The sequence below is a fragment of the Macaca nemestrina genome, chromosome 1 (genome assembly GCF_043159975.1).
Source record: "Macaca nemestrina isolate mMacNem1 chromosome 1, mMacNem.hap1, whole genome shotgun sequence".
Taxonomy (NCBI): domain Eukaryota; kingdom Metazoa; phylum Chordata; class Mammalia; order Primates; family Cercopithecidae; genus Macaca; species Macaca nemestrina.
In genome coordinates, this window is record NC_092125.1 from 194,111,968 (window position 1) to 194,253,044 (window position 141,077).

At 48.3% G+C, this 141,077-nt stretch overlaps 3 protein-coding genes, 4 long non-coding RNA genes, 1 other non-coding gene and 2 pseudogenes across 14 annotated transcripts; 5 read left to right on the top strand and 5 right to left on the bottom strand.

Annotated features, from left to right (window-relative positions):
* Window positions 1-8,451: 8,451 nt before the first annotated feature.
* LOC112429109 (U7 small nuclear RNA) lies at window positions 8,452-8,513 on the top strand. Its single transcript, XR_003021231.1, has one exon. It is a non-coding gene; the product is annotated as a U7 small nuclear RNA (small nuclear RNA).
* Window positions 8,514-13,678: 5,165 nt separating this feature from the next.
* LOC112429003 (coiled-coil domain-containing protein 25 pseudogene) lies at window positions 13,679-14,843 on the bottom strand (annotated as a pseudogene).
* A 10,561-nt stretch (window positions 14,844-25,404) lies between these two features.
* On the bottom strand, window positions 25,405-42,960 carry LOC139362984 (uncharacterized). Of its 2 annotated transcripts, none has more exons than XR_011622767.1 (3): window positions 42,829-42,960; window positions 37,141-37,234; window positions 25,405-25,567 (listed from the first exon to the last, which is right to left on the bottom strand). It is a non-coding gene; the product is annotated as an uncharacterized lncRNA (long non-coding RNA). The 2 variants fall into 2 exon arrangements; XR_011622766.1 differs by lacking the exon at window positions 42,829-42,960 and adding an exon at window positions 41,589-41,769.
* Window positions 42,961-42,981: 21 nt separating this feature from the next.
* On the top strand, window positions 42,982-52,949 carry LOC105494788 (hippocalcin like 4). 3 transcript variants are annotated; one of them, XM_071095545.1, is made up of 5 exons: window positions 42,982-43,204; window positions 48,361-48,482; window positions 49,616-49,785; window positions 50,054-50,269; window positions 51,583-52,949. In XM_071095545.1, exons 1-5 carry the CDS (start codon window positions 43,029-43,031, stop codon window positions 51,778-51,780), a joined length of 882 nt encoding a protein of 293 aa, XP_070951646.1. In that variant the 5' UTR covers window positions 42,982-43,028; the 3' UTR covers window positions 51,781-52,949. The 3 variants fall into 3 exon arrangements, with proteins under 3 accessions (XP_070951646.1, XP_011761915.1, XP_011761916.1); XM_011763613.2 differs by lacking the exon at window positions 48,361-48,482 and having other exon boundaries at window positions 43,075-43,204; XM_011763614.3 differs by lacking the exons at window positions 42,982-43,204; window positions 48,361-48,482 and adding an exon at window positions 43,337-43,445.
* Window positions 52,950-62,284: 9,335 nt separating this feature from the next.
* LOC105494787 (5'-nucleotidase, cytosolic IA) lies at window positions 62,285-83,309 on the top strand. 2 transcript variants are annotated; one of them, XM_011763611.3, is made up of 6 exons: window positions 62,291-62,527; window positions 68,128-68,295; window positions 68,714-68,843; window positions 70,902-71,024; window positions 73,312-73,496; window positions 75,085-83,309. In XM_011763611.3, the coding sequence occupies exons 1-6, from the start codon at window positions 62,393-62,395 to the stop codon at window positions 75,448-75,450; spliced, it is 1,107 nt and encodes a 368-aa protein (XP_011761913.1). In that variant the 5' UTR covers window positions 62,291-62,392; the 3' UTR covers window positions 75,451-83,309. The 2 variants fall into 2 exon arrangements, with proteins under 2 accessions (XP_070951670.1, XP_011761913.1); XM_071095569.1 differs by lacking the exon at window positions 70,902-71,024 and having other exon boundaries at window positions 62,285-62,527.
* LOC105494786 (uncharacterized) lies at window positions 62,547-65,914 on the top strand (annotated as a pseudogene).
* LOC139362988 (uncharacterized) lies at window positions 66,986-71,146 on the bottom strand. The gene is made up of 3 exons (XR_011622785.1): window positions 70,976-71,146; window positions 68,120-68,241; window positions 66,986-67,113 (listed from the first exon to the last, which is right to left on the bottom strand). It is a non-coding gene; the product is annotated as an uncharacterized lncRNA (long non-coding RNA).
* On the bottom strand, window positions 78,087-95,388 carry LOC105494785 (uncharacterized). The gene is made up of 4 exons (XR_011622784.1): window positions 95,097-95,388; window positions 92,438-92,605; window positions 91,593-91,712; window positions 78,087-84,696 (listed from the first exon to the last, which is right to left on the bottom strand). It is a non-coding gene; the product is annotated as an uncharacterized lncRNA (long non-coding RNA).
* A 113-nt stretch (window positions 95,389-95,501) lies between these two features.
* Window positions 95,502-110,971, top strand: LOC105494784 (hes related family bHLH transcription factor with YRPW motif like). 3 transcript variants are annotated; one of them, XM_011763608.2, is made up of 5 exons: window positions 95,502-95,634; window positions 102,558-102,624; window positions 103,691-103,774; window positions 105,280-105,361; window positions 107,613-110,971. In XM_011763608.2, the coding sequence occupies exons 1-5, from the start codon at window positions 95,555-95,557 to the stop codon at window positions 108,284-108,286; spliced, it is 987 nt and encodes a 328-aa protein (XP_011761910.1). In that variant the 5' UTR covers window positions 95,502-95,554; the 3' UTR covers window positions 108,287-110,971. The 3 variants fall into 3 exon arrangements, with proteins under 3 accessions (XP_011761910.1, XP_011761912.1, XP_011761911.1); XM_011763610.3 differs by lacking the exon at window positions 95,502-95,634 and adding an exon at window positions 99,957-100,303; XM_011763609.3 differs by lacking the exon at window positions 95,502-95,634 and adding an exon at window positions 102,212-102,357.
* Window positions 110,972-116,849: 5,878 nt separating this feature from the next.
* Window positions 116,850-129,094, bottom strand: LOC139356854 (uncharacterized). The gene is made up of 4 exons (XR_011609321.1): window positions 129,023-129,094; window positions 128,604-128,667; window positions 125,164-125,288; window positions 116,850-117,793 (listed from the first exon to the last, which is right to left on the bottom strand). It is a non-coding gene; the product is annotated as an uncharacterized lncRNA (long non-coding RNA).
* Between the last annotated feature and the right edge of the window lie 11,983 nt (window positions 129,095-141,077).

The window sequence follows — 141,077 nt, forward strand, 5'->3', positions numbered from 1 at the left end:
GGTACATGACTGTAATCTCAGCTACTTGGGAGGCTGAGGCTCGAGAATCATTTGAGCCTGGAAGGTGGAGGTTGCAGTGAGCCAAGACTGCACCACTGCACTCCAGCCTGGGCGATAGAGGTAGACTCTGTCAAAAAAAAAAAAAAAAAAAAAAAAAAAGAAAGAAAGAAAGAAAAAGAAAAAGTCAGTCACTTTTTATTATCATGCTCACGCAACTCTAAACAATATCAGTCACAAAACACTCCTGAAAAAAAACTTTCAATTGTTTCTAAGTTGAAATAGTTGCTGTGGATGCTCTTAAATATAAATCAAGTTAGCACATTTTATTGCTTATCATTAATAAACACTGTATTCTATATAAAAGTTAATTTGGGAATCTTACTATACAATTGGTCTCTAAGACACCTGGACTGAGCTAGATGTGCTTATTTGGAGGGCAAGTTCTTACTGATTCGGAACAGCTTGAGTTCCTTCAAGATCACTGTGGTTATAGTTTGTGTCTCTAAGCCTTGTGTTACTACAGATTGCATTTAAACAATAGATTTAAAATGAAAGAGAATATGGTTGTATGTGATTTTTCTTTTCCAAGTCATCTTTTTTCTGGGGTGAAGTTCTAGATGAAGATTCTAAGACAAAATATTTGCAAACAGTGGGACTTGGCCTTAAACAATGTACAGTAAAATAGTAAGCTTTACAGTTGTCACATGGATTTGGTAATTGTCTCCTAGACAAGACATCAAAAACACAGCAACAAAAGAAAAAAATAGGTAAATTACACATCATCAAAATTAAAAGCTGTTACACATCAGACAACAGTATTAAGAAAGTGGAGAGATAACCCACAGAATGGAAGAAAACTTTGGCAACTAATATACCTGATAAGAATCTAGTATCCAGAATACGTAAAGAACTTTTTCAACTGAACAATAGAAAGATAATCTTACTAATATACAGGCAAAGGATTTGAATTAACATTTCTCCAAAGAATATAAACAAATGGCCAAAAAGTACATGACACGATCAGCATTGGTCATTAGGGAAATGCAAATCAAAACCACAATGAGATACCACTTTACATCCATTAGATTGGCTATCCTAAAAAGCTGAAAATAACAAGTGTTGGCAAGGATGTGGAGAAACTGGAACCCTTATACATTGCTAGTGAGAATGCTAAATGATGTACAAATTTCCACTGTGGAAAATAGTTTGGCTGTACCTCAAAAAGTTAAACATAATTACCATATGCCCCAGCATTTCCAACCTAAGTATATACCTAAAAGAATAGAAAATAAATGTTCACACAACAACTTGTACACAAATGTTCATAGCAGAACCATACACAATAGCCAAAAGATGGAAATAACCCAAGCATCCATCAACAAATGAATGGATTTTAAAATGTGGTATATCAATATAGTGAAATGTCATTCAGCCATAAAAACAAACGAAGCACTGACACATGTGAAAACATGGATGAGCTTTGAAAACGTTACACTAAGTAAAAGAAACTAGATACAAAAGGCCACGTATTACATGATTCCATTTACGATGACTGCTTAGGCACAGTGTTTCCTTTTCCGGGGATGAAAATGTTCTGGAACTGTTACTGAAATACCAGGAGTTCTGTCTAGGTCCTGATGCTCACAACACAGAAAGCCAATGACTGAGAAAATGAAGGAGAAGGCTTTAATCGGGTGCTGCAGCCGAGCAGATGGGAACTCAGTCTCAAGTCCATATCCCTGACCGACTAAAACTAATGGTTTATATAGCAGGGGAGAAATGTAATGATGTGTAAGAAAACAGACTGGGGAGGGGCAAGGAAGTAAACATGATGAATGAGGGATCTGGCATCTCATTGTTGGAATGCGGTGATTTGGTGAGTTTCCATTCTTTGATCCTTTTTTTGAGAGGCCTGAAAGTTATTTCCTGATGAAGAAACTCAGATAAAACAAATGTAAGTTTCAAGCCTTAAGACCAGAAGGGTCAATTCCTATTCATGCAATAAAACTATCTATGGGACTAATGGGTCGGTTCCAGAACTAGATAGGGATGAGGGTTGCACAACATTGCGAAAGTACCAAATGCCACTGAATTGCACACTTTAAAATGGTTACAATGGCAAGTTTTGTGTTGTGCGTATTTTGCCATAATAAAAAGAATCGTCGATTGGGCAGGACTTCTGGTGATGGTGGAATGAAGAGTTCACAAACTCTGTCATGAAAAACAACTATAAAACTGGACAGAATTGTCAAAGACAGACATCTCAGGGCCCTAGAAATTGACAATGCACACAAGTTGAGAAATGGTTATTCATGAAAAACTGCTGAACTTCAGGTAAGAATGGTGGCAATCTGTGGTGCTCTTGCCTGGTACTCTCATCTCTCCGCTCCCTGTCCAGTGCAGATGGCACAGCCATGCTACCAGGGCAGAGCTGGTTGTGAAAAACAGCAGCTTTGCTGATGCTGGAAAGGGCTAACTTGATTTAGAAAAGAGAACGAAAAACATATGCCAAGTAATATTCTCAGTAAGAATATCAAGCTCAGTGGGAATTGAACTGGGAAAGCCCACAGCTCTGCTAGCCCGAGGTTGCAGTCCCACTTGGCAGCCAAGCCAGAAATTTAACAAGGAGATCCTGGAAACAAGAAAACTGAAGAGGGACTGGATGAGCTCTCCCCACATCCCTGGCTGGTTGGAAGGCTGCAGCACACACGTACAGGCAAGGCCCAAAAGGGCTCTACCTGTGCACATATTCCTGGCAGACTGAAGACTATCCACACAAAGGAAGTACCAGGAAAGCCCATTGGAAAGGAAAACCTGGGGAAAACTTGGGAAGTGCTCAAACTTTGAATGCACTCCTCAACGCACACACAGATTTATAGGCAAAGAGTGGAAGGCTTGCTGGCACAAAGTGTTAGAGTAAAACCTCTGACTAATCATTGGTTTACCACTAAGATATTCAGACACAAGGGAGCCCCCTAGGAAACCAAGATTTTAAAAAATAAGAAGAATTGGAAACAAACAAAAAATACTTGAGACACACAGCTCTAAAACACCACAAAGAGAGACGATTCTGCAAATTTAATCTAGGTAAGTTTCTAGAAGGCAAAACAAATAATAAACAAGCAAACAAAATCAGCCAGGTATGGTGGCTCGTGCCTATAATCCCAGCACGTAAGGAGGCTGAGGTGGGAGGATCACTTGAGCCCAAAAGTTTGAGACCAGCCTGGGCAACATAGTGGTAATACGGAAATGCTGGTAAAGGAAGAGCATAGTCCTATTTATTTATTCATTTATTTATGAGACAGAGTCTTGCTCTGTCGCCCAGGCTGGAGTACAATGGCACCATCTCTGCTCACGGCAACCTCTGCCTCCTGGGTTGAAGCAATTCTCCTGCCTCAGCCTCCTGAGTAGCTGGGATTACAGGTGCGTGTTACCACGCCCAGCTAAGTTTTTGCATTTTTAGTAGAGATGGGGTTTCACCATGTTGGCCAGGCTGGTCTCAAACTCCTGACCTCGTGATCCACCCGCCTCAGCCTCCCAAAGTGCTGGGATCACAGGGGTGAGCCACCGCGCCTTGCCCGAGCATAGTCACTTTTAAATGATACAGAATGAGGGGAGGGAAGTGCTGGGTAGAGGAGGATGTGGTCCCTGGCTAGGGCTCCACTCCCATGGCCCTGGATGAGGACAAGCATTTTTGTTTTCCTGCCAAAATGCTGCATTTCCGAAGACCACCCTGACCTGCCACGCCCCCATCCTGTGCCTATAAAAGCCCTAAGACCCTAGCTGGTAGACACACAGGCTGCTGCACATGGAGAGGAGGAGATCGGTGGAAGAACACAGAGGCAGCTGAAGGTAGAGAGGGGCACATGAGCGGAGGAACACACGGGTGGCTGGACGTCAAGAGGGCTGCACCGACAGGGACCGGCACGCCGGCAGTCCCCTGACAGAGCAATGCAGTGTGGCTGGGGCAGTGAGAGGAGAGTCTGGGTCGCTGAGTGCCCGGCTCCAGGGGAAAACCATCTCTCGTCTGGCTCCCCCATCTGCTGAGAGCTAGTTCCACGCAATAAAACCTTGCACTCATTCTCCAAGCCCACGTGTGATCCGATTCTTCCGGTACACCAAGGCAAGAACCCCAGTATACGGAAAGCCCTCTGTCCTTTCCACAAGGTAGAGGGTCTGATTGTGCTGGTTAACACAAGCCACCTATAGACGGCAAACTAAAAGAGCACCCTGTAACACATGCCCACTGGGGCTTCAGCTGTAAACATTCACCCCTAGACACTGCTGTGGGGTCAGATCCCCGCAGCCTCCCCGTCTGTATGCTCCTCTAGAGGTTTGGACAGTGGGGCATTGAAGATGTGAGCCACACCCCCATCACACGCGCTGTGAAGGGGCACAAGGGAACTTTTTCCGCGTCAGTGGGACCCCATCTTTACAAAACGTAATTAAATTAGTCAGGCATGATGGCATGCACCTATAGTCCCAGGTTTTCAGGAGGCTGAGATGGGAGGATTGTTTGAGGCCTAGGGGTGGGGGGTGAAGGCTGCAGTGAGTAGTGATTCTGCCAGTGCACTCCAGCCTGGCAGACAGAGGAGACCCTGTTTTAAAACGAAACAAAAAACTAACCAGCAATAAAACAGCCCTCAGGGGAAAAATCAGAATCTGGAGTCACTACGGCATATTATTTTAAAATCCAGTGTTCGACAAAAATAATGAGACATGCAAAGAAACGGAAGATGTGACTCATTCTCAGAAAAAACCGCATCAATAGAAAATTGACACTTTTCAAGACCAGGTGTTGTATTCAGCAAACAAAGACATTAAAACAGCTATTATAAATACGTTACAAAATTTATAGCAACTATGTTTAGAGAAATAAAAAAATTTAATGTCAAAGACTCAACAAATAGTAAATCTCAATAAAGAATTAGAAGCTATAAACAAAACTTAAATGGAAATTCTAAAGTCAAAAAGTACAATAACAAATGAAAAATTCACTAAATGGACTCAGCAGCAGACCTGAGATGTCAGAAGAAAGAATCAGTGAACCTGAAGATAGTAGAATAGAAATAATCTAATCTGAGGAAGAGAGAGAAAGATGAAAGAAAAGGAATAGAACCTCAGAGATCTGTGGTATATCATGAAGCATACAAACCTATGTCAAAGCATGATGTCTATGGAAGTCCCAGAAATATAAAAGAGAAAGGGGAAGAAAACATACCTGAAGAATTAATGGACAAAAACTTTCCAAATTTGAAAATTCATCTACAGATTAAAAAAACCCAAGGAACTCTAAGTAAGAGAAACATAAAGAAATCCACATTTAAACACATTGTCATCAAACTGTGTTTTTGTTATTTGTGTGTTTTTGTGTGTGTGTGTGTGTGTTTTGAGACAGAGTCTTGTTCTGCCACCCAGGCTGGAGTGCAGTGGTGTGATCTTGGCTCACTACAACCTCCACCTCCCAGGTTCAAGCAATTCTCCTGCCTCAGCCTCTTGAGTGGCTGGGATTACAGGAGTGTTCCACATGGAGAAACCACGTCTCTACTAAAAATACAAAAATTAGCTAGGCACTGTGGTGCAGACCTGTAATCTTAGCTACAGGGAAGGCTAAGGCATGAGAATCACTTGAACCTGGGAGGCAGAGGTTGCAGTGAGCCAAGATTGTGCCACAGCACTCCAGCCTGGGCAACAAAGTGAGACACTGTCTCAAAAAAAAAAAAAAATCAATAGATACATTAAAACAGTACACTTAAAAAAAATTAACACAAAAGAAGGCAGTCAAGGAAGGGCAGAGAAACAGGACAGCATAAATATACAAAACAAATAGAAAAATGGCAGTCATAAATCCAGTCATACCAATAAATACATTAAATGTGAATAGGCTAGACAGAAAAAACAGACTGTCAGACTAAATGTTTTAAAAAGCAGGATTTAATTATATATTGTCTATCAGAGACACATGTCAAATTCAAAGACAAAAGTAGGTTGAAAGTAAAAGGATAATAAAAGATATATCATATGAACAGGAACCCTAAGAGAGCTAAATTGGCTGTATTAATATCAGACAAAATAGGCTTTAAGATAAGAAATATTACTAGAGATAAGTATAAAAAGTACTCCTACAACTCAGTAATAAGAAGACAAATTGTCTGATTTAAAAATGGGTGGCTGGGCACAGTGACTCACGCTTGTAATCTCAGCACTTTGGGAGGCCAAGGTGGGCAGCTGACCTGAGGTCAGGAGTTTGAGACCAGCCTGGACAACATGGTGAAATCCCATCTCTACTAAAAACACAAAAATTAGCTGGGCGTCCTTGTGGGCGCCAGTAATCCCAGCTACTTGGGAAGCTGAGGCAGGAGAATTGCTTGAACCCGGGAGGCGGAGGTTACAGTGAACCAAGATTACACCACTGCACTCCAGCTTGGGCGACAGAGCAAGACTCCATTTCAAAAATAAATAAAAAAATAAAAATAAAAATAAAAACGGTCAAAAAATTTCGGTAGACATTTCACCAGAGGAGAGATGAAGAGACAAAGAATTGATGAGTAAATGAAAAGATGCTCAACGTCTTTAGTCATTTGGTATATGCATATTAAAACGAAAATGGATATGCTACTCACATCTGTAGTCCTAGTACTTTGGGAGGTCAAGGCAGGTGCATTACTTGAGCCCAACTGTTTGAGACCAGCCTGGGCAACATAGCAAGACATGTCCCTACAAAACACACATGTGCGCACACACACACATGCACACACAAATTAGAGACATGTCCCTACAAAACACACACGCGCACACACACACACACATGCACACACAAATTATTCGGGCGTGGTGGCACGTGCTCTGTGGTCCCAGCTCCTTGGGAGGCTGAGATGGGAGGATCGATTAAGTCCAGGAGAGTGAGGCTGCAGTGAGCCATGATCCTGCCACTGCACTTCAGCAAAAAAAGAAAATACACTGCTGATGGGAATATAAAATGGCACAACTACTTTGAAAAGAGTTTGGCACCTACTAAAATTTAAACTCTAACTATGACCCAGCAATTCCTCTCCTAGATATCTACCCAAGAGAGATAAAAATATATGTCCACACAAAGACTTGTCCATGAAATGTTCATAGCACAATTGTTCATAAATAGCTAAAATGTGATAATAATGCAATCTCCATCAAGTGGTGAGTGCATAAAGAAAATATCCACATAATGGAATGCCATTCAGCAATTTAAAAAGGGCATGCTACAACATGGCTGAACTTCAAAAACACGTTGCTGAGTAAAAGAAGCTATCACAAAAGATGACATATTGTGTGATTCCATTTTTATAAAATTTCCAAAAAGAGTCAAATCTATAGACAGTGAAAGCAGATCAATAGTTGCCTGGGGCTGGAGGTGGGAGCAGGGATTGACTACAAATGGGAACAAGTAAACTTTTTGAGATGATGAAAATGTTCTAAAGCTGGATTGTGATTTATAGAGTTACTAAAGATCATTGAATTATACATTTACAAAGGATGCTCTTCATGATAGGTAAATTACAACTCAATAAAGCTATTTAAAAATTAATCACTTTCAACTGCTATACAAAATTATGGAGGCGGGCATTAATTATGGAACAACAAAATGCAAGGAAATGGATATTTGCGTAGAAAAAAGAAGTCCAAAGAGGAATACTGAGAGAAACGACAAAAGATGCTGCTCACGCCTGTAATCCCAGCACCATGGGAGGCCAAGGTGGATGGATCACTTGAGGCCAGGAGTTCAAGAACAGCCAGCCAACATGGTGAAATCCCATCTCTACTGAAAATACAAAAATTAGCGAGGCATGGTGGCGCTCACCTGTAGTACCAGCTACTCAGCAGCCTGAAGTGGGAGATTCACTTGAACCCAGGAGGCAGAGGTTGCAGTGAGCTGAGATCATGCCACTGCACTCCAGCCTGGGCAACAGAGTGAGACTCTGTCTCAAAAATAATAATAAAAAAAGATGTCGGTCTTACACTACCAGAAGAAATAAAAATGATAATGTTTGTATGATTAAATTGTTTTCACAGAGGACTGGACACTCATTCTAAATAAATGGATCTAATAATGCTAATGTTCATCATGATTTAGCAAATTTCTGATTTTTGCAGAAGTGAAACCCTTTTATTTGAAACAAATATAACATAAATACTTGATAAATTTTCTGGTAAATATATTTTAATGGAATTTTTTTGACTGAGGAGACATTTGAAAGTTACTTGAATAAGTTCCAATGAATAAATACATGGACAGAATTTTAATCTCTGGAATTTGTGAGATGGGATTTTTATGAATCTTTGACAAATTTGTCCTAGGCTTAAGACTTTTCCTAAGTATTTGTGTGTATGTTGCTTCATGTGAAAGAATCTTTTTAGATTTGAAATTAATAAAATGGGTTTTTCAATCAACTCTGAGTGAAGATAGAAAAACTTATGTGTTATAGCTTTTTAAGAATTTGTCTAGCAGATTTTCCATTTTTTACTAGAAAATCCCCCACAAAAAGGAAAAGAAAAATCTGTCTATACTGTCTATTGAACATAAGGATGCAAAAAAGATAAATTTAGACACAGTCATTGACAAATTTGCAGAAGTTAAGGCTCAAAAATAATAATTGTAATATTAATTACCATGACGGAACAAAATGAGTATAAGGTTTTTTCCTTTTTTCAAAAAAAACACATTAATGTAATTAAAGTTATTCATTAACTACTCTTTTCCTTTTTGTATTATAATATTCATTTATATTGGCATTTATTTATTTATTTAGACAAAAGTTCTTACTCTCTGCTTTTTAATTTCTGGGACTTACTATTACTATTATTATTATTTTTTTGAGATGGAGTTTCGCTCTTGTCGCCCAGGCTGGAGTGCAATGGCACAATCTCGGCTCACTGCAGCCTCTGCCTCCAGGGTTCAAGCGATTCTCCTGCCTCTGCCTCCCGAGTAGCTGGGATTATAGGCACCCGCCACGACACCCAGCTAATTTTTGTATTTTTAGTAGAGACAGGGTTTCACCATGTTGGCCAGGTTGGTCTTGAATCCCTGACTTCAGGTGATCCACCCGCCTTGACCTCCCAAAGTGCTGGGATTACAGGTATGACCACCACGCCCAGCCTATTATTATTATTGTTATTATTCATTTTATTTCATGATTTTACTGGAAATGATTTTGTCATATGAAAAAGAGGGACAGTAAAAAAGTTATCCATTCCAGGTGGCAAATAAGCTAGGTACTCACTTGGGTAAAAGGGAATGAAGAAATTCCTACACTTATGTATGTATTCACTCATTCAAGAAGTATTTACTAAGCAAGTGTAATTCACCAGGAAATATTCCAGGTGCTGGGGATACAGGAAATCCTATCCTGTCCCTCTTTTTCATATGACAAAATCATTTCCAGTAAAATCATGAAATAAAATGAATAATAATAATAGGCTGGGCGTGGTGGCTCATACCTGTAATCCTAGGTGTTTACATTCTAGTGATTCACTCAGGAATCCTGTATGGAGCTTTCCCATTCCATACAAGTGCAGTGGTGTGTTGGAGCTGGCTTGCATTGGCTTATGAGAGTCAGGTGTGTGCATCTCTTTCCAACCCCCTATTCAGTGATGTTACGCTAGTAACTTCAAATTGACCATGGTGGGAATATTTACACCACGGAAATAGGCAAAAGCTATAAATCAGGGCTTTTGTTTTAGAGTCAGTTGCTAAATATTTACCAGCCTATCACTACAAGTCACCCAGTCAGAGAGTTCTTCCCTGATTAATCAATTTATAGAAGCCTGCCCCAGTTATTCTGTCACGTGCCTCTGTGTTATTTGCTTTATAGCATTTATTACTACTGGAAATGCCCTTGTTCCATTGATTTATTCCACTGGTATTTACTGAGTGCCTATTATATGCCAGGAACTGTTAAAGTACTTGAGATCTAACAAAACAGAGACCTCTACCCTTGTGGGGCTTGCATTCTAGCAGGGGCAGATGGATGTTTTTTAAAAATGAGCACAATAAGTAAATTATTCAGGGTGTTAGAAGGTGATAAGTCCTGTGAGGCGTGGAGAAAAAGTAGAAGAGGGGCAAGAGGGATCTGAGTTAGGGACATGAGTGATGATTCGAAACAGAGAAGTCAGGGTGGGTCTCATTGAGAAGGTTATATGGAAATGCAGACCAGAACGAGGTAAGGGAATTACCTGTACAAACAATATTCCAGACAGAGGGAAAAGTCAGTGCCAAGAGCCCACACTGTTCTGGCCTAGCAAGTTCAAGGAACAACAAGGCCAAAGTGGCTGAAGTGGAGTGAGCTGAGGCAAGTGGCTGGAGAGATGAGGTCAGATCATGTGAGGCTTTGTAGGTGATTAAAAGACCAATGTGTTTGGACGATATCTGGGCTCTCTATCCCTTTAGGCTGGTCCGAATTAACTCTATTTAATTTCTGTAGTTTAACATTCAATCGTTATATCTGGCATTTTATTCTTCTTTCAGAAGTATCTTGCATGTTCAATTTACTCTTTCATATGAACTTTAGGATCTTTAATCCAGTTACAACAAAAAATCCTGCTGAGTTTGTATTGGAATGAATTTAATTTGTAGGTTTATTTTGGGAGAGAGGTGATACCTTTATAATAGCAAGTATTCCCATCAATATCACTCCATTTATTCCTTTATTTATATTCTTTATATATATATATATATATATATATATATATATATATATATATTTTTTTTTTTTTTTTGAGACGGAGTCTCGCTCTGTCGCCCAGGCTAGGGTGCAGTGGCCAGATCTCAGCTCACTGTAAGCTCCGCCTCCCAGGTTTACGCCATTCTCCTGCCTCAGCCTCCCAAGTAGCTGGGACTACAGGCGCCCGCCACCTCGCCCGGCTAGTTTTTTGTACTTTTTAGTAGAGACGGGGTTTCACCGTGTTAGCCAGGATGGTCTCGATCTCCTGACCTCGTGATCCGCCCATCTCGGCCTCCCAAAGTGCTGGGATTACAGGCTTGAGCCACCGCGCCCGGCCTCTTTTTATATATTTAAAAACATTTTGTATTGTCCTCTATGAAGATCAAGTACATCCTTTGTGAGATATATTCCTGGATGCCTTAGAGTTGTTATCAACCCTGGGAAAGGTATCTTTTATGCCTAATACTCTCTTATTAGTTTAAATAGTTTTTCTCTATGTTCTCTTGGATTTTTTCATTGACGGTAATATCACCTGCAAATACAGATAGTGTTCTCTTTTTCTATGCTAACACGTCTTATTTATTTATCTTATTACACTGGCTAAGAGCTCCAGCATAATAGTGAATAGTAGTGCTGATAGCAATCTTGTTCCTGATTTAATGGAAATGCTTCCAAACTTTCAAGCATAAAGTTTATGTTTGGGGGTAGATACACTTTAACAGGTTGAAAAAATTCCCTTCTATTCCTAATTTGTTAAGGGTTTTTTTTTTTTAATTATGAATCCACATTTAGTTATGTTGAATGATTTTTTTTTGCATTTTTGAGAGGATTGTATTATTTTTTTCCTTTATCAGTTAATTGGCAAATCACAGGGAAAGATTTCCTAATGTTAAATTATGCTTCTGTGAGTAAAGGGAAAATTAATATCAAGCTGGGGCTGATGCAAGCCTGCCTGACACTGACCTTGGTCTTCCACAATACTGTTTCCTTGGAAACTGCAGAGTTAACATAAACAGGCGATGTTTCGTATGCTGACTACACAATTGTGTGGAACTGCGCATGGGTCTGGAGGCATTGTCAGTGAGCGTACGGTTGCTTATGCAACTGGGAACGGTAGGAAATATTGGTGGGAAATAGAGGCTTCAGGTTATTTATTTATTTATTTATTTATTTAAAGAGACAGGGCCTTGCCTGAGACCCAGGCTGGTCTCAGACTAGGCACAAGAGATCCTCCTGCCTCAGCCTCCCAAAGTGCTGGGATTACAGGTGTAAGCCACTGCGTGTGGCTAAGGCTTTAGGTTCTATGAGTCAAAGTGATCGCTGCACACCTTGGCTCACCCATGGCAGCTGTAAGTGCCCTGTGGATGAATGACAACGGGACATGTGTACTTGGGTAGTTGCTGGGCCACCTGGTGAGATGAAGATGCAGCATCTGCCATATCTTCTGCCTTGTATTCTAGGTTACAATTATTTCTGTCTCATGAGTCTTGTTGTCAACTTGAACCTATAATCACAGCTGTAGCCTGCACCTTCTTTCAGAGATTATACTTAGCATAATTATGGGGCAGTATTTTAATTTTACCTCTAGGGGGCAGTCGTGGATCATAAATTGGTATGCTGTTTAAAAAACCATCTAGAGGCCGGGAGCGGTGGCTCAAGCCTGTAATCCCAGCACTTTGGGAGGCCGAGGCGGGTGGATCACGAGGTCAGGAGATCGAGACTATCCTGGCTAACATGGTGAAACCCCGTCTCTACTAAAAATACAAAAAAAACTAGCCGGGCGTGGTGGCGGGCGCCTGTAGTCTCAGCTACTTGGGAGGCTGAGGCGGGAGAATGGCGTGAACCCGGGAGGCGGAGCTTGCAGTGAGCCGAGATCACGCCACTGCACTCCATCCTGGGAGACACAGCGAGACTCCGTCTCAAAAAAAAAAAAAAAAAAAAAAAAAAAAAGAAAAAACATCTAGAATAAATTAAACTGAGTGCCCTTTTAGGTTATTTACTTTTTTTTTTTTTTTCCATTTTACAGATGAAGGAACTGAGCCTTAGAAAATCTAAATAATTTGCTTAGTTCACATAACTTATAAATAGCAAAAAGCAGATCTGGGATTTTTTTTTCAGATGAAAAATGATACTTTATTATAACTTTTAAAATTGCAGAACGTCAGGCTGAATATCATTAGACACGTACACAAAACCACTCATCTCTAAAGTCATCTTCTACACCCTCTCCAAATTTGGCCAATGAATTATGCCTCAGGGAATTTTCCAGTTCAACCCCATATACCAACATGGAATAAATGGAAACACTAGCCCTTTGGTTTTGCCCACAGTTCCCGCGATATTACAGGTGGAATATCTGCTGCTGGAGGTCATTCTCGCTGCTGTGGGTGTGAGTAAAATGTCCATCTGTAGGCCTCTGGTCCTGCAGGCTTTGTTCTCTTTCTCCTTGTTTTGTCTCCTTCTGCAGGGGTTACCTTACATATTGTAATCAAAAGACATCTTCTGCTCAGAATCACAACAGATAGTGAGTGGTTCAAGTGACAAGTAATGTTATATAGTAAGTTACTGAATCTACAATGAGAAATTGAACTCTGGGGCTACAACTCAAATATTATTTCAAAGTAAAGAAAATAATTTCTTGGCTGGCTAGTGAAACGCTTATTTCCTTCTAAAATCATAACTGCAATATGGACTTCTGTTTCATGCTGCATCCCAAGGCACAAATCACGTAACCTACATCTCCCAAATGATCAATGGAGCACTCCATCCTATTTTACCCTCAATGCTAGGAAATTACTCTAGAGCCCAGAAGTTGTTGCATAGGTGACTTGGGTTACTTGGTGCTCAGGCAACAACCGCCACAGGCCCCACCTTGATGAACATCATCAATTTCTTTAAATATGATGATACTAAGATGGAGGAGGCCCCTGCTCAGCGGAAGCAAGGACGTAAAAGCTGGGACAGACTGCGCTGAGGGTCGCTACACTAACAGACCCAGATGACATGATGGAACGTGAATACTGAAGCCAACAATCTTCTGAAAATCTCTTTTTCAAAACCCATACGTCCTTTTTTCTAATCAGGAAATCAGGGACAGGGAAACATTAGCATAATTATCCACCAACATGTTCTTCTTAACAAAAGTGAAGATTATTTTAAGAATATGAAAAGTGTTTCAAGACATCTGTTTTCAGGGATAGACCACAGCAACAGAAGTACTTTTCAGAGTTGGTTCATTTTAAAGTCAATCTCAAGAACAAGGGCAGCCAGCTTTCACAAGGTACCAAGACACGCTCTGGCAAAAACATTTCCGCTTTAAGTTGTATGCTGTCAAGTTCAACTATTTTATACATAGCTGATCCTTTTCTGTCAGTAAAAAAGGCATAATTTTTTTAAAACTCCAAAATCAATAATTTCTGGGTAGGATGAAGGTAGAATTTTGGTTGTATTTCACACTTCAGAACACAGATGAAACCAAAAGATCTGCAATTGTCTCTACATTCACATCTTTCAAAGGTCCTGTTCTCCTTTAACATGGATTCATCTGAATCATTGCCATCCTGATTTAAAGACATATTTTCAACTTTCATTAGTGGCAAATAGCTCCTAAGTTCAACCATTTCCCTCTTCTTCATTTCTTCTTTTACTCTCCTTTTCATTTCCTGAATTTGGGCTTTTTTCTCACTCCTCTCTTCACGATCTCTGCATTCTTTCTCTGCTGCTAGGTCTGGGAACTCCAGACCTAGCACTCCACTTTGGTCTTTTTGGTCTTTTCTAATTGGTTCAGGATCTCATTTACTTTCTTCTCTCCTATCACAATTTTTACATCCTTCTGCCTGTGAAAACCTATCTGTCCCACATCCATGTCAGCTGTTTTCTTCAGGTTAGACCGTGGCGTATATACCACATTAACGTGGTTCATCTTGCAGCCTTGAATGCTACTGGCCTCCACAAGGTGGGCACTTCCTTTGAAATGTCTTCAATATTATCTCCCAGATATCTTCAGGCCAGCCATGCTTGATCAGATCTTCATTTTCATATTTATCCTTTCCTATGTAAATAGCGTAGGGAAATGAATTAACGCTGCTGCTGGTGAAGTAGAACACCATGTTCTCGGTGGTGATGTGGTGACTCCACCACCCAGCAGCAGCGCTCAATTCAGTCTTGCTCTGTCGCCCAGGCTGGGGTGCAGTGGCCGGATCTCAGCTCACTGCAAGCTCCGCCTCCCGGGTTTACGCCATTCTCCTGCCTCAGCCTCCCGAGTAGCTGGGACTACAGGCGCCCGCCACCGCGCCCGGCTAGTTTTTTGTATTTTTTAGTAGAGACGGAGTTTCACCGTGTTAGCCGGGATGGTCTCGATCTCCTGACCTCGTGATCCGCCCATCTCGGCCTCCCAAAGTGCTGGGATTACAGGCTTGAGCCACCGCGCCCAGCCAGTACATGCTCTTAATACACACAGAGGAACACCTCCCTTTTCTCTTCTTCCCTCCTTTCCCCTCTCAATCTCTTTTTCCCCTTGAAGCAGTCCAGCAAAGTGGTTAAATGCACTAATTCTGAAGTCAACCTGCTTGACTAGGAAGGATTGGCCCATATGGGTACCTAAAGGTTAGAATGGCAGCAAGAAATTGACTCACATGAAAAATAAATTACCTACCACACCTGCCAAAGTCTGGCTCTATGACTTACCAGCTGTGTGACCATGGGAAGGTTACTTAATTCCTCTGTGACACAGGTCCACCTGTCAAAGTGAGATGATAAAGGAAATTCTTGCTAAGCCTTGAGCATGTGTAGATGAACTTACACCCTGCTTGGCTCTGAGCCTGGATGAGTAATAAAATGCAAAAATCAATCAGTTAGGGTCCCAGAAGAAGGAAGCAAAGCAAATGCTTCTGGGAAAATTGATCAGAATCAGAAAAAAACCCATAACTAACAAACAAAGAAAAACAAACCCCTAACCTGATGAGGAACTTTTTGTGTTTGTGATTTGTGCTTCAACTGTTCACTTGGATTCAACTTCGTGGATTTACTGGGTCCATAAAGTTTCCAAAAAGCACAAATGGAACTGGGGCTCAGTTCCATTACAGCCAAACAATCCCAAGAGGACAAGCTAAAGACTTATTTAAACCATTGAAACCAATCACCTCTCCTTATGAAACTGTGTGACTTTTGCCCTTGTAAGCCCACCCTTGTCTTTGGACTGGGTGTCAGTCTTCATGAGACCTGCTCTTCCTTGTATATTACTCACCTAAGAGTAAACCTTTAATGCTTATATGAAAGAGTAGTCAACATCACTGATTATCAGAAAAATGCAAATCAAAACTACAATGAGATATCCTCTCTCTCCAGTTAATTAAAATGGCTTTTATCCAAAAGTCAGGCAATAACGAATGCTGGTGAGGATATGCAGAAATGGGGAACCCTCCTACACTGTTGGTGGGAATGTAAATTAGCACAACCACTATGGAGAACAGTTTGGAGGTTCCTCAAAAATCTAAATAGAGCTACCACATGACCCAGCAATCCCACTGATGGGAATATACCCAAAAGAAAGGAAATCAGTATTTCAAAGAGGTATCTGCACTCCCATGTTTATTGTAGCACTATTCATAATAGCCAAGATTTGGAAACAACTTCTGTGTCCATCAACAGACAAATGGATAAAAAAACTGTAGAACATATACACAATTGAGTACTATTTAGCCATAAAAAAGAATGAGATTCTGTCATTTACAACAACACTGATGGAACTGGAGGTTATTATGTTAGTGGCATAAGCCAGGCACAGAAAGACAAACTTCACATGTTCTCACTCATTTGTGGGAACTAAAATTAAAACAATCGAACTCATGGTGATAGAGAGTAGAAGGATGATTAGCAGAGGCTGCAAAAGGTAGTGGAGAGGGTGGGGAGAGGAAATGGGGAAGCTTCTTGGGTACAAAAGTAGTTAGAAAGAATGAATAAGATCTAGTATTTGATAGCACAACAGGGGGACTATAGTCAATAATACTTTAATTGTACATTTAAAAATAACTAAAAGAGTATAATTAGGCTGGGTGCAGTGGCTCACGCCTGTAATCCCAGCACTTTGGGAGGCCAAGGCGGGTGGATCACCTGAGGTCAGGAGTTCGAGACCAGCCTAGCCAACATGGTGAAACCCCGTCTCTACTAAAAATACAAAAAAAATTATCCAGGCGTGGTGGCACGTGCCTGTAGTGCCAGCTACTCAGGAGGCTGAGGTAGGAGAATAGCTTGAACCTGGGAGGCAGAGGTTGCAGTGAGCCTAGAACACGCCATTGCACTCCAGCCTGGGTGACAAGAGTGAAACTCCATCTCAAAAAAGAAAAAAAAAAGTATAACTGGATTGTTTGTAACACAAATGATAAATGCTTGACCCCATTTACCATGATCTAATTATTACACATTGCACGCCTGTATCAAAATATCTCATGTATCCCATAAATATATACATCTACTATGTACCCACAAAAATATAAAATAAAATAAAATACTGTCAAAAAAAGGGAAACTCTCAATGCTTTAGCTAATTGTCCTGAGTTATTCTTTAACATTTGATCTGAAGACCCAGTGCTGCATGGCCTAAATTTGCATTGGATCAGGCTTCCTCTGCCTTACCTAGCAGTACATTCAGTTTAATACTCACTACATATCAGTATTTATTTTGTCTTTTATTAGGGAAAATAGTTCCTATCTCATAAGATTGCTTCAATGATGAAATGAGATGACACATGTAGAACAAAGCCTGAGGTGGCAAGAACTCACTAAATGTTACTGTCATTAATTCAACAAACATCGTTTATAGCATCTATTATATCAGACACAATTCTCCATCCAAAGGATACTAAGGTGTTTGTATCAGGAAGGGTCTAATCAGAAGACAGAAACCACAGCAGTTATTTGAGCAGAGAAAATTTAATATAAAGAATCGTTGTCAGCCTGGTGCAGTGGCTCATGCCTGTAATCCCAGCACTTTGGTAGGCCAAGGCAGGCGGATCACAAGGTCAGGAGTTCGGGACCAGCCTGGCCAATATGGTGAAATCCTGTCTCTACTAAAAAATACAAAAATTAGCCAGGCATGGTGGCGCACACCTGCAATCCCAGCTACTCAGGAGGTTGAGGCAGGAGAACTGCTTGAACCCAGGAGGCGGAGGTTGCAGTGAGCCGAGATCACATCACTGTACTCCAGCCTGGGCTACAGAGCGAGACTCCGTCTCAAAACAAAGAAACAAACAAACAAGCTTAGCCGAGGCCCTGCAGAGCTGCACCTCAGATCTCTGAGCAAGAGGTGCCACTCAGCTGTTGCTGGAGTTTCTGAATGAAGCACATTAAGGCTGCTCTGCAAATGTTGGGAAAATTGCAAACTGGATTCAACAACCTCCACAGGAAGGAACTGCAGCTGATGCAAGGCAAGAGAGCCCCAAAGTGGAGCTTAGCCCGGGAGAGTTCTTGACTTTGCCCAGGAAAGAATTCAAGGGTAAGCCAGAGGTAGAAGAAAACAGCTTTACTGAGGAAGCATTGTTATGGCTCTAGTGGTGTTACAATGTTACAATTCTGTGACTGCTCCTGAGCAACGTTACCCTGGAGGTGGAGAGTAGCAGCTCAGCGCAGTTTTGCAGTCATATTTATACCCACTTTTAACTGCATGCAGATCAAGGGGCAGTTTGCACAGAAATTTCTAGGGAAGGCATAGTAATTTTGGGTCACTGGGTCATTGCCATGGAAAGAGGTAGTAACTCCTTGGCGTTGCCATGACTGTGATAAATTGACATGGTACATGGTGGGCCTATTTGATTGGAAATTGGCTTCCACCCCTACCCTGTTTTAGCTAGTCCTCAATCTTGTTCAGTGTCTGAGCCCCACCTCTGGAGTTGAGTCCTGCCTCCTACCTCACTGTGGCCCAGGTGAGGAAGTGTTGCTAGGTGATGCTCACAAGTTCAGGAAGACCAAAGAAAGAAACCAGTTCCTTCCTCCTTCAGCCTTGCAGTCTCCCTCTTGTACCACTCATCAACAGAGCCTAATAGAAAGCCTGCTTTTGGCAGTGCAGAAATACAGTTTGCAGAGTCCCTGCCCCCGCATCATGGTGCAGAGTATAGAAGGATGGGTTGAAGCAATAGACAAAAGCTTAATATCCACCACAGTCCATTGGTTCAGCTATTCAAGATCCATGTGCATATATTTTTACATCTTTCTCCATATATGTCAACTTTTCAAGGCAATAAAAACAACTACCTTTCTGCCTAACAAGATACAACTACCTTTCATATAAACAAATTCTCTCCCCAAAAATGAAGAGATGCAAAGTTGCAATAATCACTGTATCCATTTTTGGGAGACATTCATATCATCCACTTCTAAGACATGTTAATTACTTCTCAAATTTAGTCATAGTCCCAACTGAATATTCAGTTGAGCTTGTCATTTCTTTCTATAAGCACTCTAGCACATTCAAAAGAATCTATCCCACATCCCAAATAGTTCTTGCAGTCATCATCACCGCCATAATGACCGAGTGAAACAGCCACCTTGTCCCCCAAGGCACTTGTAACAGGCACTTCATCACAATCAACCACAGGCAATTATGTGATTAATCATAATGTTACTGTATGCCATGGATTGCTAGCATGCCATTTTCCATTGCCAGTGGAGCTCCGTGCTGAGTTCAAGCCCAAGAACACATTAAAGTAATATCACGGCAGGGTGCCGTGGCTCATGCCTGTAATCCCAGCACCTTGGGAGGCTGAGGTGGGAGGATCACCTGAGGTCAGGAGTTCGAGACCAGCCTGGCCAACATGGAGAAACCCCTCTCTACCTTAGCCAGGCGTGGTGGTGGCACATGCCTGTAATCCCAGCTGCTCGGGAGGCTGAGGCAGGAGAATCGCTTGAACCCGGGAGGTGGAGGTTGCAGTGAGCTGAGATCACACCATTGCACTCCAGCCTGGGCAACAGAGCAAGACTCCATCTGGAAAAAAAAAAAAAAGCATATCACCACCACCCATGCAAAACACAGACACACAGACACACACACACACACACACACACACACACACACACACACATATTTTTGAGGAATTATTTCTTAGGACCACTCCTGAGACCAATTTCTCAAGCAGCTATGGTCCAATGAGGAGACAGAATACCACCAGTAATGGGAACAAAGAGAATTGAATATAAATAATTGCTAACTAGATATAAAGTTGTGAATGAAGTCACTAAAAGAGAAAAAAAGAAAAAAGAAAACCACCGAGTTTGAGACCAGCCTGCACAACATAGTGAGACCCTGTCTCTACAAACAAACAAATAAACAAAAAAATGTGGTGGTGCATGCCTGTAGTCCCAGCTACTCAGGGTGCTGTGGCACGAAGATTGCTTGACCCAGGAAATTGAGGCTGCATTGAGCTGTTTTCTTTTTGTTGTTGTTGTTTTGTTTTGTTTTTTTTTTTGTTGTTGTTGTTGTTTGTTTTTTTTTTTTGAGACGGAGTCTCGCTCTGTCGCCCAGGCTGGAGTGCAGTGGCCGGATCTCAGCTCACTGCAAGCTCCGCCTCCCGGGTTCACGCCATTCTCCTGCCTCAGCCTCCCGAGTAGCTGGGACTACAGGCGCCCGCCACCTCGCCCGGCTAGTTTTTTGTATTTTTTTTAGTAGAGACGGGGTTTCACCGTGTTAGCCAGGATGGTCTCGATCTCCCGACCTCGTGATCCGCCCGTCTCGGCCTCCCAAAGTGCTGGGATTACAGGCTTGAGCCACCGCGCCCGGCCTGTATTTTTTTTAGTAGAGACGGGGTTTCACCGTGTTAGCCAGGATGGTCTTGATCTCCTGACCTCATGATCCGCCCGTCTCGGCCTCCCAAAGTGCTGGGATTACAGGCTTGAGCCACCGCGCCCGGCCAAGCATTGAGCTGTTTTCATGCCACTGCACTCCAGCCTTGTCAACAAAGCAAGGCCCTGTCTCTCAAATAACAACAACACACCAACATATTATAGAGGAGTAACTACCACTCCTAAGACTGAGGGAACTGGGAGAAGAGGTCTGAATTATGAAAATTTGTAAGTTTAGAAGAAGGGGACTCCAGAGCTGAAACTCATCTCTGAGGATGGGTGACTGCTGCTTGGATGATGCTGGTGCCTTTGAACCTGGAAGAGGGTTCCATGGGGCTGAGAGCCAGGCCTCTTGGGGACAGGGCACTGTCTGGCTGGTGCTGGTGTGTCTGAGAAGACCACATTGGGGCTGACTCTGCAAGTGGTGGGAAATTGCAGAGTCAATTCTGGAGAGAACTGCAGAGCAACCGGTCTCAGCTGCTGCTTCAGGAAGGCGCTGCTGCTACCAGGGAGTAGAATAGAAGCTTTGCTGGAGTGATGCTCACTGAAAATGCAGGCCATCAGACAGCCCACAGGAAATTCACAGGGAGCCAAAAGAAGAAATGAGTTTCTTCTTCCATCCCCATCATTGCATGCGCTCTCTCCCTGTGTATTAATCATGTCTTTTTATCTCCTTTTATTCGATGTTTTGACAACTTGGGGCCTTACTGACCCTTCAGGGACTGTCTCTCCCTCCCTAGCTAATTCCTAAAGATAGTAAACAACTTCCCCTAGAGCACGCCTTTCTTATGCAAAGTAACCCATCCAGAGCCCATAAACACAACCATCTACTCTAACCAGGCCTCTCCTAAGTTGAGGTCACTATCCGCCTGCCCTAATGATCCCAGGTCCCGGTACCAGACACCTAAGGACAGCTCCTTAGGAGCCTGTTGAAATTATTCGAACAAGCCAATTCTAGGCCTACTTACCCTACCTTGGCCATTCTTTCCAATGAAAATCACAATAAAAACTCTTGCCTACATTTTCCCCTTGTTCCTTCTGCCTCCTGACCGATCCCGGGGTTTCTCTGTGCCCCCACCCCGACATCCATGGTGTTCCATGTCTCCCATTTCTAGGGAACTGTGAGTAAACCTCTTCATTCATGACATTCCCTTCCAAGTGTGCTTCTCTTACAATATCTGATTAAAACAAACGCAAATCTGGGTTCCATTAAAACACCCTGGAGCATCCCCTATTGACAAAGCCCAACAGCCAGCAAAGCAGAAATGTGGTTTTCAGAGTCCCAGCCCAGCTTCACAAAGCAGGTCATAGAAAGGAGGGTTTGGAGCAGAGAGATGACAGCTTAATCACCAGCGCAGTGTGCAAGTTAGATAAGGTCCTGACTGTTAAATGGGTTATAGTCCAGGGCAAAAGTGTTCATGACTAGAACATACCAGAGTAGAAACCTGTACCTTTGAGGCATGACTCAACTGAGACACCACACAAAGACGCCCAGCAGAGGAGGACTGGGAGTGCTGGGGCTAGAGGAGAGCTTGCCATGTAAAAGGGGTCTATCAGAAGCGACTGCACTAAGGCAATATCCAGCAAATTCCAAAGGAGGAGAGGGACAAGCTACGCAGATATCTGGGAATCACTCTCTGAGACAGGACCACGCCTGCCTTCAAGGAATGGCAAAGGGGCCATGTGATGTTAATTTTATGTTAATTTGGTCAGGCTGTGGTGCCCAGTTGTTTGGACAAACAACAGTCTAGCAGTCTAGCTGTCTAGCTGTTGCTATGAAGGTAATTATTTGCATGTGATCAACTTTTTTTTTTTTTTTTTTTTTTTTTAAGAGAAGGTCTTGCTCTGTTGCCCAGGCTGGAGTGCAGTGGCACAAACATGACTCACTGTAACCTCAAAGTCTGGGGCTCAAGTGATCCTCCCATCTTGAGCTGGGATTACAGGTGTGAGCTGCTGCGTCTGGCCTGTCATCAGCATTTAAACTCGTAAACTTTTAGTAAAGCAGACTCCCCTCTATAAAATGGTTGGGCCAATCAGTTGAACTTGGGGCCTTACCCTGCACGAACTATCTCTCCCTTGCTAACTAATTCCTAGAGATCGCAAACAGCATCCTAGAGCACACCTTTCTTATGCAAAGTAACCCATTCAAAACCCATAACCACAACCATCTACTCAATTGGTCTCTCCCTAGCTGAGGTCAGGTCACTAACCACCTGCCCTAATCACCCCAGGGTACCAGGCACTTAAGGACAGCTCCACTGGAGCCTGTTTAAATTATTTGAACTAGCCAATTAAAAATAAATACTGAGTGGCCGGGAGCAGTGGCTCATGCCTGTAATCCCAGCACTTTGGGAGGCTGAGGCAGGTGGATAGCTTGAGCTCAGGACTTCGAGACCAGCCTGGGCTACGTGAGGAAACCCCGACTCTACTAAAATTACAAAAATTAGCCAGGCGTGGTGGCTCATGCCTGTAGTCCCAGCTACTGGAGAGGCTGAGGTGAGAGGATTGCTTGAACACAGGAGGTCGAGGCTGCAGTGAGCTGTGATGACACTACCAGCCTGGGTGGTAGACTGAGACCCTTTCTCAAAAATAAAATAAAGACTGAGGTATGCCGAGGAAGAAGGATTGCTGTCTCCAGTCTGCAACATCGAAATTCTGCTTGAGTTTCCAGGCTTCCCACTCAAGAACGCAGCATCAACTGTTCCTGAATTTCCAGGCTGCCAACTTACCCTATGGATTTCAGACTTGCCTGTCCCCACATCGCACAAGCCAATTCCTTAAAATAAATCTCTCGGCCGGGTGTGGTGGCTCACGCCTGTAACCCCAGCACTTTGAGAGGCCAAGGCAGGTAGATCACCAGGTCAGGAGTTCAGGACCAGCCTGGCCAATATGGTGAAACCCTGCCTACTAAAAAATACAAAAATTAGCCGGGTGTGGTGGCATGCACCTGTAATCCCAGCTACTCGGGAGGTTGAGGCAGGAGAATATCTTGAACACAGGAGGCGGAGGTTGCAGTGAGCCAAGATGGCACCACTGCACTCCAGCCTGGGCTACAGAGCAAGACTCCATCTCAAAAATAAATAAATATAATAAAAAATAAAATAAATAAAACAAATATCTCTCTCTCTTTAATGCATCCCATTGGTTCTGTTTCTCAAGAGTGCTCTAATACAGGCCAGGGTCACAGAAGGGAGGGAAGGATGGGGCGAGGATGATGAAATGGGGCCAGAGGTGAGGTGGGGTGGGGAGCCACTGGTGGGCCTGGAGCCACTGGGAGGTTTAATTGACTCATAGCTCCACAGGGCTGGGGAAGCCTCAGGAAACTTACAATCATGGTGGAAGAGGAAGCAAACACATCCTTCTTCACATGGAGGCAGCAAGGAGAAGTACAGAGCGAGGTGGCCCCTTATAAAACTATCAGATCTCGTGAGACTCACTCACTATCACAAGAACAGCATGGAGGTAACCGCCCCCATGATTCAATTACCTCCCATTGGGTCCCTCCCACGGGCTATGGAAACTACAGTTCAAGACAAGATTTGAGTGGGGACACAGCCAAACCATATCACACATTTTAGGTAATAGGAGTTACAGGGCCAACCCCTGCTATAGTGACTATAAAAATGGCTTAGGTAACAGTTGTCATGGTGAGAATCACCATGGATGTTTCCCGCTCCAGATCACACACAGGGTGAAAATCTCTGGTCATGTGTAACTTCAGTAAATAGCCAGGTAATGTTGACTGCCCTGATAAATGGTTATTAGAGTAATCAACATTAGCTGCTATAAAAAACAACTCCAAAAATGGCTTAACTTCATAGAAAGTTGTTTCTCATTCATGTCACAACCTGAGGCAGGTTGGTGAGGGTTTTAGTCTACACAGTCATTCAGAGACCCAGACTTCTTCCACCTTAGGATTTTGCCTTCCTATCTATTGTTGAAGTCCTCTCCACTCAGCTGATAAATGGAGGGGAGAAAGCCTCATGCATGGGAGGCTTGTATGAGCCAGGCCTGGAAGAGACACACATCACTTTCGTTGATATTCCATTGGCCAGAACTCAGTTACATTCCATACCTCGACAGCACCAGCTGAGGTCCCCACCAACGGCCAGTGTCAAATACCTAATGATGTGTGTGACAATGTCCCCAGATGATTTTAGCCCTCAGCTGTCAAATTTTCCCAGCTGAGGCCCTGGGCATTGGGGATGGAAGATAATCCACCTATGTCCTAAACAAATCCCCACAATTGTATTAGGACTAATCTCTATAATAAATTCCCTTTTCTGTGTTTCTGCTTGTCTGATTTAATCCTGACTGATACAAATCATGAGCTTTAACAGAACGTAATTGCCATTCTGTATGGTTTAAGTGACACACAAGTTGAGTAACTTTCAACTCTTAATCACATTTGGGCGCCTTTTCATCCCACATTTACTTCACTAGCACTTAGCATCTACTCATAATTTTTGTTGAAATAATAAATCTGTTTTCCTTCTAGAAAGACAAGTTATTTGGTTTGTTTTGAATGAATTATCTATAGCATCAAAGTCATTTCCAGGCTGTTGTGACTTTTCCATAGTATTGATTTTCCTTATTAATATATTCTTAAAAATTCGCCCCCCAGATTCAGATTTTTATTTATTTATTTATTTTTTTTTTTGGTAGAGATAGGGCCTCATTCTCTTACCCAGGCTGGAATGCAGTGGTGCAATCATAGCTCACTGCAGCTTTGACCTCCTGGACTCAAGCAATCCTCCTGTTTCAGCCTTCTGAGTAGCTATGACCACAGGTGCGTGCCACTGTGCTCGGAGAATTTTTCTACTTTTCTTTGTAGAGACGGCGGTCTCCCTGTGTTGCCCAGGCTGGTCTCAAATGTTCTGGCCTCAAGGGATCCTCCTGAAGTTCTGTGATGACAGGGGTGAACTACTATGCCCAGCCAAAATGTTTTTATTTACGATATTTAAAAGAAACACTTACCTGAACACCGTTGTCTCTTCATCCTGGGTGTTCTTTTTACAATTTTCCTGTAAGTTCTGGATCTTTTAAGGAAACAAAACCCCGCACACTTACTATAAGTATTATTTGGAACAAAAGTAATAGCGGTTTTTGCCATTAAAGGTAAAGGCTATTACTTTTGCACCAACTTAATATAATGCACCAACAATAAAACCAAAGTCAAGGCTAAGTTATTTAGAAGCACTAATAAGTGAGCAATTTGAGGATAAAGATAAACTGATGATTTCTCTAAAGCACAGAGTGCCCCATAAAGAATGAGCAATATAGCGTGTGCTGTTTGCCGTGACGTGGGCGAAGTGGCAGATAGTGCAGCTAATGTTTCTGAGAAGTTGCTATTTTAGGAGGCCCATTTATCAATGTTCATGAATGTGTCCTAATGAGTTTATATTATAACTTAGATTTATAAATAATTAACTTTGCTATTTATTGCAGTCACTATTTACCATTTGCCAACTAGCATGTTACTATTAATATTTTATCAACTGTCCCAATCTCCACCGTGCATACCTATTTAGCAACCCTGTTTAGCACAATGCCTGTCCCTGTGGGCAGCAGAGCGCAGGCAGAATTGGATTATTTAGTTAGAGGTCTCTTCCCACCTACAAATTCTCCTTTCAGAATACGAATTATAAAAGTATTTTGTTTGTTCTTTTTAAACAGGAAAAACATTTCCATTACACAGTCAAACCCTGTGTCCTCATCCTTTCCATGTTTATTTTATCCTGGGGGCCTTTTATTTCCCATCCAATGCTCCTCACACCACATCCCACAGGTATCACCTAACCTCATTAACTACCTTGTTTTGGCTTCTCCTTTAGCCTCCATTTTCCCTGAAACTAAATCACAGGGAAAGCAAAACTCCACACACTTACTCTAAGTATTACAATGTACCAACAATAAAACCAACTAGTATGTTACTATTTCAATATTAAATACAAAAACACAATCAACAAAAAATACAATCACAGGTATCACAAGGTGTTGGTTGGTTGGTTGTTTGGTAGAGATAGGGTCTTGCACTGTCACCCAGGCTGGAGTGCAGTGGCACAATCATAGCTCACTGTGGGCTCAAACTGCTGGGCTCAAGCGATTGTCTCGCCTCAGCCTCCCAAGTAGCTAGGACTAATGCCTAGTCACAAGGTGAGTGTATGCCCAGCTAATCTTTGTATTTTTTTGCAGAGACAAGTCTCTACAAAATTGAGCACCCCAAGGCATGGCCAAAATAATTTGGGTGAGGAACATTGTCAAAGAGAAATCACTATCAGCCTACCATGGCTCTATGAAGTTCTCAACAATCCTCTTCTGGGGAAGTTCTGTCTTTCTTTCTTTCTTTTTTTTTTTTTTTTTTTGAGACGGAGTCTCGCTCTGTCGCCCAGGCTGGAGTGCAGTGGCGCTATCTCGGCTCACTGCAAGCTCCGCCTCCCGGGTTTACGCCATTCTCCTGCCTCAGCCTCCCGAGTAGCTGGGACTACAGGCGCCCGCCACCTCGCCCGGCTAATTTTTTTGTATTTTTAGTAGAGACGGGGTTTCATTGTGTTAGCCAGGATGGTCTCGATCTCCTGACCTCGTGATCCGCCCGTCTCGGCCTCCCAAAGTGCTGGGATTACAGGCTTGAGCCACCGCGCCCGGCCGAAGTTCTGTCTTTCTATTTGCATCTAGATCATACAAAAATGATTTCAACTCATTTAGAAATAGATTTTTAAAACAAAAAAAGAAAAAATAAAGTTGGGTACCTACCTCACAACATATTTCAAAATAAATTCTAGATTGATCAAAGATCTTCATATACAAAATAGGCCAGGTATGGTGGCTCACACCTGTAATCCCACCACTTTAGGAGGCCGAGCTGGGCGGATCACCTGAGGTCAGGAGTTAGAGACCAGCCTGGCCAACATGGTGAAACCCCATCTCTACTAAAAATACAAAAATTAGCCAGGCATGGTGGCATGCACCTGTAATCCCAGCTACTCAGGAGGCTGAGGCACGAGAATTGCTTGAACCCGGGAGGCAGAGGTTGCAGTGAGCTGAGATCACCCCACTACACTCCATCCTGGGTGACAGAGTGAGACTCTGAAAAAAAGAAGGAAGGAAGAAGGAAGGAAGGAAGGAAGGAAGGAAGGAAGGAAGGAAGGAAGGAAGGAAGGAAGGAAGGGAGGGAGGGAGGGAGGGAGGGAGGGAAGGAGGGAAGGGGAAGAAACTGACTATACAAAATAAAATTCTAAGAAAGAAAGAAAGAAACAAAGAGAGAGAAAGAGAGATCTGAATATACAAAATAAAATTCTAAAAATACCAGAAGAAAATGTAAACATGGATGATAGATGTAAAATGAGAAGTCTCTGTATACTAAAAAAAAAAAAAAAAAAAAAAAAAAAAAAAAAAAAAAATCCTAAACAAAGCTAAAAAGCACAAACTGAGAAAACATGATAGGCAAAAAATGATCTATAACATATAGAGATATACTAATTAATAAGAAAAAGATAGCCCAGTTGAAAACAGGCCCAAGGGTATACAAAGGCCAGTCACAAATAAATAAGAGAGGTCAAAAATCAAATGAAAAGATATTCAACCGCAGTAATTATCAGGGGATATAAGTTAAATCAAAACAAGATATAATTTTATCAAATTGGCAAACTTTAAAAATAGATGGTACCCAATTTGAGCCAAGGTGTGGGAAATAACCAATTTCATATTCTGTAGTGGGCGTGTTTACTGATAGCAATATTAGGAACCAACCCTACAGAAGAGATTCAGTATATGTGCTTGTTCACTAAAGCAAAGTTTCTGACAGTGAGAAATGAAAGACAATTATAAATATCCATTAATAGGGGAATGATAAAATGAATCAGGAGCAAGCCTGGGGGATGTATGTGTGTTTGCAAGGGAAATAAATGGTCTGGAAAGAAGGAAAGGAAAGACTCCAAACTTAACTAGAGATGCCCTTGAGGAAGGCAGCAGGATTGTGTAGAGTGGGAAGTGAGGACTTTTACTTTTTATTCTATATTCTCTTTTATTGTTTAAATGTACTACAGTGAACATGCATTTTGTAACTAGAAAAGAGGAAAAAGAAAAAGTGAAATTAAAATTTAAAATCTTATCAAAATTTAAATGTGAAAGCATTAGTCAAATTAAAAACATGAAACCGTAGCAAAGCTGTCATAAGACAAGCACTCTCTGACACTACATCTTTTCTGGAGAGCAATCTGATAGGATGGCTTATGTCAATAACCTTAAAGATGTTCCTAATACCTGGTAATATGAGTTAGCTTTGGGGAGAAGAAATGGTGGCTGGAGGACTTACTGGGAGGGGAAGTGGGGCAACGGACAGAAACCTCACTATGTACCCTTTTGTACCTTTTGAATTTCATACCATGAGAACATACTTCATGTTAAAACACTTGATGAAAAATTTATAAACAGTTCCTATCCCCCAATCCAGCAGTTTCTCCTTCTACAATTTATCCTAGGAGTAAATCATAAATCTGAGCTAAGGCTTATCCACGAGGATATTCTCCATGCCATAATTTATAATAGTTGAGAACTGTTAACAATTCAAAATCCAACATGAGCAGATTGATTAAATAAACTATGATGCATATATGAAGTGGAAAACATAGTCATTACGATAATTTTTTTTTTTTTTTTTTTTTTTTTTTTTTTTTGAGACAGAGTCTCGCTCTGTCGCCCAGGCTGGAGTGCAATGGCGCAATCTCGGCTCACTGCAAGCTCCGCCTCCCGGGTTCACGCCATTCTCCTGCCTCAGCCTCCTGAGTAGCTGGGACTACAGGCGCCCGCCACCGCGCCCGGCTAATTTTTTTTGTATTTTTAGTAGAAACGGGGTTTCACCGTGGTCTCGATCTCCTGACCTTGTGATCCGCCCGCCTCGGCCTCCCAAAGTGCTGGGATTACAGGCGTGAGCCACCGCGCCCGGCCATTACGATAATTTTTTAAGAAAAAAATTGTAATTGTTTTAGAAAGATGGCCAAAAAAAAATTGAGAGGAACAAATTGAAAATTATGTGTGTGTGTGTGTGTGTGTGTGTATATATATACATATATATATATATTTAGATAGGCCAGCAGAAGGAGAGATGAATACCTAGATACATAATCTGAAAGGATCCACACCACAAAGTTAACAGCATTTTGTGTCTTAGTAGTCGTGTTGTTAATGTTATTAATATTAGACAAAAACTGAGAAATTGCCCTCATAAGGCAATGTCTGTCAGACGAAAGATTTTAAAAAGTAATACAACTGAACTTAGTAAGAAATGAAAAATTAAAAGTTAAGAAGACTCTCAGGACAAAATGAGTAAAGTAAAAGCTCTAAGATCATTAAACTCAGAGTTTTTCTTTAAGTGGCAAAAATATTCAAGAAGAAACATAATAAATAAACTAGCACAACCAAGAGTTAAATATTCAAAAGACAGAAAATAAAAGTGGACAATTCTAAAGAAAAGCAATTTTAATGATAAAGTTACCAAACTAATATAAAAACTCAAGTATTTTAAAGATAAAATATTAAACATAGGCCGGGCATAGTGGCTCACGCCTGTAATCCCAACACTTTGGGAGGCTGAGGCGGCCCTTGAGGTCAGGAGTTTGAGACCAGCCTGGACAACATGGTGAAACCTCATCCCTACTAAAATAGAAAAATTAGCTGGGCATGGTGGTGTGCACCTGCAATCCCAGCTACTCAGGAGGCTGAGGCAGGAGAACTGCTTGAACCCAGGAGGCGGAGGTTGAAGTGAGCCAAGGTCACGCCACTGCACTCCAGTCTGGGCAACAAAGCGAGACTGTGTCTTAAAATAAAATAAAATAAAATAAAATAAAATAAAATAAAATAAAATAAACATAAATCCCCAACATGATTCTAAAGAGGAGAAATCTCTATAGAAAACCATTCAAGGAACTTAATGAGCAAGAAAGGTATCATAGGTGCGACTGGGAATAGAAAAAAATTCCCTAACTCCAGGGGCCCAGTGCAAAATAAAAATGTGGGGCCCTGGTTAAAGAATTACTAAGAATTTCAAAATGCCACCAGTGGAGCATTAAATCAAGTGGGGCCCTATGTGGCTGCACAGGTTGCATGCACATGAAGGGATCTGTCCGGGGATCTTTCTGGGCTAGAACAACTGTAGAAGTGTGGAAGCCAGGAAAGCTCAGCTCTGGTTGGATGGGAAGGAAAGGGGCCAAGATCTGAAATGCTAGCCCCACCTGGCTGCCCCTGCTGACCAGTTTTCCGTCTTGAAAACGTGCACATGTCCTAACGGCAGTTGGACAGGCCTGATGATGGTAAGTGTGGCAGCTAACATTTACTGAATGTTAGTATGCCAGATATGAACTGCTTTGCATGGATAATGCTTTAAAATCATTACAATAACCCTATCCTTAAAAAAATCCTCAAATCCTACAATAACCCTCATAGCCATATAAAGAAAGTACTATAATTGAACTAGTTTTAAAGACGAAATAGAAGCTCAAAGAGATTAAGCGACCTGCCCGAAGTCACATGGCTGGTGAGTATGGAGCCTGCTCTCTGTGCATGCTGTGTCCATGATCTTAACTGCTATTCTGATCTCCCAGGTCCACAACACATCAACCCCTACTGTACTCATGGCCTTGAGCACCCAAAAGTTCAGGTAAAAAGACTGAATTCCCTGGTTGGGTATAATCTCTTAATGTCCTCTTGGCTTCTAACACATGCACCTAAGGATCCCTGTCTGGCCCCCAGCATCTGCAAGTCAATCAGGCCATCACTCGGTTCCAGTAGCAAATTGGGCATCTCCGGAGATCACAAATGCTGAGATGTGGACGCCCTCACTAGGATGCATCACATTCTGAGCCATGACCTGGCCCTACTCCCACCATCTGGTCATCAGGAATGGATTCCAGTTTCTGGGCTATCCCCATGTTCTGGTCTCTAGAACTTTTCATCCTCAGGAGTACCACAGACTCTCCCAGGAAGATACCCAGCTATCCTCCCTATCTAGCTTCAGAACTGCAAATCTCAGGGTACTGGAAAGAGTCCCCCCATGGTCTGAAGCATGTCTATATGCTCTCCTGGGGCTCTATCTCTGGCCCTTTTGTTCTGTGCTTTGTGAAATGAGAATAATAACAGCAAAAATATATAACAGTGTGTGTGCCAGACAATGTTCCTAGCACTTAAGAGGATACATTATCACATTTAATCTTCACAACGATCTCGTAAGGGAAGTTCTAACCTTAACCCAGTTTTCGAAGTGAGCAAACTTAGAGGGAGGAGTGACTTGCCCAAAGTCACAGTGTGAGTGAAGTGGGTGATGCAGCTGTGATAGGATTAAAGTCCCCGACTTTCCATCTCACTATCTCCTTGTGTGCCCTCCCTGCTCTTGCTGGGATAAAATACCACAAGGAAGAGCCTTCTCCTCTCTGCCTGGCTCCCTCACCCACCTTCCCTTCAAAGGCCTCTAGGGCCACTCAAAGGCCCCTTCAAAGTGAGCCCACAGTCCCCTCTGCTGGCAGCTGCCTCTCACCACACCTCCTATCTCTGACCTAGCATGGCCTTTATTAGTTGAGAGGTGTTTGGCTGTGAGCCATAGAAACTAGCTCGGGCTAACTTAAGGGAAAAAATGGCGAGAGGTTGGAGAGGGAGAGCTGGCATGACATGTTAGAAGGTTCGTGGGGGTATCTCAGGGGCTCCCAGAGAGGGTTGAATGGCCAAGAAATTGTCACAGAATGACAGGCCTAGAGCATCCCACAACAAGAGATCATAGAGCTTTCTTCCTAGAACACTGCCCAGAGCATGTGATTCCACTGTGATGATAATGAGATTTCTTTGCTTCTCCATTCAAAATTCCACACTCCCAGGAGACAACATCTGATTGGCCCAGCTTGAGCCAGGCGTTTTCGGCAAGTACAGACGGAGGCTGCAGGTGTGTGTGTGTGTGTGGGTGTGTGTGTGTGGGTGTGTGTGTGTGCGTAGGTGGCCAAAGAATGGGGCAAGCACTGATCTGAGTGGCCGAGCATCCCAGGGCCAGGATGAAGGAGGGGGTTCTGTGCCAGGGACTGGCGATGGCAGACAGCAGGAGGTCAGTAAGGAAGTCAGCACCTGGATCAAAAGTGCCGATTCTTGGCCGGGTGTGGTGGCTCACGCCTGTAATCCCAGCATTTTGAGAGGCCGAGGCGGATCACGAGGTCAGGAGATCCAGACCATTCTGGCTAACACGGTGAAACCTCGTCTCTACTAAACAAAATACAAAAAAAAAAAAAAAAAAAAATTTGCCGGGCGTGATGGTGGGCACCTGTAGTCCCAGCTACTCGGGAGGCTGAGGCAGGCGCCACTGCACTTCAGCCTGGGGGACAGAGCGAGACTCCGTCTCAAAAAAAAAAAAAAAAAAAAAGAAAGAGTGCCTATTCTTGTCGCTCTCCCACCCCTCCCCACTGTTAGTCCAAACCGCACCATTTTGCAAGCCCCCCTACCGGGCCATTTCGCAGACCTTGGTCGAAGTGAAACATTCCATGGGGTACGGGCTATGAGAAACAGCCTGCCTCTTATCATATTCTGCTGGAAGAAAGTGCAAGGAACACCACATTCCGCCAGAACATGAGCCAAAACCGCCTCAGCGTGGGAACACGTAATCAACATCTTCCCGGGCTGCAAGTCATACTGTCCAGACCCCTCCCGCCCATGCTTATAATTACCCCAGCCTGTAAGCAGCGGTGGGCTCTGGCATTAAGCCGATCCCCGACTGCCACAGGTTTTTGCAATATACCCGTGTTGCTGTAAAGCCGCCCTCTCTATGTGTGTGTTTTTCTTTAACCCTCGCCTTCCCTTTAAAAAACCTAACACTCACCCTAATCCAGAGCCCACAATTTCAATCACTTTTAGTTTACTGAAATTCCTCCAAATTAGTAAAATTTCAATTTCACCTTTGACCAAAAGCTCCCTCCCAGCCCCTATTCCACGAAGGGCAGACTTAACGCTCTGGTGGCTATGGGCAGGGAGGGAGACTTTCCACACCTACCCCCTTCCTTGTGATTGCTTTGGGTTTTAGGAGGAGGAAGAAAGGAAGAAAAGGATTTATCATGTGACTGCCCATGGTGAGCTGGGGCAGGTCATTTTCTGTGGGCCATAATGTATATTCCCCTGCGTGAATAACCACACATCAGCTGCTTTCATACCCAAGAGCAGGGGTGATGTTTTTAAATACTTAATAGCCAGAATGGCACAGGCACCAACCCAGGAGAACAGTCACCTGCCAATCCCTGAGCAGGGTCCTGAAAGCTCCCTGCTGTGCCAGGTCAGAGGTAGGGGACAGCAGGGACTCCATTAGGTATTTCAAAAGTCCTGGGTGCTCTAGGGGTGGAGGCAGAGTGGCTGGGGTGGCAGGAGGCACTTGGGGAAGTGGCTATTTGCAAGCTGTTATGGAAACATTTCAATATTTTAACAATTGGTATGGCGGTTGAATTTTAGCCTTGCCGTCACGAATCCAATTCACTGTCTATACACTCAAGAGCTGGCAGTGAGGTTTCTACAGGCCCTGCTGGTGAGATACTCAGTCCTAAGCCATTCTTTTAGGTATCGATGGTCCCTTGAAACATAACTACATTTTTCTGTAGATCTCTAGCGGGCAGTATGCTATGTTCCTCTGCAGGAGTTGTAATAAATATTCAGCTCCCAATTTCGTCTGGCCTCTTCACCTCCAGTTTCAGGGTCTATAGCTGTGCTGTCCAATCTAATAACCACAACCTACATGGATTATTTAAATTAAAATTAATTTAAAAATTAAACCTAGGCCGGACACTGTGGCTCACACCTGTAATCCCAGCACTTTGGGAGGCCGAGATGGGCAGATCATGAGGTCAGGAGATCAAGACCATCCTGACTAACATGGTAAAACCCTGTCTCTACTGAAATACAAAAAATTTAGCCAGGCATGGTGGCACACACCTGTAGTCCCAGCTACTCGGGAAGTTGAGGCAGGGGAATTGCTTGAACCCAGGAGGTGGAGGTTGCAGTAGCCGAGATTGTGCCACTGCAATCCAGCCTGGGCGACACTGCACTCCAACCTGGGCGTCTCAAAATAAAATAAAATAAACTTAGTTTCTCATTTGCATTAGTTACATTTCAAATGCTCGATAGCCCCATGTGACTAGTAACTACCATACTGGATAGGTTGGGTACCGAATACTTCCATCATTGCAAAAAGTTCCACCGGTCAGCACCGGGTTATAGGATCTACCTTCCATAACTTTCAGGAACTGACCACTTAAGGGCACAGTCCTTACCCTCTCCAACTGGCATTGCCACCACATCTTCTCTCCTCAATGCTTCTTCCCACCCCATCCCACTCTTGCCATTGCAGTACGGAGGCAGACTGATGCATCATATGGGTCAGCTGAGATACAACCTGGAAAAAAAGAGACTTCCCTTCCTGATAATACTCCAAAACTTCATGAGCTAATTCTTAGGAGTCCTCCTCCCAGAGATTTGGGGAAGGGAACTATTTGAATACACCCACAAGAAATGAGAGGAGACTACAGTCTGTCTCCCTTTACAATCATTATACCCCTGTCTCAGCCCTCTATAGAAATCTAGGGGTGGTGTAGAGAGATTGTTGGGCTGGTTCTGAAGTTGGGCATCTCTCCACAAACACTGCAAGAAGGTGACTGAAACTACAGTCTTCAGCAATCTGAATTTACAGTACCAGTCACTTGTCTGTTTGCTCTCAATGCCATTCTCATCCTATTATGCTTCCCTCTGTATAGCAAGGGGCTAGAAGCCTGCAAACTACATTTCTCAGATTCTTTATCAACTGACTTCCCATTAGGTTCTGCCAGTGAGTGACTCATGGGAGTTTGGAAAGAAGAAGGGAGAAGCCTGTTCTTCTTTCTCCAACAGTGGAAGGAGCAGCAGCAAAAACAATGGGGTGGAGGCAGACTTCTAGCCCTCTTCCAGTGGCAGTGGTGGCAGGCACCCCAGCTGCCTTGGCAGCATGGCTCTTATGACCCCTAGCTCTGACAATGACAGACACAGCATCAGGTGACTTCAGACTTCAGCACTGCAGCATCAGTGAGAGTGTGAGCTCCTGGCTTCCTGCAGGGCAGTAGAAATCTCCTGCAATTAGAAATCTAGGCAACCTCACTATCTGCATTTTGCTCCTCCAGCCCTTGTAACACTTTTAGTGGCTTCCTGCAACTAGAAATCTCTGGGCAACCATGCCATCTGCATTTTGCTCCTCCAGCCCTTCTAACACTTTTGTATCGAATCTCTTATTTTAAATTCCCTCTCCAATCTAACGGAATAGTTTTTGTTTTCCCTGGAATGTAAGAAGTGACGTGTGCCACTTCTAGAGCAAAGCCTTCAGAAGCAGATGTGCCTCCTCCCCTCTCTCTCTTTCCCTTTTCACTGACTGGAGGCCCTAAGGGATGGTAGCATCACAAGGTAGAAGGAGCCTAGGTCCCCCAAATCCCCACAAAGAAGAGAACCCATCAACCTGACACTGACCCCAGACTGTATATAAACAAAAAAATAAAATTCTATCACATTTGAGTCATTGTATGTTTGGATCTATTTGTTACAGCAGCTTAGTCTTTGTCCCAACTAATATAGCACAGTAACAACCATGATTTATATATTCATCTGTGTATCATTCTTACTCGTGCCATGGAACTCCGCTAAGCACTTTATCCTCATGAGTCCTCACACAACAAGTAGTTCCCATTATTATTCCCCTTTGCAGACTAGGTAACTGAAATGCAGACAGAACTTGTCCAAGATCTGTCTGACTTGAAAGCCTATGCACTTGGAGATATATATATAGTTTTCTGCTTGCTGCCTCTCTCTACCCTAATCTAGCCTGCTCTGTGCCCCAGAGGCCTGCATATGAACTGCACTACTACACTAAATAGGCTTCTTTGCCCTCTGCCTTCCTGTTGGTTTTGGCCAATGGGAGACATAGTAGGAGAACAGCACAAGGGAATTGAAGGAGGTCAAGGTATTTTTTCCATCCACCCTCAATCTCTGTATAGCAGGCCATGTGTTGGCAACGGCTGTGTTACTTTACCGAAGGCCACGGCTCTCACTAAAAAGCTATCTCTTATAATAACAGCTCTGCCCCCTCCCATTGCCCATTAAGGCTTGGGGGTGGTACTGGATCTCCACTGTTGCTAGCTTCATGGTGCTTGGCAAGACCTCACTGATTTCTCTCAACCATACTGTACCATACTTATGTAAATAGTTCCCTCATTGACCTATCTTTAATTATCCCTTTGAGTGCCACTTGTTTGATAGTACAGCTTGTATGTGTTCTTATAAACTCTAGGCACCTCTATTGTTTTTCTTCACCAAGCATCCATTCACCCCTTTCTTGGAAGGAACACCTTCCTTCCCTAGTGTGGTTGTGGGGGCATACGCTTTGGGAGGACTTGACTTGACTTTCCAGTTCTGGGTGTAGGAAAATGACTTAAGCCTGACCAATCTGAGTACTGCATATCCCTGTCTTCAGCGATTGACCCTGAAATTAGCATGGACTCCAAATCAGGCCAGTGAGAACCAGCCCAGGACTTTGGCTGCAGGGGGGAAAGAGAAGCTCTCTTCTTTTCTGTAGGACTCTAACCTGAGAGTATGTTGGCCTGGAGATGCCCGCAGATATCTTGTCTTTATGTGGATCTCAAGAATTAAGCCAACACTCAAGAGAGCAGAGCTGAGCCCTGGAAAGAGGTCAGATATTAATTATGTTGTTTAAGCCCTAGAATCCAGCCAGCTTTAAAGTCCAATCTATTTCTGTTTTTTTTTTTCTTTTTTCTTTTTTTTTTTTTTGAGACGGAGTCTCGCTCTGTTGCCCAGGCTGGAGTGCAGAGGCCGGATCTCAGCTCACTGCAAGCTCCGCCTCCCGGGTTTACGCCATTCTCCTGCCTCAGCCTCCCGAGTAGCTGGGACTACAAGCGCCCACCACCTCGCCCGGCTAGATTTTTGTATTTCTTTTGTAGAGACGGGGTTTCACCGTGTTAGCCAGGATGGTCTCGATCTCCTGACCTTGTGATCCGCCCGTCTCGGCCTCCGAAAGTGCTGGGATTACAGGCTTGAGCCACCGTGCCCGGCCCTTTTTTTTTTTTTCTTTACTTAAGCCATTACATTCTCTTTTTGCCTAACCTATCATAGGGTGGATTTTCTGTACCTTGCAACAAGTCATAACTGACAAAGAAATATATCAAATTAATGTGTGTTCCTTGCAATCAAACATAAATCACCTCTAGATAATCTAAGTTTAAAACATAAATCTGGGGAAGAGATGTGGGGTGGCTTACTGACTCGAAGGAAAAGCAGAAAAAGCAGATCTTGGAAAGGAAATGTAGCAGAGTTGCCCCTGGGGATTCAGATAGCAGGAATGAATAGACAGGGTCATCAGGGCACTGCTCTGGAATAAAGCAGTGCTAGCCATCTACATCCTTGAGTCACTTTACTCAAGATTCAGATTTGCTTGGGAGGAAGGGAGAGAGAGAGAGAGAGAGAGAGAGAGAGAGAGAGAGAAAGCAAGACACCTGGGCTGATAGTTTCCACCACAACTGTACATAATAGGGCACTATTACTGTACACTGTAATTCCTCAAAGTAAAATCTGTGCTAAGTACTTTGCATATATTAACTCATTTAAATCCTCAGAGTAGCCCTATAAAATAAATACTATTTTTGTTTGTTTGTTTTTGAGATGGAGTCTCACTCTGTCACGCAGTCTGGAGTGCAGTGGTGCCATCTCAGCTCACTGCAACCTCCGGCTCCCAGGTTCAAGTGGGTTCTCCTGCCTCAGCTTCCCAAGTAGCTGGGATTACAGGTGTGCGCCACCAGGCCCTGCTAATTTATTTATTTTGTTATTTTTGTTTGTTTGTTTGTTTGTTTGAGATGAAGCCTGGCTAAAGTTTTTGTATTTTTAGTAGAGACAGGGTTTCACCATACTGGCCAGGCTGGTCTTGAACTCCTGACCTCAAGTGATCCTCCCGCCTTGGCCTCCCAAAGTGCTAGTATTACAGGTGCGAACCACTGCTCCCGGCCCGGTATGTTTTTAGTAGAGACAAGGTTTCACCATGTTGGCCAGGCTGGTCTCAAACTCCTGACCTCAGGTGATCCACCTGCCTTGGCTTCCCAAAGTGCTGGGATTACAGGTGTGAGCCACCGCTCCTGGCCAATACTATTGTTATTATCCCTATTTTACAGATAAAGAGACAGACACACAGAGAGGTAATGCAATGTGCCTGCAGTCACACAGCTAGTAAGTGACAACTGTGGGATGCAAACCCAGGCACCTGGCTGTAAGTCTGTGCACTTAACCCATTATACATATGGCTTCTCCAATAGAAGAGGGAACAGATTCAGGACAGGCAAAACCACAAGGTCCCCTGGAGTTATCATGCAAGGAGTTATAGGGAACTTCCACTCTTTGTGTAGTTGTCGTCTTCTTTCTTCTTTCTTCCTTCTTCCTTCTTCTTTTCTTTCTCTTTTCTTCTTCTTTTCCTTCTCCTTCTCCTTCCAGATAATAGAGAGATTTCTTATTTTGGAAATTAAAAAAAAAAATTCCTGCTTAGCCAATAGTGTAAAAGGAAGGAACCCAACTCTGGTGATCTCACTCTCTCCCAGCCACAAAGAAGACAGTGAACTATCTAAGACCTAGGAGAATTCCAGCTGTCATGAAGCTGCACTAGCCAAGGCAGAGAAAACCCAGGGAATCACTAAGGCACTATCCATCATAAAGGCACTGTTCAGGACCAAGGAGGAGAGGAATGCTAGCACTTAAATGAAACAAATTGAAGTGGCCACTGTCTGCAGACCTCTGTCCTCACCCAAACCCTGCTGGGCTCACTTCCCTCCGTGCCCCTTTGTGGGGCCTCCTGCACAGCCACCCTGTCCTTCGGTGCAGCTTGATCTTGCCTCCTCATTCTGCAGAGCCTGCTCCTTCACCAACGTGGAACAGGTGTTTGCCAAGACTCCAAGCCTGGGAACAGTAAGGCCATGACAAAGCCCCAAAACTTAAACCACATTCTTCTGGCTCATAATAGTGGAAATCCCAACTCAATTCTGGATGCTACCACTTCTCAGGAACACAAGTCAGCCAGTGGTTAGGAGTGTGGGCTCTGAAGTCAGACCTAGGTTGGAATCCTAGCTCTTTGACTAATGAGCTGTGTTACAATGGACAAGTTGTCTAACCTTTCTGAGGCTCCATCCTCTGCCATGAAATAAAGTAATGAAACAAGGGCTGAAATTCAGTCCCTACGCACTGGTACAGCTAAACTGGTTGTTAAAACATTAAAGTACTTCCAAATTGATTGGTAAACAGCCATAGCCTTTGACTCCTTGCTATGCTCGCTTCTCCCTGCCTGCCTTACTGATCCAATAACCTAAGTGTTAGCTCTTGGCAGAACAGAGAGCTACTAAGACCTTGATCTAGCACTAAGGCCAGTATCCGTTCTGATTGATAACGCTCATGCCTGAATGGAGTGTTAGATATTTTTAATATCATCCCTGGAAGTGGTCATCTTCTGGATTAAGCAAGATGATGCAGATAAAGGACTTGGCAGAGAGTCTGGTACACAGTGAAGCAACTCAGTCAATGTCAGCTGTTATTGCTTTAAACATCAAACTGAAGGGGACAGAGGCAGAGTCCAATATCAGGGCTTCAAAGTTGAGTATGATGAACAGGTGAAGCTGGGTTATGACTGGCAGTTTCAGGAACAGTCACATGGTCTCAGGATGATTCATGGGTGAGGCAGCGTGGGTAGTCATGCCTGGTGGATAGGATGGCCAGGAGAAACCATACTCTGGCCCCCTCGCAGTTCAGGAGAGCTGCTCTTTTCTTTTCTTTTCCTTTCCTTTTCTTTTCTTTTTTCTTTTTCTTTTCTTTTCTTTCTTTTCTTTCTTTTTTTTTTTTTTTTTTTATGTATCACTCTGTCACCCAGGCTGGAATGCAGTGGTGTGATCTCAGCTCACCGCAACCTCTGCTTCCTGGGTTCAAGCGATTCTCCCGCCTCAGCCTCCTGAGTAGCTGGGATTACAGGCATGGGCCATGATACCCAACTAATTCTTTTTGTATTTTTAGTGGAGGCAGGGTTTTGCCATGTTGGCCAGGTTGGTCTTGAACTCCTGACCTCAAGTGATCCACCCGCCTCATCCTCCCAAAGTGCTGGGATTACAGGCTTGAGCCACCACGCCCAGCCCAGGAGGCCTTCTTGTTTTCACTACTTCCAGTTTACTGTACTGCTGGGATCCCATGTCTTGTTCACCTGAGACAGAGGGGTTGCTCCCAGGAGGCTGGATTTTGCCTTTGTAATACCTTGGGGAATCAGAAACAAATATTCCAATCTAAGCTCCTTATCCTTAAGGACTTGAAGGACCATAAGGAGAGGCAGTATTGTGTACTGATTAGGAGTGTGGGCTCTGAGGCTAGACTGCTGGGGTTCAAATCCCAGCGCTGGAGCTCTCTTTACTAGCAATGTGAACTTGGGTCACTTAACTGCTCTGTGCCTCGATTTCCTCATGTGTTAAGTGGGAGTAATAACAGAGCCTGCCTCACAGAGCTCTTATGGGGAATAAATTGGGTAATACATATAATATGCTAGAACAGCACCTGGCACAAAGTAAGCTCTCAATACACATTAGCTATTGTTAAAGGGCTCAGGACTCTAAGTGGAGCAGTCAGATTCATGTCCACATACTTCTGTCCAAGGGACAGTCTTTCTTCACCCCCCTAGTTGAAAATTTCCCCCTGCTCCTGTGGACCTCCTGTGCCAGCTCCCACATTTCACAAACTGGGAGGCCCAGAATGAGAAGGGTTTTGCCCATGGTCATAAATGGAATCATCGGCAAAAATGAGACTCAATGTTAGCAGTGTGAACTTGGGTCAGTCAGTGTTAGGGTTTCAGATACCACTCCTAGTAACCCGTGCTGCCTCTCCCCACTTCTTCACACCTTGGATTATGGTTAACTGTGAGCAAGGGGGTTCTTGCTCATCTCTGGGTCCCCAAGACCCAGAGCTGAGAAGGTATCAGGGAAGTGAAAGATTTAGAACTTCAAACACCTGTCTTTCAGAAGTCACCAACCCATAGTGCCAAGGATGCCCCTCCTCCTTCAGCTGCAGGTTCTTTGGAGCCCTCAGCCCCCTGCTAAGGCCTCAGAGAGAAGGCATAGCCCGCAGCCGCGAGAATGGTAGAGCAAAACCGTTTCAAGGGGCAACGAGACAGTTCCTAAAGAAAAGGGACGTCCACGGGTTCCTCCCCCAGCGAGCCTGGCCCAGGCGTTTCTGGGACCAGCTCCAGAAGCCTCGCCCCCGCTCGCGGCAGGTCTGACCCCATCCCCCATCGTCCCGCCCCGCCCACCTCTACCTTCGCCGCGCGGACAGAAGCCCCGCCTCTCACCGCTGCTCTTCAGCGTCCGCGCTCCCATTAGGCCAATCCCCAGCCGCCTGCCCCGACTTTTGACAGATCCTTAGAAGTCCCTTCCCCGCACGTGGCCCAGCCCGGGGATATCTGCTCCCCTTTTGCCCCCAGTTTGGCTTAAAAGGGTTCCTTCCAACCGCCTTGTGTCAGGAGCTCTCAGACGCCAGTGCAGCCCAGGCGGCCGGGCCGGGCTTTGGGGAGACCCCCGAGTGCGGGGAGGAGGTGTTGCCGGGGCCCTGAAAGCTTCCAGACCCGCTCAGTGTAAACCGCCTCGGGTTTGTGTCAACATCCGAGGCCGGAGACTGGCGGCGGCTGGGGACCGGCTCTGTCTACGGGACGGGAAGACGGGAGGGTGGGGAATGGAGGATCCATGGGTAGGCATAGGGGTCCTTCTGGGGGAGAACGCGAGAGGCCTCTTTGGGGTCCGTGAGAAAGGAGGAGGGCCCGTCTGGGGAGGGACCGGAATGAAGGGCTGGAGGGGTGGCTGGAGGGAACCCACGACTAGCGCGGGGCTAGGTAGAGTCTGGGGACTTCGCCACCCATACCAAGCTCTTCGCGCGCACCCAGCACCCTCTTCTCTGCCCCACGGCGTGAAGGGAGTGGGTGCGTGGGGAGGGGGGACGCAGTGGCGTGGACTGCTGACCACCCGCCTCCTCCCTCTCCCACCCAGCTCCTCCGCAGCTCCTCATTGCCCCCCTCCAATTTCGGCTGGGATATGGAGGGGGGGGTCTCATCTGTGATTCATCCCCTCTTCCGCCCCCACCCATACTGGGGCCCAGGAAAGGAAGCTTAGAGATTCGGCTGTGGTTCTCCCGTTTCCATAGCAACGGTGAGGTTGTTTTTGAGAATCCACTTCCATCGTCGACCCTTTTCACCCCAGACCTGTAAGCCGGGGGCTGAGCCTCAGGGCAGGGGTGCAGATGGGGGTGCAGCCCTCCTGCTTCCCGGCGACTCCGGGAAGGTCAGCGCGGGCAGGCGGGGCGCGCTCCTGCGGCCGGGCCTCGCTGGCCACCCGGTCCCCACCTGAAACCCCGCCTGCCACTCCGCTCCAGAGGAGCCAATAGCCGTGCAACCTGCCCGGGATGGGGCGGGGCTTATGCAAAACGTGTCGCCTTCGGGAGGCACATAGTGATACAAGATCTGGGAGGCGGCTCCGGCGCGGACCTCGGAGAGCACAGCTGCCGGCCCGGGAGCCAGTCTCGGTCCCCGCGGCCCGCCGAGGCTCGGAGCCATCCAGCGACCCGGCGAGCGGCCTCAGGTAATGCGAGTGGGACCGGATCCTCAAGGCAACAACCCCACCCGGTGGAGGCCCTGACCCCCTCCCCCTCCACTCTCCCTTCCCATCCTCATGTCCTGCCCTGATTCAACTCCCCGACCTGTGGTTCCGCCTTAGGCGGCAGCAACTGAAGAACCCACCCCTGGGCAGGAGACCGCCCACCTCAGTCCAGGCCCATGGGTGCAGAGGAGGAGGCAGAGCTGCCTCCTTATCCCCAGCTCAGGTGAGAACAACCATTGCTCTGGCCCCCAACATAGACGCGTGCACACACACACGCACACAGATGCACACACATACATCTGGGGGTGTGGTGGCGCTGGTGCTAGCTCCAGGCGCTGGTCACCCTCCCTTCTGTTTGGATATGGGTTGTCTGTCCAGCCCCATGGCAAACTCCCACCTCCACAGATAGCCCCTAGCCACTTTTCATCAGGGAGCCCCTGCCCCCAAAGACAGCCTTCCCCTCCACAGAGCGCTGCCTTCTCCTTGTCCCCAGACACTGTCCCCACTTACCACCCCTCAAGCTGACAGAGACCACAGCATACCTGAGGGAGGGACAATGCCCCTTCCCCAGTTTTTCTCCTCACAGACAGTCTCGACAGCCCTCCTCAGTGGCCCCCAGTGCTAGGCAGAGGCCCCATATTTGGCAACTCTCATGCTGGCGGGAGGATGAACCAAGGACACCACGCCCAGCAGACCACCCATGCCCTGTCAGTCCAGTTGCTGCCAAGGCCCCAACCTCCATACCTCCTCCCTCCCCGCTCACAGCCAGGCACCAAGTCCTCTCATTCTGCCTGTCAAATATCTCTCTAATTTGTATGACTATTTGCTCCCTCTCTCCATCTTCCTGCTGCTCCGTGGGGACCCTGCCAAAGTGCCATGTGGGCTGTGTTGCTCCTGGCCCTAAAGTGGACTGTACCTGGAGGGCAGATGAGCTGGGTTCAAATCTTGCACAGCCAAAGTTTGACTTTGGCCAAGTCACTTCCCTCTCTGATCCTTCATGAAAATGGGGAGGGGTATAAGAGAGAGGGTAGATTGGGTGAGATGAACTTGAACAGCTTTTTGGTACTAAGACACCCTGGTTCTATGGCTGATTATGGAAAAACAGAACCCTGAACCAAGAGGACATTAAAGAGAGGAGGCCTGAGGGGGGCGGGGTTGGTTTAGAACTCACTGAAGGCACATTCTTTCTTACCTAAGCCTAGGTACAGGCTACCTCCTCCTACACACTCTCTAGGCCCCTTCTATTAGGAGTCCCTCCTAGACCACTAGCCCATCCTGACATGGACAGCTCCAAATTGAAGGTGACCATCAGGGCTTACTCTTTGTTTGTCATCCCCCGCCTCTCATTAAGAAGGAGAGGGAAAAGACCTGGTTGCTGCTGCTATTGCTGCTGCTTGGGGAAGAGCAAAGGGAGGAGAGGAAAGAGAAAATCTCCTGACCAGGGAGCTACTGTCACTATGGCAACCGCCTCAGCACCCGCTCCTCTGAAGCTGGGTGAGGGTGTGGGATTATTGCTTCCTTCAGTCCCTCCCATTCAAAGCCTCAGCCACCTCTCCATTCAAGCCCCACAGCCCTTAGCCCTCTTGAAGAACCCTCTGGGCATGCTGGGGCAGTGGTTTTGTGTATGGGGCAGTCTCAGCTCCTTCACAGCTGGAGGATAGCCCTCAAGAGGTAAGCAGAGGAGCCTGCCCAGGTTCAGCAGGGCCACAGCTCCAGCAGAGCATTGTCCCCAGCTGGGTTCTGGCCTTCACTTTGCTGCTGATGGGCTATAGTTGACCTTGGGTGAACCCTTCCTTTCCCTAGGTCTGGGTTCCATTGTCTCTGAAGTGGGTGTGAGAGCAGAAGAATGCAGATAAACAAAACAGCCTGACATAGATCCAGGGAGGAAGAAGGGGTTTCTGCTCCTCTTATGTAATCCACCAAGAGACATTCATTGAACATCACTGTGTCCTAGGCATTGCCACTATGTCTCCGCAGGGCAGTTCTGTGTAGGCACAGAAGGCAGGGTGGGAACCAGGGTAGGGGAGCTATAAGAGAGAAAACCCCCTGCTCTTATGGGTCCCAGACCCAGTGAGGACTAAGCACTCACTGAGAGAAGTGAGTGCATAGGGAAAAGCACTTTTATTTCCCCCATGGGAAAAATAAACTTTTCTCACCCTTCAACCTGCTCAAAAGTGGACTGGGGCATATTGGAGGGGATCAACTCCTTGCCATTGAGCAAAAAGGTCTGGAGAGTTTTTTTTCTGACTCAGACAGGGGTTTGATGCAAAGACCTGTCTCAAGTCAGACTGTATCCTGGGATTCTACAGCACCAGGTGAGGGTCAGAGAGCTCTGAAGTCTACATGCTTGTGGGGGACTGACTCATGCCCAAAGTGCTCAGCCCAGGCTGCTGACTCTCCACTGTCCAGACTGGAAAAGGCTGATCATAAGGAAGCAGGCTTCAACCAGGCCCTGAAGACTGATTATAGCCCAGGAGAGAAGAAAGGATATTAGGGGAGAGGAAAATAGCTTAGCAAAGAGGTGAGGCGTGTCTGGCTGTGAGAAGGCTGGCTTGAGAGGAGTATTTGGTGGTGAGGTAAGCAATGAGAGCTGAGGCTAGATAGGTGGGCACTTTGAGACCAGATTCTAGAGGATTCTGGAGTTTCAGGGGACCCATGGGCATGGCTACTTCTAGCTTATATTGTACCTTTTGGGGGGAAAAAGCCATTCCCTCCTAACAGAGGAATCAAAAGAAAGGCACTTCCTGCCAGGCAGGGAAGCCCCATGGGCAAGAGCATAGTTTGACTTCAGCCCCTCGGCTGTGTCACTGGCTATGGACATAATGAAGGTACCAAGAGCATTTCAAAATAAGAGATAACAGGACTTGATGGCAAGTTAGACCTAGGGCAAAGGGAAGAGAAAAAATGAAGGTAGCTAAGATTGTGTTCCCCATACCCCAGGGATGAGGGAGAGAAGGAAGGGGCAACAGAGACAGTCTGACCATCTCTGGTTGGGAGCGAGTCTGGCTGTAGACTTGCTGGCTCAGAGGTGCTGGTGGGCACCCCTAGGGGTGACTATCTCCTGGGTATCAGAGATTGTGGCCCCAGATGTTTCCACTGGGGCCAAAAGGGAGATCAGAGCTCTGATTTTCCCAGAGGGCAGATGTGGGTGGAAAAGGTCTGTGCTGAACAAGAATAGCCATGATTTGGAGACGGTGGCCCAGGCAGGTGGCACGGATTCAGCCTGAGTGCTCATCTGGGCCCTCCCACTGACCTGCTATGTAACCCTGAGCCAGTCTTCTCCTCTCTCTCAATTTCTATTTTCACTGAAATAAGGGGATGGTCTTAAAGGGCACTGCCAATTTTGACCTTCTTTTCTTAATTTCGTATTTATTTATTTATTTATTTATTTATTTATTTTTTGAGACAGGGTCTTGCTGTGTTGCCCAGGTTGGAGTGCAGTGGCTTGATCACAGCTCACTGCAGCCTCAACCTCCTGGGCTCAAGTGATCTTCCCATCTCAGCCTCTGAGCAGCTGGGACTACAGGCACATGCCACCATGTCTGGTTAATTTTTAAATTTTATGTAGAAACGGGGTTTCATTATCTTGCCCAGGCTCAGCTTTGACCTTCTGATGATCTAGAGGGAATGAGAAGAAATAAAAGAGGAGGCATAGTCTGGGTCTGAGACCCAATAAGAACAGGGAACAGGGAGGACCCCAGGAGACAGAGAATTGTGGAGAAGGCAGCACAGAGCAGGGAGGAGAAAAGGGGTATAAGGTGAGAGCCACACAGACACTGTGACACACACAGAGAGACGTGTGCACTCTGACAGATTTGCAGCCTCAGACATTGACATGCTCCCACACACAGACCCAACCCCTCATGCAGACTCTCAAGCACATCCTACGGAAGACAGAGGGAGAGGCTCTGCCTCCCCCCATCAGACACCTCTGCCTCTGGCTTCTCCAGCTTCCTTGACTATACCTTGAGCCTTCAGAGTCCTTTGGATTTGGGAGAGGGATGGGGCCTGCTTTCTTTTGCACATGGGTGTTCCAGAGGCATCCTTGCCTCTGGCCTCAGTGTAGCCATTTTCCGCACAGCCTCAGGTTCCTGAAGATGGCATTCTCCCCCTCCCTGGCTTTTCCTGAGGGCATACAATTCCTCATCCTGTGGGAGTGGGGAAGGATGTTGCTACCTGCACTGCTCCTTGGTCTTCCTTAGGGCCCAGTGGAGGAATCTGAGGCCCAGAGATGATCTGTAACTAGCCTGAGGTCAGCCCAGCAAAGGGGAGTGGGAAGGAATGGACCAACCTCAGATTTGCTGTTTAGTGTTTTCCCAGCAGTAATAATTAGAAGCCCACTGGCAGACATCAGGCTATGGGAGTGGAATTTTCATAAGTATCTTCTCTCAGCCCAAGGGCTTCCTCTTCCAGAGTATCTTGAGGACAGGCTACCCTGGGGTGGAAGACTGACCCTCTTCCAAAGAGACTCTAGGCAGGTCAGAGGCACCTCCCAAGCCATGTCCTGGAAAACCCAGACTCTGCAAGGGCATTCCTCCCAGGGAGGTCAGACAGGAGGGTCCACTCTGCCTTCAAGGTCTGGCCATGCTTCCTGAGGAGGGCCCGTACCTCTTCAAACACTTCCCCTGATACAGCCCACATATGGGCTCACATTCCCACTGGGAAGTAACTCTTGATCCTTCCCAAACCTGCTTCCCAGCAACAACACTTCTATCCACCGAGCCTCAAATCTGAGGCTCTGCCTCAACTCCTCTGTTCCTCTTACTCCCACATCCAATCAATTGTAAAGTCCTGCCAGTGCCCTTCTTAATGTCTCAGCCCATCCACGTCTCTCCACGACCCTTACTCTGGCAGCATTGTCTCTCACCTGAACTGTGTAGCAGGCCCCTCGCTGCTCTACCTACCTGCCTCCACCAAAGGTCATCTTGCATGCTGTGGCCAAAGGAAAATTCTTTTTTTTTTTTTTTTTGAGACAGGGCCTTTCTTCATCGCCCAGGCTGTAGTACAGTGGTGCCATCTCAGCTCACTGCAACCCCTGCCTCCCAGGCTCAAGTGATCCTCCCACCTTAGCCTCCCAAGTAGCTGGGACTATAAGGCATGCACCACCACACTCAGCAAATTTTTTTCTTTTTTTTTAGACAGAGTCTCGCTCTGTCACCCAGGCTGGAGTGCAGCGGTGCGATCTCCGCTCACGGCAAGCTCCACCTCCAGGGTTCACGCCATTCTCCTGCCTCAGCCTCCCGAGTAGCTGGGACTACAGGTGCCTGCCACCAAGCCTGGCTAATGTTTTGTATTTTTAGTAAAGACAGGGTTTCACTGTGTTAGCCAGGATGGAGTTGATCTCCTGACCTCGTGATCTGCCCGCCTCGGCTTCCCAAAGTGCTGGGATTACAGGCATGAGCCACCGCGCCTGGCCAAATTTTTAAATTTTTTGTGGAGACTAGGTCTCACTGTATTGCCTAGGCTGGTCTCAAACTCCTGGCCTCAAGCTGTCCTCTCATCTCAGCCTCCCAAAGTACTGGGATTACAGGCATGAAATACGGTGCCCGGCCTGGAGAAATTCTAAAACATATACCTTTTCTTGGGTCCCCAGTGACTCGTTCAAGACTGGGCATATCATAAGCATTCTGTAAATATTGTGGAATGAATGCAATCTTCCCAGTCCTTGCTTTAAAAAATTCCAGGAGCGTCTGTTCCCTCCAAATTTCTTGGCATGGGTTGGAGGTCCTTTGTAACCAACCATCTGCCTCTTTGACCCAGTTACAAGTTATTGAAGGTTGGCTCATGTCTGCTTCATCTCCATCACTGGCACAGGGCCTAGCACACAGTCAGTCTCAATAAATGCTCAGGGAATGAATGGATTAATGAGAAGCCAAATGTCAGTAGAGGATTTCTACTTGTACAGAGAAAAGAGGGAGAGAAGCTCCCTACTGGGGTGGCCCAAGAAAGTCTTGAGGTAGAAATTGGGAGACAGTGCCAGGGGGACACACAAGGAACCTGCCTCAGGTCCCTTCTCAGGACAGAAGCCTGCCAAGGAGGGTGGGGGCTGACTGCAGAAAGCCCAAAATGGCAAGGAGAGGAGTCAAGGTCTTAGTCTGTGGGCATGGGAGCCATGGAAGGTGTGAGCCGGAGGGGAGAGGATGAAGACTGTGGAGTGCTGCACGGTTAGTGAGAAGGAGAACTGAGACCTGGAAGGCGGGAGACCTGGGGGACCAAGAGAGGAAACCTGCCTGAATGCAGGTGTTGTGAGGGGAGAGAAGGCCCAATTATGGGGGAGTGTCACGAGGGGAAGGAACCTGCAGCCCCACCCTGTGTGTGGCAGGGGAGGGGGCAGCTGTGGCTGAGGCAGGGCCTTGCCCTGGACCCAGTCGGAGGAAGCCCTCTGTCCCGCAGTCCCCGCCATGGGGAAGACCAACAGCAAGCTGGCCCCCGAGGTGCTGGAGGACCTGGTTCAGAACACTGAGTTCAGCGAGCAGGAGCTGAAGCAGTGGTACAAGGGCTTTCTGAAGGACTGCCCCAGCGGCATCCTCAACCTGGAGGAGTTCCAGCAGCTCTACATCAAGGTGGGCGGCCGGCACCTGGGGTGGCGGGAACCAGGTACCCGGGGTGGGAGAGGCAGGGCACCCTGGGGTGAGCGCAGGCGAGGCACCCGGGGTGGGAGGAGGCGAGGCAACCAGGGTGGGAGGGGAGGCGAGGCACCTGGGGTGCGGGGGAGGTGAGGCACCCGGGGTGGGAGGAGGCGAGGCACCCGGGGTGCAGGGGAGGTTCCCTGGGGTGGCGGCGGGCTGGGCGGAGCTGTTGCTGCGCCCTAACCCGCCGCACTCCCCTCAGTTCTTCCCCTACGGCGACGCCTCCAAGTTCGCGCAGCACGCTTTCCGCACCTTCGACAAGAACGGCGACGGCACCATCGACTTCCGGGAGTTCATCTGCGCCCTGTCGGTCACCTCCCGCGGCAGCTTCGAGCAGAAGCTCAACTGGGCCTTTGAGATGTACGACCTGGACGGCGACGGGCGCATCACGCGCCTGGAGATGCTGGAGATCATCGAGGTGCGGGGCCGCGTGGGCGCTGCTATCCCCGAGGCCAGCGCTTCGCCGCCCCCGCCCCTGCCTCCGCGCTGCCCTCGGTCCTCGGGGCTTTCCCGCTGCTTCCAAGCCTGCGATCCAGCCTCCTACCACCCCGCGGCGGACCACAGGCCCGGGCTAAATGCTTTACCCGACACTCGACGGGGGGTGGTGGTTACTGTCCCAAACCCCATTTGGCAGAGGAGGAAACGGTCGCGGGTGGTGGTTCCTGAAACCAATCCAGGGAGTCTGACCTCATAGCAGATGTTTTTAACTCATTCTGTCAACAGGCAGGGATTGAGGGCCTGCCAGTTCCTGCTTTCATGGGGCATTCCTTCTAGTAAGAAATTTTTTAAAAAATAAATGAAGGAAGACATGCGGGGTCAGGCCTTAGGTGCTATGAGGAAGATACATTAAGCAAAGTGTGGGGAGAGAGTGTGATGGAGAAGTGACTTTGTAAAAGGTGGAAAGTTAGCCGCAGCCTGAACGGGGTGAGGCCGTTACTGCTAGATGCCTGGGGGAGAGCGTTCCATGCTGAAGGGCAATTAAGGCAGGTCGGCCTTTCTCTGCAGCGTTCAAGGAGGGGCCAGGAGGCCCAGTGGTGGGAGAGCCACGAGAGGGAGAGAGTGACAGGAAGGTGGTCATACGGGGAGCCAGGAGCCCCATCAGTCAGGTCTCCTAGTTAGGAAACTTCCATGAAGTTGGGTTTCTGGCATGTTTCATCTACATAAATATTATTTAGTCTAAATAAAAAATGAGTTGGGGGCTGGGTGCGGTGGCTCACTCCTGTAGTCCTAGCACTTTGGGAGGCTGAGGCCGGTGGATTACCTGAGGTCATGAGTTTGAGACCAACCTGGTCAACGTGGTGAAACTCCATCTGTACTAAAAATACAAAAATTAGCCGGACGTGTTGGTGCGCTCCTGTAATCCCAGCTACTCGGGAGGCTGAGGCAGGAGAATCGCTTGAACCCGGGAGGCAGAGGTTGTGGTGAACCGAGATCATGCCATTGCACTCCAGCCTGGGCAACAAGATCGAAACTCTGTCAAAAAAAAAAAAAAAAAAAAAAAAAAAAAAGGAAAAAGAAAAGAAAAGAAAAAAGAGTTGCTCATTAAATATCCATATCCAGTCTTAATGACCACATATGCCTTCCAGTATCCTAACCACCCCCCAGTGTTCTCCTTGCCAGATCCCTTTCCTTCACCCCCTGCTTCTCAGGGCCCCTTGTAGGTGTTTGCACCTCCCCCCTTCTCAGGGCCCCTTGTGGGTGTTCACACCTCCCTCCTCCTTCCCTCACCAGGCGATCTACAAGATGGTGGGCACCGTGATCATGATGCGCATGAACCAGGACGGGCTCACGCCCCAGCAGCGTGTGGACAAGATCTTCAAGAAGATGGACCAGGATAAGGACGACCAGATTACACTGGAGGAGTTCAAGGAGGCAGCCAAGAGTGACCCATCCATTGTGTTGCTGCTGCAGTGTGACATGCAGAAGTAGAAGCTGGTGAGGGGCAGGGTCCCTGGCCAGAAGGAGCATGGCCACCTCCCAACCTGATGACCTTTCTGGCTGGCCTCCCAGGAGGAGGGACACTCCACCCCCCTCTCTGGCCCACCCAGTCCTCTGCCCAAGCCCCTCCTCCCCTCCATCAAGATCCCTGAGGGACCACCTTACCCTGCAAAAGAGACAGGTCCTCCGGTATCCTGTCTTCTAGCCCCACCTCCCACTTGGCACAGAACCAGCGTCCATTGGGCATAGGGGAGTTGGCTTTTGCCCCAGGAGCTGAGGTTAAGGAGTTGGGGGCTTGGGGTTCTGGTTCAAAATTCTCTTGATCCTGGGATTATGCTTTATAGAATGTGGTCCCACTGGCCTGTCACAGGGCCAAATTGGGTCTGTCCACTCCTGAGGCTCCAGATCCCATAAAGGTGGTCTCTTCCCCATTCCTTCTACTCTACCTGGCCCTTCCAGCCCCAGCCTTTGGAGCGTTCTTTCAGTCCTTTCTTCAGCTAGTGATTATTGAGCACCTGTTCGGTGCTAAGGATATGGTCGTTTACAAGACACATCTTGTGCCCTCTGGAAGCTCATAGGGTTGTGAGGCAAACTTCCAGCTGTCAGGGTCTCAGCTGAGCAGAGGGTGCTGGAAAGCTGGTTAGTCTGGGAGGAGCTATTTCATCTTCCAGCTCAGCTCCACACAAAGCTGCAGAAGGATGAAATGAAAAGCATTTGGAAGTTGAGCCACGTGAGTGAAAGTTTTAAGAAAAATGAAATTTATGTAATACTTATTTTTTTAGTACCCTTTAAAGGAGCTACAGTCATTTTATTATTTCAGGAGGTTAAAATATACTCTATATTACTTGGTTTCTTATAAAATGATTAAATGAATAGAGAAAATATTAATTTTTAAGGGGAAAAAAACTGAGAAAAAAGGGAGAAAAGACCATGAAATTTACCAGATAACACTTTTTCAGACTAAGTCCTGAGCTGCCACGCTCAGCAGTTTTTGCTGCTTCAGCTCTTCCTTTTTATTACCTTTTTCAATTCGACAAGCAACTTTCTATTACATACTTACTCAGGTTAGATGCTGACTTCAGAGACAGGAAAAAACAAGGTTTGCAAAGAGTGAGACAAGTGTATATCCCGAATCTTGGTAGTTCGTTTCTGAATTTGGTTTAGTTTCAGAACTGGACTTGTTCCTTCACTGCCACAGAATCAGAAGGAGCTCGAAGAAAAGGCTCACCTGGCCACTGTTTAGGCACCCAGACAGAATTTATGGACCAAATGCCTAAAAATGTGCCAGGCATGCTCCGTTCGAAAGGCTTTTTCTAACCCCAAATCTTAGATCTGCTAGGTAGTTCATCATCTTCCAAGTGTGCTGGCTCTGCTTTCCAATGCCTGCTTTCCAATTTTGGATCCATGAGCTATACAGCTGCATGCTTCGACTGCCAGAAAAATTAATCTTGCTTCTTCATCAGGTCTTTCACTTGACTTTCTCCTGTACTTGTGATCAGAAATTAGCTTTGACGTGCAGTGACAGTTGATTTCCTCTTGAACTGCTGGTGAAAACAGTCTAGTACACAGGTGCTGTCAGCCCAGGGTAGGAGTAGGAAATGATTGCTGAGCCCGGGGTGGGGGAATTGCATCTGCAGGAAAGAGATGCAGCATGCTCCTCACTCCTGAGTGCTCACCTGTCCTGCTTCTCTGCAGGTGAAAACTCTGGGGGATGCTGATCAATAGACCTTGGTCCCAAGCTCTACTGGGCCCTTGGAGGTAGCAAGGCCACTGGGTTGCCACCCGTTTTCTATCCTCTTGCTCATGACCAGTCATACGGTGAGGCTGGGGAATTAACATCCTCAGGCAGGAACTAGCAGTTGTTTATCCAGCAATGCCTCAAGGATGTTGCTTTGCTCCTAGGAGCTGGCTATTGGGTGTGTCTTGTGCAGTCAGTCAGCATCACAGACACGCAGATGCTCACCACCCTGGCTCAGCTGTGACCTAAATCTTCTGGTGGAAAGCTTTTCACTGAGGTTCCTTCCCTGCAAACGTTGAATCTAGCCTAATTCACAACTACACAGGATATCCTGGCTTTCAAAGGCTTGCCATGTGCCCCATCTCATTCTATACTCATAGCCCATGGAGGTGGGGATTTTCATTTCTTTTCTCTAGACTTGGAAGCTGAGATTCGGAGAGGAAGCGTCCCTTGTGCAAGATCACATAGTCAGGAGGTGACACAGTGCTAAGACTTGAACCCAAGGCTCTAAGAGGATTTCTTCTTTTCAGAGTCTCTTCTCTGTCCATTTCTGTGACTGAGCTGTGCAGAAGTTGACAGCAGGGAAAGCTACATTGATTTTCATCCTTTATAGGCCTCCTGCTAAGAAGTTTCTGAGATTGTGGTCTTCCAAAAAAAAAAAAAAAAAAAAGGAGCTTGTTTGAAGTCCCCACATTTTCAAGCATCCTGTGTTCTGCCTCTGGCAGCTGTGCTAACAGCTCAGTGCTATCCTGGGAGGCCTCTGAGTCAGAACCCTCGAAGCATCCTGCATTGTCTTTACCCACCATCATCTTCCCTAAGAGAATTGTTTTTGTTTTTTCCAAGCTGGTCGGCAAATCCTACCCATGAAGGCATATTTGATTACTCCAGGCTTCTGGACACACATACACATGGATGATTTTTGCTGGTCAGGCCCAGTATTCTCAGACAGCCCAGCAGTGTGAACACACAATGCCAGGCCAGGAACTGGGACCACCATCTCGCTGATGGGAGGAACCACAGGTGGGCCAGGTCTTGCTCCCACATACTCCTGGGTGTTCCAGGGACTGTGTGCTCAGGAGCACTGTGGTAGAGCACTGGCCCTGCCTTGAGAAGAGACACAGGTCTCCCGTCCCTGCACCAGCTGAGAGAGACTTGCCACAAAGCACAAGGCTAGCAGAGATTTATGTATGACTTGCACAGACACAAAAGTACACAGACAATCAAAACATTGATATATCCAAACTCTCCTTTGAAATTCCAATCTTCTTGCAACAACTCTGTGAATTGCAAGGTCCCAGAATCTGCCTTCTCACATACTCTACCCTCGTTCATCCTTTTGGGCTAATTGATGAGCATCTTATTTCTTATCTCTAAAAATTATCAGCAAAGGCTACTTCAGATGGCCACTTTAGTCCTTTCAGCTGTAGTCAGGATTATTTAACTTACCTTTACATCAAAAGTTAAGAAAAAGCTAGTTCATAAGTAAAGGCACTAAATCCTTTCCTGACAATGACAGAGTCTCTAGAGGTAGAAATTTGCCTTGCTGCAGAGACAGAAGGAATGGCGTGGGATGGGGGAAAGAAAAGAAAGAGAAGAGAAGAAGCTGGGGTCTCTAGGCAGGGTAGTAAGCTGACACTGTAAATATTTTTTACATAAAAATGTATTGAAGCAACAAATATTTCCTGAAGATCCACCCTGGGTGAGGCTTTGAGCTGACTTTAGAGATCACTGTGGGGTCAAGAATTTCTTACATGTTTTATTCATCATTCTTGAAAAAAGAAATAATTCAAACCTTGCAATTAAAAAGTCTCAGAAAAATATGGAATTTTCTTTCTGAAATTTTCGGGGTTTTCTTTTTACCTTTGCCAGAGTGTGGGGGCAGGACTGGGCCTGCCAGGGTATATAGCCCTTCCTGCTTGGTGGAGGCCAGTCGGGCCCAGTGCCTTCTAAGCAGCAGTCGAGAGGAGGCTTGGGGAACGGGGGGTCTGGGTGGCAGGGGAAGGGGCCCAGTTCCAGTGTAGCCCCCTGTCCCCTCCAGATGTGCTGCTTCTGGCTGTGCCCTCAGTGACTGCCCTCACTGCTCAACCCTGTGCTGTGTGGTGTGTTTCTTTTCCTACTGACAGTGAATAAAAGGTGCGACTGTGCTGAGGGCTCCTGCTCTTCCCTAAGCTGGGACAGGATTGGGGTGGGGAGTAAGAGAAGAGGCTGGGGAGGCTCACTTAGTGAAGGGCCAAGGTCCTTGTTCTAGCAAGGACTCTGGGAACATGGCATGAGACTCACTTAAGCTAGTTCAAAGAAATGGGGGAACAGATTATAAGGGACTCTGAAGATGGAAAATCAAGAATGGCTGAACCTCAGGCTGGGTGCGGTGGCTCACACGTGTAATCCCAGCACTTTGGGAGGCCAAGGTGGGTGGATCACAAGGTTGAGATGGAGACCATCCTGGCCAACATGGTGAAACCCCATCTCTACTAAAAATACAAAAATTAGCTGGGCGTGGTGGCGCATGCCTGTAGTCCCAACTACTCAGGAGACTGAGGCAGGAGAATCACTTGAACCCAGGAGGCGGAGGTTGCAGTGAGCCGAGATTGCGCCACTGCTGTCCAGCCTGGTGACAGATCGAGACTCCGTTTCAAAAACAAACAAAAAAAGAATGGCTGAACCTCAAGAGAACTGGAACTGGCAACTGGGCATCTTCCTTACCATCTCTGGGTCTTGCAGGCTCTCATGCCCTGGACAGTATTTGCATCCGTGCTCTTTTCCTGGGCTTCTCTTCAGACTTCTTTGGTTTTGTTGCACAAGTGGCTGAATCTCCAACTCGGTATCACGACTGACCAGTGACTGACAACTCCGCTCTGTGCCTCTTAGTTCCAGTTCACAAGCAAAAGGATCTGATTGGTTTGGCTTAGCTTTTGGCGGGATCCCTTAGGTCAAGTGTCCTCCCTTGGTCCAACCATCTGTGGCCAGACTGGACACTGATATGTGGGACCTTTAAGCAATTCCCTCAGAAGGAAGCTAATGGCAGCAGACATTGGGACTCAGTTTCCCTGTCTGCCCAGTGAAAGGCCTCACAAGAGCCCAAATGAGAGGACAGTGGCCAGTGGAAAGAAAGGCCAGGAGCCAGGGTTACAATTCGTCCAAATGGCGCCGTTTGTATGACTTAGGAAAAGACACCCCTCTGAGTGGAAGCAGTCCCGTAAGTATGCAGCTGGGCAGTGGATAGAGCCTTTGGGCTAATTAGGAAAATATCGCCCTTCCTCCTGGTGAATACAGCCCTGTCATATTAGGGTGCACGGCTTCGCAAGAGGAGCACAGCCTGCGTTTCAGCTCCTGCCTCTCCTGCTGATCCCAGGTCATTGCACAGTGTGTAAACTGTTCCACGTTGACCTGAAATATGGTCAAGGGTTGGGGTGGGAGTTGGTGGTGAAGTGTTCCTCTCAGAATGTCCCCTGACAGCCCAAGAAGCACTGTTCCCTGCAGAGAGTTGGGGGCAGTAGTGGCTGGAGCTGCCTGCCTTCTCCTGAAATGTTCAATTGCTTCTACAAGGGTTGCCTCAAGGACGCTTGGAGGTGGCCAGCTCCCTTGGCAGGAAGCAATTAGCACAGAGGAAGGAGGCTGACCTGGCCTCGGGGCAACCATGAACCTAACTAAGGAGGTGACTCAGAAGCCTGAGAACTTGGGGCTGCTATTCCCAGCTGAGGCCATGCTGGGGGATGGGAAGTCCTGTCCCCCGTCTACTTTGGGCATGCAGGTCCTCTGTTGCCTTCTCCCAAAACCTACCCACTCAGGTCCCCATAATCTCTAATCCAACCAAATTAGTCCACTTCCTACTTTCAGCCTTGCCCTCTGCCCCATCTAGCTGCCACTAAGAAGCCACAGTGACCTTCCTAAAGCACAAATCTAACCATGTCAGCTCTTCAAAGGCTCCCCTTGCCCCTCTGTGTGATTTGCTCCTTAAATATCCCTTCAGGTCCCGCATGATCTGGCACCAATAGATCTCAGAAGGCTTTTTCTTCCTCTCACTTTTCCATCCTGCACCCTGCACTAAGCCATTCTGAATGGCCCCCATTTCCTAAAGGGTCTCTTATGCTTTTGTGCTGTGCACAAGCTATTGCTCCTCCCTGGGTCACCCATTCCCCTGTCTCATTTATCTCCTCCTCTGTGAAGCCCTCCCAACTCTCTAACAATTGGCCCTTCACATGTACACAGTCCCTCACAGTCAACAAACACTTCCCATGTGATCTGCTGTTGGCTGAGCCAAGCACACATTTAAGTTTCTCTTTTTTTTTTTTTTTTTGAGACAGAGTTTCGCTCTTGTTGCCCAGGCTGGAGTGCAATGGCATGACATCGGCTCACCGCAACCTCCGCCTCCTGGGTTCAAGGGATTCTCCTACCTCATCCTCCCAAGTAGCTGGGATTACAGGCGTGAGCCACTATACCTGGCTAATTTTGTATTTTGTATTTTGTATTTTTTTTTTTTTCAGACGGAGTCTCACTCTGTTGCTCAGGCTGGAGTGCAGTGGTGCCATCTCAGCTTACTGCAAGCTCCGCCTCCCGGGTTTACGCCATTCTCCTGCCTCAGCCTCCCGAGTAGCTGAGACTACAGGTGCCCGCCACGGCCCTGGATATTTTTATTTTTATTTTTATTTTTTTTTTGTATTTTTAGTAGAGACGGGGTTTCTCCATTTTGGTCAGGTTGGTCACGAACAGCCGACTTGAGGTGATCAACCCACCTCAGTCTCCCAAAGTCCTGGGATTACAGGCGTGTGAGCCACCGCGCCCAGCCATGCTTTTTTTTTTTTTCTAAAGACAAGGAAACAAAGGCCCAGAGAATGGTAAAGCTGGGAACCGATCTCAGGTCTCCAAACATCAAGGCCACTGCTTGTTGTGGCTTCTCAGCCATGGGAGTGAATCCAGGTCAGAATGTGAAAAGAGATTTTAAAAAACTGGCTGGGCGCGGTGGCTCATGCCTGTAATCCCAGCACTTTGGGAGGCCCAGGCAGGTGGATCACGAGGTCAGGAGATTGAGACCATCCTGGCTAATACGGTGAAACTCCGTCTCTACTAAAAATACAAAAAAATAGGTGTGGTGGCGGGCACCTGCACTCCAGGCTGCTCAGGAGGCTGAGGCAGGAGAATGGAGTGAACCCAGGACTTGGAGCTTACAGTGAGCCGAGATCGCGCCACTGCACTCCAGCCTGGGCAACAGAGTGAGACTCTGTCTCAAAAACAAACAAACAAAAAAACAAAAAACACCATCAGCTCTGAGCTTCAGAGGAGGAAGCGTCTTACCTAACTGGGGAGAGGTGAGGAATAGGTAAAGAGTAAAGGGCAGCCATGGCTTCATGGAGGAGGTGGCATCTGCCCTGGGGTTTTACTAAACGTTAGCCAACAGGGCCAGGCATGCTGGAGCAGGGCTGTCTAAGGGAGCAGCCAGGTGTGGGGCTCCTGGAGTTGTGCCCTAAGGGGCCTGTTCCCAGCTTATTCATCTGAAGAAGTGCTGGACCTAGAGGCAAAGTCCTGGCTGGAGTTCAAAAACCCTGAGCCAGGGAAGCCCTGCACCCAGCCGGCTTTAGGGAGTGACAGGCAAGCCAGAGAGCATGGCCAGAAGCCTGGAAGGGTGGAAAGAACAGTTGAGGATCAAGTTCTCTAATCCTTCCAAAGAGGGATCTGGGGAAAGTTCTTTTTTTTTTTTTTTTTAGACAGAGTCTCGCTCTGTCACCCAGACTGGAGTACAGTGGCACGATCTCAGCCCACTGCAACCTCTGCCTCCTGGGTTCATGCGATTCTTCTGCCTCAGCCTCCTGCATAGCTGGGATTACAAGCGTGCCCCACCATATGCAGTTTTAATTTTCGTATTTTTAGTAGAGATGAGGTTTCACCATATTGGTCAGGCTGGTCTTGAACTCCTGACCTCGTGATCTGCCCACCTCAGCCTCCCAAAGTGCTGGGATTACAGGTGTGAGCCACTGTGCCCGGCCCGGGGAAAGTTCTTAAAGGGACTGAACCAGGATTGTGGGCAGGATTCCTTGATGGCAAGGAACAGTGCCTACTCATGGCAGGGTGAGTACAGGGGTATGGATTAGTTGGGACTTTTGGTTGCAAGTGAACAAAATCCAACTCATATAAGCTTAAGCAAAAAGGGAGGCTTATTGGCTCATGTAATTGGGAAGTTCAGGCATGGCTGGGTCCAGAAACTCAGTTGCATCCTCTCTCCCTCCCGCCTCCTGCTTCTCTCTCTGTGGCACCATTGTCCTTCCAGATGTGCTTCTTCCATGTTCTTTCAGCTGCCAAACAGGTTCCCAGCTCACATTGCCCCAAATTAACAACCTCAGAGAAAAAGAGCCAAACCTCCCAGCAGCCCTAAATAAGAGTGAAGAGTGTCTCACCTGGGGTCACATGCTCATCCCTGTGTCCATGGACACAGAGCTCCCCACCACTGGTCAGGTCTCAGTCACAAGCCTACTTCTTCACCAGAGAACCAGGGAGGCAGGGCTTTTTATTAGAAAGAGAGGCCTGGAAAAGTGATTACTCAAGCAAAACCACTAGCCACCAAATTTCCTTTCGGGGGCATTTGTTGAAACAATGTGGAGAATCGCATGAAAGTGTAGGGCACCAGAGCCAGGCTTTAGCTAGAACTTGGGAAGCTGTCAGGACCAGAGGTGGCTCCCTCTCAGGGCAGCATGGTTTCTCTCATGTGCTGCGCTCTGCACATCCTTTCCCATCTTGATCTGCTGCTCAACTCATTCTGCTCAGAGAGTTTCCACCTGCACTGAGCTTTACACTGCATATAACTGCAGTCTGCTGAGGCTCACCCAGGTCTCCTGGGAGCCAACTGTATTTCATAGCATCTTCAGCTTCTATTCCAGTGGTCGACTGCCTAGCCCATTTCCCAATTCCAAATTCCTGAGAAAGAGAAATCTGATTGGCCCAGGTCATCTTTTCAAGCCAATCACACAGATTAAAGGCCACTGGACAGCATGGGGGTGGCTCACTTTTGTGTCCAGTGCTCACCTCCATCCAAGTAACCACTCTATACATTCTTCCTGAGTGACTTCATCATTCTCCTCCATGAGGCACCTGAGAATGACTGACCCCATTCCTAAAGTTTCAATTATTTATTGCAGTGTAACAAACTGCCCCAAAACTTAGTGCCTGAAACAACAATTTATTATTTTTGATGATTCTGTGAGTTGACTGGGCTCAGTTGGAAGGTGTTACTGCTTCATGTTGTGTTGGCTGGCGTCATCCACATAGCTGCACTCCACTGGGAGCTGAGCTGGGGCTGGGACAACCGGGAAGGCCTCATTCACATGTCTGCCAGTTGTGCCTATAGTCACCTGGGCTGTCGCTAGCTTCTTATCCTCCAGGTCCTGTCTGTCTCACTATGTGGCTTTTCCAGCAGGATAGTCCAGGCCTCTTTACATGGTAGCCGACTCCCAAGAGGGCAAAAATGGAATCTGCAAGGCCTCTTAAGACATAGCTTGGAAACCACACAGCACCACTTCTACTCTGTTCAATTGGTCAAAGCAAGTCACAGGGCCAGCTCAGACTGGACTCCACCTCTGAATGGGAAGAGTGTCAAAGTCGCATTGCCAAAGGACAGGCAGGATGGAAGAAGTTTTGGGGCCATCTCTGGAAACAATCTACTAAGCCTAGAAGTAAATCTAAACACATTTTCCCCCAATCCTAACATTTTATTATGATTTTTCCCCTTCCTCCCACACAAGGTTTGGTTTGTTCCTCCCAGGACCTGGTAGAGGCTGAGGGGATCACTCCATTCTGTAGCCCCATCACCTCCCCAGTCAGAGGCCCTCCTAGCTAAGCCAGTGTTTTCTCCTGCGTCTTCCACCCACCCATGCACACCTCTGAGAGAGGCTACTTGCCTGCTTCCTAGTCTGTGCCTTGAGATGGGTGACATTTGTGTATGCACCCCGAGACTATTACAGAGCTCTGCATCAAGAGGGACAACACCCTGGAATTCCAGGATGTTAGTTCCGAGGCCCCTCTTCTGCCCTCCCTCTATCCAACCCCTTCATGGCCTATAACTAATTACTCCAAGCTGGGCAGGTGGGGGCCTGGGAATGCGCGCCCCCTGCTGACCACCAAAGCGCCAGCAAGAATTCGTGTTCAGAGTCCCTGGGAGTCTCTCTGGGTCCCCACCCCAGGTCAAGAGGAGCCTGGTCTCGACATGGACTTCGAGGACCCCTCCTAGGTGGTGTGGACGAGCTGCCGGGCTGGGGCCTTCACTGAGCTCCCGCTGGGAGCAGGCTTCTGCTAATGGTCGGAGCTACCATGCATCACCTCCTGCCCGCCTGCCGGATGGACTGGCTTCGGAGGGAAGGGGACATCGTCAGGATCCCAGGGTCCTGGCTCCTAAAGAAAAGATGGGCGGCTAGCTTTTGGGAGGGGGACGGCTAGCTTTTCATTTTCTCGTTTGGAGATCACTATCCTGGGGGAAAAAAAAGTTGTCATGCCTCTCCTCTCTCCGCGCCCTTCAGCGCCTGCGAAGAACACCATTTTCGCAATCCCAAATCCGCTGCAGCCCACAAACCCAGAGAGCCAGAGAGCCCTCCTCACCACCCAACCGGCTTCGGGCGTGGGTCGGTCGGGGAAGGAGAGCCCAGCTATCCCTCATACCGTACGGCAGTAGCAGCAGCAGCGGCAGCGACACACGGGCGACCGAGAGGGCGAGTGTGACCTCCCCCCACCCGGCGGGCGGGGAGCCCAGCTCACACGCACAGCCTCCCCGCCGCTGCCCGCCCCCTTCCCTCGCAGGGACTCGCCTCCCTCCTGCAGCCCAGCTCAGCCAGCTCCGCGTCTACGCCGCTGCCTGCTCTGGCCGGGCCCGGTCAGAGCCGGAGCATGGAACCTGGAGAGCCCCAGGAGCCCCAGGAGCCCCGCGAGCCCGGGCCAGGAGCGGAGACCGCTGCGGCCCAGGTCTGGGAGGAAGCCAAGATTTTCTACGACAACCTCGCGCCCAAGAAGAAACCCAAATCGGTAAAAGCAATGCACGGGTATGCGCGGGACTGGAAAGGGTTACCCCGGAGGAGGGGTCATAAGTCTCTTGGGAAGGGACCCGTGGCGCCCCTCTGGGAGGGGACGCAGGTCCTCAGCCCCAGAATGCGCCTGGCAGCTGGCGCGGGATCGGGTTTATTTTGGGAGCTCTGCTCTGGTGTATTTTTTACCGGGACTCGGGTTCCACGCCAGGATCCCCCTCCCCCATGCTGTCATCAGGGCCCAGCTAGAGGCCCGCAGCCCCAGCCCCTCCCCGCGCGGGCCGCAGGGGAGCGCGGATTGCACTTGTTGGCGAAGCCGGTCGGCAGCGCTTGCAGAAGCGCCCCAGGCGCGGGTAACCAGACTCGGGAACCCGGTTCCTGGCTGTGCGCTCTGGTCTCCGCCACCTGGGCATCGGGCTCCGGACCTGAGACTCTGCGTTTGGAGTCTGGCTCTGGGCCCTTGGCCCTGGGCTGGGGGCAGTGCGCTCCCCGCGTCCTAAGTTGCTCTCTCCAGGCACTGGGATCCACACTCTGCCCTGGGAGGCGATTGGCGCCCCTGGCTGCAGGCTCCCAGCGCTGGACTCTGCCCTCCAGCTCGGCTTCTGCTCCCCTTGCAGTGGACATTAACATCTCCACGACCCTGTGGTGGTGTCAGCCGTCTGGGACCTCACACAGAGGAGCTCTCTCCTCTCCCCCATCAAACAAGTTGATGATGCCCTGGTCTGCCCCTGGGCCTTGCTGTCTCCAGCTTCCCAGATGGCAGAGCTTGAGGAGAGAACTGAGAATAGAGGTCGGCCCACAGCGGTCCTCCGAAGAGCTCCAGCTTGATCTTAAAGCAACTTGCTGCTTCCCTCCAAGGACCCCTCCCCAAGAGGTCCACCCTATCAGCAATCATTCACTTAGCACCTCCAAGCTCTGCTCAAGCTTGCACACTGATGGAGGCTCCAGAGATGAGAGCCTGGGGGAGTTGCAGGGGAGTGGAGTAGTGATGTCACACTGGGGAAAGCTTTGTAGAAGTGGCATGTATCCTGATCTTAAAGCCTGAGTAGCTGGAGTTTCCCAGAGAGAGGGAAACAGGACAGGCAGAAGTCATGCAGATGTCTCGGAAGCTCAAGACTGTGTTCCCGAGTAAGTTCTGAATGAAGAATGCAGGATTGTTGGGAGAAGAGCTGGAGGGATGTGGAAGAGCCCACAGAGGGCCTTGGGGATCATGTTAAGGAGTCTGGACCTTACTCAAGGAGGTCAGGGATTTCCAAACTAGCTTCCCCAAGCCCTGTGTTTCAGGGAGTCTGCACATGTGGGAATCCAAATTATTTTCTTTCTTCTTCAGACTATGTTTTAAACAATTAAAAATGTGGAATAAAACCCAACTCACTCTAATGTATTAGGTGGACATTTTAGCAGCTTAAAGGCCACTAGCTTGGGCTGCAGATTTTTTTAAGCAAACCTCAGAATAAGGCTTCCCCTGTGATCTATTTCATCAAAGAGCATCTTGAGATTGCAAGGCCTGTAGTTTAAAACAAAACAAAACAAAAAACCTTTTAGCATTTCCAACCACTTATTGGTCTGAATCAGGACTTTCTTAATAGTGTACAAATACAAACACAGCAAAAACTTGGCTGGATGCTGAAGCTTAAGTCTGCACTGGCATTCTAACCTCTAGTTTCAAATTTGTTGTCATGCAAACAACTGTGTTGTTTTCATTGGTTGACTTTATAATAAATAAATAAATGTAATGCATTTGAATCTGTAAAATAAATATACACCAATTATATATGTTATATCTGGTACCACATGGTATGAGATATATGGTAATATCTGGCTTACATATTGAATTCAAAGTTCATTTGAATTCATTTAAATAAAAGCTCAACCCACATTTTAAAAAACATATGAATACCATTATGGAGCTATTACAGGATTTTTCATCAGGGGATTAACTGGGTCCCATTTTTATTTTAGAAAGATCACTCTGGGATGGATTGGAAAGGGTGAGTCCGGCAGCAAACCCACCAGTAAGAACGCTGGTGCCTGTCTGAAGAGGAAGCTGGATGAATGTCAATGCTGTGGCCTGAGTGATGGGGGGGGGAAGGGATGGAGACTTGAGGACTGGGGTAGTGAAAGCATCAGTGATCAAAATCCATTTCCTCCCCAGGCACCAAGGAACTGGAGAGCTCAGGCCCAGTTGTCAGTCATAACCCCTGGGTCAGCCCCTGACTCTCACGGTTCTCTGGGAGGCAAGAAGCCTGGAGACTTCCCAGCTCCTATTCCTTCCTGCAGAAGCCCCTCTTCCCACAGGCTATTTTGGGGGCTTTAGGCCTCATGGGCCCCATCATGGCCTGGCCTGGGCTAATTCTCATTCCCAGGGGCCTGAGTAAAATATTTAACGCCTGAAGGCTTGTTAGAGGCCCTCACCTCATGGGGTCACAGCACTTCTTCAATCCAGTACTCTGCTTTCTGTCTCTCCTTCAGCAGCCTTTCCCTCTCTAAGTCCTACTAGGAATAACAGTTTTTTGCCTATGTTTCTATCTTGGACCCAATAGGCAGAATTACGTTAGCCTAAATGGGAGCTCCTCAGGCAGGCCAAGTGGGAGTGGGCTGCCCTCTGTTATTCTTCCATTCCCATCCCCTAGCCGCAGCCATCAGCCTGAGCCTGGAAGGCAGAGAGAGCTGCCAGGACCCTGGTTTCCTGGAGCTCCGAGCTCCCAGACTGAGCCCTTGAGCCACTCTGACCCAATTCCCAGTCTGAGATCAGGGCTTCTTTCTGCTCTCTAGAAGTACTGTTCCTAGATGCCCCTGCCAACACATGGCCACCTCTGCGGCCAGGCCCAGGAGGGTTTCTACATCCATGACTTCTCCCCAGCTCTGGCCAGCCCCTTTCACCTGCTCCTTCAGCTCCACCTGGAGCCTGGACAGATCATTCATCAATCCCAGCTGGGATCCATATTTCTTACACAGTCATGGCCTCTGGGATCTTAGACGCCACCTCACTTGTACTGTGTCACAGCAGTCTAAGTGGGGATGCAGAGTCCTGCCCTTGGGACCCCCATTCTGACGGGAAACAGAGACCAGCCATTAGAAACCTCCGTTTGTGGGCATGCCCTGATCATTTCTGCCAAATCTGGAAAGGGAAGGCTGGGGGAGATGTTTCCAGGGAAGGCAGAAGTAGCAAGGGATGGGGTCTTCTGGGAGTTGTTGAGGAGGGGAATGGCAAGGGGACTGCAGTGTGGATAGAGGTCAGGCTAGAGGCTGGAGACTTGAGATCTCATCTTGCTCTGCCTTGACCTAGAGTGATAATCTGCCCCTTTCTGGGCCTGTTTCCCTCTCTGGAAAAGAGAGAAGCAGAGGCCTCTTGGGGCCAATGTAGCCAGGACGTTTTTCTTGAAACAGCCAGGGGTGGGACGGATTGGGGTCTGTATAAGTAGCTTAGCCAGAGGGAGCCTAGGACTTGGCAGTCTGGCAGGGACTGTGGGACAGAAAGTGAGGAGTGAGAGCTTGGCTGGCTGCTAGGGCTGGAGTGGCAGGCTTGGGAACCTGCCTAATGGGGCTGGGAGGGCAGCTGACTCTCTGTCCTTAAAGGAGTGATGGCCTTGTCCCTGGGGCAGTAAGCCCAAGGGGTGGAGCAAGCTCAGCTCCTGTTCCAAAGGCCTCCAGGGTTTATGAGGGTGGGTCTCCCCACTCCACCACCAACCCCGCCCTTAGGACACACACATGGTGGTAGTCAGCAACTGAGAAAGGTATTTGGGTTGAACCTCCAAGAAGAAGCACCTGTCCTGCCACTGCCTTACACAGACCTTGCTGGCCACATATACCATCTTGGCTGGGGTTAAAAGTCAAATGCAGAAAGTCTACCACGAGACCTTGGGGAACTCTTTTGCCTTCCACTCCCATTGTAAGGTTCTAAAGCTGCATTAACCACTAGCCACATATAGCTGTTTAAGTTCATTGAAATGAAATAAAATCTAAAATTCAGCTCTTCGGTCTCATTAGTCACATTTCAAATTGTTCCATAGCCACAGGGACAGCACGGATTATGGAATATTTCCATTATCATAGAAAGTTCCATTGGACAGTGCTCTTTTAAAAGATGGCATTGGCCTCTGTCTTGGGGGTGGATCTTGAGCTCCATGGGGACAGGGATCACATTTGTGTTGTTTCCTGCCATGTCCACCACAGTGTCTCTCAGATGGCAACCACTCAATGTTGTCAACTGATTGGAGCCCAGGACTGACCCCAGAAAGAAGCAATAGGGTTGAGTACACGACCCACGGGTGATCAGGAGGGGCGAGAATGAGAGGTGCATTTATGAACCTTGACTTCAATTTGAGCCCCATTTTTAATTTGTAAAGTGGGAATCATGACCCCAGGACTGCTTAGGACACAGAGATGTGGTGGGATTCTCCAGGTATCTGTAAGTTCCTTGGGCACTCATATTCTGATCCTCCTAAGGGACTATAAAGGTTCAGCTGCTGTCTGGGGTGGCGGGTGCCTGTAGTCCCAGTTACTTGGGAGGCTGAGGCAGGAGAATCGCTCAAACTCGAGAGGCAGAGGTTGCAGTGAGCTGAGATCACGCCACTGCACTCCAGCCTGGGGAACAAGGGTGAAACTCCATCTCAGGAAAAAAAAAAAAAAAAAAAGAAGGGAAAAGTATGCCCTGATGTGACAAAGGTCAGATGGGGAAAAGCTAGGGGATGGGAAGAGGGGAATGGAAAGGGAAGTAAGGGTCTGTTGTGAAGGGCTTTCTATTCCCACACTAGAGGCTGCCAACCATATTCTGAGAATAGTGTGCACCACTAAAGAGGGGAGCTGTGGTCAGATCTGAACTTTAGAAAAATCTCCTGACAGCAGCATGAATGACAGATTAGAGAAGGCGACAGATGACCAGAACAGCCTGAATGAAAGAAGTGGGTGGATTCTAGTAGAGTTGACTCATTTCAGTGATTGATTGATGAGGAAGGGAGTTGAGGCTGACTTCCCAGTTTCTGCTTCAGTAATGAGTGGATAGTGGTTCTAAGCCTTGCTAAGAGTTACAGGGAGAAGGGATCAGGTTTGGGAGGGGAGAAGGTGATGGGAATTCAGCCTTGGGAATGTTAACTTTGAGAGGCTGTCAGTCAACTGGGGCAGTTAGATGGATGTATGAATCTGGAGCTCAGGAGACAGATCTGAGCTGGAGATACTTTTTTTTATATAAATTGTCATATTTATGGACACCATTTCTTCCTAAGGGCATGCAGCTCTTATTTTATAATGGAAACCATCTGAGATCATCTCCAGCATCAGTCATACTTTGGCCACATACATTGGCTTCGTTTTTTTGTTGTGTCCAGATGCCTGACTAGATTGCAAACTTCCAAGGGCATGGCCCTCCCTCCATCAGATTGTGCTTCCAGCAAGGGAGCTAGCACTTCTCTCAACCCCCATCTGGGTCCGTCATAGATAGGGTCCTGACCTAAGTCCACATCTGCTCAAGCTGGGCCTCTTTAGGGTACAGGCTGGGTCTGGGTCTTCTGCATGTCCCCACTACCCAGGGAGACTCATACATGTAAGCCTGCCTCAGGGGCAGTCGTCTGAGTGACAACCCCCTCTCCCATACCTCTGCAGCCCAAGCCTCAGAATGCAGTCACCATCGCCGTGTCCTCCCGAGCCTTGTTTCGCATGGACGAGGAGCAGCGGATCTACACGGAGCAGGGCGTGGAGGAGTACGTGCGCTACCAGCTGGAACATGAGAACGAGCCCTTCAGTCCCGGGCCTGCCTTCCCGTTCGTGAAGGTGAGGGGGCAGTTCCACCACTAGCTCATACAGCGCCTTTGTGGGGATTAGAACAAAGCACTCCCACGGGTATTTGAGTAAGGAAAACGGGCCCCTCTGGGCAGATGTAACCCCATGGGTGCACAGCTTGGCTAGGTGACAGAGGCTTTTGGGGAGAAAATTCGTCCACCCTCTGGAAGAACGCAGCCCCATGCCTGGTAACCAGCTTGGTGAGTGGAATGCGGGCTGGATTTCAGCCCCAACTCTCCCCAGCTAGGTACCCCTGAGCGGTAAGCAACTTGCATTAGGAGAAGGTAGTTCATGCGCACTGATCTCATCCCAAGCATGGCTCCTCACCTCCCCTCATTGGATCCTTGGCCACCAACTTCAGGTATCAATCCTTGGGGGTCTAAGCTGGGGGATGCCCTCTCCCTTTCAGGCTCTGGAGGCTGTGAACAGGCGGCTGCGGGAGCTGTACCCCGATAGTGAGGACGTCTTCGACATTGTCCTCATGACCAACAACCATGCTCAAGTGGGTGTCCGCCTCATCAACAGTATCAACCACTATGGTGAGCATGAGCATGAGGATGGGGGGTTTGCCCTGGGACACCCCTACCAGACCCCCAGGGATGGGGCCACACCTCTGCAGGATGGAGTTGTACTGACCGGAACCCCAAGCCCAGTGTGTGCTGGTCAATTCGCTGTTTAAACAAACAAACAAAGAAAACCCTGATTTGCAGTGTTGCTAGTTTTCAGGGTGTAAATATTTCCACCAGGACTGGTTTCAAGCTATCAGTGGTCGAACAATACAAATGGCTCACAAAATTTCTGAGTGTTTACCTGTGGGCTCTTGCAAGCCTGTCCAAGTCAGCTCCAGCACACCCCACTCTCAGTGTGATTAGGTGGGACACTTACTGCCTCCCTGCCTCAGTTTCTCTAACTGTGATGGGGCTAACAGGTCTCACAAGGCTGCTGGGAGAATCAGGTGCGGCTGTCAGAGCGAAAGGGCTTTGCGTCTTAGTCTAAACTCAAGGTTAAAAATAATAGACCCTCCAGAGCTAGCTTAAGCCCAGGAGAATTTCTTATTAGGTTACAGGGGTGTCTTTCAGAGGACAGGAAATAAAATTGGGCCTACAAAGGCCTGAATCCAAGTACTGGAAATATCTCCCAGGATCTTCTTTTCTTCAGGCCACATGAACATTTATTTGTGCTTCTCTAGCAAGTTTGCTCTTTTTTTTTTTTTTTCCTCTCTCCCCTGAAATTGGATTTCTCTGCTTTTCCTAAATAAAAACCATATTCAAGAAAACCAGGCCAGGCGCGGTGGCTCATTCCTGTAATCCCAGCACTTTGGGAGGCCAGGGCAGGTGGAACACTTGAGGTCAGGAGGTCAAGACCAGCTTGGCTAATATGGTAAAATCCTGTCTCTACTAAAAACACAAAAATTAGCCTGGCGTGGTGGTGCACACCTGTAATCCCAGCTACTCAGGAGGCTGAGCCATGAGAATCACTGGAGAGGAGAGGAGAGGAGAGGAGAGGAGAGGAGAGGAGAGGAGAGGAGAGGAGAGGGGAGGGGAGATCCACTTTGGGGAGAGAGAGAGAGACAGAAAAATAATACACCTGATGGGGCTCGGTGACTCGCGCCTGTAATCCCAGCACTTTGGGAGGCCGAGGCGTGCAGATCACGAAGTCAGGAGATCGCGACCATCCTGGCAAACACGGTGAAACCCTGTCCCTACTAAAAATACAAAAAAATTAGCCGGGCGCGGTGGTGGGCACCTGTAGCCCCAGTTACTCGAGAGGCTGAGGCAGGAGAATGGTGTGAACCCGGGAGGCAGAGCTTGCAGTGAGCCGAGATCACGCCACTGCACTCCAGCCTGGGCGACAGAGAGAGACTCTGTTAAAAAAAAAAAAAAAAAAAAAAAAAGGAATACACCTATATTTATAGGTTTACAAGGCCTGGTTTTTAGCAACCAAAAAAGTCTAGTAGGCATTTTTAAATCCTAATTTCAAATTGCTGGGAGCAGGATTGATATTAAAAATGTTTAACCACCTGTGTGACATCCACACTGCGTAATCAGGACAGACCCTCCCTATAGTGCTGAAGCAGGGCTCTGAAGGACCCCTGCCATACCAGGCATTACCACCTTCTGTTGTGGACTCTGGGGAGGACGGAGGTCCTGGGTAAGGGGCTGCGAGAGTGACGGGTAACTTAAATGGGCTCAGAGCAGCAGCCGGTTTATCAACCAACAAATACTTTACAACCTTTGCAGTGATGAGGACCAGTGGACTGGCAGCCTAGGTAATCAGATTGGCTCAGCTTGGGTCAGGTGTCTGCTCTTATCCAATCAGCTATGACCAGGAGGCGGGGTCACACAAGCATGTAGCACTGTGATTCCTTGACAAGAGAATGTCCCTGTGAGCTGGGCAATTGCTCTAGAGATGTGATTGTCCGCACTTCATGAAGGATGGAGGGGCTCAGAGGGGAACACTGGCCTAAAATCACACAGAGCCACTCTGTGCTGCCGTACCACACCCAGAACTAGGATGGCGTCCACTGGACACAGAGAGACTGCCCGGAAGCCCAGGGTTGACCCTGGCCTCATCTGGGTCCTTTACCTCCTTCCCAGACCTGTTTATCGAGAGGTTCTGCATGACAGGTGGGAACAGCCCCATCTGCTATCTCAAGGCCTATCACACCAACCTCTACTTGTCAGCCGATGCGGAAAAAGTGCGAGAAGCCATTGATGAAGGTAAGTCTAAGTGAGGAGGGAGAATATGGGGAGTGCAGCAAAGGGGTCCCTGAGGTGGAAGGCCTGGTCCTAAAGTTCTGAGCAGGTGCTGGGAGTTGCCATGGTAACTAGAAGGCAAGGCTACACAATACTTTCCTTAATTCTTATAATCTGTCCTATAAGTTCTGAAAGCAAGGCCCTACCCATTCCATCTTCCTACTTCTGGCCCTACTGTGTCATGAATGCTTTTACTACTCAGCATCACCCAGCTTTCTGTTTCCATGGAAACCCTCTCTACAGCCCAGACAGCTACTTTCTTCCATGATTTCTCCAAGTCAGAAGGAGTTCTGATTCCTGTAGAACCAAAGGCAGCCTCTGCCCTGTCCTGGGCCAATGGGGAGGAGGATTCGTATCTAGTCCAGCCTGAATGGTAGGGTCTGGGGAATGGCCATCATCTCCAGCAGCTGGGCTGGCCAGTGCTTAGGGGAGTTTAGGAGACCCAGATGCAAGTACTGACAAAGAGAATGTCCCTCTATGTGTGTCTTCTTTACTTTTTTTATTTTTTTATTTTTATTTTTTTATTTTTGAGACGGAATCTCACTCTGTCTCCCAGGCTGAAGTGCAGTGGCGTGATCTCGGCTCACTGCAAGCTCTGCCTCCTGGGTTCACGCCATTCTCCCCCTTCAGCCTCCGAGTAGCTGGGACTATAGGCGCCCGCCACCATGTCCGGCTAATTTTTTGTGTTTTTAGTAGAGACGGGGTTCCACCATGTTAGCCAGGATAGTATGTGTCTTTCCAGGGGCAGTTTTGGGTGGTATCCATATTCTCAGTCCTCCCAACGAGGTGTGTATCCTATTGCAGGTGGGAGAAAACAGGCCCATACAGGAGAAAGGACTGGCCAGCTGCCTGAGAGGGCTCGTTAAGCTGAACACTAGTGGCAAGTTTCTTTATCAACCAACAATATATTCAGTTTTCTCTTCCTCTTTCATGTTGCCTGCTGCCTGGAAGCCTGGTCTCTCTCCCCCGATAACTCACTCCCCTGAGCTGCTTTGGAGCTCCTAGAGGCTTTCTTTAACCAGGAACCAGGAGCCATTTTCCTAGACAGATGTCATACCCTCTGGTTGGGGCCTTGGCACTGGCATGTAGGTGTGCCTCTGTGTGTTCGTAACTTGACCTCAGGCTAAGGAGCAAGATAATGGTCCACGGGGAGGCCCTGCTGAGGGTAGGGGTGGTTCTGGATCATCTTGGTTCCAGTGCTGGCAGAGCTGAGAAGGTGCTTGGCTTGATGCCTGGCACTGGCCCTGCTTGTAGCATCCTCAGGCTAGTGAAGTTGTGTGCGGGTAGCACTGCTCACTCCTCCCAAAGCTCACCTAAGCCCAGCCTCTGTGATCCTCAGTTCTCAAAGAGTTGGGCTGAAGTGGTCTTTGAAGAGATGGAGACTAGGGAATGGGCTCAGCTAGCAGCCCAGGTCTCCAGCCTCCCAGCACTGGCTTTCTGCCATCTAGTGCAGCTCTAGCCTGGAGCCTGAACCCCTGAGAGGCATCCTTGGATCCCTGGAGGAGCCCGGGGTTGCAGAGAGTTTGTGCACACAACTAGCCATCACTTGTGCTGTCTCCCAGGGCCACCTAGGTTGTTTTTTGGAACCCTGAACAGCTGCCAGTAGGGCATACCTGGGTGTCATTGTGGCTGTAGACTGAGGGTGCCCGTACTCACCTCACCTGATTGCAGCCTATGGTCTCAGCCCCAGAGATGAGAGGCCCTTAATTTTACAGTGGTCCAGAGAAGGTGAGTGACTTGCTAGAACCAATGGTGAGGGAGTGACTGAGGCCAAACCAGAGTTGGGGCTCCTTCCAGCCCCAATGTAGGTCTACAGCAGGGGTTGTAAAGCACCCCTGGCAGGAAGGCAGTGGCCGGTGGGACTCACGTTTGGCTGGTCCACAGCAGCATGATCTTACTAGGGGTTAAAGTATTGAAATTCCTTCACACTGGTTGGTAAATAGTTCCTGCCCTGAGTCCTGAGTGCCCTCCTCCCCCCCGGGACTCCTCCCAGACTTTTCCACAAAGCAATAACCAACAGGGTAACCTGGCAAGGCAAGGGCCCTAGAGATCTGCTTCAGAGCCACTGCTGCTGCCCTCTTCGTGGCCAGGATCCATGCACTACCAGTTTTTACATGTTTTAAATATTAGTTTTTATCAGCCTTGCCCTGAATCCTGTATGAGGCAGGTGGGGCAAGGACAGCCTAAGTTAGCCCGCTCTGGCCCTACTGCCCAGCCTGAAGGCAGATAATACTTGCCTCTCTCTGCCTAGGGATCGCAGCTGCCACCATCTTCAGCCCCAGCAGGGATGTGGTTGTGTCCCAGAGTCAGCTGCGCGTGGCCTTCGATGGGGACGCTGTGCTCTTCTCGGATGAGTCGGAGCGCATCGTCAAGGCCCACGGGCTGGACCGATTCTTCGAGCATGAGAAGGCCCACGAGAACAAACCTCTGGCTCAGGTGCTCCATAGAGACCCAGAACCCCTGAGAGGAACAAGGCAGCTCCCCAGATCCGCCCTTGGCCTGCACTCCCAGCCCGGAACCAAACAAACCCCAGGCTCAGCCCAGATTCCAGCCCGGTCCCGTCAACCCTCTCACTTGACCACTGGCCCCCCATCAATGAGCTTCCACCCACTTTGTTGAGCCCACATCCCCTCACTGAAGTCCCAACCCCACTTTGAAGCCTCCATTCTCTAAGCCTCTCTCTAAGCCCATACCCACTCTCTGCAGCTCAAATCCCCATTTCTGAGGTCTCCTTTCCCTGCCTGATGTCCCCATTCTCTACATCCCCCCCTTCTCTGAAGTCCCTGCCCTGTTCTGAAGGCCTCATTCTGTTTCTCTGAAGCTCCCATCATCTCTCTGGAACCCTCACTTCCTCCCCTGAGATCCCCCACCCCTCTGAGAGCATGCCCAGCCTCTTAAGAAGCCTGTTTCCCTCCCTGGAAACAGGAGGAAACGAACTGCTGGACTGGGACGCCTCACTGGGGCAGGGAGATCCAGCTGGGCGTGGCATCTGGGGCAGACCATTTGCTTTGGGACACCTCCTGCCATCCATCCCTTAGCTGGGGGCATAGGGACACTCACTCACCCTCAAACTGCTCAGTGTCTCTCAGAACAGAATATACCCTAGAGCTTGGTGGAAATTCCCTGGAGTTGGGGCTTTTGGATTCTCCAGCTCTGCTGGGAGCTCCTATTTGAGCTTTTAACAAAAATCTGCATGCTCAATAATCTCAGAGCCCCCCGCTCCAAGAGCTCAGCAGGTTTCAGTTGTGGCTCCTAAATATTCAGTTCGCATCTGTTCTTGTGAGTTGCCTCTGAAATCCTTGGGAATCCAGGGCAGGAGAGTTATCCTACTAAGTGGTAAGCAGAGGCCCAGGAGACCACTGCTTATTCCAGTTCACCTAGCAAGCAAGAGGTCTCCAAGACGAGGAGCCCCCTTTTGTTTATTTCTAGCGGCTTTGGAAATAAGCAGTTTTCTTCATTGTCGTCTGCTTTTTTATTCTCACATCCTCAGGAAGCTTCATTGTTCTGGGCACTGTAGAGAGTAAATTCTTTCCCTGACCCTAGAGAGCTTGAGGATGACACCTTGAGCCACCTGGGTGCCAGATGGGCACGGTTGATACTCAACAGTTACACACTGGGCCATCTTCTCCAGCTGTTTACAGCTGGAGTCCATTCTGATTGAAGGGTGCCCATTGCCATAGTTACTAGTTTTAATATCCTCCCTGTTGATGGGCACAAAAGGCCACACTTACAGAGCTTCAGGACAGACATCTGTATACCTTGATGGGCATATGGATGGAGGATACATATCAACAGTTGCCCTGAGAGTTATTCTGACCCTGCACCAGTATACAATAACACAGTTCCCCTGACTGGAGCCCCACTGGCGCACACAGCAGCATAAGCAGGCATGAGCAGAACTAACTGAAAGATTGAGGGATCCTGAACTTTTCACACCAAACAAGACACTAGTGCTTTAGGGAGAGCAGGGGGCAAATATTTGGGAGGTGGTAGAGCTAACAGTGTTCCCCTTGCCTTCTCATAGGGCCCCTTAAAGGGCTTTCTGGAGGCACTGGGTAGGCTGCAGAAGAAGTTCTACTCCAAAGGCCTACGGCTGGAGTGCCCAATTCGTACCTACTTGGTGACAGCACGCAGTGCAGCCAGTTCTGGGGCCCGGGCTCTCAAGACCCTGCGCAGCTGGGGCCTGGAGACAGATGAAGCCCTGTTCCTCGCTGGAGCGCCCAAGGGCCCCCTCCTAGAGAAGATCCGCCCACACATCTTCTTTGATGACCAGATGTTCCATGTGGCTGGTGCTCAGGAGATGGGCACTGTGGCCGCCCATGTGCCTTATGGCGTGGCACAGACACCCCGGCGGACTGCACCTGCAAAGCAGGCCCCATCTGCACAGTAGCTGAACCACCAGCTTTACTGATCCACATTGCTCCAGGCTCCCTGAAATACTTCGACACGTCCTCTGGTAGATCCCTCTAGTTTCTCACTGTTCTGTGCTTCTGCCTGTCTGCCCGCATCCCTATGAGTGATGTACTTGTAGGAAATTATGCAGACGGAACTGGCGTTCTCAACATCCCTCCTTTAGGGCAAATTCTGTGCCATGATCCTGAGTAGGACAGTAGGATTGTGCAGAGTAGCTGGATTTCAGGGGGAAGTTAATGGGTCTGAGAGAGGGAGGGTCAGAGAAGCCAGGATTTCTCAAAAGGGACTTAGAATGAAAACTAACTCAATGTGGTGGAAAGAACACTGCTATGGGAGAGAGTGGATCTGGCTTCTAAGCTCTGTCCTGGAATTAACTGCATGACTTTGGGTAATCCCTGCCCTTCATGGGCCCCAGTTTCCCCATCTTTTGGGCGGTTTTCAAGCTCCCTTTTAGCCAAAGAAGCTTGGTTCTTTAAGATCGCCCTCTTAGAAGGAAGCGTTTTATGTCAGTGCTGCTGCTGGTATGTATGGCACCTTTGTGCAGATTACAAAAGGACACTGTCTAGGTGAATGAAGAACAAAAAGACAGCCCCTCCTCTGGCCTGACCCAGTCTCATGCTGGGGTACACAGCTTAGTTAGCAGGATAGAGGCTGGATTTCACTCCCCATGTGTCCTTCAGCTCAGAGGCCTCTGTCAAATGGACAAAATGCAAAATCGCCCCCAGTAACTCTATCTATAATTTTACACATTTTGAAACCACTGGACAAGATGACCTACCTGCTCCTGTGATTCTCTAACCTGAATGGTCATCAGGGCTCAGCCCAGGAAGCAAGGGGAGTGAATTGAACATGCATACAAACTCTCCTCCAGCCAGCAGGGGGCACTGCAGGCTCTTCCTGGGGAGGAGCTTTAGTAGCTGCCTGCTCAGTGTTTCCTTTGCTCTTGCTTTGAGCCAAAGTTCAGTTGTTCCTGCCTGCCAAGACCCTCACTTCCACCACCCTCACTCCCCCAGCTATTACATCTTGTTGAACAGCTCTGCTGGTGGGGAACGGGGCAGAGCATCAGTGTCTACTGTTGTGGCCCCAATTCTCGGGGAAGAAAGTGCAGTGGATGAGGTAGGCGGTTGTCCAGGCTGAGCCCCAGGGTGAGGTGCTACCTGGGGTGAAGTGGGAGGTGTCAGGAGGTCTGGTGTGAGACAAAGGGTACGGACAAAGTGACGCTTGGAGAGGAAGGAGCTGAAATGTGCGCCAGCAAACTTCTCCAGCTATGGGATTGTGAGTGGAAGGCCAGTCAGAGCTGTCTTTGGAGGTAATGAGCTCTCCATCACTGGATGCTGTGCAAGGGTGAGATGACCTCCCCATGAAATGCATCAGCCGATCCTCCACATCTGTAGGAGCCCCCGCGGCCCCTTCTTCACCACTTTCAGAGAACTCTCACCACATGATGAGTCAGCCTCCTCCTTTGCTGAGCATCCCCGGCTCTCTCCGAAGGGAGGGTAGAAGCACCAATGGCTGGTCCCCAGGAAGACGGAATGGGTGAGCAGACATCTGTGTGTGGACTGATTGCCAGGCTTCTAGGAGGAATCCTAGTCATGAGCAAGCACTTTGTAAAGAAAACCAGAAGTGTCATGAGAGGGGCAGGAGCCTGGAGGTATGGTGGCAGGAAATGGGGGAGGAGAGCACCCTGGGGTTTTTGATCTTTGACCTTCTGGGGACTCAGCTCGGGGTCTGAATGGGTTCTGTGCAGTGTGGGGCAGGGTAAGAGATGCAGAAAGATATTCCAGGAAGGAGAACAAAGTGAGAAGGCAGAGGTGGTTCTCAAAATGAGCAACGATTTGGGCCAGAAGGGTGGGCTGGGCTTCTGCTGTCATTGTCAGAGGTCTCCATGAAGCTGGTCCCAGGAAGGAATGGTATGACTGTGTGGAGTGACTAGGACAGACACCCACAGTGACTGCTTTATCAGGGGACACTGGCATTATTGCCCCTAGAAGGGCATATGATGATGTCTTTGCACGAGGTCATTTCCACTGCACAGCCAGGATCCTTCTGGCTAACAGAGGCGGCCTTGGGGGCAGAAGACCAGGATTGTCTCTACTTCCAGAGCTCCAAGCCTAGACAGAGGTACCGTGAGGGCCAAGGACAACCTCAAGGAAACAAAAAAGAAGTGAAGGAGGGAGCTGAGTCACCTTCATTCTTGGCTGAACCGCAGAAAGGCCCTCTCCTCACTGCCAGGGGTCAGCATCACCCCCGTGGAAGAGCCTCCAAGGCTCACAGAACTAGTGACTGCAAGAAGCCTACAAGGCCGGGCACAGCCCAGGCTCACAGCATGGCAACAGGCTGCCTGACCAGGGTGGACCTGTGCACTGGAGGCAGCACCAGATGTCACCTAATTAAGATAAACTGCAGGGATTCTGGGACCTGTGTGGTCTTGCCCCCAGGGCCTGGTGATGAACACCACTGATGACTCCATGTCTCTCAGGAAGCAGGAAAATATGATGCTGGAAGCAGAAAGATAAGGTGCAGCAAAAGCCATGGATTTCACTGGAGCCATCATTAACAGACACAGACAGCCCTGGGCAATGGAGAAAACACTAAGAGTCTAAATTCTATTATTGAAATCACAAATGAGCATCTCAGGCCTGGAAGAAAGCTTTCAGTCGCTGGAATAGAAATCTGCGGCGGCAGTCTCAGGCAGCAGTTACACGGGCCTCCTGATTGTCTTAGAGGTGAGGAGGTGCCCAGGGATGAGGAACACTGAGTGTCGTGTCACCAGGAAATTAAAAAGCCAGGAGAGCACCAAAGTCTCAGGCCTAACCAGGGAATGCAGCACTGAGGCGGAGCAGCCATGGCTTCTGAAACACTGGACCCCTTTAGCTGAGAGCACCACTTCCCCAACAAGCCCTGCAGAACACTGGTTCCAGGAGATGCCTGCCAGCAAAATCCCAGAGCCAATGGGACTGCTGCTTAGCTGAAAACTGAAGGCCCTGTTACTAAGCACTGAGACTGCTCAGCCAGTTGCAAAACATCCCCCTCTCCTATCTGAGAGCCCAATCAGAGTAGCGGGGATATATCAGAATATGCCAGAAAAAAACCAGAAGCTAGCAAGAAGTTCAAAGCCAAGATGGATTTGGCATTATAATGACACTCAATTTGTGTGCACCAGTACAGCCAAACTGATGACTAAAATCTTGAAATACCTCCATACCAGTTGGTAAATAATGCTGCGCTGAGTCCCCTGAATGTCTCTTCGTGGTCTCAGCTGACCCTTCCACTGTGAACGCTCCCTTTTCCCACAATGCAGCCTCCAGGAGGCCGCGGTGGCACTATGGCCAGTGTCTACTCTGTTTTGTGGTGTCCTGGCCATGCTGGTTTAGGGAGGTAAAGTAACTTGCCCAAAGCCATAGAGCTAGTAAGTGGCAGTGCTGGGACTCAAACTCATGTCCATCTGATGCTAGGACCCAGGTTTTCAACCATTTTGTCATACTGCTCATACATAGGCATGGAGATAGCCAGAGAAACTCCATTCTGAGGTCTTCACTAAAGGAGTTTACTTACCCAACAGTTAACATGTTGATTTCCTGCATGGTGAAATGCTGGAATACATTTGAGTGGGTGCTTTTATTATAACTTCCTAAAAAGCTAAAAATAATTTAAATTAGAGCCAAACATTTGCAAACACCTGGAAGCACTTTCAAACAATCCCAAGTTCTGAGAAACCCAGTGTGAAGACCCCTGTTTTGGGCTAATGCAGAGTTTGGCAAACTCTGGGCCCATGGGCCAGATCTGACCCATCACCTGTTTTTGTAAAGAAACTCTGATTAGGGCCAGGCGTGGTGGCTCACGCCTGTAATCCCAGCACTTTGGGAGGCTGAGGCGGGTGGATCACAAGTTCAAGAGATCGAGACCATCCTGCCCAACATGATGAAACCCCATCTCTACTAAAAATACAAAAATTAGCTGGGTGTGGTGGTGCATGCCGGTAGTCCCAGCTACTCAGGAGGCTGAGGCAGGAGAATCGCTTGAACCCGGGAGGCAGAGGTTGCAGTGAACCGAGATCACGCCGCTGCACGCCAGCCTAGCAACAGAGTGAGACTCCATCTAAAAAGAAAAGAAAAAGATAAAGAATTAAGAAACTGATTAGAACACAGCCATGCCCATTTGTTTACCTATGTTTATGACTGATTTGGCACTGCTACGGCAGAGTTGAATTGTTGCAACAGAGACTGCAAGCTAAAAATGTTTACTATCTGGCCCTTTACAGAAAAATGTGCGGACCTCTGGGCTAAGGCAGACAGCCTGGCTGACGCCTCAGTGGGACGAGCCAGGTCACATCCACCTATGCATCTGTGGGTGGAGGTTGGCTCCACTGCCGAGGGGAAGGGACATGGGGGCTCCATGCCCATCTGAAGATTCCAAGTTTTGACTATTTTCAAGCAACCCATGGTTCATGATAATTTGCAGTTTTGTCGATGCACTGATTTGACTTGGGTGTGCTCTCCCAAGCTGATGAGTGAGAGGGCAGGAGCAGGGCCCTTGGCTGGGGATGAGCCCAGCTGGCTGTCCAGCATGGCTTTGTATTCCCGACTCATTTCCTCATGAGGCCTCTTAGGCAATGATGAGCCTGGTAGGTGGATGGGCATTATTAGCTAAACATGAGTTTTGGATAGCTTGAAGTGCTCAGTGTTGATGTCAGAGGCTCCGAGCCAACAAGGTCATCCATGTACTTTCTGTGAAAGCAAGAACAAGTCTGTCGTGAAGAGGGTCCCATGAGGACTTCAGCCGGTTCAGAAGTTACTGATCATGGGCGAGAGAAAACTCCTGTAACAGCTGGAGTGGCAGTTTATTGTGGCTTGAAGGCATGTGAGCAATAAACACAAATACCCCTCATAATGGAATTGTGGATCAGGAGAATTCTAGGACTCTGCAAGTTAAGAGATTTACCAGGCTTCCGGGATCCACAGAAAGAACGGAGAGTATGGAAGATGCCCCATCTACAGCCATCATTGCTGTCGCTGTGCCATCATGATACTCTTCTCCACCAAGCCCAGACTGGGTCTCAGAATCTTTCTGTATCCAGCATTCCAGGCAGCCACTACCAGTGGGCTGGAGCTGGTGTGAACGATGAAACCTATTTTGCCATCCCTATTGGCGTTGGGTTTTGCTATCCAGGAGGCATGCAAGGTCCGGAATGTTCATCCTCTGAGGATATGACACAACTCTGAGGATGCCAGAGTCTCACCTGACTCGGGTAGAACACAAGGAGGTGGATGAATAGTACGGTGTGGCCCGCAGCTTCGCGGGCCATGGGTTTTATCCAGTCTTAAAGCAAAACACGCAACCACCTCCTTTCTGCCAGTAGGTGGCACTGCAGGCCGGCACACAGCTGCTGGCAGTAGTCAAATGATTCTCTACCCACTGATTTCCTTTTCTCTCCTTGTGACTTAGTGCGGTGCTGGACTCTCCCCACCGTTAGCTCCAGCCAGCCAAAAACGACTTCAGGTGCTCTGGAAATGTTTGCTAAACACGCCCGAGTGACAGCCGATTGCTCTTGCCGACAATTACTGTGATTGTGTGTATGTATGCACACATATAAGTTTGTGCAACAGGATAAAAATCGTACACGTACATGTATTTATGTGGGTGTGTGTAATGGGCCAGATATCTCAGCCAACGACTCTGTGTGTGTGTGTGTGTACTCACTATGCGTACAGATGGTTATCTCTGTTAACTGAGTGTCCTGGGACCCACATACTGATGGCCAGCCCTAGAATAGCTGTACCCATTTCCTTCATAACATGGGTATTTGCATATGTGCAGCTTGGGGGCCATTGAGACCAGCCCCCAACCTCTGGCCAAGAAAATCTTGGCTCCTAACCCTCTGCCTCCTACCCCTACTCCTGAGCCTTGGGAAGGAAGTGGTAGAATCTGTGTAAGGACAACCCTTTTGACTATACCTGCCTCATCATCTCCATTTGTTTCTTCCCTCCCCCTAACAGTGCCAAGGCCAACATGTCCAGTTGGGCAGATTATGCACTGCAAAAATCTAGAGGGCGCCATTGGTACTGTGACATGGGTGGTACCTCTTAGACACCTGCACAACCTGCCAACTGTATACAGATGCCCTGGTCATCTCATGGCCATGGCTAGGAAAGTTGCCTTCCTTCCCCGCACCAGCCCTGCCCAACCTAGACAAAGATTCCTGCCTCTGCTTGAGTGTTCTAATGTGGCCCAGAAGTGACTTACCATTGACCTTGATTGGGAAGTATCTCCCTGATGGGCCATCCCCTAGAGGCCTTTGGAATTTCATTTATAAAAGTGAAATGTGTCTGGGAACTTTGCAGTTACTCATCTTTGCAAAGTGAAAGCCTCTGTAAGGCAAACCAAAGCTGTGAAGACTGGGGCCACTGACTCCCACACTCCTGGCCTGTGGGTGAATATATGCCTTCATGGCCATCTGCCACGGAATTAGGTAAAGGCCTCAAGGCTAGTCTTGTAGCTAGCTGCCGCAAAGAAGCCACCAAGAAAATCACTGAGGTCACCCAAGACTGGATGCCTGGGCCGGGGTCACAAACCCCAGTGCCTACAGAGGCCAAGCAGGAAACATAAATGAGTGGAGAGGATTAAGCCAGGTCTTCAGTGAGAATGGAGAACACTGTGGTCTGCCATGGTTGCTGCCACATGGGAATGTGGCCTGAGATTGCCAGATAGCCCACCCCATTTTTGAAGAGAAGCTGGGAATCTGGTCGTTTAAATGCTGACAACTATTTTGAATTTAGAAAACACCATCCGGGCCAAATAAAACATATTCTGTAGGCGAGATCAGGCCCTCGGATCTCCAGTTTGCATCCACTGGCCCAGGCCCAGAGACTTGGGTTTTTAAGACCCAAGTCACTGAGAGTCTGAGGATATTACACTCAGATTCTCACTGTTGGATCTTTAAGAGACCTCAGAGATGATCTAGTTCAGCCTTTGTGTGTTCAAAACTGCATATGTACAAAGTTTTTTTTGTTTTTTTTTTTTTTTTTTTTTTGAGACGGAGTCTTGCTCTGTCGCTCCGGCTGGAGTGCAGTGGCACAATCTTGGCTCACTGCAACCTGCGCCTTCTGGGGTCAAGCAATTCTCCTGCCTCAGCTTCCCGAGTAGCTGGGATTACAGGTGCCCACCACCACGCCCAGCTAATTTTTTGTATTTTTAGTAGAGATGGGGTTTCACCATATTGGCCAGGCTGGTCTCGAACTCCTGACCTCAGGTGATCTGCCAGCCTCTGCCTCCCAAAGTGCTGGGATCACAGGCGTGAGCCACCACACCTGGCCTACAAACTTCTTTATTAAAGTAATAGCGCATATATACTTAACTTCTGGTTTCTACTTGAGAGCATGTCAGTAACCTCTAATATAGAACACGATGAAAAATGAAACTGTACGCATAGTATTGCTTGTATCTACCTGTCAGAAGCCCTTTGCTTTGATAGCATTTGCTGCCTCAGTCTTCCTCATCACCCAACCTCTCCAGGTTGTTTGTTATGATAAACCTAAGTGCCTCCGTAAATGGTTAGAGCATGTGTTTCTTCATCTTTGTGACTCCCCTTGTCTGGGGATAAGACTGCTTGTACTTGTCCCAGCTTTGCCCTCTTTGGCCTGCTAGTAGCACACCCCATTGATCCAGAGCTGTCTGGCTCTTTGTAGCATTTACCTGGTCACATGATAAAGGGTGCTGAGTGCTTGTCAGTGTGGGTCCCTGTCACTTCTCATGCATGTCCTATATCTTAATTTTACCACATGTGCTTCTGCTTCTTAAAAGCCATTCAAATAAATGGAGAGGGTTTTAATTAACTTACATTGTCTTGTTTTTTCCCCATAATTGTATTCACAAACTGGCATATGGCCCCTCATGAAATGCTAATGGTGATGTGGGTAATGAGCAGGCCTGGGACCCGATTTATCCATTAGAGCTGGGGTCTTTCTGTAGAATCTGTTCCACCACATGAAGACCACCTTGAGGGGAGATTCCGCAATGGAGAGCAGCCTGAGACCATCAGAAGGCAAGCTTCCCCCAACAGGGCTCCTCACATGGACTCGGTGTTCCCATCTGGAACCACCAAGGGTGGGGATGGAGTGGGGGAAGAAAAGAAAAGACAGGATGTGAGATGAAGGAAGAAGGGGATAACTCAGACTCCAACCCTCACATCATTCTTCTTCCTGCACCCCAGGGTCTTCCTACACTCCAGGATCTTCCTGCCCCTCAAAGTGTCTGCAGAGCAGGAATCCAAGAGTGGCTTTGCTGGGTGGTTCTTATTCAGAGCCTCTCGTGAGGTTGTAGTCAAGCTGCCAGGTGGAGCTGCAGTCAATGGAAGGCTTGCCTAGGGCTGGAGGAGCTGCCTCCAAGATGGCTCACTCACATGGCTGTTGGCAGATGACCAGAGTTCCTCGCCACAATGTTACCTGAGTGTCCTCATGACATGGCTGTTGGCTTCCCTGAGAGTGAGTAATCCAAGAGAGAGCAAGGCAAAAGCCAGACCATCTTTTATGACCTAGCCTTGGAAGTGACATGTCATCACTTCTAGCATATTCCATTGGTCACACAGACAAACCCTGTTAGAAGGTGAGAGGGGACTACCCAAGGAGGTGAATATCAGGAAGTGGAGATGATTAGGGGCCATCTTGGCGGTTGGCTACCACATATTATTATACCTCCATCAGTCTGGTACACCTGGGGCCCCCAACATTATGTTAACCGTTCTTCTGCCCAGTGGTAAGACTAGACTTGAATGTTTCTCCTGGATTCTCCAACCTGAAGTCCCCTCAGTTTCCCACCTGTCCCCACCCAGTCACCAAGGATGGAGAGAAATATGATTCTTCATCTACTTCCTTCCTCACACCTCCTGTCCAACATTCCTTCAGGGGCCTTGGAGTCACCTACTTGGGGACATCATCGAAACTGTTCTGAGATGTCTTAGTCTCATGGTAAAATTTTTATAATGTCCGTAAGGCCAGTGGTCCCAGGGCTATTTGCCCTGTTTTATAACCAGTGGCCCATGTCCAAGATGAGGGAAAGGCAGGGGTCGGGGAAGGGCAGCATCCCAACACCACCTCCTTCCTAGGCCTTGTATATCAGCCCCAGCCTCTGGTGCCATAAATGAATCCTCTGCTTTCTGACATGGTCTTGGACTGGATTTGGGAATAAAAGCCCCATGATGTGATCCAGATGTGACTGTGGCTTGGAGCTGGAACAAAAAAACAAAGGAGTAACCAGATAAAGAAATCACAGACATAATTCTTTCTCCTCCTGTGTGCACTCCCTTTTCAACTTGCAAAGCTCATCCATGACCTGAGGCCTATGTGTTCTGTTTTTCTCTTGTGCTTACTAGTAGCCAGTTTTATTTGCCCATAGGTCATTTAAAGAAACATTATTTTTGGCTGGGAGCCGTGACTCAAGCCTGTAATCCCAACACTTTGGGAGGCCAAGGCAGGTGAATCACGAGGTCAGAAGATTGAGACCATCCTGGCCAACATGATGAAACCCCATCTCTACTAAAAATACAAAAATTAGCTGGGTATGGTGGCATGTGTTTGTAGTCCCAGCTACTCAGGAGGCTGAGGCAGGAGAATTGGTTGAACCCAGGAGGTGGAGGTTGCAGTGAACCAAGATCACGCCACTGCACTCCAGCCTGGGCGACAGAGCGAGACTCCATCTCAAAAAAAAAAAAGGAAACATTATTTTTATAAACAAGTAACTCAAGGAATAAAATTACAAATTCACATCATAATAGTGAATGGAATAGACTCGGTTCTAAACACTTTATACATTCATTTAATTCTCACAACAACCCTATGAGGTAAATACTATTATTATCCCTTATTATCCCCATTTTACAGATGAGGAAACTGAGGCTCAGAGAGGTAAGGTAACTAATTCAAGGTCCACAGCTAATAAGTGGCAGAGCTTTATTTAGACTCAAGTTGTCTGGCTCCAGAGTGTCTCTTTTTTTTTTTTTTTTTTTTGATGTGGAGTCTCCCTGTGTGCCCAGGCTGGAGGGCAGTGGCGCAATCTCGGCTCACCGCAAGCTCTGCCTCCCGGGTTCGTGCCATTCTCCTGCCTCAGCCTCCCCAGCAGCTGGGACTACAGGCGCCCACCACCACGCCTGGCTAGTTTTTTGTATTTTTTAGTAGAGACGGGGTTTCACCGTGTTAGCCAGGATGGTCTCGATCTCCTGACCTTATGATCCTCCTGCCTCAGCCTCCCAAAGTGCTGGGATTACAGGCGTGAGCCACAATGCCCGGCCCAGAGCGTGTCTCTTAAGCACTACATTATACTGACTCTCTCATGTTATTTTACAGATAAAATGCACAAAAGAAATGTTGAGCTTACACTTAAGTTTGCTTGAGCTATGTCCCCCTGAACCTCAGGGTAGTACAAATCGTCTTCTGTCATTTGAGTTCCTCTGGGGGATACATTTGAGGAGTGGTTTTAATGGGGACCTCCCTAAGAAGCAGAACCATCTGTTTCTTACAGAGCCAAAAAATACTGGTTCCCCTCACTCCACTGTTTTCTGTTCTGGGCAGGGGAGGCACGAGTGAAATATTCTCATCCACATCTTGCAGAGGAAGAAACTAAGTCTTAGAGAGGGGAAGTGACGTGTCTGAGCACACACACAATTAGGTTCAGAAAGGAAACTGAATGCCAGGCTATTTCTCTAAATTCAGTGCCATTCCCTCTGAAACACCACATTTCACCTGACTTAATCTGTGCCCTAGCTCATTTGAGTTGCTACATAAACATAAATGCCATAAACAGGGTGGCTTATAAATCACAGAAACTTATTTTTCTTTTTTTTTTTTTTTTTTTTTTTTGAGACTGAGTCTGGCTCTGTCGCCCAGGCTGGAGTGCAGTGGCCGGATCTCAGCTCACTGCAAGCTCCACCTCCCGGGTTTACGCCATTCTCCTGCCTCAGCCTCCGGAGTAGCTGGGACCACAGGCGCCCGCCACCTCGCCTGGCTAGTTTTTTGTATTTTTTAGTAGAGACGGGGTTTCACCGTGTTAGCCAGGATGGTCTCGATCTCCTGACCTCGTGATCCGCCCGTCTCGGCCTCCCAAAGTGCTGGGATTACAGGCTTGAGCCACCGCGCCCGGCAGAAACTTATTTTTCAAAGTTCTAGAGGCTGTGAAGTCCAAGATCAAGGCATTGGTAGATTTGGCGTCTGGTGAGGTCCCCCTTCCTGGTTCATATATGGTACCTTCTAGCTGTGTCCTCAAATGGTGGAAGGGGTGAGCTAGCTCTCTAGGGCCTCTTTTATTTTTTTAATATTTATTTATTTATTTATTTATTTATTTATTTATTTATTTATTTCTGAGGTGGAGTCTCACTCTTGTCGCCCAGGCTGGAATGCAGTGGCGCCATCTTGGCTCACTGCAACCTCCGCCTCCCAGGTTCAAGTGATTCTCCTGCCTCAGCCTCCCGAGTAGCTGGGATTACAGGCATGCACCATCACGCCCAGCTAATTTTTGTATTTTTAGTAGAGACGGGGTTTCTCCATGTTGGTCAGGCTGGTCTCGAACTCCCGACCTCAGGTGATCAGCCCGCCTCGGCCTCCCAGTGCTGGGATTATAGGCGTGAGTCACCACACCTGGCCTGGGGCCTTTTTTATAAGGACACTAATTATAAGGACACTAATCCCATTCATGGACTTCCACCCTCATGATCTCATAACCCCCCAAAGGCCCCACCTCCTAATATCATCACATTGGTGATTAGGTTTCACCATATTAATTTTGGAGAGGCATATTCAGACCATAGCAATTTGAATCTTCATTCTTTTTTTAAAATTTAATTTAAAGTTTCGGGATACATGTGCAGAATGTTCAGGGTTTTGGGGGGTTTTATTTTTGAGACCAAGTCTTGCTCTGCCATCCAGGCTGGATTGCAGTGCCACTTGAACCCAGGAGTGCGGCTCACTGCAATCTCTGCCTCCTGGGTTCAAGTGATTCTCCTTCCTCAGCCTCCCAAATAGCTGGGATTACAGGCATGCACCACCACACCCAGTTAATTTTGTATTTGTAGTAGAGACAGGGTTTCACCATGTTGGTCAGGCTGATCTTGAACTCTTGACCTCAGGTAATCCAACCATCTCGGTCTCCCAAAGTGTTGGGATTACAGGCGTGAGCCACTGCACCCAGCCTAGGTTTGTTACATAGGTAAAGGAGTGCCACGGTGGTTTGCTGCGCCTACCTACCCATGAATCTTCATTCTTTCATTCCTCTGGCAAAGTTCCCCTTAGAAGCCCTATGAAGCTCCAAGTGGTATAAAGCTCATCCCAATGTGAGAATAATATAGCCACAGCCCAAGGCTATGAACTTGTTACCTGCTTGCTGGGTGATGCTGCAAAACATGTACCCTCTGTGGCTGCCAGGAGAGTGCATAACTCACATCTCCTTCGAGAGAACCTGCTGCAAGGAGCATGATTACCCAACAGCCTGCAGCAGCTGTCCCTCTGGGTCAGGCCCGGGAGCTAGAGGCCAGGGCGTCCTCTTCGCACTGTGTGCCCAATGGCAGGGACCAGGCCCTCCCCCAGCTCCCACCCCTACACCCATGGCCATCTGACTTCAGGAAGCTCAGTCCCTCCCCTCCCACCTCCCCCAGTATCCTTGTCCTGCTGACATCACGCACACACGGAAGAGAAATATGCAAGATTCCAGAGAGGCCAGAGTGTGGGAACCAGGACAGATGCTGCTGGCCCTGCCCACAGGCTGCCACGCCTCCAGAGCCTCTGGGTGCTGCCAAGGGGACTCTGGAATGTGCCTGAAGCTTCTGGCTTCCTCCTTGGTGGGCCACCCCCCAGGGCCTGGGAAAGCTAGGGAGGCTCTGAACACCCAGTCTGCCATTCCGCCCCTGCGTGGCTCCTGCGGGACTTGTACTGCCTGAATGTAGGGGTGGGAGTGTATAAGCTTCAAGACAGCAGGGCCAGCCCAGCTGCTTTGCTCTCAGGGGCCCAGATAAGTAGAGCATGAACTCTGCAGCCCAGGGACAGGGAAGGGAACCAAACCAACATGTTTATCACCTTATTTAGAGAAGGAGCTTGGAAGTGTGTGGGTGTACATGCATGTGTGTGTTATAGACAGACAGACACAGACAGATGGTCCCAGCCCCCACCCTCGCTAGCCCCAGGGGTAGCTTGTGTGCCGCCTGCTCTGCACATGTGGCTCCCAGCAGCTGCACATTCCGTCAGTGACCAGCTGTGGCAGCAGCTGTGGAGGTGGAAAGTGAGCGCCCAATGGGTCCCAGAGGAGCGGGGGAGGAGGGCAAGGGGAGGACAGGAAGGGCCTGGGATGAGCAGGGGGTGGGGGGAGGGGGAAGCAAGGAGACTCAGACTGTTCTCAGGATGGAACGGGGAACAGGAAAGTGGTGATGGGGTGCCTGACATCTGGGTGTGGCACAGAGAGCTTGCAGAGGTCCAGGACAGGCCCAGCACACCCCGGCTAGGTCTTGCCATGTGGGTGGACCAACATAAGTGTAAGGAAAACGACTGGGCAGTTGGATCTATGGGTCTGAACCTGAGAAAAAAAGTCTGTATTTGAGATATAAATTAGCGAATCGTTTGCTCACAGAAGGAAAAGCCAGGGAGTAGGTGAACCACCTAGGGAGAGAGTGGATGGAGACAGAGGCCGAACCCAAATATAACATTAGAGCACCCATTCTCCACAGCAGGCATTGCTATCTACATCTTACCTCACTTAACCCTCACAACAACCCTGTACAGCGAGTGGCTTTGGTATCATCCCATTTTACAGATGAGAAAACCAAGGCACGGAAAGGCCACACTTGTCCTGGCTCACTTTCTGTCTCACTGTGTGGCCCTGGGGATGTTTCTGTCCCTCTCTGGGTCTCAGTGTCGCTAGGCTCAAAGTCAGGACAAGGTCCTGCAGAGGGAAGACTGAGTGGCACCTGAGTGCTCCAGGCCCCTTCTTCCCCCTACTTCATCCTGGGCCATGGGCCGGGAAAGTCCTTGTATGTCTCTGCTGTTTTTCTAGGGGCCAGGACAGACATAAACTATTCCACAATTAATAACCGCCAACCACCACCCTGGGCATCTCCGTGCCAATCATCTCCTCTGAGACCCCCCAGATACCTCCACCATGCAGCAGTTAGAGGCTCGGTGCCTGCCCAGCAGTGGTCTCTGGAATCCTGTTCCAGTGTATAGTCTATGTGCAAGTCAACCGTTCAGAGCCCAGGCCATATCAGTTTAGTGATGTGAATACCAGCCTCGAGAGCAGACGGGGCTGACCTAGTGTGGGCTCAGTGATAGAGAAAGTATTGCTGCAACTGAAACTCATCACTGAAAATCTCCAGCTCGCTCAGCTCTGGGACAGAGAGAAAGGAGCAGAGGGTAGAATAGAGGGCCCGTCTCGTCCTCCCTCCCTTTGGATTGAGGGTGCCTGCTACTCCTGGGCCTCTCACCCTTTTCCTTACTTCTGACTCCCTTTCCATCAGTGAGCAAATTCCTCCTGAGGCTCTACTGGTCCCTGGAGTTGCGTGGGGTGGCCTCTCTCATGGACCTGCCCCTCTTTTTTTCTGTTTATTTTTTCCCCTTAGAGATGGGGTCTCATTCTGCTGCCCAGGCTGGAGCGCACTGGTGCAATGAAGGCTCACTGCAGCTTTGACCTCCCGGGCTCAGGTGATCCTCCCACCTCAACCTCTTGAGTAGCTGCTATTATAGGCTATTGCTGTGCCTGGCTGACGTGCCCCCTTTTTAAACCTGCTTCCGCAACCCTCCACCCCAGACACTTCCCAGTCCATGGCATCCTGCCCTTGCCTCTGCCTCCCTTGCCTCTGTTCATTCATCCCAAGGCATCTGTGACCTCCTGATCACACTTCTTTCCTCTTAGAGCCCCTGGACTGGTGACCAAGCCCTTTTTCTTGGCTCTTGGTTGCCTTGGTCCCTGGTGCTCCATTCTCGCAGGATTCTCCTCCTTCTTCCCAGAGAATCTTTGGTTATTGTTTCCCAGGGTCCTAGCCTAGGTTCCCCTCCCTTCTGGATCTGCACTAGCTCCTTGGGACAGCTATGTCATGTACCCCATGTCTTCAGCCACCAAATCTCTACTCCAGCCCAGACCTCTCCCTGGGTTCTCCTCTTGGGTGTGCCCTAGGTCTCACAAACAGCATGTCCATAGTGAGCTCCTTCCCTTCTCCAGTGTTTCCCATTGGTGCTCATCACCTTCATCCATTCAGTCACCCAGACAGGAACCCTTATTGCCTGGCCTATTTTAAGAGTCTCCTAGGCCGGGCGCGGTGGCTCAAGCCTGTAATCCCAGCACTTTGGGAGGCCGAGATGGGCGGATCACGAGGTCAGCAGATCGAGACCATCCTGGCTAACCCAGTGAAACCCCGTCTCTACTAAAAAAATACAAAAAACTAGCCGGGTGAGGTGGCGGGCGCCTGTAGTCCCAGCTACTCGGGAGGCTGAGGCAGGAGAATGGCGTAAACCCGGGAGGCGGAGCTTGCAGTGAGCCGAGATCCAGCCACTGCACTCCAGCCTGGGCAACAGAGCGAGACTCTGTCTCAAAAAAAAAAAAAAAAAAAAGAGTCTCCTGATTGGTCCACCCAGCTCTAATGCAGGATGCAGTGGTTACCAGCATGAATTCTGGCGCCAGACTGCCTGGGTAGAATCCTATTTCTACCACTTAGTAGCTGTGTGATTTGGGGTAAGTTACTTAACCTCCCTGTGTTTCAGGGTAACTTATGAAGAAAAGAGGTTTAATTGGCTCACGGCTCTGCAGGCTGTACAGGAAGCATAGTAGCAACTGCTTCTGGGGAGGCCTCAGGGAGCTTCCAGTCATGGTGAAAGGCAAAAGGGGTTGAACAGGCACGTCACATGGCAAAAACAGGAACAAAAGAGGAAGCAGGGGAGATGCCACACACCTTTAAACATCAGATCCGTGAAAACTCACTATCATGAGAACAGTACCAAGGGGATGGGACTAAACCATTCATGAGAAACCCACCTCCCTCACCTCCCACCAGGCCCTACCACCAACATTGGGGATTACAATTCAACAGGAGATTTGGATGGGGACAGAGATCCAAACCATATCACCATTCCGTTGATATTCCATGCTTGTTCCTACCTCAGGGCTTTCCACTTGCTGTTCCTTCTGCCTGGAATCCTCTTCCCTCAGATCTCAGATTCCCTCTCTCCATTCGGGTCTTTGCATAATGATTCATCCTCAGAGAGGATCTCCTGACCCCTAAGTAAAATAGCCACCAATCCCCCAGTTACCCTATGTCTCTACCTCACTTTATCTTATTTCACAGCATCAATTAATATCACTAACATTACATTATATGTGTTGCTATATGTTCATCGCCCAAAGCTCTGGCCCCTGCAATGTGAGAATGGCCCAATCCGAATGGCAAGAAGACTCTTGTGGGTGGGTGGACAAGGCAGAAAGTGGTTGGGGATGAAGCTGGAGAGATGGGCAGGGGCCCGAGCTTAAGGGATGGTACCTCAAGTGTGCCCTGGACTGTCCGGGCATGATTATTAGCATTGCCTCCTTTCACTCTCGTAGGTGCCCAGGTTATTACAGCCATTCTGTGTATAGGGCATGGTAAGCAGTTGGCATTTTATTTCAAATGGGATGTGAAGCATGTGGACGGTTTTGAGCAGGAAGTGACATGATCTGACTGGCATTTAAAAGGATCATGACCAAGTCCTTGAAACACTCTTTTGGCTCCTGCCCACACCCACACACACACACTCCACTCTCCTCCACTGCCCTTTCAGTCTTCTCTGGCAGCTCTTTCTCTTCTACAACCTTTAAATCTTGGAGTTTCTCCAGACTAGTGGTTCCCAGCTGGGGGCGATTTCTCCCCCAAGGGACATTTGGTATTTTATCTGGAGATATTTCTGATGGTCACAACTGGAGCGGGTATAACTGACCTCCAGTGGGTAGACGTCAGGGAGGTTGCTTACCATTCTACAATCCACAGAACAGCCCTGCACAATACAGAATGATCTGGCCCAAAATGCCAGTAGTCTCGAGGTTAAGAAATCCTGCACCAGATTAGTACCATCCAATAGGAACATCATGGGAGCTGAATAAGCAGTTTAACATTTTATAGTAGTCACATTTTTAAAAACCTAAAAAAAAACAAGGGAAGTTAATTTTACTAATATATGTTATTTAATCCAATATTTATAAAATATTATCATTGCAACATGTAATCATAACAAAAAATATCAATGACATAGTTGACACTTAAAAAAATTCTGGTGTGTATTTCATACTCACTGCACATATAGCAATTCAGACCAGTCACATTTCAAGTACTTAATAGCCATAGGGGGTTCGTGGCTATTATATTGATGGCATAGCTCTAGGGTCAGTACTACATAATATATCACAATGTTTAAGAGCTGCATAATTGGCTGGGTATAGTGGCTTACTCCTGTAATCTTAACACTTTGGGAGGCCAAGGTGGGAGGACTGCTTGGCCCCAGGAGTTGGAGACCAGCCTGCGCGACATAGTGAGATCTCATCTCTACCAAAAAAGAGATGGAGAGTCGCTCTGTCACCCAGGCTGGAGTGCAGTGGCGCAATCTCGGCTCACTGCAAGCTCCGCCTCCCGGGTTCACACCATTCTCCCGCCTCAGGCTCCCGAGTAGCTGAGACTACAGGCGGCCGCCACCACACCTGCCTAATTTTTTGTATTTTTAGTAGAGATGGGTTTTCACCGTGTTAGTCAGGATGGTCTCGATCTCCTGACCTCGTGATCTGCCCACCTCAGCCTCCGAAAGTGCTGGAATTACAGGCATGAGCCACCGTGCCCAGCAAAAAAAAAATTTTTTTAATTAGCTGAGCATGGTGGTATACACCTGTAGTCCTAGCTATTCGGGAAGCTAAGGTAGGAGAATCACCTGAGCCAAGAAATTCAAGGTTTCAGTGAGCTATGACAGCACCACTACACTCTAGCCTGGTGACAGAGCAAAACCTTGTCTTTATTTTAAAAAGAAGGGGGAGTGCTGTGTAAGGTAATAAAGCCTAATGTTTTGGCTCTGGAACTGAACTGCCTTGTTAAATTCCAGCCCTTCCATTTATTGCCTGTTGGCCTTAGGTAGAGTTACTCTACCTCTCAGCCGTCGTTTCTCACTTGTAAAGTGGGGATTATAATATTACTACTTTATAGAGTTGTCAAGGATTAAATGAGTTCATATTTACAAAACACTTAGAATAGTTTCAGGTTTTATAATAAGTGCTCACCAAATGTTAAGTATTTAGCTAGGCTCCTGCTCTGTCTCCATCCACGTTTTCTGAGTGATCCCATCTGCTCCCATAGCTTTAAATGCCATCAATTACCTAATGACGTCCAAATTTAATATCCAGCTGAGACCCTTTTCTGAACTCCAGACCCTCTATTTAACTGTGCACTATATTTTGATGATCCAAGACATCTCACATGAAATGTCCACCACGGAGCCCTTGACCTTCCCCTGCAAATCTGCTTTTCTTCCAATCTTTGCTATCTCAGTCAGTTACACAGGGCAGACATCCAGGAGGCTTTTTTGACTTCTGCCTTTCCAGGGAATGCATAGCGCATGGATTGTGCAACTTCTCTGTTGGTTGAGGTTTCCACTGACTGGCATGTGCCTGCAGAAGTGATGTGAGTACTGAGGGCATTTGGAATGAGAGTCCATAGTTGTGGCTGGGGTGACCACCAGGGCTTCCTGGTACTGATCGCTCATGACAGTTGCGCCTACCAGCATGTATTTGTAAGTCTGTCTGTGTGTATGTATTTGCATACCTGGCCACCTGGTTGTGTCTGTGGATGTGTGTGGAAGGGGGCACAGGAACGTTCTTTCCCATCAAGTAATCAAGTGTCCCCCAGCAAGCAGGCCTTGCTGTGGGGGTGGAAGCACAGTTATTCTCAGATGACCAACCCCATTCTCCCACTTGAAAGGGTGACTTCCCTCAGGGCCTGACCTGGTAGCGGGCAAAAAGGAAGACTTCTCTCACGTCTAACCCAGCACACCAAGACCTCCTCTATCTCCTCTTCCCTGCCCAAGAAGTCCACCTCCAGGATGCTCTCATGCAGCTTCCTCTGGAGCCTTGGGAGCTTCCCTGAGGTACTGGGCGCCTGAGGATGACCGGTGGAATCTGAGAACTTCCCACGAGTCCCCCTCCCTAAGGACAGGGCAGCTAGAGCCCTCCCTGAGTGAACAGGTTGGTGTGTTGTCAGAAGCAGAGGCCCCAGGAAGAGAGGCTGGAGGGTGTCTCCTCTTTTCCTCTCCTTCTCCCACTTTGAGGCCCTGCCAGAGCGTCTAGAAGGAGCCCTTTCCTGGCCTCCTGGCCGCCCAGGACAACTCGACCTCTGGTGAACTGGGAACTGGGAACTGATTCCCAGGGACAACTCACCACTGCCACCAAGCCAGGCCTTTAGGGACCTCGGCCAGAGCCCAGCTTTCTCAGACGCTGTGGCCACAACTTCAGCCGTCCCTTTTGGGGGTGACTGCCACCTCTCAGAAGTGTGTCTTCCCCTTGCCCCCACCACACTATTCCACTTGCTTCGGGCCCCTGTGGAGGAGCTGCTGGGGAGTTCTTGTTGAGGATCAGGCCCCAACCACCCCGACTAACCTCGACAAACGATGTGTCTGCTGCCTCCAGAACACCAGGAGGCAGGAGCGCGCGGGGTTGACCCTTGCGGAATCCCAGGCATCAAAGCGGCGCCTCTACAGGCCAGCAGCGCCCAGGTGACCCAGGGACAGACGGGGACTCCTGGCTTCCCCGCCGGGCTTCCCAGGGCACCTGCCCAAGGCCACCCAGCGCGCGGCAGCCGAGACAGCGGAGCACGGCCGGACCTCCCAGCCGTCGGTGAAGGCGGCGACCGCCCAGGGCCTTCCCACGGCTCGGCGGCGCGTCACCGCGGGGGCGAAGGGGCGCCTGGGCGCCCGGGGCTGCGGCGCAGGAAAGGGCCCTGGGAAAGGGCGGCGGCGGTGCCCCTGAGGCGGGGCCGGGGCGGGGCCGGGGCGGGGCCCGACTTCCCGACTGGGAGCCCTAGCCGCGGGGCTGAGACCCGGGAGCCTGCGTTCGCCATGAAGCGACCCAAGGAGCCGAGGGGCTCCGACGGCGAGTCCGATGGACCCATCGACGTGGGCCAAGAGGGCGAGCTGAGGTAAGGGCCGGGATGCGGGGACTGAGCACGCGGAGGGCGAGCGAGGTGGGGGTCGGTCCGACGGGCTCGCGGAGCAGGCGGGCCAGCCCTCCAGCACCGCCTGGGCAGAGGCGGGTGAGCGCGGGGCCACAGGTGTCGGCGTGTGGGGCGTGGGTGGGCTGTGCCTTTACACGCATGAGTGCCTGGATCCTGTGCGCTCTCCGTCGTGCAGGGCTGGGGATGCTGGCACGGAGGTAGAGTTCAGCTCGGGGGATCTGGTGGCTAGTGGGTTATCATCTATCGGTTGAAGTGGCCTAGGGGAGGCCACTGGCAAGGAGTTTTCCCTGGAGATTCTAGAAAACTCTCATAGACTGATGGTACCCTAGCCCCTGTCCGGAATCTGCTGACGATGCAGAGTAACCCCATTCTTTCCCAATTTTATCCTAGTTTGGATGTAGTTTTCATGTAGTCCACAAATTATTTCAGGAAGAAGAAAACTTGTCCTCCTTTGAGCAAACTGGACTTTGGATTTAGGATCTTAGTATTGAAGAAAATAATAAGCGACTTGCAAGGGCCTAGACTCCATTTCCAGTGTGCCTCCTATCGTGCCCCCCTGCTGCCAGTGTCTTTCAGCTCCTGGTAGACAGTCTGACCTGCTTCAAACCCGTCGAACAAATTGCACTTGTATAGTTCTGCTACCTCGCAGTTCTGTGAACTGTCTAAGCTTCAGTTTACTTATCTGTTAAATAAGCATTAATAATAGAACTAAATTCATAGAAGTATTGGGAAAACCAAATGAGGTAAAGTATGTCAAGGGCTTAGCACAGCACATGCTTAGGCACACACCATGTGATTCCCAGCACCCTGAAAGAGCTGCAGGGCTGATTGGGAGTCTGAAGACCTGGGTCTCAGCCCCAAATCTGCCACCAACTCACTACGTGGTCTTGGGCCATTGGTTTCCCTGACAGAGTCTGTCCTGAGTCTGTTTCCCCACCAGTAAAACAAAGACAGCAGTGGAAAAGAAAGGAATACTTCATCTCTCTTGGCTCATCCAGACTTGACTCTCTCGAACAGAATTGGAGGGGAATTCAGTTAATCCTTCCTTCCTTCCTTCCTTCCTTTCTTCCTTCCTTCCTTCCTTCCTTCCTTCCTTTCTTCCTTCCTTCCTTCCTTCCTTCCTCTCTTCCTTCCTCTCTCTTTCTTTCTTTCTTTCTTTTTTGACACAGTCTCACTCTGTTGCCCATGCTGGAGTGCAGTGGCATGATCATAGCTCATGGCAACCTTGATCTCCCGGGCTTAAGTGATCCTCCTGCCTTGGCCTCCCAAAGTGTTGGGATTACAGACGTAAGCCAGTGTGTCGGGCCCAGTTAATTCTTAGGAATTCTTAGGGATATTTTGGAGGACATTTTGTAATTTTAGTGCTCTCCAGTTTTCTGAGATCCAGGGATCCTGCCTCAGTCACAAATCCCAGGAAAATGCCATAACAGATATTCCTCTTGCATCCTGTACATTTGTTTTTAGGGTGTATAATACAATTTGCTATGCAACATATCAGCCTTTCTTAATTGTTTAACAGAAACTGCTATTTAGAGAAGCAGTTATCTTAGCGTGCCTGTTAAGGGCCAGGAAAGGGCACAGCACCATGTGGTGGTGTTGGAGCGGGGTCTCAAATTCAATGGCATTGGGTCTTCATAGATTAGAGGCACAAAATTGATGCCAGAGAACTAGGCTGATCAGAGCTGGCTTCTGTCCTCCACAAGTTTGCAGCCCAGTCAGTGACCTGCCAGGTCATAAAAACACCATGGACAGGATGGAAAGGAGACAGACTCTGGGCTGTGAGGGCACTTAAGCAAGGAGAGGTCACTCTCAACCAAAGATGGCAAGGAGGGCTTCTTGAAGATGGTGGCATCTGGGCAGCTGCTCACATGAGGCAAAAAGGACCACTGGGCATTTTTTTCCTATACATATAGCATTTCCTATATATACAGAGCCCATTTTTAGACACTGTCCTTAGAGGAGCAGACCCCTCTGAGGAGAGAAAGCAGTTGGACATCTGGCAGAGGCTGACTTATAGACGCCTCTTTGTAGCACTCACCAAAGGGCCCTCCCCGCCAGCAGACATCAATGCTTCAATTCAGGGAGCACTGAACGATGCCTGCTGTGGCCCAGACCCCAGGCTGGGCATAGGGGGGCCAGATGTATCCTGCTCAGCCTCTGCCCTCAGGGAACTCTCAGGGAAGAAGAGCTTCATGTACACAGAAAGCAGATAAACACTGACAAGGGCTGCAGGACAGAGGCAGCCAGTCTCTCGGGGTCAGGGGCAGGGCGCAAATCCCCCACACTCAGAAATATGACAGTAAAAAGCAGTGGGTGTTCCACCGTCACTGTGGGCATCTGCCTGGTGGCAGTCCTGCCACATCTGTGAAACTTACCCACAGAGCTCTCAGCTGAACCTGGCCCGCTGACACAGGATGAGTCTAAACTGAGAGGACAGCCTCTCCTCTCCCTTTGCAAATGTCTAATGAGCACCTGCCACATGTCAGACCCTGGATCAGGGTCCTCTTCCTGAACAATATAAGGTGGTGGCCTTGGAGTCAGATAGACCTGAGTTTGAATCTTACCACCATTAACTTTGGCCAGTTACTTTTACACCTTTCTGAACCTCAGTTTTCTCCCTTTCAAAATGGGAATGCATTAGCATTCCTGCCTCACAGGATAAGGTTTGATGAAGTAATGTACATAAAGTTACATAACTCCCTGCTTTGATACAAAGTAACTTCCAGTAAATGTTGCTGTCAAAGCGGTCACCATTCAGTTGGGGGGGCAACATATTTATGAGACAGCATGGTCTAATGAAAAGACCAGAAGTCCGAAGACTGGACTTACTGGAGTGATTCTTAACTCCGGTGTCTGTCACTCCACCTGTAAAATGATTATTTTTCCTAAATGTGAAGTGACCCAAATAATACTTCACTCACAGGGCTATTGTGCAATAAATTAGACAAATAGATGTGGAAATGCAGTATAGAACAAAAAGTACTGGCTCCAAGATCTACATGACGGGATGATGAATATATGGGGTGCACTGGCAAAAGCCCCAGATTAAAAGCCACTTAAGACTGGGTGCAGTGGCTCATGCCTGTAATCCCAGCACTTTGGGAGGCCGAGATAGGCAGATCACGAGGTCAGGAGATGGAGACCATCCTGGCTAACACGGTGAAACCCCGTCTCTACTAAAAATACAAAAAATTAGCCAGGCATGGCGGCATGTGCCTGTAGTCCCAGTTACTCAGAAGGCTGAGACAGGAGAATCACTTGAACCTGGAAGGCAGAGGTTGCAGTGAGCTGAGATCCTACCACTGCACTCCAGCCTGGGTGACAGAGTAAGACTCCATCTCAAAAAAAGAAAAAAAAAAAAAAGCCACCAGACACTAGAACTGACTGTAGTTCTGGATTTTCTTCTAATTTGCTCTGTGACCTGGGGAAGATCCCTTCTGCTCTGAGTTTCCTCATTTTACAAATGGACTCAGTTCTCTCTGAGATCTCTTCATTTGGGACATGGTGATTCTGCCTTTGGCTGACACAAAATGATTAGGGTCATCTGCAAGGGTTCCACGGGGGAGTTCCCAGGGGAAGTCAGCACTGAGGGTGGTCGGGACCACCTGGAAAGCTTCCGTGCTATAAGAGACTGCCCCAGAATTCTGGCCAGGAGCCACTAGAGGCCTATGGAGCAGATCTTGATGGTCAACGTATCTTCTCTGGGTCCATGAAAATCTCTGTCATTTTCAGATTCTCAGACAAGAGAATCCCACACCTCCTCCCACTGTCAGGGCCAGATCATGGGCTGGAAGGGAGCTCTGGCTGGGCTCTTGGGAACTTTAAAAATAAGGGGTCTGGAAGGCTATTCAGACAGACAGGAAGTAGGAATTAGAAGGGAAACAATGCTGAAGTGGAGCCAGAAGATGCGGATTCCCTGCTGGCTTTGCTCCTTAGCAGCTGGGTAGGCTGGGCAAGCTGCTTTAGCTTCCTGAAGCTCAGCATTCTCATCTGTAAGATGGGCTTTTGTAAGGCTCAAAGGAGGGAAAGACACATAATGTTGCCAAGAAAACTGTAATGTGAGGTTTGCCTCTGAGATATGGGGGGAGGAGAAGGGGGGAATAATACAACAGGGAGAAGCTGACCAGGAGATTGGAAAAAGGGATGGCAGCACTGCTTTGCCCTGAAAAGGGTGCGTCAGCCTCCAACAGATGGTCCCAGCGGAGGGATCAGGCTGAGAGGCAGTGACGTGCGCGAGGCTAACCCAATACCCGAAGAGACGCTTTATCAAGCTGGGGGGAACAAAGGTCATGTTTCTTAGTGTGTCTTGGCTCCTGGGGCTTGTCCCCAGTGAACCAGTGAGGCTTTGTAAACAAGCTGCCCCATAGATCTCAGGATCTGGCCATCTGAGCCTGGACCTAGCTTGCTGGGCCCTCCCTCCTAGGAGCTATTACAAACTTCTTACCAGGTCTGCTTGTCCAGATGTTTGGGTGGGAGATATCCTTTTCCAGATGTGTCTGGACAAAGCCAGGGACATAGCAGTAGGATTTGACAAATGCTATCTGGTCTCTTCTGCAACCTTCTCTGAGCAGTTGATGAAAATGATCCAAATTCAAATGCCAAAAAGGTAGTCACATGGGCTGGGACCTTTCTGGTAAGTCATTTATGCCCCCATTCCACAAAGTCCTAGGCCGTAGATTTTATGGTGCTTAAGTCTCTGTTCCCCAGTGATGCCAAATACATGGGTGAGAGAAGAAAGCTCTACCATGAGTTCTGCTGTGTTCAAAGCTGCAATAGTGAATGTAACAGACATGGCTCATGGCCTCATGGAGCTTACGGATTTGTTGGAGAGATAGACATCAATCAAATAACCATATAAAACAACAAATTGGCATAAATGCTGTGAAAGCAGGGTGCTAGGAGAGTATTGAGCAGGGGATACTAGTAGGAGGAGGAATGTTAGAAAAGGCTCCCCAGGGAGGTGCCATCTGAGTTGAGATCTGATGGATTATAGAAGTTATGGGGCAAAGGGACTGGGGCTTGGGGTGATGGGTGGACCAGAGATGGTGGACCTAGGCTAGGGGACAGTATGTGCAACTGCAGAAGGAGTTAGTGCATTCATAGGCTGGAGCATACAGAGGAAGAGGGTTGAGTCTGGAGGGGTTGACAGGGGCCAGTTGGACCACCTGAAAGATGGTGGCCTTGATCTTAAAAAACATTGGGGCCAGGCATGGTGGCTCATGCCTATAATCCCAGCACTTTAGGAGGCCGAGGCGGGCAGATCACCTGAGGTCAGGAGTTCAAAACCATCCTGGCCAACATGGTGAAACCCCATCTCTACTAAAAATGCAAAAATTAGCTAGACATGGTGGTGGGTGCCTGTAATCCCAGTTATTTCGGAGGCTGATGCAGGAGAATCACTTGAACTGGGTGGCAGAGGTTGCAGTGAGCTGAGATCATGCCAGTGCACTCCAGCCTGGGCAACAGAGTGAGACTACAATCTCAAAAAAAAAAAAAAAAAAAAACCAAAACAAACAAACAAAAACACACTGGGGAGCCACGGAGGAGTTTTAAGTGAGTGATATGATCAGATTTAAATGATCACTCTGCCTGCAGTGTGGAGATAGGCTTGTAGAGAGTCAAAGAGGTTGTAAAAGCACCCAACAAGAAGCTCTTGCAGGCATCCAGATGAACAATGATAGAGGCGTAGCATTGAGAGAAGTGGCGGAGAGGAAGAGGACAGACGTGAGATATATTTTAGACATAGTGTGGGCAGGTTTTGATGAGGTGGGGGCAAGGAGGAGGAGGAATCAAAGACAGCATCAGCTTTCCACCTTGCAGAAGCGGGGTACCTTCACTGAGATGGGGAACCCAGGGGCAACAGGAGCAGGTGTGGGTGAAGTCCAGCTTGCAGGTTCCTGTTCAGATGTGTGGCGTTATGTCTTCCGAAATGGCAGGGGAGTCACCTTGTTTGTTGTTTGTTGGTGCAGTGTCTGCCCACTGGAGCTGAGCTGAGGGAGGGCTGGGGTCTGGCTGAGTGCACCACCACCCACCCAGGCCTGAATAAGGCCTTAGAAGTGTTGGCCAAATGAATGATGCCTCAGTGGACCCAGCGAATCCTCAACATTCTAAGAGAACTTCTGAAGCAGAAAACCTTAAGAAGGGTTAGCAGTTGGGCTGAAGATTATTTTGGTCAGAGTCTGGGCAGGAAAAGCTCCCCCCAGGGCTGAGCCTCTTCTCTGTAATGGGAGCTCCTGGGGTGTGAGCAAACATCCATCATTCAACCGGGGCTGCAGAAGGCGGGCACGGAGTGGGAGGAGTGGCCGAGGCTGGGGGGACGGGGCCTTCTGGGAGGCCAGGGCCGTGTCCCAGAGCATCCGAGAAGGGCCTGTGACCCAGATGCCGCCTCCCCTTCGCCCCCGGCCGCACCGCGTGGGAGGAGGCGGCAGCTGCAGGCGGAGCGGAGGGCGGGCGGCCGGCGCGCCCGGCCCGTGGGAAGCAGCGGCATCTGCTCTTTCCACGCTCGTTCCCAGCGGCTCCCTCTGAAACCCAACCCGCCCGGCCCAGCCCCGCCGCCGCCGGCCAGTGCCCTCGCCCGCCCCGCCCTCGGGGATCGGGTTGCAGGAGCCGGAGCTACCGCGCCGCGGTGCGCGGTTCCCCGACGGCCGCTGCGAGGAGCCAGGGGCGAGGGGCGAGGGGCGAGGCCGAGTAGGTCCAGACCAAGAGCCCAAAGTGGGCCCAGAGTGCTTGAGAGGACTTGACCTGGGTTGAAATGAGTCCCCGGGAAGAAGGGGAGAGCAAACTCCTCCTTCCAGGCCCGCCCTGCGGCTCCTCCTGTCCCGAGGTCGGCCCAGGCCAGGGAGACGGTCCCCCAGCCCTGAAAAATCAGCTTTTCTTTTCCTTTCCAGCCAGATGGCCAGGCCGCTGTCCACCCCCAGCCCTTCGCAGATGCAAGCCAGGAAGAAACGCAGAGGGGTGAGTGTCCGTCTCAGCCTCTGAGTTGCCCAACAAAGGGTTGCCATGAATCCCCTGCAGTCTGGCGGGGAGAACCTTGGGCAGAAACTTCACCATGAAGCTAACTGCCTGGGTTCAAATCCTTACTCTGGCACTAGCTATCAGGGTGATTCCCGGCAAGCCTCTTAACCTCTCTGAGCCTGATTTGCTCCTTTGTGTAACTGGAATAATGACAGGGCCCACCTCAAAGGGCTGCTTTGCAGATTAAGTGCATTAATGTAACAATAGCAGACACACAATAGGCCATTATGATTGTTGTTCCAGCCTGCCCCCCATCCTATCTTCTGTCTCGTCTCTGAGTCCAGAATTTTCATCCCCCTCAGTGTGCCAGGGTGGGGGAGGGGACAGAAGGATCCCCACTTGCTGCTGTCATCTGTCCGTCCTGTTCAGCCCCACTTTCCTCCCAGGATGCAGCTGTGCTTCCGCACTGGGAGTCCAGACACTTGGGGTCTGGCAGAGAGCAGCCTGACACTCACTGACTGTAAGCCCTTAGGCAAACCACTTCCTTCCAGCCTTCATTTTCCTTATCTGTAAAATGAGGTCAAATCTGTCCTGCTCCCAGTGTTCTGCTACCATTATCGTGAGGGAAGAATGAGGGTATGTGAGTGCAAGGGCTCTACAGCTAGAGAGAGCAACACGTGGGACTCTCCACACCATCTCATGACCTCACAGCTGACAGGGTCTCCCTCCTGGCCCAGTGGGGGCCTCCAGGGCCTGCTCCTGCACCGTGGCTGGTGTCCTCATTCTGATTGGCTATGCCCTGCTGTACCAGCGGTTAAACATCTTGAATATCACCCCTATAGACCAAGACAAGAGGTCTGAGTTGTCCTCCCAGCTCTGCACTTTCTTGCTGTGTGACCTTAAGCAAATCACTGTCCTTCTCTGGGCCTTGGTTTTCTCCACCATAAAGTAAGACTAGATTGATCTCCCTCACAAAACTGTGTGGGTAAATATGAGTTGATGTCCATCAAGGCACTTTGGAAACTGATGACGCACCTGTGAGTAACTTCTTGTCATGATTGTTTAGATCATAGAGAAACGGCGTCGAGACCGCATTAACAGTAGCCTGTCTGAATTGCGACGCTTGGTCCCCACTGCCTTTGAGAAACAGGTATGTGACACTGCTGATTGTGCTAGAGGAAACACTGTGTGGGTGGCAGATAAGGTTCGTTTCGCGTGGCATCTCTCATTGATTGGTAGCAGCTGCCTGAGATGCTGTGTTCATTTACCAATATCTGTCACTGGCCAGGGTAAGAGGAATGGAAATTTATATTTAGGTGTCTCAGGTGGCTTTATGTCCATCATCCCATTGAATTGACTCCTTAGAATGATCCCGAAAGGTAGGGATTATTATGCCCATGGCACAGGTAAGGAAACTGAAGCACAGAGAGGTGAAGTAACTTATACCAGATCACACAGCTAGTAAAGAGCAGGGCACAGGACTATGTGATTCTTAAGCCCCCATCCGTCCGCACTACAGACCTTTCCAGAATGATCTGAAAGTGGAACAGGCTGCTCAGGGAGTGAGCACTCTGCCATCGAGCATGTTAAGGTGGGGGAGCTACAGTGGGGAATCAGACAGTGGGCTCAGCCTAGGAGATTCTCACCCTATGCACCAAGGCATAGGTCACAGGTCCTCTGCCTTCCCTTATGCTGGTGAGAACAAGTCAGTCATCCCACAGATGTTCACTAAAACCGTCACAGGACCAGCCGTGAACTAGACCTAGTATCTGCCCTCAAGGGACTCCCATGGAGCGTCTGATCTTCAGGCTTCACCTGGGAGGCTTAGGAAGCATTTCCCAAGAGAGTAAAACAGGAAGAGAAGTAGTCTGGGGATAAGATGATGAGCTAGATCTTGGGCACATTGAATCTGAAGTTGGATTCCCGGAAGAGCTGGTTTAAGAGGCATTCATTCTGAGGATGGCGGTTAAAGCCATGGAGGTGACAAGCCCCTCTGCAGGGCAGCAGAATGCGAAGTAACACAGAAGGGACACTACTGTGCTAAGAGATGGCAGATCAAGAGGCATGGTGAAAGGAGAGCCCAGAAACAGTGCTGTCGTGCAAGTCAAGGGAGGAGTGGTTTCAGGAAAGATGATCGGCAGCCGTACAGTGGACAGGTGGTCTGAGAGGAGAACTGAAAAGAATGTTCTAGATGCCGGGCGCGGTGGCTCAAGCCTGTAATCCCAGCACTTTGGGAGGCCGAGACGGGCGGATCACGAGGTCAGGAGATCGAAACCATCCTGGCTAACACGGTGAAACCCCGTCTCTATTAAGAAATACAAAAAACTAGCCGGGCGAGGTGGCGGGCGCCTGTAGTCCCAGCTACTCGGGAGGCTGAGGCCGGAGAATGGCGTGAACCCGGGAGGCGGAGCTTGCAGTGAGCTGAGATCCGGCCACTGCACTCCAGCCTGGGCGACAGAGCGAGACTCCGTCTCAAAAAAAAAAAAAAAAAAAAAGAATGTTCTAGATTTGGAGAATTTGGCCAAAGCAGAAGCCCAGTTGCAGGCAGCAGTGGAGTGTGAGGAAGGTGAGAAAATCAAGACATTGAGTGCTGATGACGCCGCACAGCGACATGGTCAGCTGGAGGCTCCACCCTTGTGTCTTCTGTACCCGCAGGGCTCTTCCAAGCTGGAGAAAGCCGAGGTCTTACAGATGACGGTGGATCACTTGAAAATGCTCCATGCCACTGGCGGGACAGGTACCCATGCTCTTCTCTTTCAGGCGTCATTCATACAACAAATATTTTGAGGCTGGGCCCTGGGGATACGTTGGTGAGCAAGTCCATACGCTGCCCACTCTGAGGAGCTAGGTCAATGGAGGGAACATTTGCAAAGCTTCTCTCCCTCCTTTCGGCATCTCCCTCTCCACTTCCAGGGTCTCCATTTGGCGCAACCTTTTCCTCAATTCAGCTCCCTCCAGTCTTAGACCTGGGAGGTGCTTTCTTCTGTAACAGACTGTTCCTGTGGGTCCCACCCTTCCCCAACCCAGGACCTCATTAAGGATTTGCCTGAATGAGCTAATTCTCACTGGGATCCCAATCTGACCCCCTGAGCCCAGGGAGAAGCGTGGTATCCTACCCACTGGTCTAGCCTTCTGGGCTGTTGTGGGGTCCTTGGCGGTGCTGGGGTGACATATCATGCTCACCACAAATCTCAGGATTGTAGCAGGACACAAATTAACTCATTTTGTTATTTTAAGCCCATCAGTTACAACAAAGTAATGGAACAGTGGCTTTAAAGACACTCCCAGGCCGGGCATGGTGGCTCATGCTTGTAATCCCAGCACTTTGGGAGGCCAAGGCAGGCGGATCATGAGGTCAGGAGATCGAGACCATCCTGACTAACATGGTGAAACCCCGTCTCTACTAAAAATACAAAAAATTAGCTGGGCGTGGTGGCGGGCGCCTGTAGTCCCAGCTACTCGGGAGACTGAGGCAGGAGAATGGCGTGAACCCGGGAGGCGGAGCTTGCAGTGAGCCGAGATCCGGCCACTGCACTCCAGCCTGGGGGACAGAGCAAGACTCCATCTCAAAAAAAATTTTTAAAAGGCCGGGCATGGTGGCTCACGCCTGTAATCCCAGCACTTTGGGAGGCCAAGGCGGGCAGATTAGGAGGTTAGGAGATCGAGGCCATCCTGGCTAACACGGTGAAACCCCATCTCTACTAAAAAATACAAAAAATTAACCAGGCATAGTGGCGGGCGCCTGTAGTCCCAGCTACTCGTGAGGCTGAGGCAGGAGAATGGCGTGAACCCAAGAGGCGGAGCTTGCAGTGAGCCAAGATCGTGCCACTGAACTCCAGCCTGGGCAACAGCAAGACTCTGTCTCAAAAAAATAAAAAATAAATAAATAATACAACTAAAAAAAGAACAGCAAACACATAAAGGTGAGGGATTTGCTTGAACTTACATGGCTAAGTGTAGAGTAGAGTTGGTTCTTGCCCACAAGTTGACCTGGCTCCAAACATAGTCTCCAGCTGAGCTGTTCCTCTGTGGGGGCCATGAACTAAGGACCAGATATTTGCTGCCATCGTCATGAGACCATGCTGACTGGGGTTGTTCTGTCTGTCTTTGCCCAGAAGGTGGTCAAGAGAGGAACAGGTATGGAGAGGCAGTGAGGATGTGAATACTTGTGCAGGAAGTTTATGTGGTTATCCATCAAAGAGAGGGTCCCTGGCAGAGCAGCTGAGGGTCACAGTGGGGTCTTGATTTCCAGATTGCCTTTTGAGCCAAGGGACAAACTCAGATGCCAACAGGGTCAAGCCAGTAATATAAGTGATAGCTAATTTTTCATTTATTCAGCATTTTCTGTGCACTATTTTAATTTCACCCTCACAACTCTATACAGTAGGCACTGCTATATCCCCATTTTACAGCTAAGGAAATTGAGGCACAGAGAGATAGAGACTTGTCCACAATGAGGCAGCTAGTTAAGTAGCTGACCCAGGATTTGAACCCAGCTCTCCTGGCCTCTGACGACCTCACACTTCACTGCTACACTATGCTGCCTTCTCCAAGGGGCCTCCTCACTCTGATGGCTGCTGCTGCCACCTCCCTTCCTGGGCATCTGCCCCTCTCAGCAGGCAGAGTTGTTCTATACCTTCAAGTGCACAACCTTTCATATCTGTCAAGTATTTACTTCAATGAAGTTATCTTGGCCACAAAGTTTTTTCTTTGCATTAATCATGAATGGTGATGCAAGCAATATTTTATATTTTATAATGCTTCATAGTTTAGTGAATTCATGTGATCATTAAACCCTCCACCCTCCACCCCAGGCAGGGATTTTTGTTCTCACTCTGCAGATGGGGAGACGGGCTTAGAGAGTCAGGGTGACATGGCCAAGGCTGCCCAGGGAGTGAGTGGAGGAGGCAGGTCCAGAACTCAGACAGACGGAGGCCCCTTGCTTCTCCCCACACCTGGCATGACCTTCATCACGCCTCCCTTTGCAGGATTCTTTGATGCCCGAGCCCTGGCAGTTGACTTCCGGAGCATTGGTTTTCGGGAGTGCCTCACCGAGGTCATCAGGTACCTGGGGGTCCTTGAAGGGCCCAGCAGCCGTGCAGACCCCGTTCGGATTCGCCTTCTCTCCCACCTCAACAGCTACGCAGCCGAGATGGAGCCTTCGCCCACACACGCTGGCCCCCTGGCCTTCGCTGCCTGGCCCTGGTCTTTCTTCCATAGCTGCCCGGGGCTGCCAGCCCTGAGCAACCAGCTCGCCGTCCTGGGAAGAGTGCCTGGCCCTGTCCTGCCCAACACCTCCTCTCCTGCTTACCCCATCCCAGCCCTCCGAACCGCTCCCATTCGCAGAGCCACAGGCATCATCCTGCCAGCCCGGAGGAATGTGCTGCCCAGTCGAGGGGCATCTTCCACCCGGAGGGCCCGCCCCCTAGAGAGGCCAGCGACCCCTGTGCCTGTAGCCCCCAGCAGCAGGGCTGCCAGGAACAGCCACATCACTCCCCTCCTGCGATCTTCCTCCCCCACACCCCCTGGTCCTATAGGGTCCGCTGCTTACGTGGCTGTTCCCGCCCCCAACTCATCCTCCCCAGGGCCAGCTGGGAGGCCAGGGGGAGCCATGCTGTACCACTCCTGGGTCTCTGAAATCACTGAAATCGGGGCTTTCTGACCTGCCCCTTCATCACCCTGCCCCAGGAATAAGGAAGGTTCTTTTACCAGGAGCCCAAAAAAGGGCACTGCCTTTTCTGCTTTGCTTCCTGGACTGGCTCATATGTGAAGGCACATTCTCCAGCCATCAGAGGCCCCCTCCTCCTCCAGCCCATCTCTCCTCCTCGCTGTTATCCCAGCTTATCCACCCAGCTCTCCTGGAGCTGTTCTGGTCTCAGAGGCTTGGTTCCATTCCTCACCTGCACAGATGAGTCCTGGGAGTGACCCTCAGAGCTGTGCCCAGACCCCTCTCCTGCCCTCTGCACACCAGCAGGAGGCATGAACCTTGGGTCTGGGAAAAAGCTTTAACCCGAAGGGCACCAGGACCCAAGGCAGGCTGTTCCTTGGAGCGGTCAGACCCCAGTCAGGAGCAATGACTGACTGGCTGCAGCCTTCCCACGCCAAGAGGCTGGAACATAGTGTCTGCCTCGCTTCCTGGAGATAGTAACTGAGCAGGGGCCACAAAGAGGTCTCCTGGGAACCCTGTCTGCCCCTGCCCACCTGTCCTTGGGCCACACCATCACACTGAACCACAGGACAGACCCTTTCTCCACCACAGCCAAGGCCTGGAGACTGGGGGCCCAGCAGAGCCTGCTCCTACCCTCCTCCCAGTGGCAGACACCCATCCTCTCACTGGCTAACAGGTCCCTGCACACAGCTGGCCTGATAAACCCAGCTGGGAGGTTTCTAGGCAGCAGCAAAACTCTGTGACAGGGTGTCCTCACACCAGGCCTTGGACAGCTCTCCCAGACAGGAGCCAGGGTTGAGCAATGGAGAGCCCAGCCCCCCACGTCTTACAGTCACCATCCTCCAGGCGTGTGGTCCCTCCCCACTGGGTGCACACAGTGCAGAGGGGCCGTGGCCCCATGTGATGGTGTGCAGAGAGGAACCTCTTGGGATTCAGCACCAGACGTCTGTGCTGCCTGGTTTGCATCCGGCTCACAGAGCCCAGACTGCTGGAACAGCCAAGGGCTGTCAGGCTGGACAAAAATAACTGTGAGGAGGGGCAAGAGAAAAGATGATTCGAGGCACCTCGGCCCTTCAAGGTCATGCAACGGGTCGAGGGCCTGAGATCCTGTTCACCAGGACTCCACAGAGCTGGCTCTGCTCAGAGGCCATTTCATTCCTCAGCTCCACCCCAGGCCACTTTTTCTAATAGAGGAAACAAATGGTCCAGCGATTGTTCCCAGCAGAACAGTGGAGACTGGACTGACACCCAGTGGGACCAGTGTTGCCACACCAGTTGATAAAATGCAGAAACCCGGCCGGGCGCGGTGGCTCAAGCCTGTAATCCCAGCACTTTGGGAGGCCGAGACGGGCGGATCATGAGGTCAGGAGATCGAGACCATCCTGGCTAACACGGTGAAACCCTGTCTCTACTAAAAAGTACAAAAAACTAGCCGGGCGAGGTGGCGGGCGCCTGTAGTCCCAGCTACTCGGGAGGCTGAGGCAGGAGAATGGCGTAAACCCAGGAGGCGGAGCTTGCAGTGAGCCGAGATCACGCCACTGCACTCCAGCCTGGGTGACAGAGCGGGACTCCCTCTCAAAAGAAAAAAAAAAATGCAGAAACCCTTTTGTACTCACTGGTAAATATCTACTCCCCCAAGTGATTCCAAGTGCCCCCCGACTGCCTGGCACTTCCCCTAGGACTCCTACAATCTGGTTACTGCCTGGCAGATCCAAGGCTGTGGAGTCCCAGAGCCAGCAATTCACTGGTGCTCATTCCACACTGGTTAGATACTTCAGTTGTCACCCCTGGGAAGATTCTCCCACCTCCTCCCTTTGGTGGAACCACCCTCCCCAGAGGCTGCATTGAGGAGACTCCATGGACTGAAAAGTGAGTTGCAGAAACCCTGGGGAAAAGAGCCCTTTCAAAGAGGTGGATAAGAGGGAGGAGATCATTTGAGTGTCCCAGAAAGCTATTTTGAAAAGACAAACTCCTCAAGGAGGGATACAGAGGAAAGCACCTCTTTCATTTTTAGTGTGAGCTAGTTCCATCAGACTGCTGTCCTGGACCCATCTGAGATGTGCAGTAGCAAGGAGAGGGGGGATCATTTTAGAGAGTGGGTCATTGGCAGGGAGTGCTCCTGAGGGAGGCAGAGGGGAGACTGAGGTAGAAGGAAGACAGGACTCACACATGCTCCCAGGAGTGGGGACAGACAGAGGAGGTAACAGAAGGCAAAGGCCAGTTTCCCCTTTATCATGAAGGGGCCCACTCAGGACAGGAACAAGGACAACTCCTCCTCCTCTTCCTCTTCCTCCTCCTCCTCCTCCTCCTGCTGCTGCTGCTGCTCCTGGGATACCAGGTCAGTGATGTAGTCTTGCAGTTTGGCAACTTCCTAGCCTGAGCATCCCTAGTGGGGCTGTGGGAAACACATTTCCACGTTGCATGTATGCAACTCCAGAGAATCTGTGACGCCACTGAAATGAGGTGGGAATGACCCAGCACTTTCAGCATCTTGGCTGAACTTGCTTTCATTGTCCCTGGGATATTGTGGAAGGAAGGGTGACTGTGTGATCTGATTCCGTGGTCAAGGACTTGCATCTTCTGTTTCTATCCCCAAGCCTTCCTGGGGTCTCCAACTCCTACCCCGTTGCAGCGGTTGTTGCGGACATCCAATAAAGCTTTTTTTAGTGCTTCTGGAAACTTCCAGTAGATTCTACCTCTAAACTATCTCTGGAGTCCGTCTACTTCTGTCTGCATCCACAGCCAGCCTGGCCAGGCCACATCAACTCCCCCAGATCAAAAAGGTCTTCCCTCTTGCTTTGTCAGTCAGTTCTCAGTAGCACCAGAGAGAACTTGAAAGCTGCAGGTCATATCATATCATCTCTTGTTTGAAAACCTCACTCTGTTACCCTGTTATTCTAAAGGTCTTCCTGTTTTGGTCCCAACCTCACTTCCAGCCTCATTTCTTGCCAGTCCCAGACTTGCTACCTGAGCTTCTGCCACCTGGCCTTCCTTCATTTCCTCAACATTCCAGCCTCGTTCCCACCTCCAGCACTTTGCATATGCTGTTCCCTTTGCCAAGAATGGTCTTCCCCTACCCTGTGCATGGCTGAGTTCTTCAGACCCTCAGGCCTTAGCTTCAGAGTTGCCTCCTCCAAGAGGCCTTCCTTAAACACTGTACTTGAGTTCATCTATGACAAGGCCTCTGTTCTTTCCCTTCATGGGGAATTTGCCACTGCATATCCCTTTGTGTAATTTACTTGTTGGTTGACTGTCCCTCCCACTCGAGTGTAAGCTCATGAGGCCAGGTGCCATGCCTGGTTCACTCTCCACTCTGTACCCAGCATTGAGCACAGGGCCTGGCCCATAGCTGGCATTCAATAAATACTTGTTGAAGAAGTGAACTGAGAAGGTGAGAAATCTTCTGGACTCATGCTGTGGATGGTCCGGGCCCCTCTAGGGGGTGAACCCCCTGCTGGCCGACTTTGCGGGGAGGCTGCAGAGCAGAGTGAGAGCCAGGGCCAAGGGACTGGAAGTTCTGGCAAATGGCCAGGAGACCCTGGCCAAAGGCAAGTGCGAGTGTCCACTCCAAGTGCACACTGACAGCTGGGAGCAGTCAGACTGTCCTGCCAGCAGGCATTGCTCTCCACCCTTGGCTTGGCTGGCTGATGGATTCGGCTTACAACAAATCCAGCAAACACAGAGGTCTGCTCCGTGCCAGCCAGGCACAGTGGAGCCAGAGCTGGGAAGGACATAGTCACTTTGAGTGGGGGGCACACCCTCCATCAAGATGATAGTTTGGTGAGATGAGAGTATGGAGGTTTGTTGGGAAGGCTGAAGGGAACAGAGTTGGGGTATGTGACCCTGCCCAGGGTGTCAAGGGGGTAGGTGGCTCTAGGAGGAAGCTTTCCAGGAGGAGGAGGAAGGGAACTATTCTGTGCGCAAAGACCTGGAGACCTCATCAAGAAAAGCTGTAGATGTTGGCTCTGAGTTGAGCACGGGCCCTCAGTGACAGGGTGAGAGGTGGGCTAGCCTGGGCACTGAAGCCAGACTTCTTTATTAATGAGTTGTATGTAGTCTTGGGCAAGTTACTGAACCTCCCTTATCCTCAACTTTCTCATCAGTAAATCAGAGAAGATGCAGCAATGGTTACTATTGGTTGAGTGATAACCGTGTACCAGACACTGTAGCCAATGCTTTTCTTGGAATCCCATTTTACAGATGAGGAAACTGAACTAAGACATCGTATCCTAAGGTTGGGTGGTAATTGAATGACATAACACATGTAAAGCTCTCAATAGAGTGCCTGGGTCGTATGAACTGCTCCACCAATCTTAGTCATTAGTGTCATTAATGAGAGGAGGCTGGATCCAAACTTTGAAAGGCTGGGAGCGTCATGCAGAGTCTGGGCTTCAGCCTCTAGGCAGTGACAGCCCTGGAAGATTTTGCCAAGGGAATGCCAAGGTGGGACCTTGTTTAAGAAACTTGGTTGGGTGCAGTGGCTCACACCTGTAATCCCAGCACTTTGGGAGGCTGAGGCGAGTGGATCACCTGAGGTCAGGAGTTCGAGATCAGCCTGGCCAACATAGTGAAACTCCATCTGTACTAAAAATACAAAATTAGCTGGGCATGTTTGTGCACACCTGTAATCCCAGCTACTTGGGAGGCTGAGGCAGAAGAACTGGTTGAATCCAGGAAGCAGAGGTTGCAGTGAGACGAAATTGCACCACTGCACTCCAGCCTGGGCAACAGGTGAGATTCCATCTCAGAAAAAAAAAAAAGAAGGAAGGAAGGAAGGAAGGAAACTTGCACTTGGAGTGATGTGGGGTGACTGAGGAGGAGCAGTGTTCAGACTGAACTTCACCTATTCATGGGAAACACTTAGATGCTATTTAAAAATATTGGTGGCCAAGCGCCGTGGCTCATGCCTATAATCCCAACACTTTGGGAGGCCAAGGTGGGCGTATCATGAGGTCAGGAGTTTGAGACCAGCTTGGCCAATATGGTGAAACCCCGTCTCTACTAAAAATACAAAAAGTAGCTGGGTATGGTGGTGTGCACCTGTAGTCCCAGCTACGCAGGAGGCCGAGGCAGAAGAATCACTTGAACCCAGGAGGCAGAGGTTTCAGTGAGCCAAGATCACACCACTGCACTCCAGCCTGGGCGACGGAGCGAGACTCTGTCTCAAAAATAATAATAAATAAATATAATAAAAATAATAAAAATAAAACTCTCGGTACCCAGGCCCCAGAGATTATGATTTCACTTGTCTGGGGTGGGGCTGAGGCACCTCATCAGGAGGTGGGAAGAAGGGTTGGGATTTCTTTCCAAGCTGAGGTAGATTGGCATTCAGTAGGTGACTGGACTCCAACCTGTAGGCCTGGAGAAGGTTAATGCTTTCTGAGGAGCAATGCATAAATTAATTTCCACAAGGGTCTCTCTGTCCCCTGGCCCCTCTCCTAGTGCCTGGCCCATAGTAGGTGACTAAGAAATATTAGGTGTGCTGAAGGCCTTAGGAACTTGTAATTTATTTGCACTGAATATTTATGACTTTGTGGAAAACTCAAGACATTAACCTCCTTCCTGGAGAGAGAGGGTAGGAAAAATCAGGTCTATTAGCTGATCCCATTAATAACAGTAAACATTTGTGAGCCTTTTATCTACACTGTCTCATAAAATTCTCACATAGCTCTGTGAGTAACTACCGCTATCATCCCCATTTTACAGAAGAGGAAACTGAGACTCGATTTGTTAGTGAAAGTACCCAAAATTCACAACACTAATAAATATTCCAGCCAAAATTAAGACCAAGGCCTGTCTGATTCAGTCGTAGCCAATACAGGATACTGCTTCCTTCCCAGGCTTCCCCTTGGGATGCAATCCCAGCGATGTTCTGTGGCAGCCATGCAGGCCTGTTGGCTGGGCTGCTGAATTAGCCTGGAAAGTCTTTGGTTCTGCCATGCTCTTCTTCCCTGTGCTTAGTAAGGATAAGGTTCAGCCTCTATAACAAAGAGGCCTAACAATCATTCTGTGGATGAAAGAAGATGGAAGTTTATTTGTCTCCCATGTAACAGCCTGGTGAACATTCCAGGTCAGCAGGAAGCTCCACTCAACACAGACATCCTGAGACCCAGATTCCTTCTGTCGCAATCCTTCACCACCCACTAGGGCACTCTTGTGCCTACAAGGCTGAAGCTAGGTGTCCACAAGTTCAAGCCAGCAGGAAGGGGAAGAGAGCCTGGTAGAGACATGACCACAGTCTTTTTTATTTTTTATTTATTTACTTATTTTTGAGACAGAATCTCGCTTTGTTACCCATGCTGGAATGCAGTGACTGGATCTTGGTTCACTGGATCTTGGTTCACGGCAGCCTCAACCTCCCAGGCCCAAGCAATACCCCAGCCTCCCAAGTAGCTGGGACCACAGATGTATACCACCATACCCGGCTACTTTTTAAATTTTTGTAGAGACAGGGCCTCCCTATGTTGCCCAGGCTGGTCTTGAACTCCTAGACTCAAGTGATGCTCCCACCTTGGCCTCCCAAAGTGAGGGGATTACAGTTAAGAACCACCACACTCAGCCTTGACCACAGTCCTAAAGACCCAGAAGGAGCACATCTCCTTCCAGCCATGTTTCACTCGTGAGAACTTAGTTGGCTGCATCAAACTGCAAAGGAGGCTGGAAATACATTTGAGCTGGTTCTTTGAAATACATGTGAATGGATATTGACACATGAATGGATATAGTCTCTCTCCCCTCACCTTTACCTCATGGCTTAAAGAGTGAGAGGAATGAGGGAATCAAGGACATTAGCAGCTACTCACTGGTGGGTGTGTGTGTGTGTGTGTGTGTGCACGCGCGCACGTGTTGATCTGGAAATCAGTTTACTTTGAGCTTGAGGAACCAGGTATAGAGGCACCACCTGCCACTCTGATCCCACAAGCGTAGGTTGGATGTCTCCCAGTGGAGCAGTGTCTGTACTGGGCTTGCCTCCCCAGAGAACTCCCCCAGAAAACCTAGTGTAAGACAAGAAGGTTTGTTGCTCTAGGATGGCCAAGGGCCACAAGCTGCCTGGTGATCAGCATACCTGGAGGGATTGAGTACCATGTGGCATCCTGACGGGCTCCTGTCCCCATCCTGGATCTGGCCTGGGCAAGAGGTACTGGCTGATGCACACACCTTGCCTGTCATGATGACTGTCACTGATTTCTCCTCCCCACTGCCCAAGACACAATGAGCCCTGTAGCTCTGGTGCAAGGCCGTGACCTCAGAGGGCTGTGGTTTGATTTGTGAAAGTTGAATCTCTCATGGATTGGGCTGCTGAGAGGCCCTTGTTAATTACTTGGTAGTGACAGGTGAAAACAGGGCAGGTGTTGGATATCCAAAGATAGACACCAGGATCTCTGGACTCTTTCTTTTTGCTTCATGTGGGAATGAAAAGGAGCAAGGCTGTTGTTCAGCCCCTGAAGCTCAGAAAGCTGGCTGACTGACCTACACTGCCCTCAGCCCTAGGGACATTTCAAGCCTATGCTTTTGCTTGGGGCTTTAAGCAAAATCTGAGTTCCACTGTTCTGCTCCAAGAAGTCCAGTATAGTCACCCCCATATTCTGGGCACCCTATATATTCCATTAGAGCCTTTGAAAATTAATGGACTGACCGGGTGCAGTGGCTTATGCCTGTAATCCCAGCACTTTGGGAGGCCGAGGTGGGTGGATCACTTGAGGTCAGGAGTTCGAGACTAGCCTGGCCAACATGGTAAAGCCCTATATCTACTAAAAATACAAAAAATTAGCCGGGTGTGGTGGTGGGCACCTGTAATCCCAGCTACTAGGGAGGCTGAAGCAGGAGAATCTCTTGAACCTGGGAGGCAGAGGTTGCAGTGAGCCAAGATCATGCCACTGCACTCCAGCCTAGGCAACAAGAGTGAAACTCCGTCACAAAAAAAAAAACAAGAAAGAAAACTAGTGAACCATCCATTGCCTAAAACTCTAGCAACCCTAAAAGGACCCAATCAACAAGAAGAAAAAATACTAATATATCACATCGTATAGCAACATAATATTTCTTTTTTTTTTTTTTTTTTGAGACGGAGTCTCGCTCTGTCGCCCGGGCTGGAGTGCAGTGGCCGGATCTCAGCTCACTGCAAGCTCCGCCTCCCGGGTTCCCGCCATTCTCCTGCCTCAGCCTCCCGAGTAGCTGGGACTACAGGCGCCCGCCACCACACTCGGCTAGTTTTTTGTAGTTTTTAGTAGAGACAGGGTTTCACTGTGTTAGCCAGGATGGTCTCGATCTCCTGACCTCGTGATCCGCCCGTCTCGGCCTCCCAAAGTGCTGGGATTACAGGCTTGAGCCACCGCGCCCGGCCAGCAACATAATATTTCAAAATGCTTTCACATGTGTTAGTTCATGCACGCCTGCCAACAGTTTAACTGAAGGAGCCAGGGCAGGAATTATTATCTCCATTATGCAGATGAGGAAACTGAATCTTATTTCAAGTAAAACGATCTAACCTAGATCAGAAAAATAGTAAATGAGCCGGGTGTGGTGGCTCACACCTATAATCCTAGCACTCTGGGAGGCCAAGGTGGGAGGATCACTTGAGCTCAGGAGTTCAAGACCAGCCTGGGCAACATAGTGAGACCTCGTCTCTTTTAAAATAGCAAAGCTGGGCCAGGCACAGTGGCTCACACCTATATTCCCAGCACTTTGGGAGGCTGAGGCAGGTGGATCACCTGAGGTCAGGAGCTCGAGAACAGCCTGGCCAACATGGTGAAACCCTGTCTCTACTAAAAAGTATAATAATCAGCCGGGCATGGTGGCGGAAGCCTGTAATCCCAGCTACTTGGGAGGCTGAGGCAAGAGAATCGCCTGAACCTGGGAGACGGAGGTTGCAGTGAGCCAAGATCGTGCCATTGCACTCCAGCCTAGGCAACAAGAGCAAAACTCCATCTCAAAAAAAAAAAAACAAAAAGGCAAAGCTTATTTGGATCATAGTGGAAAATCCAATCGTAAACAGCCACAGAGAAATAATATATGTTACCCAACAATTACCAAGCACTCACCACAGGCAGGCACTGTACTAAGAGCTTTGCGTGCAGAGTCTGGGCTTATCTGCCTGACGCCATGATTTAGGTTTCAATCGATCATTGTCTCCACTTTACAGATAAGGAAACAGAGGCTCAAAAAGATTAACTCCTTGTTCAAGGAGACACAGCTACTGTGGGTCACAGCTCCTAGCTGTCAAGCTCTACAGCCTGTGAAAGGCTGTATCTTCTGTATCCACTCCTTCCAGACAATTGAGAGAGGGTATCCAGGCCTCACAACAGCTCCTGGCTTATATCACAAGGCTTTGGCCTTTGACTAATCAGTATCAACTCACCAACCCTTCAGGACACAGAGACCAGCTCTGTCTGCCTCCATCCAGTAATATTCATGGGGCACCGAGTCTGTGCCAGGTTCTCTTGTAGGTGCTGGATATAGCAGTGAAGCAAACGGAGCCCCAGATGCATGGAGCTGACATTCCTGTTGGGAGAGACAGATGAGAAACCACTAGGCAAATATATATGTACCATGTTTGATGGTAAAGGGAGATAAGGGGACAGAGAGTGATGGGAGAGGTGATATTTTTCTATAAGATGGACAGAGAAGGCCAAAGGTAGCAGTGTGGACAGAAACTTCAGGGAGGGAGGGTGCCTTGAGACTCTGAGGGGAGGGAGGCCAGGCCGGGAGCAGCAAGGGCCACCCTAGAGTGAAACTGCAGTGTAGACAGCAGGAAAGAGTGGCAGGAGACAGTCCGCCAGGGAGAAGGGGAGCAGGTCACAGGAACGGTTTAGATTTTCTCTGAGGCAGGCAAGAGGGCATTGGAAGGTCCAGAGAAGAGGAGATTCATAACCTGCATTCCCTGTGAGGAGAGGCCTGGGGCCCCAGTGGGAAGAGCAGACTAAGATGGGACAGGGTAGAGGCAGGCAGGCCATTAGACCCCTCAGTCCCAGTGACCTCCTTCCCACCCCCTCAATCACCCCTCACAGAACCCACCATCACTTAAAGCCTCTCCTTTCAGGAATCCTGATTTCAAACATCCCTTTCTCCAGCCACCACTTTCCTTCCTTCCTCTTCCTCTGCCCAGCATCCTTGTCGCAGAACTTCTTCCCCTTCAAGAGGTCTTCAAACCATTGACTCCACCACCCACTTACCAGCCATTCCTGGCTTCACGTCCCTCCCTCCCTAGCTAGTGGCCCATTGACCCTCATCTCTGTCATCACCCCTTGCAAGCAGCCTCTCTTCTTTAACCATCTCTCCCTCCATTGCCATCACCAGGTGTGGAACAGACTTCAGAGTGGCCCCTTCCCCCTGCCCTCGCCCCATGATGTCCATGCCTTGTAGGGTCCCCTTGCATGTGGACAGAACCCATGACTTGCTTCTAACCAATAGAATATGGCAAACGTGAGGGATGTCACTCCCATAAGCAAGCTGCATCACATGGCACAGGTAAGGGGATACCGCTCCCATGACTGCCTTGCCCTGTATAAGACCGACTTAGGGCCAGGTGCGGTTGGCTCACGCCTGTAATCCCAACACTTTGGGAGGCCGAGGCAGGTGGATCACGACGTCAGGAGATTGAGACCATCCTGGCCAACATGGGGAAACTTCATCTCTACTAAAAATACAAAAATTAGCTGGGCATGGTGGCGGGCACCTGTAGTCCCAGCTACTTGGGAGGCTGAGGCAGGAGAATTGCTTGAACCTGGGAGGTGCAGGTTACAGTCAGCCGAGATAGCGCCACTGCATTCCAGCCTGGCAACAGAGCGAGACTTCGTCAAAAAAAAAAAAAAAAAAAAAATTAGTCGCCTGGAGACAGAGACGCGCCTGCTGGGTGGAGGCAGTAATCAGCCATGTTGGAGAAGCCCCTGTGGCTGGAACTATGGGTGGCCTCAAGGGCTTCAGGGGCAGCCTGCAGCTGGCAGCCAGAAAAAGACCAGGTGCCCAAGCCAGGGCCCAGTCATATGGCACAAGGATATGAATTCTACCAACAACCTAAGTTACTCAACCTGAGTAAGTGGCTTTTCTCCTGGAGGAGCCTCCAGGTGAGCCTGAACAACACCCTGAGTGTAGCCTTGTGCAATACTGAGCCAAGGACCCAGCTAAGCCAAGCCATACTCCTAAACCACAGAATCTGTAAGGTAATCAATGAGCATTGTTGAAAGCACCAAGTTTATGGTCATTGTTACATAGCAATCGATAACTAAGACACCAGGCAAAACCTGACCCCTGCTCTACACCTGCTAGAAAAGAGTCATTCAGGCCAGTGCGGTGGCTCATGCTTGTAATCCCAGCACTTTGGGAGGCCGAGGCAGGCGGCTCACGAGGTCAGGAGATGGAGACCATCTTGGCTAACACGGTGAAACACTGCCACTACTAAAAATACAAAAAATTAGCCAGACGTAGTGGTGGGCCCTTGTAGTCCCAGCTACTCATGAGGCTGGGGCAGGAGAATGGTGTGAACCTGGGAGGCAGAGGTTGCAGTGAGCCAAGATTGCGCCACTGCACTCCAGCCTTCAGGACAGAGCGAGACAGTCTCAAAAAAAAAAAAAAAGAGAGAATCATTCAATCACGGTGACTTGGTTTGACTTGATTCATAAGGGGAACCTCGAATGGGGGAACCCACTCTACTTCTGCACCCAGCTGGCTCTCCTGGTTTCCATGGTGACTCCGTGATTACTTGGCCTCTCTCTTCACAGCCCCCTCCCCTTTCCCACATTATTGTCTAAAAAAATGGTCCTGTTTCATGCCTCATGTTGAATATGGAGGGTTCTGGTAATCTTGAGAATAGTATTCTTTTTAAAAATCTGTGTTATTGAGGTGTAATTTATGTACAACAAAATTCACCACTGTTAAATGTAAAATTTGGTGAGTCATGCCAATGTAAGCACTCAGGCAATCACCTCATAATTGTGATATGGAGCATTTCTTTTCTTTTTTTTTTTTTTTGGGACGGAGTCTTGCTCTGTCGCCCAGGCTGGAGTGCAGTGGCGTGATCTCGGCTCACTGCAAGCTCCGCCTCCCGGGTTCACGCAATTCTCCTGCCTCAGCTTCCTGAGTAGCTGGGACTACAGGCACCCGCCACAGTGCCCGGCTAACTTTTTTGTATTTTTAGTAGAGACGGGGTTTCACCTTTGTCTCGATCTCTTGACCTCGTGATCCACCCACCTCTGCCTCCCAAAGTGCTGGGATTACAGGCGTGAGCCACCGCGCCCGGCTGATATGGAGCATTTCTATCACCCAGAAACTCCCTCTGACCCCTTTGCAGCCAATCACCTCCTCCAGTCTCAAGCATTGATCTGGTTTCTGTGTTTCTGCCACCATGGTTGTTTTTTGTTTTTTTGTTTTTTCTTTTTTTTTTTTTTTTTTTTTTGAGACAGAGTTTTACTCTATCACCCAGGCTAGAGTGCAGTGGCATAACCTCTGCCTCCTAGGTTCAAGTCATTCTCCTGCCTCAGCCTCCCCAGTAGCTGGGATTACAGGCACACACCACCATGCCCAACTAATTTTTGTATTTTTAGTAGAGACAAGGTTTCACCATGTTGGCCAGGCTGGTCTCAAACTCCTGACCTTGTGATCTGCCCCCCTCAGCCTCCCTAAGTGCCGGGATCATAGGCGTGAGCCACCATGCCTAGCCTACCATGGTTTTGTCTATGTATAAATGGAATCAGACGGCAGGGAAACTTTTAAGTCTGGCTTCCTTCACTTAGCATAATGCTTTAGAAATTCATCAAGTTCTGTGAATAAATTGCTGTTTCTTTTTGTTGCTGTGTAGTATTCCCTTGTATGGATGGACCCCAATTTGTTTGTCCATTCACCTTTTGATGCATATTTGGGTTGAGTCCTAAGGATGGTTTTCAGTCACAGAAAAGACTATTTGGAAGTTTATTTCTGGAGTAAACAATTAGTTTCTATTTATTAAAGTTACTACTTCAAAATACTACTAGTTCTTTCTTAAGATTCAACCTATTGGCCAGGTGTGGTGGCTCATACCTGTAATCCCAGCAATTTAGGCAGCCGAGGCAGGAGGATTACTTGAGGCTAGGAATTGGAGACCAGCCTGGGCAACATATCAAGACCCCATGTCTACCAAAAATTAAAATTTAATAATAATAAAATATTTTAAAAGTATAAATAAAATTCAGCTTACAAATCTTGTTTGAAAATCTAGATTTTAGCAAATGCTTCTAAAGGGCTTTTTACAACTTTACATCTTCAAGCATAAATGAATAGGTTTGATTTTCTTTTTCAGTATCTCAGTGTGGAAGAAAAGTTAAATATTAAATCTGAACTCAACTGAACATGGACACAAACAATGGTCACCAAGTCCTTGACCTGGTTGTGTGAGCCCCTTGAGGCGTTCAGCGCTGTTTCGGAGAAATCTCTATTTCAATCTATTCCTATACCTTAGTTCTTGAAAAACAATAGACAGTCGCAAAAACAAGTTGACCTTTTTGTGTTCCAAGTTTACCTTTTTGTGTTCCTTGAGACCGATCACAAAGGGCCCTGTGACCAGACCTCATGCCAAACAACTCGTTACAAAAAGGAGCTAGGGTCCCAGGCTGCGCTGAAGCCTCGCGAGACCTCTCCCGATCCGTGCATGGACGAGTGGCCGACTCCGGAGCCCAGGCTGTTGCTTCCCAGTCTGGTGGTGAATCCTCCATAGTCTGGTGAGTGTAAATACATCTATCTGTTTTCCCTTCTCCCCTTCCCATTACAATTTGCTTATTATATCATTTACTTATATCAATTTGCTTATATTAATTTTCTTACATAATTTGCTTATTATATCTGCACTGCCATTTACGTGGGATAAAGCTTGTTTACCCTTAAAGGTATTGTGTGTGTGCCTTTTCTTCTCCCCGCACGCAGCTCCCGTGGCTCCCGCACAGAACACCCAGTTATCTGTATAAACAAAACCTTCCTGAAGATTTAAATCATTCTTATACATCAAGTAAATCCAAGTTATAAATAGGATGAATCTTAAGTTCTCTCTAAAATCCGTTTGTATAAAAAACTAAGGCCAGGCACTGTGGCTCACACTTGTAATCCCAGGACTTTGGGAGGCTGAGGCTGATCGCCTGAGCCCAGGAGTTTGAGAACAGCCTGGGCAATATAGTGAGACCTCATCTCCACAAAGAATTTAAAAATTAGCCAGACATGGTTGCACCCGCCTGTGATCCCAGCTATTCAGGAGACTGAGGTGGGAGGATCACTTGAGCCCGGGAGGCAGAGGTTTCAGTGAGCTGAGATCTGGCTACTGCATTCCAGCCTGGGAGATAGACTGAGACCCTGTCTCAAAAACAAAAACAGAAAACAAAACAAAAACCCTAAATGTGTCTAGATTATTTATTTGAACAGAAATATTAATGCTAAGGTTTTTTGTTTTTGTTTTTTTGAGAACAGAATCTTGCTCCGTAGCCCAGGCTGGAGTGCAGTGACACAATCTTGACTCACTGCAACCTCCGCCTCCCGGGTTCAAGCTATTCTTCTGCCTCAGCCTCCTGAGTAACTGCGATTACAGGCCACGCAGCACCACGCCCGGGTAATTTCTGTATTTTTAGTAGAGATGGGGCTTCACCATGTTAGCCAGGCTGGTCTCGAACTCCTGACCACAAGTGATCTGCCTACCTCGGCCTCCCAAAGTGCTGGGATTACAGGCGTGAGCCGCCACGCCCGGCCAGTGCTAAGATTTTAATTTTTGGTTTAGCGTGCTAGCCTTAGTTCTAAATCTTCCTGAGGTTAAGTTACATAAGCACCCTCATCAAGGACACTCTAAGGAAGAAACTTCCATCACAGGTAACAGAGGTTAATTCTTCAGGTTACAGATGTGTTCGGCAAAGAAATAAAAAGACCAGAGTCCTCCCAGTTAATTGAGATCATGTGCCCACTAAGAAAGACACCTGTGGGGCTGCAGTGGCCACCCATGTCCTCAGCATGGCACATATTCTGTTTGTGCCGCTGAATCTCTCCCCAAAGTGCTGCTGAGAGGTCCTGGTTCTATAGCTGGGCTGCGAGTGAGACAGGGCCCCATGCTGGCTTTAGGGCTCCTCCTGTTTGATTCAGGACTGAAAGCTTCTCATTCAACCTGTGATCTTAGAAAGCTGGGTGACTGACCGCCACTGCACAGTGACTCGATGGGCCCTTTGAAGCACAGGCCCACAGGGATTTGCAGGCAAATTGCAAATGGCCAATATCTGGCATGAGCAGCCACTCACTGTGCCTGTCCCCGCGGGAGCCACTGCTGATGGATTACTGCTCCCTCACCCTTGGTAAGACAGTCCTGCCCAGAGCAAACTTAACTCATCAAGGGAGGCATAGGAGACAGGACCCACCTGCCTTCCCTGGACTAAATGGCGCCAGCTCTGGTGCGAAACCGAGGCCTGTAACGCTGGGCCTCACTCAGGACCCGGTTAATGGGTGACCGGGTTTGAGGATTTCCAGGCTTGTTCCTGTTTTCTGTGAGTCACTGTGACCTGAAGAGCCTGGCCCCGTGCACTGAACAGGGGGCAGGAGTGGGTGTCACCCCCGCTGCCTCGGGCACCCAGAACGGTGCTTCTGGTGGGAGACCCCGCGTGGGGAGGCGCAGGGCGGCCAGGAGAGATTCCGAGGACAAGGCTCGCGCTGCAGGCGCGGAGGGAGGAGCACAGGCCCCGGTTCTGGGCAGGCTCTGCCAGCCTCCCTTTGTGGTCGGGACCAGGCCCAGCTCAGAGCCGCCAAATTCACGTCTGCAACCCAGGCCCCGAGGTGCAGGCCTGGACATCCAACAGCCAAGGCCCAGAGGCGCCCAGAACGAACGAGTCCAAAGCCCAGCTCCTGTCCTCCGCCCCGCTCCTGGACAGATTCCTCTCCAAATCTTCCTGCTCTCGAGAAATGGCAACTCTGTCCTTCCAGCTGCTCAGCCCGAAAGCCCTGGAGTTGACCCTGACACCTCTTCTCTCACAGCCCGCACCCAGAGTGCCCGCACATCCCCTCCGCTCCATCTTCAGAATACACCAGAATGTGTCCGCTTATCACCGCGGGCGCCACTGCCGAGGTCCGAGCCCGCACCAGGTCCCCTCCGCCCCCGCGCCTCCCGAGGCTCCCTCCCACCGCCCGGGCCCCTGCAGCCCCCGGCTCCTCACGGCCGCCAGAGGGCGCTTTGAACACCACCGGCCTCCGAGTCTCCCTTCTGCTCGGCGCCCTCCAGGGACCCCCAGTCAGTGCAAAGGCCAGCGCTCTCCCAGCGGCTCCAGGCCCCCCATCGGCTCCCCACCTCACCTCACTTCTGGCCCCGTTTCATCGTCCTCGCCCCATCCTTCCCTCCCTTCTGCGACCCTGGCCTCTATTAGAGCACTACTGAGAAGAGAGAGAGATTTATTTTAAGGAACTGGCTCATGCGATGTGGGAACAGGCAACTCTGAAATCCACAGGGCAGGTTGTCAGCCTGGAAATTCAGGAAGAGTTGATGTTGCATTCTCAAGTACGAAGGCTGGAAACTCAAGTTAAATTTCGATGTTGCCGTCAGGAGGCAGAAATCCTTCTTCCTCGGGAGACCTCAGTCATTTTTCTTAAGGTCTTCAACCGAATGGCCCGCCCACCATATAGAGGGTAATCTGCTTTACTCAAAGTCTACTAATTTAAATGGTAATCACATCCAAAAATTTGCCTTTGTAGCAACAGCTAGACTTGTTTGTCCAAACCATGGGCACCACAGCCTGGCCAAGGTGACATAAAATTAGCATCACACGGCCCCTTTCCCCTTCCTTGAAGGCCGGTGCGGCCCCGCCTCCAGCCCTTATCCTCACGCCTCTCTGCGCAATACTCTGCTCCTACGCATGCGTATGAGTCAGCTTCCTAGCTGGCGGCCTCACCTCTTTTGGATTTTTCTGGATGTCGCCTCAGAGGAGGTGCCTCTGACAGCCCCATTTACGTAGCAAGCCTTCCTCCAGCACCAGCACTCCCAGTCGTCTTCCATGCTCTATTTTTGGCCATATTCCTTCATATTCATGCGAAAGAAACACAAACTTTTATTATTTTGTTTCTTGTCCATCTACCTTCCTAGAATATAAGCTCCAATAGGTAACCTCTGTATGAGTATGATTGTGCTACCCCAGTACCTAGAACAGTGGTACTAGAACAGAGTAGTTGCTTAAGAAATATTGGTTTAGGCCGGGAGCGGTGGCTCAAGCCTGTAATCCCAGCACTTTGGGAGGCCGAGGCGGGCGGATCACGAGGTCAGGAGATCGAGACCATCCTGGCTAACACGGTGAAACCCCGTCTCTACTAAAAATACAAAAAACTAGCCGGGCGCGGTGGCGGGCGCCTGTAGTCCCAGCTACTCGGGAAGCTGAGGCAGGAGAATGGCGTAAACCCGGGAGGCGGAGCTTGCAGTGAGCTGAGATCCGGCCACTGCACTCCAGCCTGGGTGACAGAGCAAGACTCCGTCTCAAAAAAAAAAAAAAAAAAAAAAAAAAAAAAAGAAATATTGGTTGAGTTAATAACAACAGCTTGATTTTATTTAGTATTTACCAAGTACCATACACTGTTCTAAACACTTTTTTTTTGAGACGGAGTCTCCCTCTGTCGCCCATGCTGGAATGCAGTTGGAAGATCTTGGCTCACTTCAAGCTCCGCCTCCCAGGTTCCCGCCATTCTCCTGCCTCAGCCTCCCGAGTAGCTGGGACTACAGGTGCCCGCCACCACGCCCAGCTAATTTTTTTGTATTTTTAGTAGAGACGAGGTTTCATCGTGTTGGCCAGGGTGGTCTCGATCTCCTGATCTAGTGATCCGCCCGCCTTGGCCTCCCAAAGTTCTGGGATTACAGAGGTGAGCCACCGCAAGGCGGAATTTTTTTAAAAAAAGAATGAAAGAAGAATAATTATTGATTTGTACCCACACCAGAAACCATAAAATTTGGAGTCAGAAAAACCTAGGTTAACATTCCAGATTTGCTATGTACTGGAATACATGATTTGGACAACTTTATTTTCTCTCTTTTTAATTTTTATATTTTGACAGACTGTCTCGCTCTGTTGCCCAGGATGGAGTGGGAGAGCAGTGGCATAATCTCGGCTCACTGCAGCCTCCACATCCAGGGCTCAAGAGATCCTCCTGCCTCAACCTCCTGAATAGCTGGGACTACAGGTGTGTACCAGCTAATTTTATTTTTTGTAGAGATGGGGTCTCCCTGTGTCACCCAGGTTGGTCTCAAATTTCTGGACTCAAGCAATCCTCCCACAGTGCTAAGATTACAGGCATGAGCCACCACACCTGGCCTGGACACGTTTCTTAGATTTTTATTTTTTATTTTATTTTATTTTTTGAGACAGAGTCTTGCTCTGTTGCCCAGGCTGGAGTGCGATCTTGGCTCACTGCAAGCTCCGCCTCCCGGGTTCATGCCATTTTCCTGCCTCAGCCTCCCGAGTAGCTGGGACTACAGGCACCTACCACCATGCCTGGCTAATTTTTTTTTTTTTTTTTTTTTTTTTTTTTTTTTGTATTTTTAGTAGAGACGGGGTTTCACTGTGTTAGCCAGGATGGTCTCCATATCCTGACCTTGTGATCCACCCGCCTCAGCCTCCCAAAGTGCTGGGATTACAGGCATGAGCCACAACGCCCGGCCAAGTTTCTTAAATTCTTTAAGTCTGAAGGTCCTAATGAGAGGTGACAAAGTGCTGGCAGCCCTTGCTCACTCTTGGCACCTCCTCAGGCCATGGCGTCTACACTGGCCACGCTTAAGGAGTCCTTCAGCCCGCTGATGCACTGTGGGAGCCCCTCTCTGGGCTGGCCAAGGCCAGAGCCGGCTCCCTCTGCTTGCGGGGAGGTGTGGAGGGAGAGGTGCCAGCTGGAACCAGGGCTGGGCACAGCGCTCACGGGCCATCGTGAGTTCCCGGTGGGCGCCGGCTTGGCTGGGCGTGGCCTCGGCGGGCCCCCGCACTCGCAGCGGCCAGGGGCTTTGAGGGCCTTAGCACCCTGTCCAACAGCTGCGGAGGGGGCGCCGGGTCCCCCAGCACTGCGCTGGAATTCTCACCTGGCCTCAGCCGCCTCCCCTCAGGGCAGTCCTCGGGACCTGCAGCCCGCCATGCCCGATCCTGCCCCCACCCGTGGGCTCCCACGTGGCCCGAGCCTTCCTGACGGGCATTGCCCCCTACTCCGTGGCGCCCGGTCCCATCCACCGCCCAAGGGCTGAGGAGTGTAAGTGTGCGGTGGAACTGGCGGCCCAGCACGTGATCCACTAGGCCAAGCCAGCTGGCCTCCTAAGTGGGGTGGGGACTTGGAGAAGTTTTATATCTAGCGGAGGATTGTATATGCACCAATCAGAACTCTGTGTCTAGCTCAGGGTTCCTGGATGCACCAATCAGCACTCTGTATCTAGCTAATCCCCTGGGGACTTGGAGAAGTTTTATGTCTAGCTAAAGGATTGTAAATACACCAATCAGCACTCTGTGTCTAGCTCAAGGTTTGTAAATGTACCTATCAGTGCTCTGTGTCTAGCTAATCTAATGGGGTCTTGGAGAACTTTTACCTCTAGCTAGAGGATTGTAAATACACCAATCAGCACTCTGTGTCTAACTCAGGGATTGTAAACGCACCAATCAGCACCCTGTCAAAATGGACCAATCAGCTCTCTGTAAAATGGACCAATCAGCAGGATGTGGGTGGGGCGAGATAAGGGAATAAACGCAGACTGCCCGAGCCAGCAGCCCTATCTGGCATGGTGCTTTTCTACACAGTAGGGGGTTCGGTTATTTCACTCTTTGAAATAAATATTGCTGGTCACTATTTGGATCTGCACTGCTCTTATGGGCTGTAACACTCACTGCGAAGGTCTGCAGCTTCTCTCCTGAGGCCAGCGAGACCACGAACCTACCGGGAGGAATGAATAACTCCAGGAGGCACCCATTTAAGAGCTGTGGCCGGGCGCTGTGGCTCACACCTGTAATTCTAGCACTTTGGGAGGCTGAGACAGGTGGATCACAAGATCAAGAAATCGAGACCAAGGTGAAACCCCATCTCTACTAAAAATACAAAAAATTAGCTGGGCATGCTGGTGGGGGAGCCTGTAGTCCCAACTACTCAGGAGGCGGAGCTTGCAGTGAGCCGAGATCGCGTTACTGCACTCCAGCCTGGGCAACAGAGCCAGACTCCCTCTCAAAAAAAAAAAAAAAAACTGTAACACTCACCGCGGAGGTCTGCGGTTTCACTCCAGAAGCCAGCAAGACCAGGAACCCACCAGAAGGAAGAAACTCCGAACGCGTCAGAACATCATAAGGAAACTGGACACACCATCTTTAGGAACTGTAACACTTACCCCGAGGGTCCGCGGCTTCATCCTTGAAGTCAGTGAGACCAAGAACCCAGCAATTCTGGACACACTAAGGACAGTGAAGGGAAGAAGAAAAGAAAAAAAAAATTTTTTTTCATTTGAGACGGAGTCTACTCTGTCGTCCAGGCTAGGGTGAAGGGGCATGATCTCATCTCACTGCAGCCTCCGCCTCCCGGATTCAAAAGATTCTTCTGTCTCTGTCTCCCGAGTAGCTGGGATGACAGGTGCCCGTGGCACTATGCCTGGGTGTAATTTTTGTATTTTTAATAGAGATGGGGATTCGCCATGTTGGTCAGGCTGATCTCAAACTCCTGCGCTCAGGTGATCTGCCAACCTCGGCCTCACAAAGTGCTGGCATTAGAGGCATGAGTCATCACGCCCGGGCCAAAAAAAAAAAATCATACCTTTCAATCCACCGTAGGTTAGCTTTATTAAAGCCCTTTTAGCATACTGGATCCGGTTTTATAAGCCATTCCTGCCCTCTAGTGGTCAATTGAAATAACGGCATAACTGCTATGATAAATACAAAATTCCCAAATGGTGTAGCCCAAAAGCTAGTAGTTTGTACAGATAAAACAGCCCATCATTTTTTAGTCTCCTGGATGCTGTTAGTCTTCAAGGACTAAGATCAGGGTTCCTCCAAGGGAGCCAGGGAGGATCATACCATGTAGGCCCTTGTAGGACAGAATGGCTCCAGGGGAATTATCCTGATGAAAAATAAGTCACCCACACTTCCACACCCAAACAAATGAGCAAAGGATAACAGGCTTGTTGGGACTTACAGCTCAGTTGTCCAGACCTTCAAAGAATATATTCTATGTGATTCATTTTATGTGTCAACTTGACTGAGTCATGGGCTGCCCAGTTTATTTGGTCAAACATTCTGAGTATCTGTGAGGTTATTTTTGGATGGAATTGACACTTGACTGAATAAAGCAGACTGCATGCCCTCATGTGGGTGGCCCTCATCCAATCAGGCCTAAATAGAACAAAAAGGCCGCCCCTCCCTCAAGTAAGAGGCAAGGTCTCCTGCCTGACCATATGAGCTGGGACATAGGTCTTTTCCATTCTATAGACTTGAACTGAAACGTTGGCTGTTCTTTGATCTCAAGGCAGTGGACTTCCAGACTGGAACACACATTGGCTCTCCTGGGTCTCCAGTTTGCTAACTGCAGGTCTTGGAACTTCTCCACCTCCATAATCACATAAGCCAGTTTGTCATAATAAATAAATAGGTCCTGGCCAGGTGCAGTGGCTCACGCCTGTAATCCCAGCACTGTGGCAGGCTGACGTGGGCGGATGACAAGGTCACGAGTTCAAGACCAGCCTGTCCAATATGATGAAACTCTGTCTCTACTAAAAATACAAAAATTAGCTGGGCGTGTTGGCGGGCGCCTGTAGTCCCAGCTACTCAGGAGGCTGAGGCAGGAGAATCACTTGAACCCGGGAGGTGGATCTTGCAGTGAGCCAAGATTGTGCCACTGCACTCCAGCCTGCGCAACAGAGCGAGACTCCATCTTAAAAAAAAAAAAAAAAATTAGGTCCTGTTGGTTCTGTTTCTCTGGAGAGCCCTAATCCTTTTTTTTTTTTTTTTTTTTTTAGGAGACAGAGTCTTGCTCTGTCACCCAGGCTGAAGTCCAGTGGCGCTATCTCGGCTCACTGCAACCTCCGCCTCCTGGGATCAAGAGAATCTTGTGCCTCAGCCTCCAAAGTAGCTGGCACTATAGGTACGTGGCATCACACCCAACTAATTTTTGTATTTTTGGTAGTGATGGTGTTTCACCATGTTGACCAGGCTAGTCTCAAATTCCTGACCTCAAATGATCTTCCCACTTCACCCTCCCAAAATGCTGGGATTACAGGCGTAAGCCACCACACTTAGCCCTGACTAATACATTCTGTTTTATACAAACTGTTTTTACTGAGTGGAAAAAAAGGGAAAACTGCCTAACTTGTTTTGTGATATTAGTATGCCCTTGTCATCAGCCCAGGCCAGGGCAATTAAAGGTAACAACATTTTAGAACAAGCTTAGTTACGGTTATAGATACAAACATCCTAAATAATAAAACAGAAAACAGAATCCATATGACATCTAAATTAGAAGCAAATATGTAGTAGAGTTTAGCCAAAAATGCAAAGATACGTTAACAACAGGAAAACAATTCCGGTTCTGAACCTTAATACATTAAAAGATAAAAGCTATATAATCACTTTAATAAATAAAAATCATTTGATGAATGCATTCATTTTTCAAATCTTAGCAAATTAGAATTAGGATACCTTAACCCTATAAAGGATATTTGCCAAATTCCTAAACATCAAATTCAACGGTGAAACTCTAGCACTCCCATAAAAGTTAAAAATAAGAATGCTCTTTATTCAAAATTTGATGGGAGTTTCTAGCTAATGTAATAAATATAATAGAAATCAGAGGCTTAGGAAATAGAAGGGAAGAGGTAAACACCATCCTTACATGCATGATTCATTTTCTATCTGGAAAATAAAAATCTACATGCAAAGCATTAGAATTAGTAAGAGTATTTGACAGGTTAGTTGAATACAAGATCATCCTACACATTCTGATAGCACTCTTGTTAATTGCTTATTGGAGTAGCAACAACAAATGAGAACATATTGTGTCAGGATTTGGTTCCTTCTGGTGGGTTCTTGGTCTGGCTGACTTCAGGAAGGAAGCCGCGGACCTTCACAGCAAGTGTTACAGCTCTTAAAGGTGGCACCGGCCCAAAGACTGAGCACCAGCAAGATTTATTGTGAAACGCGAAAGAACAAAGCTTTCACAGCTTGGAAAGGGACCCAAGGAGGTTGCTGTTGGTGTCTGGGGAGTGGCCAGCCTTTATTCCTTTATTTGTCCCTGCCCATGTCCTGCTGATTGGTCCATTTTACAGCACACTGATTGGTCCATTTTTACAGAGCACCAATTGGTGCATTTTACAGTATGTTGATTGGCACATTTTACAAACCTCTAGCTAGCCACAGAGCGCTGACTGCTGTGTTTTTCAATCCTAGCTACAGAGTGCTCATTGGTGCATTTTACAATCCTCTTGTAAGACAGAAAATTTCTCCAAGTCCCCACCATACCTAGAAGTCCAGCTGGCATCCTCTCAGTATGGCTGAATGTGGTGGTTCACACCTGTAATCCCAACACTTTGGGAGGCTGAGGTGGGTGGATCACCTGAGGTCAGGAGTTTGAGACCACCCTGGCCAACATGGTGAAACTCCACCTCTACTTAAAATACAAAAATTAGCCAGGCGTGGTGGTGCATGCCTGTAATCCCAGCTACTCAGAAGGCTGAGGCAGGAGAATTGCTTGAACCCAGGAAGTGGAGGTTGCAGTGAGCCAAGATGGCTCCACTGCACTCCAGCCTGGCGGACAGAGCAAGACTCCGTGTCAAAAAAAAAAAAAAAAAAAAAAAAAAAGCCAGGCATGGTGGCTCATCCCCGTAATCCCAGCACTTTGGGAGGCCAAGGTGGATGGATCACGAGGTGAAGAGATCGAGACCATCTTGGCCAACATGGCAAAACCCCGTTTCTACTAAAAATACAAAAATTAGGTACGTGTTGTGGCTCGCATCTGCAGTCCCAGCTACTGGGAGGCTGAAGCAGGAGAATCACTTGTACCCGAAAGGCAGAGGTTGCAGTGAGCCGAGATCGCACCACTGCACTCCAACCTGGCAACAGAGTGAGCCTCTGTCTCAAAAAAAAAAAAAAAAAAAGAAGAAGAAGAAAAAAAAAAAGAGAGAAATAATGTATTATCAAAGTATACCATTTCCAATAGCAACAAAAATTATAAGGCACCTAGAAATATACATATAACAAAAGATGACTAGATGTTTTCTCAGAAAACTATGAAACATTTTTAAATGTAAAGGATACAAAACTAAACATACTCTTAACATACAACACAGTAGTCATGCTTTTTAATATTTAACCAAATGAGTTAAAAACTTATATCCACGGCCGGGCGCGGTGGCTCAAGCCTGTAATCCCAGCACTTTGGGAGGCCGAGACGGGCGGATCACGAGGTCGGGAGATCGAGACCATCCTGGCTAACATGGTGAAACCCCGTCTCTACTAAAAAATACAAAAAAACTAGCCGGGCGAGGTGGCGGGCGTCTGTAGTCCCAGCTACTGGGGAGGCTGAGGCAGGAGAATGGCGTAAACCCGGGAGGCGGAGCTTGCAGTGAGCTGAGATCCGGCCACTGCACTCCAGCCTGGGCGGCAGAGCGAGACTCCATCTCCAAAAAAAAAAAAAAAAAACTTATATCCACACAGAAAACCTGTGCATGGATGATTATAGCAGTTTTATGCATAATTGTCAAAACTTAGAAGCAACTAAGTTGTCCTTTAGTAGGTAAATGGATAAACTGTGGTACATCCATACAATTGAATATTATTCAACTCTAAAAATAAATGGGCTGTCAAGCCACAGAAAGACATGGAGGAAACAAATGCATGTTACTAAGTGAAAGAAGGCAATCTGAGGCTGGGCACAGTGGCTTATGTCTGTAATCCCAGCGCTTTGGGAGGCCAAGGCAGGTGGATCATCTGAGGTCAGGCATTTGAGACCAGCCTGGACAAGATGCTGAAACCCTGTCTCTACTAAAAATACAACAATTAGCTTGGCATGGTGGTGCGCACCTGTAATCCCAGCTACTTGGGAGGCTGAGGCAGGAGAATCGCTTGAACCCAGGAGGCAGAGATTGCAGTGAGCTGAGATCATGCTATTGCTCTCCAACCTAAGCAACAGAGCAAGACTCCATCTTAAGTAAAAAATAAAAATAAATAAATAAATAAGCCAATCTGAAAAGGCTACGTATTGCATGATTCCAACTAATTGACATTCTGGAAAAGGCAAAACTATGGAGACAGTAAAAAGGACAGTCATAGTCATGGGTTAAGGGGAAGGGAGGGATGAATAGGCAGAGCACAGATTTTTTTTGTTGTTGTATGTTCGTTTTTGTTTTTGTTTTTGTTTTTTCTTCTTTGCAATGGCACAATCTCCTTTCACTGTAACCTCTGCCTCCCAGGTTCAAGCCATTCTCCTGCCTCAGCCTTTCAAGTAGCTGGGGCTACAGGCATGCACCAGCACGCCTGGCTAATGTTTATATTTTTAGTAGAGACAGGGTTTTGCCATGTAGGCCAGGCTGGTTTCAAACTCCTGACTTGAGAGGTGAAGCCAGTTGGACTTCCTGGGGACTTGGAGAACTTTTCTGTCTTACAAGAGGATTGTAAAACGCACCATTCAACACTCTGTAGCTAGGATTGTAAAATGCACCAGTTAGTGCTATGTAACTAGCAAGGGAATTGTAAAATGCACCAATCAGCACTCTGTAACTAGCAAGGGGATCGTAAAATGCACCAATCAGTGACCTGTAAAATGCACCAATCAGCACTCTGTAAAACGCAGCAATCAGCAGGATCCTAAAAGTAGCCAATCACAGGGAGGATTGAAAAAAGGGCATTGTGATAGGACAGAAACGGAACACGGGAAGGGACAAATAATGGAATAAAAGCTGGCCACCCCAGCCAGCAGCTGAAACCTGCTCCAGTCCCCTTCCAGGCTGTGAGAGTTTTGTCCTTTTGCTTTTCACAATAAACCTTGCTACAGCTCACTCTTTGGGTCTGTGCCATCTTTAAGAGCTGTAATACACCCCACAAAGGTCCACAGCTCCATTCTTGAAGTCAGTGAGACCACGAACCAGGTCCAGACAACCTCAGGTCGGCCTCCCAAAGTGCTGGGATTACAGGCGTGAGCCACCATGCCCGGCCCAGGGCACAGATTTTTAGGGCAGTGAAATCATTCTGTGTTATACTATACTGGTGGATACATGTCATTCACATTTGTCAAAACCCATAAAATGTGCAACACAAAGAGTGAAAGCTAATGTAAACCATAAACTTTGGATGACGATGATGTGTCGTTGCAGGTCCATCAACTGCAACAAATGCATCACTCTGGTGGGGGATGCACCCCTTTGGTGTGGGAAATAAGGAATGTGGATATTGGGGAGGCTGTGTGTTGGTTGGCGGGGAGGCAAAGGATGTGTGGAAACTCAGATTTGCTGTGAACCTGAAACTTCTCTAAAAAATTAAGAAAAATCTAAATAAATGGAAATATTTAATTTGTTCATGGATACAAATATTCAATATAGTAATGTGGCAGTTAACCTATAATTAAATCTATAATTCCAAAGCTATTGCAACAAAACAAACTAATCATCGTTTTTCATGGAACTAGACAAACTGATTCCAGATCCATATGGATATAAAAAGGTCAGGCCAGGCGCGGCGGCTCATGCTTGTAATCCCAGCACTTTGGGAGGCCAAGGCGGGCGGATCACGAGGTCAGGAGTTCGAGACCAGCCTGGCTAACACAGTGAAACCCCGTCTCTACTAAAAATACAAAAATTAGCCAGGCATGGTGGCAGGCGCCTGTAATTCCAGCTACTCGGGAGGCTGAGGCAGGAGAATCGCTTTAACTTGGGAGTCATAGCTTGCAGTGGGCAGATATGAGGCCAATGCACTCCAGCCTGGGCGACAGAGCTAGACTCCATCTCAAAAACAAAAAAAAAAGTAATAATAATAATAAATAAAGGTCCACAAATAGGCAAGAAAGGACCAAAAGGGAAGGAAGGGAAAGAAGGAAGAAAGGAAAAAGGAACGGAAAGGAAAAGAAAAAAGCTAGAAATAAAATAACAATGCCAATTTAAACTGCACAACCGGCTGAGCACAGTGGCTCACGCCTGTAATTCCAGCATGTTGGGAGACAGAGACAGGCGGATCACCTGAAGTCAAAAGTTCGAGACCAGCCTGGCCAAACTGGCGAAACCCTGTCTCTACTAAAAATACAAAAATTAGCCAGGCAGGTGGCAGGCACCTGTAGTCTCAGCTACTTGGGAGGCTGAGGCAGGAGAATTGCTTGAACCAGGGAGACAGAGGTTGCAGTGACCTGAGATCATGCCACTGCACTCAAGCCTGGGCAACAGAAGGAGACTCCGTCTCAAGAAAACACAAAATAAAGTAAAATAAATGAACCAGTTCTATATGTAGAAATATAATGTGACAAAACAAGTTACAGTAATATATCTACAGAAAAATATTTTTAAATCACAGTTTTTAAAATTATTAAAATGATATTGCTTCTCAGCCTTTTGGCTAAGATCAAGTGTAAAAATTATCAAAATCACTTCACACCCATTAAAATGGCCACTATCACAAGAACAGGAAATAAGAACTCTTAATGAAGATGCAGAGCAATTGGAACCCTTATGCCCTGGGTTCCAATTCTCTGAACATTGGGTTGGTGGGAATGGGAAATGATGCAGCCACGATGGAAAATGGTATGGAGGTTCCTCAAAAAATTAAGAATAGAATGACCATATGATCCAGCAAATATCATTTCTAAGTTTATGTCTAAAATAATTCAAAGCAGGATCTCAAAGAGATAGTTATACACCCATATTCGTTACAACATTATTCACAATAGCCAAGAGGTAGAGGCAACCCAAAAATGGCCATTGATGATGCATCAATAAAGAAAATGTGGTTTATTCACACAGTGGAATATTATACGACCTTGAAAAAGAAAGGAAATCCAGTTACGTGCTGCAACATGGATGAACCTCAAGAACATTATGCTAAGTGAAATAAGCCAGTCACAAAAAGACAAATACTATATGATTACACACATGTGAAGAATCTAAAGCAGTCAAAATTATAGAAGCAGAAAGTGGAAAGGTGGTTGCTGAGGGTGGAGGTGGGAGAGGGAGAATTCATGTTTAGTAGATAAACAGTTTCAGTTTTGCAGCCAGAAAAAGTCCTAGATGTCTGTTTCACAAGCCTTTAAATACACTTAAGGCTACTGAACCTACACTTAAAATGAGTCAGGGAGTAAACTTAAAAGTTACATATTTTTCTAAGTACACAGAAGTAATCTTTTTAACCATTTCAAAGTATGCAACTCAGTGGTTTTTAGGATATGCAGATGTTTTGCAACCACCACCACTGCCTAATTCTAGAACATTTTTATCACCCCAAAAAAGGACCCCACACCCATTAATCAACCACTTGTGTTCTCCTCTTCCCCCTTGGCAGCCACTAATCTGCTTTCTGTCTCTGTGGATTTGTCTATTCTGTGTGAACGTAGTCATATAATACGTAGCCTTTTGCAGCTGGCTTCTGTCACTTAAAACGTCTTCAAGTTTGATCTGGCCGGGCATGGTGGCTCATGCCTGTAATCCCAGCACTTTGGGAGGCCGAGGTGAGTGGATCACCTGAGGTCAGGAGTTTGAGACCAGAGCTGGCCAACATAGTGGAACCCTGTCTCTACTAAAAATACAAAAAATTAGCTGTACATGGTGATGGGTGCATAGTCCCAGCTACTTGGGAGGCTGTGGCAGGAGAATCGCCTGAACCTAGGAGATGGAGGTTGCAGTGAGCCAAGATCACATCACTGCACTCCAGCCTGGGCGACAGAATGAGACTCTTAAAAATAAATAAATAAATAAATAGAAAGACAATTGAACCATTTTAATAAATGAACCAGGCTGGGCGCAGTGGCTCACGCCTGTAATCCCAGCACTTTGGGAGGCCCAGGTGGGTGGATCACCTGAGGTCAGGAGTTCAAGACCAGCCTGGCCAACTTGGCTAAACCCCATCTCTACTAAAAATACAGAAATTAACCAGATGTGGTGGCAGGCACCTGTAATCCCAGCTACTCAGGAGGCTGAGGCAGGAGAATTGCTTGAACCTGGGAGGCAGACATTGCAGTGAGCTGAGATCATGTCACTGCACTCCAGTCTGGGCGACAGAGTGAGACTCTTGTCTAAAAACGGAAAGAAAGAAAGAAAGACAATTGAGCCACTAAAATAAATTACCCAGATTGGGAGTGGTGGCTCATGTCTGTAATCCCAGCACTTTGGGAGAACAAGGCAGGTGGATCACGTGAGGTCAGGAGTTCAAGACCAGCCTGGCCAACTTGGTGAAACCCCGCCTGGGCAACAGAAAGAGATTCCGTCTCAAAAAAAAAAAAAAAAAAAAAATTAAAAATTAAAAAATGGAGGCCGGGCGCAGTGGCTCAAGCCTGTAATCCCAGCACTTTGGGAGGCCGAGACGGGCGGATCACGAGGTCAGGAGATCGAGAGACGATCCCGGCTAACACGGTGAAACCTCGTCTCTACTAAAAAATACAAAAAAAATAGCCGGGCGAGGTGGCGGGCACCTGTAGTCCCAGCTACTCGGGAGGCTGAGGCAGGAGAATGGCGTAAACCCGGGAGGCGGAGCTTGCAGTGAGCTGAGATCCGGCCACTGCACTCCAGCCTGGGTGACAGAGCAAGACTCCGTCTCAAAAAAATAAAAAAATAAAAAATAAAAAAAATAAAAAATAAAAAAAAATAAAAAATAAAAAATAAAGGAAAATAAATGAACCAGATCTATATGTAGAAATATAATGTGAGAAAACAAGTTGTGGTAATATACCTACAGAAAAATATTTTTAAATCACATTTTAAAAATTATTAAAATGATATCACTTCTTGGCCTTTGGGCTAAGATCAAGTGTAAAAATTATCAAAATAAAATCACTTCACACCCATTAAAATGGCCACTATCACAAGAACAGGAAATAAGAACTCTTAATGAAGATGCAGAGCAATTGGAACCCTTAGGCCCTGGGTTCCAATTCTCTGAACATCGGGTTGGTGGGAATGGGGAATGAAGCAGCCACGATGGAAAATGGTATGGAGGTTCCTCAAAAAATTAAAAATAGAATGACTATATGATCCAGCAAATATCATTTCTAAGTGTACATCTGAAATAACTCAAAGCAGGATCTCAAAGAGACAGTTGCACACCCACATTCATTACAACATTATTCACAGTAGCCAAGAGGTAGAGGCAACCCAAAAATGGCCATTGATGATGCAACAATAAAGAAAATGTGGTTTATTCACACAGTGGAATATTATACGACCTTGAAAAAGAAAGGAAATCCAGTCACGTGCTGCAACATGGATGAACCTCAAGAACATTATGCTAAGTGAAATAAGCCAGTCACAAAAAGACAAATACTATGTGATTACACTCATGTGAAGAATCTAAAGCAGTCAAAATTATAGAAGCAGAAAGTGGAAAGGTGGTTGCTGAGGGTGGAGGTGGGGGAGGGAGAATTCATGTTTAGTAGATACACAGTTTCAGTTTTGCAGCCAGAAAAAGTCCTCCATGTCTGTTTCACAAGCCTTTAAATACACTTAAGGCTACTGAACCTACACTTAAAATGGGTCAGAGGGTAAACAATGTTAATTTTTTTTAAGTACATAAAAGTCATCATTTTAACCACTTTAAAATACATAACTCAGTGGTTTTTAGTATATGCAGATGTTTTGCAACCACCACCATTGCCTAATTCTAGAACATTTTTATCACCCCAAAAAGGAGCCCCGCACCCATTAATCAGCCACTTCTGTTCTCCTCTTTCCCGTTGGCAACCACTAATCTGTCTTCTGTCTCTGGATTTGCTTATTCTGTATAAAGGTAGTCATATAACATGTAGCCTTTTGCATCTGGCTTCTGTCACTTAAGTCTTCAAAGTTGATCTGGTGGGGTACGGTGGCTCACGCCTGTAATCCCAGCACTTTGGGAGGCCGAGGTGGGTGGATCACCTGAGGTCAGGAGTCCAAGACCAGCCTGACCAACATGGCGAAACCCTGTCTCTACTAAAAATACAAAAAATTAACCGGACGTAGTGGCGGGTGCCTGTAATCCCAGCTACTCGGGAGGCTGAGACAGGAGAATCGCTTGAACCCAGGAGATGGAGGTTGCAGTGAGCCGAGATCATGCCATTGCACTCCAGCCTGGGCAACAAGAGCAAAACTCTGTCTCAAAAAAAGAAAAAAAGGAAATAAGCCAGTCACAAAAGGACAAATACTATGTGATTACACTCGTGAAGAATCTAAAGCAGTCAAAATTATAGAAGCAGAAAGTGGAAAGGTGGTTGCTGAGGGTGGAGGTGGGGGAGGGAGAATTCATGTTTAGTAGATACACAGTTTCAGTTTTGCAGCCAGAAAAAGTCCTAGATGTCTGTTTCACAAGCCTTTAAATACACTTAACGCTATTGAACCTGCACTTAAAATGGGTCAGAGGGTAAACAATGTTGCGTGTTTTTTTGAGTACATAGAAGTCATCATTTTAACCATTTTAAAGTATACAATTCAGTGTTTTTTAGTAGATGTAGATGTTTTGCAACCACCTCCACTGCCTAATTCTAGAACATCTTTATCACCCCAAAAAGGAACCGCACACCCATTAATCAGTGACTTGTATTCTACTCTTCCCCCTTGGCAACCACTAATCTGCTTTCTGTCTCTAAGGATTTGCCTACTCTGTATAAAGGTAGTCATATAATATGTAGCCTTTTGCATCTGGCTTCTGTCACTTAAAATGTGTTCAAGGTTGATCACGCAGGGTGGGGTGGCTCACACCTGTAATCCCAGCACTTTGGGAGGCCGAAGCAGGCAGATTGCTTGAGCCCAGGAGTTCGAGACCTTCCTGGGTGACATGGCAAAACCTCATCTCTACAAAAAATACAAAAATTAGCCAGGTGTGCTGGTGCGTGCCTGTAGTCCCAGCTACTTGCAAGGCTAAGGTGGGAGGATGGTTTGAGCCCAGGAGGTAGACGTAGAGCAGAGATCGCACCACTGCACTGCAGTCTGGGTGACAGACCAAGCGCCTGTCTCAAAAAAAAAAAAAAAAAAAAAAAAAAAAAAGCCAATCCATGTTAGCATGGATTGGCACTTGATTTATTTTTATTGCTTAATAATATTTCATTATGCCAGGCGCGGTGGCTCAAGCCTGTAATCCCAGCACTTTGGGAGGCCGAGATGGGCGGATCACGAGGTCAGGAGATCGAGACCATCCTGGCTAACATGGTGAAACCCCGTCTCTACTAAAAATACAAAAAACTAGCCGGGCGAGGTGGCGGGCACCTGTAGTCCCAGCTACTCGGGAGGCTGAGGCAGGAGAATGGCGTAAACCCGGGAGGCGGAGCTTGCAGTGAGCTGAGATCCGGCCACTGCACACTGCACTCCAGCCTGGGCGACAGAGCAAGACTCCGTCTCAAAATAATAATAATAATAATAATATTTCATTATATGGATAAGCCACATTTTGTTTATCCATTTATCAGTTGTTGGACATTTGGATTGTTTCCTTTTTTTTTTTTTTTTTTTTGGCTATGAAGAATAATGCTTCCATTTAACACACATTCTGTTTTGCTCATCGAAATAGATTGGAAGGAAACACATCAGATTAGTAGTAACAACTGCTCCTGGGAATGAAAGGAAGGGAGGAATTGGACTGGGCAGAGGAACAAAGGGGACTTCAGCTCTGTCTATGATGTTCTATTTGTTTTATATATAAAAAAAAAATCTGAAGCAAAAATG

Excerpts from the sequence above, each read along its gene's own strand:
- LOC105494788 (XM_071095545.1), top strand. The coding sequence starts at position 43,029 with ATGGGGCGGGGCTTATGCAAAACGTGTCGCCTTCGGGAGGCACATAGT. Across the intron at positions 48,483-49,615 it reads CCGAGTAGCTGGGACTACAG|TCCCCGCCATGGGGAAGACC; the intron begins GTGCCTGCCACC and ends TCTGTCCCGCAG. Across the intron at positions 49,786-50,053 it reads TCCAGCAGCTCTACATCAAG|TTCTTCCCCTACGGCGACGC; the intron begins GTGGGCGGCCGG and ends CACTCCCCTCAG.
- LOC105494787 (XM_011763611.3), top strand. The coding sequence starts at position 62,393 with ATGGAACCTGGAGAGCCCCAGGAGCCCCAGGAGCCCCGCGAGCCCGGG. Across the intron at positions 62,528-68,127 it reads CCAAGAAGAAACCCAAATCG|CCCAAGCCTCAGAATGCAGT; the intron begins GTAAAAGCAATG and ends ATACCTCTGCAG. Across the intron at positions 68,296-68,713 it reads CTGCCTTCCCGTTCGTGAAG|GCTCTGGAGGCTGTGAACAG; the intron begins GTGAGGGGGCAG and ends TCTCCCTTTCAG.
- LOC105494784 (XM_011763608.2), top strand. The coding sequence starts at position 95,555 with ATGAAGCGACCCAAGGAGCCGAGGGGCTCCGACGGCGAGTCCGATGGA. Across the intron at positions 95,635-102,557 it reads GGCCAAGAGGGCGAGCTGAG|CCAGATGGCCAGGCCGCTGT; the intron begins GTAAGGGCCGGG and ends TTTCCTTTCCAG. Across the intron at positions 102,625-103,690 it reads CCAGGAAGAAACGCAGAGGG|ATCATAGAGAAACGGCGTCG; the intron begins GTGAGTGTCCGT and ends ATGATTGTTTAG.